The following is a 144,179-nucleotide window of genomic DNA, read 5'->3' on the forward strand; positions in this document are numbered from 1 at the left end:
TCCCGGCCATCCCACGTTGATGTTGGTGAAACGTCCCTTGTGATCCACCAGAGCTTGCAGCACTATTGAAAAGTACCCCTTGCGGTTTATGTACTCGCCGGCTTGGTGCTCCGGTGCCAAGATAGGGATATGGGTTCCGTCTATGGCCCCACCACAGTTAGGGAATCCCATTGCAGCAAAGCCATCCACTATGACCTGCACATTTCCCAGGGTCACTACCCTTGATATCAGCAGATCTTTGATTGCGTGGGCTACTTGCATCACAGCAGCCCCCACAGTAGATTTGCCCACTCCAAATTGATTCCCAACTGACCGGTAGCTGTCTGGCGTTGCAAGCTTCCACAGGGCTATTGCCACTCACTTCTCAACTGTGAGGGCTGCTCTCATCTTGGTATTCATGTGCTTCAGGGCAGGGGAAAGCAAGTCACAAAGTTCCATGAAAGTGCCCTTACGCATGCAAAAGTTTCGCAGCCACTGGGAATCGTCCCAGACCTGCAACACTATGCGGTCCCACCAGTCTGTACTTGTTTCCCGAGCCCAGAATTGGCGTTCCACAGCATGAACCTGCCCCATTAGCACCATGATGCATGCATTGGCAGGGCCCATGCTTTCAGAGAAATCTGCGTCCATGTCCTGATCACTCACATGACCGCGCTGACGTTGCCTCCTCGCCCGGTAGCGCTTTGCCAGGTTCTGGTGCTGCATATACTGCTGGATAATGCGTGTGGTGTTTAATGTGCTCCTAATTGCCAAAGTGAGCTGAGCGGACTCCATGCTTGCCTTGGTATGGCGTCCGCACAGAAAAAAGGCGCGGAATGATTGTCTGCCGTTGCTCTGACGGAGGGAGGGGCGACTGACGACACGGCTTACAGGGTTGGCTTCAGGGGGCTAAAATCCACAAAGGGGGTGGCTTTACATCAAGGAGTAGTTCAGGCAGGACTTCACGGAGGGTTCCAATAAGAAATGGTGCACCTAAGTTATTGTTCTTATTGGAACAAGGAGGTTAGCCTGGCCTCTGATTGATACATGGCTAGATCTACCTCGCTGCACCTTCTCTGTGAGTGACTGCAGTGTGACCTAGAGGAATGAGTCCCCTAGACAGGGGAGAAGGCAAATGAGTACAAAACAAATCTGGTCTATTTCTTGTTTTGATCCACTCCATCTATCTTTTACATCTTTGGCTGGCAGCAGACAGTGCAGAAGGACTGCATGCCATCCACATCTCATGGCTGCTCGGCAGAAGACGGTACAATAGGACTGCTAGCAATCCATATTGCCTGCCTGCTCACCATAAGATGGTTCAATAGGACTGACTGCCGGACTTAAGAGAATGACCTGGTCAAGTCACTAAAAATTTCGTCCCTGCTCCCATGTCTGCCCAGGCGCTCCTGATCGACCTCACACAGGCGACCAGGAACACCTCGGACATGACGAGGACGGCTACCAGTCGTACTGTACCATCTGCTGCCAGAAGGCAATGGGTTGCTGCTACTGTGTAGCAATGCAGTACCACGTCTGCCAGCACCCAGGAGACATACGGTGACGGTTACCAGAGCGGGCTCCATGCTTGCGGTGGTATGGTGTCCGCACAGGTAACTCAGGAAAAAAGGCGCGAAACGATTGTCTGCCCTTGCCTTCATGGAGGGAGGGAGGGAACGGGGGCTGGACAATATGTACCCAGAACCACCCGCGACAATGTTTTAGCCCAATCAGAGTGCTCCATTGTGACTGCTCTGGACAGCACTCTCAACTCAGATGCACGATTGTTTGCCGTTGCTCTGACGCAGGGAGGGGCGACTGAGGACACGGCTTACAGGGTTGACTTCACGGAGGGTTCCAATAAGAAATGGTGCACCTAAGTTATTGTTCTTATTGGAACAAGGAGGTTAGCCTGGCCTCTGATTGATACATGGCTAGATCTACCTCGCTGCACCTTCTCTGTGAGTGACTGCAGTGTGACCTAGAGGAATGAGTCCCCTAGACAGGGGAGGAGGCAAATGAGTACAAAAGAAATCTGGTCTATTTCTTGTTTTGATCCACTCCATCTATCTTTTACATCTTTGGCTGGCAGCAGACGGTGCAGAAGGACATATTGCCTACCTGCTCACCATAAGACGGTTCAATAGGACTGACTGCCGGACTTAAGAGAATTACCTGGTCAAGTCACTAAAAATTTAGTCCCTGCGCCCATGTCTGCCCAGGCGCTCCTGATCGACCTCACACAGGCGACCAGGAGTACCTCGGACATGACGAGGACTGCTACCAGTCGTATTGTACCGTCTGCTGCCACAAGGCAATGGGTTGCTGCTACTGTGTAGCAATGCCGTACCGCGTCTGCCAGCACCCAGGAGACATACGGTGACGGTTACCTGAGCGGGCTCCATGCTTGCGGTGGTATGGCGTCCGCACAGGTAACTCAGGAAAAAAGGCGCGAAACGATTGTCTGCCCTTGCTTTCACGGAGGGAGGGAGGGAAGGGGGGACTGACGATATGTACCCAGAACCACCCGCGACAATGTTTCAGCCCCATCAGGCATTGGGATCTCAACCCAGAATTCCAATGGGCAGCGGAGACTGCGGGAACTGTGGGATAGCTACCCACAGTGCAATGCTCCGGAAGTCGACTCTAGCCTCGGTACTGTGGAAGCACTCCGCCGAGTTAATGCACTTAATGCACTTTTGTGGGGACACACACACTCGAATATATAAAACCGATTTCTAAAAAACCGACTTCTATAAATTCGACCTTATTCCGTAGTGTAGACATACCCAGAGTAACAGCCGTGTTAGTCTGTATTCGCAAAAAGAAAAGGAGTACTTGTGGCACCTTAGAGACTAACCAATTTATTTGAGCCTAAGCTTTCGTGAGCTACAGCTCACTTCATCGGATGCATACTGTGGAAAGTGTAGAAGATCTTTTTATACACACAAAGCATGAAAAAATACCTCCCCCCACCCCACTCTCCTGCTGGTAATAGCTTATCTAAAGTGATCACTCTCCTTACAATGTGTATGATAATCAAGCTGGGCCATTTCCAGTACAAATCCAGGTTTTTTCTCCCCCCCCCAATTCCCCCCACACCAACCCACTCTCCTGTTGGTAATAGCTTATCTAAAGTGACCACTCTCCTTACAATGTGTATGATAATCAAGGTGGGCCATTTCCAGCACAAATCCAGGGTTTAACAAGAACGTCTGAGGAGGACACCCCCCCCCCCCCAGACGTTCTTGTTAAACCCTGGATTTGTGCTGGAAATGGCCCACCTTGATTATCATACACATTGTAAGGAGAGTGGTCACTTTAGATAAGCTATTACGAACAGGAGAGTGGGTTTGGGGGCGGGGGGAGAGAAAACCTGGATTTGTGCTGGAAATGGCCCAATTTAATTATCATACACATTGTAAGGAGAGTGATCACTTTAGATAAGCTATTACCAGCAGGAGAATGGGGTGGGGGGAGGTATTTTTTCATGCTTTGTGTGTATAAAAAGATCTTCTACACTTTCCACAGTATGCATCCGATGAAGTGAGCTGTAGCTCACGAAAGCTTAGGCTCAAATAAATTGGTTAGTCTCTAAGGTACCACAAGTACTCCTTTTCTTTTTGTGAATCACTTTTGAAAATTTTGTTTATGGGCTTGTGTGTAAACATACAAAGAGCAGCATCAATGAGCACACCACTGCTAAGGGTGAGCTGAAAGAAGGAAGCAAAATGTGTTAATAATATGGATGTTGGAATTGTTATTATTTATGCAGGATATTACCAAGACACTAATTTAACCATAAATTCCTTTATTGAATCCAAAGGCTGAATGGTATTTATACGATTGCTCTAAACATGCCTAAAAAATAAGAAATTTACTACATCCAAACAGTAACAAAACATTTATAAGCATTTGATCAAATACAAATGGGCTAAACCCAGGAGCCCTTAGATCTATATTGGTAGCTCCGTGGTGGTCAGGGAGGTATTAGAAATGAATCCTTTAAGAGTTCACTTTTGTATACCCTTAAACAAACAAATGATGTTATTACCAATTATTGGACCTTAGCTAAGGTCAGATGAAGCAGTTTCTTGTATGGCCAATTATTTACTGCACCTGGTACCCAGTTAACTGTGTTTTATTTCTATTACTTCAGCCCAAACCTTAAATAAGATAACACTGGTATTTTGACAGGTCACAACAAGTTTAACACAACCTTTCTTTCTCATGAGCTCATTCTTTTTGGGTACATGATTGGGGCCAATTATATCCCAACTCTGTTTAAATCCATAGTCCCTCCAGATCTAATGTGGGGCTATATTCCCACGGTGGGTTTCAATGTTTTCTTCTCCTTTGAATTGTTAGCTGGTGGCTTCCCAAAAATAATGTGGTCCAATGTCGTGGGGCGAGGGTAGGGTCCATGGACACATGATGCCAACTGACAGAAGGCAAAAAAGGCATCAGTAACACAGCAATAAAGCACTCAGCTGAGACTATTGCCTTCACTCCCCACAGCTGGAAGACACTCTACTGAGGATTTCTATTTTATCTAATCGATTAGATTAGCCCTCACCTCTTGCTCACCACTCTTGCCCCCTTTTCAGCATTCCATCCTCGGGAACACCCCTGCCTGCTCAGTAAGGGCATCTCACAATCTGGGCACTAATGAGCAGTGTGGCCATGCTATGATTGCTGTGAGACCCATAATTTAGAATTTTGTGTATTTCTGATGTCTGCCATAATATTACACTAATGCAATTCTTTGCATAATGTGGGGAGGAGGGAATGGGAGTTTGTTATTAGGGACTCCGTGTATCTCAGATATTTATAAGACATCCATCACCACAGTAAGTAACACTAATGCCTGGGCAATAAGACCTGACTAGATATGTCTCTGGCAGTTTCTTCCTTCTCCAAAGAGAGGTGTATCTCTATTTCAGGCAGGATCCTAAGTGTACTGTGGAACTTGTCAGTAATAATGTGTAATGAGTTGACGGCCAGCAGATTAAGACCATCTTTTCATGTATTTATACCTGCTCCTGTATTTTCCACTCCATGCATCCAATGAAGTGGGCTGTAGCCCACGAAAGCTTATGCCCAAATAAATTTGTTAGTCTCTAAGGTGCCACAAGGACTCCTCATTGTTTATACTACTACTGGCATTCTAATATTTCTCGGAGTTGGATATTTTTGCAATTAAACACTAGATGGCAGTCATTTTGCAGTTAAGAGGCAAGACAGAAAATGATTGTGCAAGCTCATGCAATGGTTATTATACTCCTGGCGTAGCTAATCTTTCATTCCATGAATAAGAGGAGGAGGCAAGGATAGTTAGAACTTAGAAAAAAGGGTAACATTATTTTTGTGCTGATAGTACAACAAGGCTGTGAATGAAAATATTTTCCATCGTGGATCTTCACCTCAAGAACTAGATTCCCGCTTGAACTGACGGAGCCTGGACTTGTCACCCTTCAGGGCAGCTGTAAAGCTCATCTATTCACTCAGGATTGAGGGATTTGCTGTGGTTCATTGCGGGGTATTATTTATGGTGGAATTTCCACAGTTATAAGGGCTTATTGTGTTATTTAGCTGACTTTGTTATGAAGCTGGATGAGTGGTGGAGTCCTTTGTTTTGAGGATATTTATCCTTACGTTGTGTTTTTAAAAAATTGTATAGATAGGCATTTTAAATAAATAAAATGAGATGTTAAATTCTATATTCAATTACACACGCCCATGCACAAATACATTAAAAGAACATTAAGTTTGCAAAGTCAAGCACTCAGAGGTTGGGAAATGCCAGAATTATGGTTGCCTGTACTACCTTAATTTGAGCCCCTTATGCATCTGCATTATATTTGTCTTTAATTACATATTCACATACTATTTTTTTCCACAGGATCCTGCCTCATTCAGTGCACCAGATGAATGGTGATCAGTAAATGAGCAGTTATTTAATTTTTATTTCATCCTAATTTTTCAGTGTATACCCCATGTCTTATTTACGGCACACTATTCAAACCCTGCTCTAAAGACAGACTTATTAATTCCCTCGTTATATTTTCTATGGTGCTCATCGCTACAGTATCATATTTTCTAGCCCTAAAGTTTCATGAGGTGTTGGAAATTAAAAACACATAATTTTGATTATCATCTTTGCATTTTCCTCCCACTGTGTTTCTGATCTGATTTGTGGTGGTTGCTTTCTTGGAAACTGTTAAATCTGGGGCCAATGCTATATATAATCTTAGATCTTGTAGTTCCAACTTTCAAATGATATGGCTCAGAAACAGGGCTGGCTCTAGGACTTTTGCCACCCCCAGGCAAAAACATTTTTGGCCGCCCCCGCTTTTTTTGTGTCCCCCCCGGCTCCACCCCAACTCTGCCCTTTCCCAACCCCTTCCCCAAATTCCTGGCCCCGCCTCCTCCCCCGGGCGTGCCGCATTTCTCCCCGCAACCCAACCCTCACCTCCGCTCCGCCTGCTCCCCTGAACACACTGCCACTCCGCTTCTCCCCCCTCCCTCTCAGGTGAGGGAGAGGCAGCGCATTCAAGGAAGCAGGCGGAGTGGCGGGGAGTGAGGGTGGGGTGGGAGAGCGCAGGAAGTAACGGGGCGGGGGTAGAGGAACTGCTCCCCGCCCCAGCTCACCTCCGCTCCACCACCGCCCCCTCCCCCGAGCGCGCCATCGCTCGGCTTCTCCTCCCTCTCAGGCTTGCCGCGCCAAACAGCTGTTTTGCGTGCGGCAAGCCTGGGCGGTGGGGGGAGGGGGAGAAGCGGAGTGGCAGCAGTGCGCTCAGGGAGCAGGTGGAAGCGAGCTGGGGCGGCGGGGGCACATTTCTAGGGGCGGCATGGCCGGCGCCAGAATGCCACCCCTAAAAATGTGCCACCCCAAGCATCTGCCTCTTTTGCTGGTGCCTAGAGCTGGCCTTGCTCAGAAATCTGCTCCAGGGTTTCATGACATTTTTGGCTGCTAAAACCCGGCTGGAATTAAGGCAGGAGGAAAGCTAGACAGTAATCAGAATGAGCTGTTCTAAATGCATAGATGACACCTACTTTGCTGGATGAAACTCTGTGGCCTATGTTACATAGGAGGTCAGACTGGCTGATTATGGTGGTCCCTTCTGAAATTAAAATCTCTGAATGTACTTTCAAGTTTTTGTATTAATATTTTTATTTTTATTAATGCTAACTATGTAATGCTGGGTAGTAGTTTAGTACCTTAACAGTAATGCCACACTCCATCATGAGTAGTCCTGCTAAAATAAATGGGGCTGTTTGCAGAGTAGGTGCTATCAGCAAAAGTTGGGGTACGGAGCAGAATCTGACCCATGATACATTAGGTGCTACCATGGTTTAAGCAATTAGGGCTCTGCTCTCACCCAGATTCACTGCCTGCTGACAACCCAGACTGTCATTTCACTACAAGTTTGTTTACTGGTAATGGAAGTTTGTTGGAAAAACCCATCTTTGTGAGGGGGGAAAATGTAGTCACATGATCCAACACTGATCTAATTGGACAGTTTAGGATATCTGTCTGTGTACGCTTATGAATGACATTTGATTTTATTAATGTTGTTTGATTACAGTCATCAGTATGGATTAACACTTCCCTTCTATGGCAGAAGACAGAAGTCTGTGACTCCTAACCAGGGCTATCAAGGGGCTTCAACAGTTGAATAGCTTTACCCAGATGGTACCATGGGTACAACAGGCTGAGCAGTTCCATGGGGATGACAGATTGAGCCATGACTTTTAAAGACTATCTGACAGCAACCCTCAAGATCTATTGACACAGTGCACCCAAGAGGATCTGAGCACCATCATTGCCAGGAGGCGTTGGAGATGGGTTTCTCTTGTGCTTCGGATGGAAACTGATTCCACCACCAGAGTAGCAATAAGATGGACACCTGAAGGCAAGCGAAAACGAGGCCGCCCAAAACCAACATGGCGAAGAGCTGTGGAAGCCGAGCTGAAAAACCTAGGACACAGCTGGGGAACCATTGAAAGGCTTGTCAGAAACAGACAGGAGTAGAGGAGCTTCATCACTCCTCTAAATGCCAGAGGCGTAATAGGAACATGATGATGATGATGACGATGACAGCACCCCTACTTGAGGGTGGGGAGAATGGAAAACTTTGGAGTGAGAAGAGAAACAGGAAGAAGGGCCAGACATGCTTTTAAAAACAGTCTCTCTGACAGCAATCACCAGAACCAGAAGACTGAGCAGGACCAGTGGAGGGCTAGAGGGAACTGGACCTCCTGACAGACACTGACCAAACTGCAAAGGACCCCAAACAGTGGTGAGGACTCTGAGGGAGGGAATTGTGTTCAAGGTGTCCGTTATTTTTCCACAGCCCTGTAAGTCTCTGATGACATCTACAAATAAAGTGTGAGTGTAAGACATTCATTTGCAAAGCCTGTGTACGCCTTGCTTTAGCTGTCATGTGGTCCCCAAAGAGTTAAATTATACTGTACACCAGAATGCCCATGATGACGGATCTCTAGGGAGAGTCTGCATTAGCTACGAAGCAGACTTGAGGGTGTGCCAGATAGGGAGTCTGCACTCTGGCAGTATGTGTGAGAGACAGTGTCTGGAAGCTGCCCAGACCTAATGGCTTTAGAAGCCTGTGGGATCCAAAGGTTGGGTCCCATAAAGTAGACTGGTGACTAAGCCAGGGGACTGTAACATAGCTCCAACAATAAACAATTATGGTTGGAACAAAAGAAAAGTCTAATACAAAGTCTTAAGTGTACCTCTGTTTCCAAAAGTACTCAATTTTCGCAAGCTGCATACTCAGTGTGCGTGATAAGCAGAGGCTACTCCACAGTTTTCTGTCCACTTCGTGCTTGTTTTGGATATATGGGTTGGAGTCTAATGCGTGTGATGGATTAGACAGAAAGCTACTGGGGCTTTTCTTATTTTATGTCAAATTTTGTTCCATTGTTGTGTGATCAAGACAAATCCTGATAATTCTTTACTCTGAAGCACCGTGGTACTTTTTTCTGGTGGCCTTCATTAAACAAGTTTATATTGATGCAGCAGGTCTGGCATGCTGCCCAATTTTTCATGTGCATTTTAGCAAGTCTGGAGATTCCAGAGCTGCTGTTTCAATGGCACAAAACTGTTTGGACTAATAAATGTTTATTTTGTGGGTATTGCCAAATTTGGAGTTTTTGGAGGCCAAATTCTTGCTTCAAAGCCTCAGTTCCCTCACAAGCTAGAAAGATGTATTCTGTTCATATTGCATCTATCCATTTCTTCCATGGTGCTGAACCTTTATGTAGCAATGGATGGAATTTTCATTTGACTGCTATGATTAGACCAGATTCTCTGTTAGCACCAGCCTCTCATATATTTTATTTTATTTGTTTCAGTGCAATCTTGTTCCCCCAAAACAAGTTCCAAGCAAATTATTTGAAATAATTTGAAACTTAAAACAAATGTGAGCTTTAGTTTCCACAACGGGACCTGCAAGTAGAACTTAGTCAAGAATTCTGTTGATTTTACATGATCTAGAAAGAATCCAGGTCAGGTCCTTAAAACTGTATTGGCTCTGAAGCAGGAGTAAATAAGCCTGATATTTTTGTTGCTAATGTTAAGCACTACTGAATACATGCATGGAGCAGATAGGTAAGAAGGTGACTCTTTACATAGACACTTGTATGTCAAATACACGAAATCTAGATACATCTGTTAAAAAGCAGGTATGCCTGTCAAAAGGCAAGATGATAGAATAGTAAATCAGCAAAGCACTGAAGCATGTGCTTCAGTGTTTTGCTGATTTGAGCCTCTATTCTTAAAATTCTTATCTAGTTTATTACAGGCATGAGTCATATTCTGCCTGAGTTGTACTGATGCAATCTCCGTGATGTCAGCATGTACTGTATTTCTATGAAAAATTTATCTGTACCATTCTCTACACCTGGAAATGAAAATGTCCCAGTTTCCAATGGTCTGCTCATTTCATGACATTAGACTATTTTGTCACAGCAAAGAATTATGTCTGCATTTCATACAGGCAGAGAGGAACATAAATGACTGTAGAGAGAGCTTTCTGTTTAACGTACAGCGAAGATGCTAAAAATACTTAAATTTTGGCAACTTCAAGGCAGCAGAAAATTGCCTTAGATATGATGACAGTTTCAGATCATATTGGAAGAAAGCTGGTATGCACAGGAGTGATTTATTTATCTAGGTCAGGGTGATGAAAGACATTGGTGTTTTATGTCTCAGCAGTCCTGCTCCCAGGTTTATTCTCTCGCTAAGCATCTGTTTCAACTTGCATTGTTCATAAGCTGAACATCGTCTTTGTAGCATATAGCCGGGAGTGCCTTGCTCCATTTGCAAGAAGCTCTATTTTTCAACCAAGGCTATTGTTTTGTCTCGGAAAATTTTGACAAAAAGTAAAGTTTTTGATTAAATTTGGCCCTGTCTATTCTGATTTCAGGCTTCTTTGAGACTCGTACAGAGCTCCTGAGTGAAAACAGTGCTTCAAGGCTAGACTTTTGATTGCTAGGGGCTTAATCTGTTTGGGTTTTTTCCTCCAAACTGGCAGACCACTTGGTGATGGTAGCAGTTCAGTTTTAACACTTGGTGCCATACGTGTTTCAAGCAGCCAAAAGATCACTTTGTTTTTTGTATGTCAGCATAGGAGCAAGATGATGAGAGCTTTGCAAAAATTGGAGCTTTGCAGCTTGCTTATCTGCATGCAGGCTAGAAACGAAGAAAAAAGTTACAAGCCACATTAAGAACACAGTCCCGGGCTGCTCCTCTTATACAGCAGCTGTAAGTAAGGGATTGTCTGTCATAGGATGGGAGGAAAGGAGAGAGAGATTACAGGGTGAAACCACTTACTGGTAGTTGTAATTCTTTCCTCTTGCCCCAGCTTCTGCCCTATCACCTTTCTGGCTTTTGTTGCGCGCTTTAGGATGTTGTTCACCTGTTTACGAATGGGTTAAGCAGTTTCTTATGTTGTAGGAATGATTAAAAATCTTTTTATGCCTCCTGCTTGCCAGCAGGTGGAGTTATAAGAGCTCAGAGTAAAAGAACTCTGTTGTAGGATGGGGGAAGATGACCGTGACAGGCACAATTATTAGTAAGTAATAATTCCATCTTCCCTACACACTAGTGTTCCATATTGCTCATTCCCTGTATATGAACGATGCTGTCAAGGGTGGGACAACCTGAAAATAGTCTGATCCTTATTTTCAGGATCCAGATTCTAGCTAGTATTCTGAGTGGTTAATAAATAATACTTTATAATTACACAGCAACTTCTCTCCAAGGATCTCAAAGCATTTTACAAGAATTAAATAAGCCTCACAGGGGATAAATATTACCATTTTATAGATGGGAAACTCAGGCAGCTAAGTCATTTCCTCAAGGTTACACAGGAAGTCTGTGTCAGAGCTGGGAACAGAACCCAGATCTCTTCATTTGGAGCCCTATGTGTCAGTCACAAGAGAATCCTTCTGAAGTAAGTGGTCATCATGGGGTTAACTGTGTTATAGCCCTCCCCACATAGTATGCCCCCCTCTCCATATTATGGGGCAGAGCCATGCTTCAACCTTTCCTTACTTCCAGTTTAGTCAGTGGGCGACCTCTCCCCACCCGACAAATTCTGTTGTGATGAAATTAAATAAAGCAGCAAGTTCCCATCCTGCAGTTCTGTGAGTAGATTTGTATTTGTTGCACCAAATGATCCCTTTACAAAACCTGATAAATTGGTGGGGCTGTGTGACTAAGTGCTAGTTGTAGCACCCTGGTACCTGAGGTTGCTGTAGCACAGAGAATGCTGCAAGCTTAATTGTTACTGGTGCTTACTAATGCTTGGTGGTAATTGTTGGGCTAATGAAATAATTGGCTTAATAATGGGGAGGATATATAACTGGGAGGAACAGGAAGTAAAAGAGAAATCTCAGAGTCTGAGCGAAAGAAACTGGTATACCTGTGCTATGCCCTGTCATGTTTGGAAACTGAGGATTAAAGGTATATGTAGTGAAAAAGAAACAGACCGTGTGTATCTGTCATCTCGAAACCCCATAACTTGCCTAGGCAGCGCTGCTCACAGGGTAGCTTGAGAAGGACTCTGTGATGGGCTGTTAAGACTGATTATTGCTGAAGTTGCGTGATGCCTCCTACTGTAAGTTGCTGTTTTCATTTGCTTATAACTTTTACAGACTTTAACCACTTGAGCTGAAACCTTCCAGGTGGTCTACCTCCGGTGGGCTTGGTTTTTTAAATTTCAGCCAAAACAGTTTGTCTCTTTCTGAGATACAGCTCAGGTAAAAATAGGCTGCATCTGCTCTGGGGATGAACCAGACTTGGGGAGTGAAGGAGGCTCTGGATGTCGGACCCCTGTTTCATTCTGTTGCAAGAGTTGGGTACTATCTGTACCCCTGGGTCAGAGGTTCTAGGCCTACCCACAACTAAAGCTTCCCCCCCCGACCCATCAGCTAAGAGGGAGGAACCACTGAGCCCAGGCTATAAATGACTTCTGGGGACAACAAATGAAAAAACAGGAGTGGGAATGAAGTAAGAGTTAAAGAACGAGGGCCCTAGATAGGGACTCTGAGCAGAGAACCCTAGACAACACCCACTCCTCCTCAAAGACATCCAATAAATCAGTAGATTATGTCCAGAGGAACTGGAGATGTGAGTGGACAAGGGATTCAAAATAGGCACCAGAGTTGCAGAGCTGTCCCCACTCTCTCATCCAACCTCCTCCTCCTGGAGTTACGGATGTCTACCTTTGAAGGTGGGTATGGAAGAGGCAGAGGACTGTAGGAAGAGAAAGGATGGTCTCATGGGGAAGTCAGTTCAGTGCTGCCCTGGAGAATGGGATTCTATTTCTGCCTCTTCCACAGAGTTCCTGTGTATTCCTAGGCAAGTTACTTAAACCCAACATTCTACAGGTGGTCACTAATTGTGTGTTCCTCATTTTCTGGGTGCCTGACTTGAGATCCTGTGGTCTGATTTGCAGAAGTGCTGAATGCTCACAGCTGCAGCTGAACTCGATGGGAGCTGTGCTTTAAACAGAAAACGCAATATAATATATACTCTGAAAATTTAGATTCTAGGCATCTCAAATTGGGCACCCAAAATTAGTGGAAACATTTGACCTTACTCTCTGTGCCTCAGTTCACCATCTGTAATGGTGAACTGCTGTGCTTGGAAAATAAAATTAATCCGTATCTGTGAAGCCTTCTGATATCTTATTGCTGAGCTTCAGAGAAAAACCCATGAGGAAGTTGTTAATTCTCTCTTCAGAGCAGGGTTTGAATAGTGTGCAGTAAATAAGGTCTGGAGCCACACACTGCACAGCAAGGAGAAAATAAAATATTGAATTGCTGCTCGCCCTCATTCCTGTGCATGGAATGAGGCAGGGGTCTTGTGGAAAAAGGAGTATATGATCATGTAATTAGTCTGTCTTATATTGCATAGTACAAGAGGGTTACGCTATGGTTGCACTGGCAACCTGAATTCTGTCACTTTCTACATTTTGAGTGCTTGACTTTGCAACCTTAATACTTAATAATCATGTAACTAGTTGAGAATCCCAGCTTCCATAAAAAAACAAAAACTCTCATGCTTGCAGGGAAAGTCTTGAAAACGTGACCTGAGTGGACTCTAAAGACTCCAAAATCAGAAGACAAATAAAGAGAATCCAGTTTGTTCAATCTCATGGATTTTTAAAGCCCACCTCATACTTTTGGTGGGTCTGACTCAATCTTTTAACACTTTAGGCTTGGCAAAATTGCTACTTGTGCTCCTTGGCTACAGCAATTCCCACCACCCCTGTGCATTGCCCACTCCTCATCAGTGGTAGCACTAAAAAACCTGTGCAAGCTTCTCTGACTCTGTCCTGACCCCTCTTCCTTCCCTAGTGCATACACAGGATCCCCTCCAGGTTGCAAAGTTAAGGGTGGTGTAGGGAACATATCCCCGGCGAATTTTCCCAAATGCTGCCTGCATTTTGTATGTTAGAACCATATGAAAGCCACTGCCACAAATTACTCTCAAGGTGCAGAGAAGGCAACAAGATTTTCTCCCAATGCTCAGTCCTATGCCTATTTAAATTAACAGACGTTTGCTGTTGATCTGAGTAGAAGCAGAAGTGAGCCCTTGCTGTGAAATCTAAAAATTGGAGAGTGTCTTTGGGGGCAGCCTACTGCTAAAAATTGTGGTGATGTCTTAATAGTTGTAAATGTGCACAGAATTAAAACAATTCTCATTCTTATTGCTAAAATAAACTTTTCATTCTCACCAGGGAAGAAGGAAATACAAAAAGTGAGAAGGAAGAGTAAAACAAAAAACCTCCACCAATCCCAGCAACCAGCTCTCCTTCACAAATAGGCAGTGACCTGAAACACTGACTTGTGGCTGTCTCCTGCATCTTCGTAAGGAGTTAGACTAGATGACCCTTACGGTCCCTTTGAACCCCATGGTTCTATGATTCTATGCCTGTGGGCAGGTCACCTAGGCCTGAACCCACAAAGGGATCTAGGTGCCTAGAAAAATTACAGTAACAGTGATCCACGAAGCCTGAGTTTCGCACCTAAGCTCCCTATAGAATGAATGTGGGGGGAGTGCTAGCATGCTAGGCTGGGAGACACACCAGTTAACGTATTGGAGATCCTGACGAGAAGAGTGTCTCAAGCCCTGCCCCTCTCACAGAGATAGGTGCCTAAGTCCAAGCTGCAGGGAGATGCCTATTTCTGCTGGCGATCCACGAATGGGAAACCCTTTCTGGCAGTCGGGTGGCTTAGGCGCATAAGTTGTTTCTTGCGGGAATGAGTTAGGTGCCTGCCTTGCTCCATAAAAAACAGGAGGAGGAGGTGGTGGTGGTGGTGTTACTTCTGCTGCTTCCCACCTTATAACTTTTATCCCAGGGTTTAGAGTTCTCACTTGGGAGGTGGGAGCTCCAAGTTCAAGAAAGGATTTGAATAGGTCTTCCACCTCTCAGAGTGCCTGAGCTATGAAATATTCTGATGTGGGGTTCCTTCAGTGTCTCCTGTTGGAAGCTGTTCCACTGTGGATACATAATTAGTGATTGGAACATGAGGACTGGACCCTGGGTCTCTCCTTCCAGTTGAGTGCCCTACCCACTAGACTACGGAGTCATTCTTGTTCATCATTTAATGGTCTGAGTCAGACAAAGATGAAAAGTGGGCTGCTCAGGATGGGCCGTAGCTTGCAAAGGTGCAAATGAGGGTTGAGAGACAGTAGCCTTGAGCTACACTAGTAGGGCTGCTGAACATGGTGCGTTACTAATCATGATCCAATCCGGTGAAGTACTGAAGGGAGTGGGTGTAGCAGGCTAGTGGACTGGCAAAAACCTGCTCTCAGTGAAGTCAATGACAAAAAATCCCTTTGATTTCAGTGGTTGTGGGATTAGATAGCAAATTGATCAACAGCAAAAAAATGAATCCTAGTCTGGACTAACCTAGTTTCTAAAGAACAAACTGGAACTGTATTTATTCCCAAGGCGCTTGTGACACTACTTGCCTTATCAATGGCCTCTGCTTAAGACATTTGCTTGTGATGTCATTCACACTCTTCTAGATATATTGTTTTTCCATTGTTACACTTTTCTGTGTATAAAACAATTGTGTACGTTCTGAGAAATGTGCTACTGAACACTTTGAGATCATACTGTATGTTATGTTATTATCTGGAGGAACATCCAGGGCTGGATTGTAAAATGAAAACAGCCCAGGCTGTTTCTTCTGAATAGTCCCGATCTTTTGCATGGCACATTTGCTGGGCCCCATAGGGAGCCAGTCAATTGGAGCTGAACTCCCTCACAGAGTTCTCGTTAAATCTGCAATGAGAATGAATACATGTACCGTACATCTGTGCAATATAACATTATTTACAGTGGACCATTTTTTCATTTGCAGGGTGAGTGGGAGACTTGTGAATATATCATCATATCCATCAGCATTTGAAAAAAAAAATCTTAGAACCCAGCAATAGAAATTATGGAAATTACAATATGCAGCACTGAAATTAGTTCACCTCCACCAGAATCTCACCCCATTATAGCAAGAAAAACAAACGTGACCTACCAAATTAGTTACCCCTCTTTCTCCTGTGCATCATCAGAAAAAGTCTGCCGTTGCGTAAAACAATGTGGGCTCTTTCACTCTGCGCTTTGAATTGTTCAGTTTAGCACAGATTGCCAGCAATGCTATAGTTAAAGTTCCATGAGGCTTTTTGTGGGTGTGTCAGGATGCTCTTATTTTCTTTTTTGCTCATCTCCCCTGTTTTCCCCAAGTCCTCCCCTCTCTATCACTTGTTCTGTCCCTCAGTTAGGCTCACTACTTCAATCATATTTGGCTCCTCTTTCTTTCACAGCACACACAGGCTGCCAACTTTTTATAACCTCTTTAAAATCCATAGTTTCCTCTCCATTAAAACTCTCATCCAAATACTGGTCATCTCTTACCTTCAGTATTGAAACCTCCTCTGGTCCTGTTGATGCTTTTCTTGCTCCTTTTTAGTCCATCCAAAAAGCTATTGCTATCATTCTTATTATTTGTATTATCATAACGTCACGGATAGGTGACCAGGCGCCAAGTGTACTGGCAGCTGTACAAGCACAGAACAAAAAGACAGTTGCTAAAAATAGTTTCCTTTTTCCACTATTCTCTTACCACTCTACGTGCTACTATCGTATTCAGATTCATTCACTGGCTCCCATTTGCCTTGGCATCATGTTTTGGAGAGGAAAAACAAACAAACAAAACCCCTAGGACCTGATTCTTCACTGCCTTACACCTTATGTAGCCATTTGCAACTGAGTAAAGCACTTACTTCCAAATGAAAATGGTCATGTGTTACATCCACTATGCCCAGATGTAAATAGCTGCACAAAGTCAAAGGGAGGGGATAACCAGTCCTTAGCCTTCACACTCAATCTTCTACAGAACTCCATCCCCCTCTCCACATACATTTCTACCCACCACCAGGGTTGCCAACCCCTCCAGAATTATCCTGGAGTCTCCAGGAATTAAAGATTAATCTTTAATTTAAAACGGTCATGTGATGAAACCTCCAAGAATATGTCCAACCAAAACTGACAACTGTACTCACAATTTTACTCATTTTTTTTTCCTGCTTCAGTTGCTGCTCACTTTGCTCTGCACAAGCCTCCAGACTGACCATTTACATTGTACCACTAGCCAAATGTACAACTCCACAAGGTCGCTACGCTCTCCTCGGAATCCTGTCTGGCCTCAGTGCTGCAAGGAAACTGGCAATCTTGAGGGGAACTGAAATTTGCTTGCTTTGAGTACTCAGTCCTGAGTCAGCTTTCACTGAGGTAAGAATTTTGTTTCATTCTCTCCAACATCCCAAATTTACCTTCAATTCCAGTAATTTATATCAAAATCAGATTTTACTAATCCTATTCAGAAATAGAAGAAAGCATAGCTGATTAAAATATAAATGTAGGTAGTTTACTACTATGCAAAAGATAGCTGACCAGGCACAATGAATATGCTACAAAGTATTGGATAATATGCCTAAAACACTTACACAGTAGAAATTCTCTGGTCTTACCTAGAAGAGAAATCCATGGACAAGATCCTTTGGCCTCAATACAGTCCTTCTGTGCCACTCTGCCAGTGCAAAAGGGCAGGAAGCCTGGTCCAAACCAAAGAACTAAGTGTTCCTCTTGCGTGCCTTTTCAGGGGGCATAGAGCTAGCTATGCTACTTCCACTGGAACAGGGGGCTCTAGGTTAAGGAGGCATGGCCCAACTACTCCCACAATCCTTGACTGGCCTAACAGCCTCTTAGTAGCCATTATCTGCTGGTGAAAATTAGAGCATCCATGATCTAATTTGAGGGAAATTGAGTCTTCAGCAAGAGAGAATTTAGGCTGCTGAAAATTCAATCGGTATTTTTAAATGTATTTATTCATTCACTATTTGTTGAGTACTTAAAATGTGTTCAGGGCTTTAAACAATGCGAAGTACACAACACCCTTCCCCAAACTGCTTGCAGTCTAAGGCCTTGATCCTTCACCGTGATCTACCTACCCAGAGTTTTAGGCCTGGTCTACAATACGAGTTTATGTTGAATTTAGCAGCGTTCAATCAAATTAACCCTGCACCCGTCCACACAATGAAGCCATTTTTGTCAACATAAAGGGCTCTTAAAATCAATTTCTCTACTTCTCCCCAACGAGGGGATTAGCACTGAAATCGACATCACCGTTTTGAATTAGGGTTCGTGTGGATGCAATTCGACGGTACCGGCCTCTGGGAGCTATCCCACAGTGCACCATTGTGACTGCTCTGGACAGCACTCTGAACTCGGATGCGCTGGCCAGGTGTACAGGAAAAGCCCTGGGAACTTTTGAATCTCATTTCCTGTTTGGCCAGGCGAGCTCATCAGCACAGGTAACCATGCAGTCCCAGAATCAAAAAAGAGCTCCAGCATGGACCAAACGGGAGGTACTGGATCTGATTGCTGCATGGGGAGACGAATCCGTGCTATCAGAACTACGTTCCAAAAGACAAAATGCCAAAACATTTCAAAAAAATCTCAGAGGCCATGATGGACAGAGGCAACAGCAGGGACGCAACATAGTGCCACGTGAAACTTAAAGGCGCTCAGACAAGTGTGCCAGAAAATGAAAGAATCAAACGGACACTCCGGGACAGAGCCCCAGACATGCCGCTTCTACACTGAGCTGCATGCAATTCTAAGGGGGGCCGCCATCACTACCCCACCTGTCCGTGGACTCCGATGATGGGGTACTCTCCGCCATGCCTGAGAATTTTGCAGACGGGGAAGATGAGGAGGAGAGCACACAGCGCACCATTCTACCCAACAGCCAGGATCTTTTTATCACCCTGACTGAAATACCCTCCCAATCCAACCAAGCCAGAGAAGGGACCTCTGGTAAATGTACCTTTTTAAATATAATACATGATTTAAAAGCAAGCATTTTTTAATGATTAATTTGCCCTGAGGACTTAGGATGCATTCGTGGCCAGTACAGCTACTGGAAAAGTCTGTTAACGTGTCTGGGGATGGAGCAGAAATCCTCCAGGGACATCTCCATAAAGCTCTCCTGGAGGTATTCTAAAAGCCTTTGCAGAAAGTTTCTGGGGAGAGCAACCTTATTCCGTCCTCCATGGTAGGACACTTGACAATGCCATGCTAGTAGCAAGTAATCTGGTATCATTGCATGACAAAGCCTGGCAGCGGATGGTCCCGGTGTTTGCTGGCATTCAAGCAACATCCGTTCTTTATCTCTCTGTGTTATCCTCAGGAGAGCGATATTGTTCATGGTAACCTGGTTGAAATACGGGAATTTCATTAAGGGGACATTCAGAGGTGGCCATTCCTACTTGGCTGTTTGCCTGTGGCTGAAAAGAAATCCTCTTTAGCCAAGCGGTTGGGTGGGGGGGGGGCGCATTGATGCTGAGCTGTTTGCGTTTGGCTAGCAGGGATTTTCCCTGATACCAGCCACGCAGTGGGGGGAGGGGTAAAGCAATCATCCCAGTGAATCGATTGGGGTGGGGGGGTTAGTTTGGTTTCTGCTGCTGCACGTTAACAAGAAAACCACAGCACTAAATGGCCAACTCAACGGGCTTCACTTGGTATGGGAAAGGAGGGTGCTGCTGTTATGAAGCTTGCAGAAGCTGAAAGACTATGGCTTACCATGGCCACCTGCAAGCTGAATCCTGTTGCCTGGCCCTCTATGTGTGATCTCTAACACCAAAGCCACAGGCGCTTAATATAAGATGAAAAATGCAACCTTGTACCAAAATCAAATGTGCTACGTAATGTGAATAGTGTTGTTCACCGTGAAAGAGCATAGACAGTCTTCTGTAAAATGTATCTTTTTAAATACTTCACTCCCTTTTTTTCCCTCCCACAGCTGCAAATGTTTCAAGCCTCCCTCCTCCATCCCAAAGGCTATCTCAGATAAGGTGGCAAAAAAACACACGCATGATGAAATGTTCTCTGAGCTCATGCAGTCGTCCGGCACTGACAGAGCTCAGCAGAATCTGTGGAGGGACACAGTAGCACAGTACAGGAAAGCGGCCAATGAACGTGAGGACACGAGGGACGATCGAGATGAGAGGTGGTGGCAGGAAGATCAGAGGAGGCAGGATGCAATGCTGGGGCTACTGCGGGATCAAACGGACACGCTCTGGCGTCTGGTAGAGGTTCATGAATGGCAGCAGGATCACAGACTGCCGCTGCAGCCCCTGTTTAACAGCCCTCCCTCCTCCCCAAGTTCCATAGCCTCCTCACCCAGATGGCCAAGAACACGGCAGGGGGAGGCTCCAGGCACCCACCACTCCACCCCAGTGGAGAGCCCAAGCAACAGAAGGTTGGCATTCAACAAGTTTTGAAGTGACCTTTTCCTACCCTCCTCCCACACCCCACCCAGGCTACCTTGTGAGTTATCTCCCTATTTTTATAATCAATTAATAAAGAATACATAGTTTTTAAATGAGTGACTTTATTTCCTTTGCAAGCAATCTGTGATTGAAGGGGGGAGAGCAGGTGGCTTACAGGGAATTAGAGTCAACCAAGGGGGCAGGTTTTCATCAAGGAGAAACAGAAGTGGCACACGGTATCCTGGCCGTCATGAAACTGGCTTTCAAACCTTCTCTGATGCACAGCGCACCCTGCTGTGCTCTTCTAATCGCCCTGGTGTCTGGCTGCGTGTATTCAGCAGCCAGGTGACTTGCCTCGACCTCCCACCCCGCCATAAACATCTTCCCCTTACTCTCACAGAGATTGTGGAGCACACAGCAAGCAGCAATAACAATGGGAATATTGGTTTCGCTGAGGTCTGAGCAAGTCAGTAAACTGTGCCAGCGACCCTTTAAATGTCCAAATGCATACTCTACCACCATTCTGCACTTGCTCAGCAGATAGTTGAACAGCTCCTTACTATGGTCCAGGATGCCTGTGTACAGCTTCATGAGCCATGGCATTAAGGGGTAGGCTGAGTCCCCAAGGATAACAATAGGCATTTCAACATCCCCAACAGTTATTTTCTAGTCTGGGAAGTAAATCCCTTCCTGCAGCTTTTGAAACAGACCAGAGTTCCTGAAGATGTAAGCGTCATGTACCTTTCCCGGCCATCTTACATTGATGTTGGTGAAACGTTCCTTGTGACCCACCAGTGCTTGCAGCACTATTGAAAAGTACCCCTTGCGGCTTGGTGCTCCGGTGCCATGATAGGGATACGGGTTCCATCTATGGCCCCACCACAGTTAGGGAATCCCATTGCAGTAAAGCCATCCACTATGACCTGCACATTTGCCAGGGTCACTACCCTTGATATCAGCAGAACTTTGATTGCATTGGCTACTTGCATCACAGCAGCCCCCACAGTAGATTTGCCCACTCCAAATTGATTCTCGACTGATCCGTAGCTGTCTGGCGTTGCAAGCTTCCACAGGGCTATCACCACTCGCTTCTCAACTGTGAGGGCTGCTCTCATCTTGGTATTCTTGCACTTCAGGGCAGGAGGAAAGCAAGTCACAAAGTTCCATGAACTTATGCATGTGAAAGTTTTGGAGCCTCTGAGAATCATCCCAAACCTGCAACACCATGCGGTCCCACCAGTCTGTGCTTGTTTCCCAGGCCCAGAATCGGCGTTCCACATCATGAGCCTGCTCCATTAACACCATGATCTCCAAATTTCCGGGGACCACGGTTTTAGAAAAATCTGTGTCCATGCCCTCATCACTCTTGTCATCACGCTGCCGTCACCTCCTCGCCTGGTTTTTCAGGTTCTGGTTCTGCATAAACTGCACGATAATGCACAAGGTGTTTACAATGGTTGTAACTGTTGCGGTGAGCTGAACGGGCTCCATACTTGCTGTGCTATGGCATCTGCTCGGGCAATCCAGGGTAAAGGGCACGAAATGATTGTCTGCCATTGCTTTCACGGAGGGAGGGTTGACTGACGACATTTACCCATAACCACCCGCGATAAATTTTTGGCCCCATCAGGCATTGGGAGCTCAGCTCAGAATTCCAATGGGCAGCAGGGACTGCGGGATAGCTACCCACAGTGCACCGCTCAGAATGTCGACGCTTGCCACAGTACTATGGATGGACACCGCCAAATTAATGTGCTTAGTGTGGACACATGCACTCGACTTTATACAATCTGTTCCCAATAATCGACTTCTGTAAAATCGGAGTAATTTCATAGTGTAGACAAGGCCTTACTCCCATGCAGAAGATCTCTCGTAAGTGTGGGGCCTTAGGACACGATATTGCTTCTCTTGAAAGATAATTACAAAACTTCAGTGATGGTGGATTGGGTCTTAACAGAGTTAAAATTGTATCTTTTTTTTTTTTTTTTTTTTAAAGATTAGGTCTAGGGATGGTGCAGAGGATTTAATTTGGAACCTAAATGATGGGTCCTAAACCCATTAACAATGTCCATTTAAAATCATTCCATGTCTGTTTTAACTTTTATTGCCATTTCAGGTTGTCCACCAAGGTTCACACAAGTCTTGCTTCTGAGCATGTCTGTGACGAGCTGCGATATGGCACCTTTCCTTTCAAATGATTCCCTCTGAAACATTTCCCACATTTTAGATCTATATTGATCTCCTTCCCACAGAGCCTTGGGGACCAATTCTCCTCCCTTGGTAGCTTGGGTATATTTATTATTATTATTTACCATAGGCTAGCCAACCTGGGGCCCTGTTGTTCTAAGTGCTGCACAAGCATATAGAAAAGGAGGATGGATGCCTCAAGAGCTTTGCTTATGCTCTAGTGGCTGTTTTCAGGACTGTCTTGATTTAAACCATCCGCTTTTAACTGATATGGTATAAAGACTGGTGCTGAAAAACCTATGTTAATAACAGTGGGAATTTTCTGTGTAAATTCACTAGTGTAGACAAGGCTCATGTATTCAAATATCTCCCTCTAGGCTGGAAGATTTTTCTCTGTGTGTGCAGTTGCAGTTTTCGTGGAAGAAAGATCTTGTTCGATGTGGGTTTATTACAAGCTTCTTCCTCTCTAGGGCAGGAGGGTTGTGGGGGAAGGGCAGTTTCTCTCCAGCACACAAGGCTGGTAGTAGGGGGTATCAAGCAGGGCAATTGTCCAGGAGCCCTGAGAAACTAAGTTATGGGCAGCGGGGCTCAAGGTGGGGACCCGCTCCTTAGTTTCTGCCCTGGGTCCCAGCGAATCTAACACTGGCCCTGCTAGCACAGAAAGCGCATGTGTGTCGCAGTCCCTTTTCTCTCTGGGTATGGAGCAGGGCCAGATTAACTCTCCTGTGGGCCTGGGGCTATTAGATTTTCTGGGGCCCCTGGGGGTTTGGAGTGGGTTGGGGCAGGGGATTGGGGGGCAGGCTCTGACAGCGAGGTGCTCACCTCTGAGGGCTCCCGGTCGGCAGCGCAGCAGGGCTAAGGCAGGATCCCTGCCTGCTCTGCTCCCTGAGGTGGTCAGCATGTCTAGCCCCTAGGCAGAGGGGCCAGGCCGCTCTGCATGGTGCACGCTGCCTGTGCATGCAGGCACCGCCCTACAGCTCCCATTGGCCGGGGTACCAGTGGAGCCGGCTCTGGGGGCAGCACGCATTGATTCCCTGAATGCCCCTCACCTATGGCCTGCAGGGACACATTGGCGAGCCAGCACTTGCAGCTCTAGGCCCAGGGGGAGCACCAACGTTCAGGGACCAGTGTCTTGCCCGTGGCGTGGAGACTTGCCACGGCCCTGATGAAAGGAAGCAGCGGGCCACATCTGGCCCGCGGGGGCCCCCTTAGCCCGAGGCCCTGGGCTGCAGCCCCTACATTAATCCGGCCCTGGGTGGGAGAGAATTGGGAGGGGCGGCGGGGGGGGGTGTTACAGTCCCTTTTCTCTCAGAGGTGGGAGAGGATTTCGCTGCGTGGATTTCACTAAGGAATAGGGTGAGCTCTTCAGAGGTGAGACTGCCCCTCCCCAGTGTGTATCTCCCCTGTACAGCACACTAGGCCACGGACCTGATTGGGGGTCTCTGGCTGCTACTAGCATATAAATAATTAACAATAACGCTGACGGGTTTTTTTTTTTTTAAATCTTCCCCAACTCGAATCCTCGCCACAGCGGGTCTCAGAGCAGGGCCCTGCCGCAGCACTAGGCCGCGCTACCCGCTGCCCCCGCAGGCATCCCGGGAGCTGCTCCGCCTTTGGAGCGCCTCTCTCGTGTGCAGCCTCCCCACCCTTCCGCGGCGGCCTCCGCTTCTCTCTCGCTCTCGAAACGTCAGTGGGAATTTCCAGCCAGGAAGGAAGTGAGAGCAGCAGCGGCAGGGGAGGGAGAGGGGAGGTAACTCGCTGCGAAAGGGCAGCTGCTGACAGGTCTGTGGGACGGAGCCGCCCGGGCCGCTCTCCAGAACACGGGGGAAAATCCCCGCTGCGCTGGGGCTGCAGGGGAGGAGGACGAGGCGGCTGCTCCCGCCGGCCGCTCCGCTTCGCAGCCTGGTTTACATGGCGCCGCGCTGACTCTTGCAAAAGGCGGCGGCGGCGGCAAGCGACGTGCAAGGCTGAGCTGCTGCCCCGAGCGGGGCTCACCCCCTGCCGACGTACCGGAGTGCGGCCAGCCTGGAGGAGGAGCGGGGCCGAGCCGGAGTACGCTCCCGCGTGAGGGTGAGCACATACATCAATGTCAGGTCTTTGTCCGCCTGGGCTAGAGCCGCCCGGGCGCTTGCTCTGGTGCCTTTTTAAACATTCACCTTCACCAGCTGCTTCACTTCCTCATTCCTGTTCGGGCTGCCCGCCCGTCCGTCCGTCATGCGTGTGAAGGGGGATGAGCTTCACACCCGTCAACTGCTGCCGGGAGAGTGCTGCGCTCCTTTTAACCGGTGCCGCTGCGGAGTAACTCCGGATTGACGCTGGTACAGCTGACAGCAGGTTTTGGCCTGGCGGGATTTGTAATGTAAAAGAAACTGATCGGGGGGGGGGGAAGGGGTTGACGAGAAGGTGTGAGGATACTTAACATGGGGAAATAGATTCAATTTGTGTAATGACCCAGCCACTCCCAGTCTCTATTCAAGACCAAGTTAATGGTATCTAGTTTGCAAATTAATTCAAGTTCAGCAGTTTCTCTTTAGAGTCTATTCTTGAGTTTTTCTGTTGCAAAATTGCCACCTTTAAGTCTGTTACTGAGTGACCAGAGAGGTTGAAGTGTTCTCCTACTGGTTTTTGAGTGTTATGATTCCTGATGTCAGATTTGTGTCCATTTATTCTTTTGCATAGAGACTGTCCGGTTTGGCCAATGTACATGGCAGAGGGGCATTGCTGGCACATGATGGCATATATCACATTGGTAGATGTGCAGGTGAACGAGCCCTTGATGGCGTGGCTGATGTGATTAGGTCCTATGATGTTGTCACTTGAATAGATATGTGGACAGAGTTGGACATGTTAAGTATCCTCACAGCTGCTTGTCAACTGTCTGAAATGGGCCATCTTGATTATCACTACAAAAGTGTTTTTTTCTCCTGGTGATAATAGCTCATCTTAATTAATTAGCCTCTTAGAGTTGGTATGGCAACTTCCACCTTTTCATGTTCTCTGTATGTATATAAATCTTCTTACTATATGTTCCATTCTATGCATCTGATGAAGTGGGCTGTAGCCCACAAAAGCTTATGCTCAATAAATTTGTTAGTCTCTAAGGTGCCACAAGTACTCCTATAATGTTTTTAAGTTCTCATCCAAAAGACTGATATACAGTAAACGGCGTAGAGCTATTTCTCCAGGGTATATCCAGATTCATTAGTATTAGCTTTAAAAGCAAACAAAGGAGGAAAAAATGGGGAATTATTGTTAAAATAATCTGAGCAGGTCCAAAGCAATAGGTGTCCAGCAGGTGCTGCCTGCTAGGAGCACATATGGCTTGGGACACTCTACAGTAATGTAATGTACTGAACCTTAGGTGAGTTTACAAAATGAGAGCTTAAGTGTGGTGTGTTTCTTATTCTGAAAACCTCATTGCTTGTAAGGGCAGTGTCTTACCTGTATATGAGAACCTGTCAATATGATTGATTTACCCCCTTCCCTATCTCCCTCCTCCATCGATTTATGGAGTCATTGGACCAGAAATGAAGTGTTACTGGTCACTTAACTAGTCTTTCAGTAAATGAATGACTTATTGTGAATGACTGTGTTGTGGATTTTCCTTAAAGGGTGACTGTCCACTTGATTTTTTTTTCCAATTATGCAAATTCAAAAATTCCAGTTTCTGTTAGTGCACACTTTAAATTTCATGCTGTGATATTTCTTCGTAAAGAATACTGCAAATAAAAAATGTATATGGTTTTTCTACTCTTTTGTTATAGTTTGTAAAGGTTTGTAAGCTAGGGAGAAACTCACTGTGCATAAAGTGCTTTCAAGTCCACAAAAGAAACAAACTGAAAAAGGAAAGGGGGAGAATTATTTTTTAACTTTGTAGGGGTTACTTGTAACTAGAGGAGACACAGAATTTCAGTCTGAAAATACAGTGATTTTTCAAATGTCCCTTTGATTTTACATGTGAAATTCCTACTTCATCTGAAAGAAAAATCACAGTTTCTACTACATTGCATTGTTTGGATTCCCTTAAAAACTAGTCACTTACCAATATGACTGGTGTAAGCATTATTTCAGATATTTTCAATAATTCCATTCTAAGTATAGGGAATACTGCAGCTAATTTAAATAATTTCAAAAGCAGTAAATGGGATCTTCAGTACTAAATAATGAAAATGAAATAATCATGGATGGAAAATAATAGCTATTTAATTGTTTGTTACATTTGACCCTAAAAAATAAGAGGATTCAGCTCTCCATTATTTTTTATTTGAGTGGCATTTGTTGACATGAATGAATGAGCATTTTTAAGTTACTCACTTCACGTGAACAAAAAATAGGAAATAGTTTCTGAAACTTACATACAAAATGGAGTCTGCATTAAGATGAATTACATTATGTGCCCTGATCCCCCAAATGCTTCTGTATATGATCATGTATTATTCAGACAAGTGAAATTAATTATGCATGTAAGAGTTTGCAGGATTGTGGTTTTATGAATTAAGCATTGCTATTGGTTTAACGATACATTTCAGTTTTCAGTTAAAAATGGTAAATTTTAAAAGGCACTAGTCCTTGCAAAAACTTATACACACTTGCTAAAATGAAAAGTTTGAGAGGAAAATATAGATAACATAAATTGACAAATTTAAGTCCTTTTTTCCCTCTCTTTCTCTTCTGAAGAAGAAAAATCAAAGCAGTAGTAAAGGGTTTGATGCTCCACTCCAGTACACCAGATTTGTAGCAGTGTTACTCCACAAAACTGATGTAATGAGTGAATAATGTGACCAGCTGTTTCATTTTGAATTCTGGAACTTATTTGCAGTTTACTGTGAATTTGTTTACTTTTCTAAATATTCTGCTAGCCAAAGAAGGGGTTGGGTTTTTTTGTTTTTTTTCTGGTTTAGAGCCACACTTCTGTCATTTGAAGAAAGGAAACTATTGCTGATTTGGGGGGAGGGGGGTTTTGCAGTATTTTGTCATCTATATCAATTAATGAGCAATAATTGAGTTGCTAAAATGCAAAAACAATATGCTATTTAAAGACTCAAATGTGGTTCTTCAGATGGTGTAAATTGTCATAGTTCTGTGATACACTGACATTCAAGCTATGGGGCAAAGGGGGGAGGGGGCAGTGCCTTGCCCCGACCTTAGTTTGCCCCCCACCCAGACTTTTCATAGGGCTATATGCTCCATTATGTCTTCTACTTCCTCTCCCCCACTTTCCTGTATTCCCCCCCCCCCCCCCGCGACTTTTCAGGCTACAATATAATAACATATAATGTTATATATACCGAAACACAACTTCCTCCTGCCCCCCCGCCCAAATATTTCTGAAATGGCGCTCCCAGAGCTATGATATGCACACTAGCAAAGGATCTGTCCACAACATTTATACACTTGAATTTTTATTTAGCCTTCTAAGAACTAGCTTTGGTAAAGTGTCTGCAAGAATTGTGAATAATTTCAGACTGTAGTATTGATTTTAACAGGTGGAAAGCTTTTCTTTCCCCTTCCTGCCCAGACCCCTCCCACCCCCCATATCCCTTTTAATGGAAGAAATTTACATTAACAAAAAAAGTCATCACAAAATTAAATTAGTTTCATTAATAACTAGTCAATAGGTGCTGGAGAGAGTTAACATTATGAAACTGAGAATGATTTGGTTTCATTTTGGTGTGGAGTTGTGTAGGTCTAAAAAATACTGACTTCCTCAGTGAAGTAATTTTGTGACTGACAGGGAACCCTGGGTTATCTCAATCCTTCGGTGAATTTTGAAGCTGTTTTGCACAGTGAAAAATGCCCTGGAAAAAAGTACTTGTGATTGAAAAGGAAAATGAGGAAGGATTGATGAGGGGGACGGGGGGGGGGGGGGGGGAAATGGAGAGCGCTGGTTAATTTAGTACCATCTTTTAAACATTTCCTACTTCTTACAATTATATATATGTAGTTTCACAATGATTTTAGGTATTTTTCTTTAAGCTTGATTTATTACTCTTATTTGGCTGAAACTATGTGATTTCAGTAATGCTTAGCAATAGATATCTATAGGGAAGCATCACTACATCACAAACTCAACACTTCGTAACTATTGGAATTTTCATGAAAAATCAAGTTCCCCTTTCTAATCAGTGTTGCTTTGTCCTTTTTTGCTTTCCGTATGCTGCTACATATATAATGCTCCATGAGCTAACCCAGAAAATGCCCTTCAATTGTAGGACCCCATGTATGGTGTTTCTTATGTACAGTGGACCTGTTCTAGGAGCATCGGAACCAAATTGGCAGCCCTTTCTGTGTATGAGGGTTATGGAGTATGTTGTTATAATTATTAAAATTCATAGGCTAATTTATGGAACCAAGTTTTCCCTTTTAGTTACACACATATCCTACCCCACTGACTCAGAGGTTGAAAAGATGTAACTGAGAAATGAATGTTTTTATTAATTTATTGTTAGCTTTTTGTGCCAAGAGAAACTATGGCTCAGAAACCTCTGTGATCTTTGGACACACTGTTTTATCAGACGATCATGTGTCGTGAGAGACCACTTGAGAAAATAAATTAATCTGAACAAAACATTCCTGCCTTATAGATCACTGTTGTTTCCCAGCTATACATTTACATTTAAAAGTATCTTGAAGGGAGAGAGAATCTTATTTACTCAGTTAGCAAGCAAGAACATTTCCAAACAACTTTCTGTCAATTTACTGATGGATTTATCCTGCAGGGGATTCCTGCTCCAAAGGTGAAAATAGTGGAGTTAATTATTTTTAAAAAAGGGAAAAAGAGTTTAGACACTCAACTCTAGGTCACTTTCAGCCCCAGCCCTTAAAGTTCCCATATGATGGCCATTATGTGGACTGTGTGATAGGCTTAGAAAAATTTCTGCCTTGCCAAAATCATAATCACAACAGTCACTAATTATGAAGTTAGTCCAATGTTGGACTTACTTATTGTCCAATATTGTCTCAGTAATTATGTCCTCATTTCCAAAAGGTACTTAAGCACGTGCCTAGTTTTAAGCACATGAGTAGTTCCATTGAAATCCATGGGACCACCCCATCTTTATTTCAAGCATGTGGTTAAGTACCTTGTTAAATCAGGGTCTGTCTTCGTTGACAATTTCATCTGAGAGGCCAAGGACTAAACCGGCGTGTTTCTGAATTATTCTGTCTCCGTCCCATTTTATAAGTAAAATCTCTAGATTAGTTCGAGCTACACTGTCAGACTGAGCACCAGTGAAATCCAGCATCAAATTAATTAAATTCTTCCTGTTGTAAGGCCCAGAATTAGTTAAGGTAAAACACTGTGGGCTAGACTAACAAAGAAATGTACATGTGGTAAGGCTGAGCATTACCATGCCTAATTTTTAGGCACCTAGAAAATTACTAGGTTAGGCACTGAGGTTCCCTGTACAATTAATGGGGAGAGATGGGTGCCTCAGAATGGGATTATGCAGAAGCCAGCACGCTGGGTGGCTCGTTGTCTAATTTACCTAGGGGGAGATGCCACGTCAAGGGGTGTGTGCTAAGCCCTGCTTCTCTCTTGGAGATGGGTGCCTAAAACCAGGCTGCAGGGATATATCTCCCTCTCATTGAGATTCCTAGCTGCCAGTCTTGTCCTCAGGTTAGCCTCCTATGCTGTTTTAGCAAGATGCCAGGGACCAGAGGGAGAGACCTCCCTTTTAACCTTTAGACCAGTGGATAGGGTACTCACGCAAGATGAAGAAGACTTCCCTCCATGCCCCCCATTTCAGATCCCTCGTCCTGATGGGGAGAAAGGTGGCAAATCTCTCTTCAGAACCTCTCTCAAGCGAATGCTCTAACCACTGGACTAAGGGATATTCTGATGTGGGTCTCCCTTAGTCTCTCCTGTTGAAGCTGTCCCACTTTGGATTAAATAATGAAAGAATCATTGGGCAAGAGAGAGTGTGTGCAAACGTGAGAAGGACGGTAACCTGGTGATTAGAGCACTCACCTGGGAGAGCTAGGATCCAGTCCCCCTGCTGCAGTGACTTTTTTTATTACTCACAATGGAATAGCTTCAACAGGAGAGATTGAGGGACTCCCCCCACCCCTTCAGAATATCCTGTAGCTCAGTGGTTAGGGCAGTTACTTGACGGTGGCAAAGCCCAGTTCAAATCCCTTCTCCCCTTATGTGGAGGGTGGACTTGAACTGGGGATCTCCCACATCCCACGTGAGTATCCTAACCACTGGGCTAAAAGTTATGAGGGTGGTCCTCTTTCTTACCCTCCCCCTTCCCCATTTTGTGTGAGTTCACCTACTGGGGCCCCAATCCAGTAGACAAGGTCTGAACACGTTCACTGGGGCCCTGCAGGCAAGTTAGGTGGAGGAATGCCTATCTTCATCCAGTTTGTGAATCAATCTGGGCCTGAGGCCTCCATAAACTGGCATGGAGCTGCGGTGTGCATGCCCAGAGGCTGAAACATAGTTCCTTGGAAACTTTTACTGCACAAATGTAGGCGGTGAGTGCTTTTTCTAAGCACTAACAAGGTGTGGGAGGCAGCTGAGTGGGGGTTTTGTGAATCCCAGTGGAGCCTGATTCTGGGATTTAGGCACCTACCATGGCAGTTAGGGATACATTCACAAAAGGATTTAGGCACCTATCAGCTTCAATCCAGCGAGTGACTCCTATTGGTATTTCAAAGGTTGAAGAACAGATGAGGCCGTAGGTAGGATGATGTTCTTTAAAATCAGATTTCTTGCCTCTCACAGACCTATGGATAGTTTGAGGCACGTAAACAAAATAAGCAATAGAGGTACTCCAATGATTTTCTAATTTTACTAGTGAGGTTTTGAAATATTTTATGTTGTATAATATGAATTATACTACATACAATTGCGGCCTAAGCGACTGTTGTCATGTGTTTTGTTTTATGTGAATTAAATCCCAGACAGCCTGAGTTCTACCTCCCAAATCTCATTTTGAAAACAGGTTTCAGCCTCCCCAAACCCAGACTTTTAAAACTCACGTTGCTGTCCTGAGTTTTACCTATGTTATTTGCTTATTGACATTGCACCACCGACCAGTCAGAAGGTCAGCACTTCCAATTTTCAGTGTCAGCTTGCAAACAAGGGCCATTGAGAATCCCTGGCCGCCACCACCACAAAAAAGAACTGATGGAGCTCTTGCTACATCCAGAGCCCCCTCTCTCCACAATGTATGTCAGTGTTCTTGTTTAAATGGGGAATCCCACCCTGTCTGTATTACACTCCAGAGCCTGCACTGAAAGTGCAACTGGTGGTGCATGACAATGTGTTGGAGCTTAGAAATGTGTTGGGGGGAGGGGGTTTGTTTTGTTTGTTTGTTCGTTTTTAGTTACTTGAGAAATTATTCATTCGCCGTAAATGATCAAGTTCGACTCTGGATACTCATGTGCAATTCTCATTTAGAAGAAGGGGAAGTATGTATGTTTTCTGGGTTACAATTTGACTGTTTTACAAAAATTTGTAATATCATGCAATTACAAACAGGGCCGACCTTAGGGAAAATGGCGCCCTGGGCAAACTTGTATTTTGGTGCCCACTGCCTCCCCCTCCATTGCCCTCAAGCTCAGTTGCCTAGAATTCTGGGCTCCCCACCCAGCTACACATATATCACCTCTGGCCCCCAGCCCCCTCTGCCTTCCTGGACTCCCCACCCATCACCCTGTCACCCCTGGCCCCTGCAGGCTCCCACCCCTGTTGCTTCCCCATCCATCGACCCTAGCCCTTGCTATTCCCTGGGCTCCCCGTTGCCCCTGTGCCCCACTGCCTCCCTCCCATTGTCCCAAGCTCCCTTCTGCAATATTGCACCACAGACCTTCCCCCGTCCTTGCCTCTCGACCACGGAGCCCCATGACCACAATGCCCTAGGGCTATTGTGGTCATGGGGCTCCGTGGTCGAGAGGCAAATAGAATAGGGAATAGCAAGGGCTATTCCCATAAATCCGGCCCTGATTACAAACATAAAAATTAAGGGTTTTTTAAAAGCCACTGCAAAATTATTGTTTCTTTATTTCTTCTGATATTTTTAAACCTGATTTTTTAACAAAAAATAGATCATCCAAAATCCTGGTGGCTCATACAGAGTCCTCACTCAGATTACTTACTTTTTAGAGGTAGTTCACTGCAGTGGATATACAGCTGTTAAAGCTGAATAGTTTTCTCATCATATTTTATTTGTATTTTGAGAACATATTTTGTAGCAAGTTTGAGAACTGTTTATTTTTTTCAGTTTCATTAGTCTGAATTTGTTTAACAAAAACATTGAAACATTTCCAAGAAGTGCACATTGGAAACATAATCCCCAACTATACATATAAAATGATGGGGTCTAAATTAGCTGTTACCACTCAAGAAAGAGATCTTGGAGCCACTGTGGATAGTTCTCTGAAAACATCCACTCGGTGTGCAGTGGCAGTCAAAAAAGCTAACAATTTTGGGAATCATTAGGAAAGGGATAGATATAAGACAGATAATATCATATTGCCTCTATATAAATCCATCGTACACCCACATCTTGAATACGGCATGCAGATTTGGTCGCCCGTCTCAAAAAAGATATATTAGAATTGGAAAAGGTTCAGAAAAGGGCAACAAAAATGATTAGGGGTATGGAACAGCTTCCATATGAGGAAAAATTAATAAGACTGGGATTTTTCAGCTTGGAAAAGAGACAACTAAGGAGCAATATGCTAGATCGGGGGTGGCCAACCTGTGGCTCCAGAGCCACATGCAGCTCTGCAGAAGTTAATGTGCAGCTCCTTGTATAGGCACCGACTCCGGGGCTGGAGCTACAGATGCCAATTTTGGCTATGAGCCAGGATGGGCAGGGATGGTGTCCCTAGCTTCTGTTTGGCAGAAGCTGGGAATGGGTGACAGGGGATGGATCACTTGATGATTATCTGTTCTGTTCATTCCCTCTAAAGCACCTGGCATTGGCTACTGTCAGAAGACAGATATTGGGATAGATGGACCTTTGGTCTGATCCATGTGGCCGTTCTTTTTCTTATTTTACTCAGGATCAATATGCTTGAAGCACAATTTATGTGTGTAGAGCAAATATTAACATATCGCTATCTGTCATTAAGTCACTACTTCATTTTTTATTCCTTCCCTAAGTGCTAGTCATAATCTAGAAGTCCCCTTAGTAAGGAAAGTCATTAGGTTTCCAGGGATGCACAGTGAAGTAAGATTAATGAGGGAACACTGCCCATTCTGCAGGAACAAAGCAAAACACAGGTGTAAGTTACAAGAACTACATATTCCTCGCTGATTTTCACATTACATTTAGTGCCAGTTATTATTTACAAATTTTATCTTAAACAGTTGGCATCAGTCGCACAATATCGGGGCAATTAACCTTATTAGGCTCAATGGTGGAGCATATTCTGCAACTTTTATGCAGATTATTCCCAACCTGTCTTAAACCTTAAAGGCAGCAAAAAGTTTGGTTGTATTGTACATGGATTAATTATACAGATAAGACAGCCATTCCCACAGTATTATTACTGTTTGTCTGATAAATTTCCCCATGCTATCAAATGTTTAGCTCAATGAAGTAATTGTTTCTTGTAGAAAATCTATGGCCATATTTTCAAAAGAGCTCAGTCAGCATCCAGTTGAGCTCATTTAGATTTTTTAAAAAGTGTCTACATTTTCATAAGATTTCAGCTCCCACTTCAGGTACGATATTAAGTGGCCATATTTTCAAAAGTGCTCAGCATCCAGAAACTTCTGTTGAGAGTAGTTGTGGGTGTTGAGCACATTTGAAAATGTGTCCCCTAGTCTTTGTTCATCATTTTATTGTCACAAGCACTCACAGACTTTCTGTAGGCTATAATTCTATGCAGATTCTGTGGGTAGACATCCTTGATGGCTGGTAATGCATCCTTTGCTGAAAGAATTTTTAAGATGGAGTGTAAAATTATTGTTTAAAAAGAACTAAAATATTATCTAAGATCCCAAATCAAGAGGAAAAATCATTTTCATCTGAAATTGTATCAGTTTTAAGATACACAAGGCCAAAACCTCCTGAGTCCCATCAAACAGAAAATCATAATTAGCCATAGCAAATAACAAAGACTGTGTTAGTAGAAAAACCAGCGTACAATGTCATCATTCTGGGTTGACGTAAAAAAAATTAGACGATCTACAGATTTGTTAGTGGCTGGAGAAATGTAGCAATTTAAATTCTGCAGCCCCTTAACAGCACTGGAGAAGGCTGCCTCTCTGTGATACAGTAATATGCAACTATTTTTAACATGTTTTCTTTTCAATAGCATGTCTAAAACTGTACATTCAGTATAACACTCTTTTAAAAAAATCTCAAACACACCCAGTACTGAAGTCACAGAGGGGGAAAAAGACATTAGTAATATGTAAAAAAGGAAAGGATCTGCTAAGAGATTAAAAGGATGATGTCAAGTTGAGATTTAAGCAGTTTCTGTAATGTATTTTCACATGTTTCAGCTGCCTCAGAGACCCCCGTCAATTTTTGTGATTTTTATAAACACCTTTCATGTGTTTTAAAATGTTCTTTCCCCTCTTGCTGTATAAAAGATCCAGTCATACGATGAGTGTAACAGTGAAGTTGACTGTATACAAAATGATGTTAAGAGCAAACAAACCTAAAAATTGAGGAAAATAATTTTACATCTAATCTCTTTCAGTTATAATAATTTAGGGGGTCTCACTTGTAACAGTAGCAGTTAGGTGTACATATAAAATGTGTAATTATGCATGCCATACTGGTGAGTGTGCATGCAACTTTCAAATTCCCAGTATTTCCAAAGCCATTCCTCAGAACAATAGTTTACCTTAATGATCACATCTTATTCTGCCGTTACCTAGGTATTAGGTAATACTGCCAGGTATTAGGACTAATACAAACCAAATAGGTAGTGGGATACCTGTGGAAACAAAATGACTGCCACAGTGAAACCTTCTCTGCAACAGACTTTTTTTTTTTTCCCTGAATAATTTCCCATTAGTGCAGCTCCATCCGTGGTAGCAATGATGGGAGTGCAAGACACAGGTAGCTGCCAGCGATTATACCTCTTTGTTGTAAATACCTGCTTTAAGCAGGTTTAGACAACATGGTCTTTAAAATGCCAGCGACTGCGTGGAGCTCTGCCTGCGCTAGTGTTTCCACTGGTGGTCCCACTCATGGAGCTGCACCAATGTTAGCAAAGGGAATTTTTTCAGCAAAAAGCCTTGTGTAGATACAGTCTAAAAGTTTTACAGTGAGCTAAAGGCCAGACATGGTTAAAACTACAAAAAGCAGGTCCCTCTGTGTAGCTGTTGTACATTATGTTGATGACCTATCTTGCCCTATGAGTATCCTCTCCAGGAGTTTAGAAGGCCTGAGGCTTTGTGCATACAATAATATGATGTGCTTCTTATCAGTAGATCTTAAAGCACTTTACAAAGAAGGTCGGTATCATTATCCCTGTTTCACAGATGGGCAAACTGTGGCGCAGAGCAGTGAAGTGACTTGTTTAAGATCCCCCAATCTGCCAGAGGCAGAGCTGGGAATAGAACCCAGGTTTCCTACACTGAAATAAAACAGTTTACTGTATACAGACGTGGATTATGTATCGGTAGAGAAAAATTAGGACTAAGGATGATACTGAGGTTACAGAAAATAGGGTGAAGAGGAAGTCCTAGTGGAGGAGGAAGAGATACAGGATGAAGTATTGTGTGAGGATTATGTAGTACAACAATTATCATTTGTATCTGCAGAATTCACCACTAGAATTTCTAAGCCTGCAACACCAATGGGCATATCTCCAAAACCACAGTCATCTATAAGCAAACAGAAAGCCTGCCATATTTTGTAGCTGTGATGTAGTACAACATGATATATATTTCTGGTATCACTCTTGTGAAATAGTGAAATATGACTTCAGTTCAGCTCCCCATTCCCTGTTTTTCCTTATTTTGAGTAAGCAAAAGAAACCTGCTAACAGGATTAGTAATGATGGTTTATCTACAGCAGCTGTTGGTTTACACGTTTTTATTTGGAAAACCTTTTTTATATGTAAATACTAGGGAAGGACAAACACATTTGAATAGAAAATAGAATTGACACACACGTGTGTGAGCATCCCTGGCTAGAAAACTTGCAGCAGGAGCTGTTCTTTCAGGATTTCCAGCCAGTTGAGGGTGGGAGTTGTTTGTCATTATGCTGTATTTACTTTCTAGATTCCCCTTTCTGAAAGAAGAGGGTGTTCTTAAACACACCAATATCAGGAGAGAAAAACAAGGTGTTCTGTAAATGTGTTGGGGGATTTAATAGAGGTAGATATCCTTCCCATAGAACTTTTAATAAACCATCTGAATAATTCTGTTGCAGAGGTATTATCTTTTACAAAGTGTATATGAAGGAGACATTCTCTATTCAGTTACATAAATTTTCAGAGTAACCTTTATAGAATTTTACTTAATTTCTAGAGATCCCTATTAGTTTAATCTCTATTAAATTCAATAGGACATATCTATTGGACTGAATTTAAATATCTTGGCCTAGGAGTTTCTAAAATAAAATAGCAAGAAACCCTTCTAAACAGGGAGGGTTGGCATGTATGTTCTCTGAAGAGGCTGTCAGCGTCATGTTAGCTTGTAATTGACTGTTTTAATGTAGTTTAGGTGGCACAGAAAATTTGAGAAGAGAGATCAGTAGCTGCTTAAAATGTTTTCACCAACTATCACTCTTCACGTGACTAGGCTTTAGATGTAAAAGCCCTAGAAGGTGTTACAGGGATGTTATTGGCACTGTTTTTCTTTGATCTTTAAAAACTGAGTTCTCAAGAACACTTAGACCATTTGTACTCAAACTGCATAGACTAAAAGCAGAGACCTTTCGACCATATCCATTCTTGCAGGGTGGGATAAATGAAGCATATGTTGTCTGGGGGTTTTTTCTGTGGTTTCAGGCCCCATTGAAGTATGAGTCTTACTCATAATTTACGCTTCAAAACATGAATAGGTAGATCTCTGGGAATAAATCTAAAATTAGTTTTTGTTTTAACTTCTATAAATAACTTTTGGATCATACTTTTTTTTTCATGTCTTTACTTCCTGTTTGGATTTCCCAATTCATTAGTACATATTTGCTATATACATGTTTCCAGCAAGACCCGTGTCATGCGACCAAAGCTAATAGGTAAACATGAAGTTAAAAAAATTTTTTTTGGGGGAAGGGAATTTTGAAAAGCCCCAGTAGCTGCTTGAGAAGACCTTTGTAAATGTTTGCTGAAATGACTGGTAAACCAGCATCTGCATCATCATCAAGTCTGGTTCCTCCCAGACTAAGAAGTCAATATCAGGTTCTGCTTGTTCTCAAAAGGGTGAATATTTTTTAAAAATCCAATCCTGGTCAGTTTCTATTGTGTATGCCAGTATGGCTACTAATGTAGAGGATAGAAGTGTCTTTGCTCACCTTTTAAAATCCAAACCTAATAATGAGACAGCAACAGTAGCTGGGAAAATAGTAAAAGCGCTTGCTGGCATTGTCTGGAAAGGCATGTCTTGTTTTGTTTTTTAAAAGGCTACATTTTGTCACATATAGTCATCAAATATAGAGAGATATCTAAAATATACTGAACGAGCTACAGCAGCATTCCTCAGGTTTTGGTTATTCTTATTGGCTCGTACTCAAGCATTAGTTCCAAGCCTTAACACCAAGTAATAGTTGACATTATATTCCATACTCTTCCCTCAGTTAGAGCCATGCAATCCTGTTAGCTTCAGTGTACATTGTAGAAACAGATATTTGTTACTTTATTATTTAATACCAACAAAGCCGTAAATGACTTTTCCCTGTGAACTTCCCTGAAAGTGTCTAACCCTTTCCTCTTCCCCAGTCACCTTTTCCTACATCTAAAAATAACACTAAAGGGCAACATTTTCCCCTCTGCTTCTATGAAATCTTACAGTAGCCAACCTGCTGTGGGGACAAGGATGTAAAGTAGAGACACAGAAATTCAGCATGGGTCTCAGCTGATCAGGGGCCTCCAGCCCATGCTCTAAGGGAGTAAATGCTGTTCCTCCATCCTCCCAGGGAGCAGTCAGAGGAAAATTCCATGAGTTCAGAACTCCAGTCCCCTATGTGGGAATAGCCCAGAAATGATTTTCCCCAAATTGAAAGAGTTTAAATTGTGCCGTCTTTCTCTTTCACTAGACACCTCTCTTTCACATCAAACCAATTCATTCATCTGCTCTCTACACTGGCTTCCCACAGAATATTGAGTCAAGTTTAAGGTCTCAGTCCTTATCCTAAAGGCACTCAGTGGCCTGGGCTCAGGATACACAAAAGATCATCTGAGGTTCCAGGATGAGGACTGTGGTTGACAACTCTCCCCCTCAAGCATATTGGAATTTTCTACCACAAAAGTTAAGGCTTGTCTGTGCAGGAGACAGAGCTTTCTTAGGGGCCAGTCCCAAACTGTGAAACTGTCCCACAGGAAGTGAGGACCATTACAAATTTCACCATCTTCCACACCGAGTGCAAGGCACGGTTCTCTGACCAGGCTTCTCTAATATAAAAACATAGCAGCATATACATTTACAGACAAATTCCCTAAACAAAAACACTATATTACACATATAGTTTTCTTTCTAGGGAGAAGTTGAGAGAGTGAATGAATCACACATGACAGATGTTAGTCACATCATTTAATATACATGTGGAAGGTGCTCAGATACTACAGTGAGGAGGGCAGTGTAAAAATTCATTGGGGAGGAGTTATTCTCAAAGTCTCCTATTTTTGGTGATGTTATTGGCTTTGCTCCAATTTCCTGAATATATAGAAAACCTAAGAGATGGGTTAGAATTTATTTAGAGAACAAAAATCTTGTATACTGGGGAAATGTTCTAAGGGCATTTTCAACATTACTTTGCTTTGAAGATGGATGAAATGCTTTTAGTTTGAAACTGAGAGTCTATTAGTCTTTTGGAGGGGATTGTTTTAGACTTCTTGGGGGTGAATTTTTAGCTAGTCCCTGAAAAAGCACCCAGTCTACTTACATACATAAAGCAGAATGTTTGCATGCCCAAGTCAGCATGTGTATGTACCATACTGCCTGTATGTGTGAGAGAGAGATCATGTTGCCTTTTACTGCTACTGAGTACAAAAGAGCTTGAGTGAGAGGCACCTGTGTAGTTGGTGCCAAAGAACTTCTGTATGATGCCTCCTTATGAGCATGGCATCTGTGTATATATAGCCACAGTGTAGTCCATGTGCAGTTTGTTCTTGTTAAGCAAAATCTGTATTTTTTTTAAATTACTTGTCTTCCTGGCATCATGTCAGGATCCAAATAGCTACTCATTAGTTCTAATGATAAAGCTATCCATTGCATCATTTCAGGACATCTTTTAATTTTTAATAGCAAAGTACAATAAATGGTAGCTATTTGGAAAATACACTATATTGCCCCTGCTTTTGTTTATGAGTCATGACTGATAAAAGTTCTAAATATGGATTCTACATGAAATACATATTACCATGAATCAGAAAAAGGAATATGAAATAACCACATTTCCCACATGAAGTTCTCTTGTGAGAACAGGTGAGTGAGATAATTTCTTTTACTGGGCCAACTTCTGTTGGTGACAGAGACAAGCTGCTGTGTGTTGAACCAGCTGGAGCTTATGTGTGGCCTTTGTCAGCCCCAGGTAGCGAATGATGGTGGAATCAAATCTGTAGGTGATAAATGCATGGAGCTTGTGCATCATAGCTCGATCATCCTCCAGCGGCAATGAGCTCAATTGCCTAGTTAACCAGACTTGGAAGGAGGCATTACATGTCTTTCCACTGTTTCTATGTACATGTTTAGGAGTAGTGATGAATCCAACAGGACCCAGAGACTACACACTACCTTGACAATTGGCAAGCAAACACCATCGATAGAGAGAGAGGTTCACATTCTAGCCATCCCCTCAAAGTGTTTCCTTCTTCCTATCAACATCATTTCTATTTTGCTTGGCCTTGAAGGACATTTTGATCATCACTTTGCTTAGAAGACTCATGGAATCATAATTTGATTGAGTTAAGTATTCTTCGGCCAAATGGGGGAAAATGGTTTTAGACTTTCAGAAACAATTTTCATTTCACTTCTGTGAGTGGAATCTGGGATTTGTATGTACGGTTACCCACTTTGGGAAATAAGTAATTGTGCAGATGCATTTCTGGTGGCTTCCTGAATATTTGGCCTTTTGTGCTCTTCCAGTTTCCACTTTCCACTACTTTGTATCTAAATAGGAAGTCATTACATGGCAAACTAAATATTTGTTTTTAGTAAGTATTTAGTCAGCAGGGTTATATTCCTCTATAATCCAGAACTGTAAAAAACAAAACAAAGCCTACTTAGAATGCCTCATTGTTTGAAGTAGCTGTACTAATTTTGAACACATTTGTTGGAATGATTAATGGTATAAATAAATAAAGTCTATTACACAAAAGGATGTTGCATACAGAGAGGCTACAGATGCTCTGTCTGCCAGGCTTTCTTCATAAAGGGTTATAATGTCAATAGCAAATTATAAAACGTAATAGAAAAGACAAGGCTTATCTTTCTGAGTTTTGTACGGTTATATAGTTGACAAACGGTGCTTTGATTACTAACATCTTGCTGTAATAATTGATCAAATACAATTTATTATTGTATCCACTGTTCATCTTTGGCTGAATTCCATTTCCAGTTATTTGATGTATGTCCAATACTGCAACTAGACATTAGGTACACTCCCACTTTAAAAAAATCTCTCCAATGTTTAAGTTAGGGGAAAAGCAAGTTTGTACTTGCTGTGCTAAGATGTAGTTTTACCTTCATGAACTCCTGTTTTCTCAAAGAAGGTTTCTGTTTTTCCCGTTTTGGTTTTCTCTCCCTTTTACAATGGTGCTGGAAGGCTGAGCCACATCTCCTTTGGACCCTGTCAACACACCAGGTTTACTTTCTGCCCAAAGAAAGTATGTGAATGTTCCAGTTTTTCTTTTCAATGCCTGCCTCTCTAGTGATGTAAAGGTCACTCGGTGACTCAGTTTTCCTTACAGATTCTTAATCATTTCCCACATTTTTGCATGACAGTAGATTTTCATAATTGGTTTTTAGCTCACTGGAAAATATTGTTAATAATATTTGTGATGAAAGGTGAGAGCCATTGACTCCTGTCTATCTTTGTAAGGTTATTGTCCTTTATTTACAACATATGTTTGCATGTTACAGTCAAATGACTCTTTTAGAGTTAATACATTTCATTAGCTACATTATACTGTCTACTCACTCATTTCCCTGAGAAGTTTTTTTTTAATATTTTAACATTATAAAGGAAATTTAACTACATTTAACAAAGTTAAAATAAAAAAAGCAGTCTTTTGTCACAATTAGACTAGAGAACTAGGAGCCAAGATTCCGAGATTCATTTCCTAGCTCATTTCCTAGTGACTTGCTCTATGGCCCTGGGAATATCACTTAGGCCCAAATTTCCGAAGTGTCCACCAATTTTGGGTGCCTCTCTTTGGGAGCGCTCACATTAAGACATCTGGAAAGTTAGTTGTTAGAGGTGCTGAGCACCTGCAGCTCTTATTGGCTACACTTGCAGTTGTGGGTACTCAGCAGAAGTGTTAGTTAGGCCACAGATGTCTCACATTGGGCATCCAGAATCAAAAGCATCCAAAGTTAGTCAACACTTTTGAAAATTTGTACTGTACCTTCTTTGGTCCTCATTTATACTGTGCAGGGCTATTCACAACTAAATAGAACCTTTACATTAATCTTTTTGCTATGTAGGAGGGTACACGATATCTGCATACATTTATTTAAGCAATTATGTAGCTTAATATTTTCAGATTCGTATTAATTGTACATATTTAGTATGTTGGAAAATGGTGAATGCTATTGCTTATTTACTAGATAATTAACTTTTTGCTCATGATTTGCATCAAGTTGCATTATGATGATAACTGGAATTTAATTAAAGACACAATAGAGCATATTTATTTTTCATTTTAATATTTTAAGAGAGTATAATAAATTTGGGTCTAAACATATTTTATATTAAATTCAGATTTCATTTTAAACAGGTCTATTTTTAAAAAGAAAAACTTATAATTTAAATACCTCAATCAAAAAATCTGATTTTTTTCAAAAAATTCAATTTAAATTAAAAAAATTGATTTTTATCCACCCTCAGTAAAAAAAAAAAAAAAAAAATTATTCCTGGTTTTAATGACATTACAAGGGGAGATGAATTTTGACCCTAATACTTTGTCCGGGATTTTCAATTCAATGGGAGTTGAAAGCAGGAAACCCCAGTCTTTGTTCTGAGTCCCACCCTTTGGAGGTGCTGAGCAATTTTAAGGGTATCTGGGCAGTGGGTGATGTTGCTATTGCAGTTGGATAGTTCAGAGATGGGTTGTCAGAGCTTTAACAGTGAATGCATGTGACTTTTCATTTGAAAGCAGACTAATGTTATTTTGATCCAGGTATTATTATTATTGCATACTGAAAAAAATGCGGTGGTCAGTGAACAATCATCCTCTTTGTGCTTTCATCGTTTCAGCTCTTAAAATGGCAGAAGAAGATGCATATATCATGGGAGTATCTGATCATCAAGTAAGTATTAACACACAGTTTATATGCTCTCAATGTGTCAAAAGCATATGAGTTTATGCTGTCTGGCTATCTTAGCTATTTGTCAGGTGCCAATTCCCATAGTATCTAAACTTTCTGTAGTCTGACATCATCAACGAGAAAAATATCAGAATAAACCTGTCTCAGTAAGAAGCCCTTATCAGTAAAATGTAAATTTCTCCCACTGTAGGGCCTACCCTTTGACATTGCCTGAACCGTGTAAGTGTGGCTTTAGTAGAATTTCCTAAATTTGTTTTTATTTCCTAGCTGCCCGATCCAAACTTACACTGAAATGAATTCAATGATGGCCATGACTGAAGTTAAAATAATATATAAAAATGCTCTGTTGTGTAATTATCTGAGGTTTGTTGATATGATATTGACCTCAGTGTTCCTTCATTCACAGCCATTTTGGTGGGACTCCAGAACTCCCAAACTGTTCACTGATCCAAAATGACTTTAGGTCACTTTGCATATAATTAATTCAAGTGATGAAAACTGTGCTTGATTCAAAGGTTCCAATTAAAAAATACGTTAATCTCCTAAGGCTTAATGTATGTAAATACATGCTAAGTGGATTACGTTTGACATTTGGATCTGGCTTTGCCCAGGGCAAGAATACAGTATTGCCAGTCCCAAACTTTCAAAACTCAGGAGATTGATTTAAAAATAATGAGATTAAAAAATTACATTTGATGTTTTTATTTGCCTTCTGGTTTTGGAACTATCAGGGTGCATGGGTTACATTTTTGTGCTTTTTTCCCGAGCCATGAGATCTAGAAACATACTTTTTTAAAATAAAAGCTCAGAGTCTCACCTATTCACCTGATTCCAGAGATTTAAGAATAACACCAAATATGGTGAAACTTGCAATAAAATCACTAGGGTTGGTACCACTGAGAGTAGGACAAACTTTTCTTAGAGTACATAAAAAAAGAAACCTGAAATCCTGGTCCAATTAAAGTAAACTCAATGAGTTCAGTGGGCCGGGGTTTCACTATTCAGGTCTATTTTCCCCTTGAAATACTCATGTAACCCAGCATGAGTGACAGTGAGGAATATACGTACATATAGGAAGGAGAGAAGAGATCTCATAGTTCATGAAACCTATTGAGTTTAATTCTAAAATCAGGGAGCTGATTTGTGTACATAAATGCACCCCCTGGAGAAACCAGTGTGACTGAAGTCCCCTGTCTTCATTGACGGGCAGTCACCTTCCTTTAAGAAGACAGTGAAAGCCTTCACCTACTTATCATGGGAAGGGCCCTCCCTACTCCTTGTTGACCACAGCTGAGAAGGACGAGGAAACAGTCACTGGCTTGTGATTACAATGCAGTTGACTCCAGTGTTTTCCCCTGCTGAGGTCAGTGGGTCTGGACACTGCTGCGGGGGAGAGCAGAGAGAGGAAGGAGAGAAGAAAAGCAGGGAAGGACCGTTGAAAATTCCCAAACCCTGTCCTTAGAGCTCAGAGCAGAGTTTGCACAGCAAGCTGCCCCTATGGGTACAGAGGGAGCAGCCTGGAACCATGATGCAGTCAGTAGACTTTTGAAGGGAGATCTGTGTATTCACCGCCAGTGAGGTGTCCCTGTGGTCCTGTACTGGCAGAGTCAACCAGCAATTTGCTCCAAACTAGTGGATTAATTGTGATGAAAATAGAGTAAGACTTGCTGCTTCTGTGTTAATTGCTAGACCAATAACAAGTACCACATCATCCAGTCCAGGAAGATTCTCTCTTCTGTCGTATTAAATACCTTCTGAAGCAAATTTGTTTTTTTGTTTTGTGCTTATCGTCCAATTTGAAAAGTGATGAATTGAGATGTGGTGCTACTTACAGTAGATCAAAAAGGCTTTTCTATTTTTTTTTAGTATTCAATGAGAACTTTTTAAGTTGAGCCCACAGAAGCTGCTCGTTTGGTACTGTCATTTTAACATGGTGTGTCCCTTTTGAGTATGTTTTAAATGAAGATGGTGGCTAGATGATGGTTAGATAAGGGGGTTGGGAGTTGGAACTTTTTAGCTCTGTCATTGACTCTGAGTATGACCTTGGGCAAGTCATCTGGGGCTAGATTTTCAAGTGCTCAGTGGCCACTATTGGGGCCACATTTTCAAGAGTTCAGCTTCGAAGTGCTTTTGTATATTTGGCCTGTGGTACATGCACACTGCCAGTTTGCACTGCTCAGCAACACCTTTCCATGCTTGCTACAGAGCTACAGGTTACACTGGTCAAAATGCTGAGCCCTGTCTGCACTACCAGGTCCACAGGAGCTAGCACTGGTGGAGTTGCACCATTACAAGAATCATCAAGGAGTGTTAGTGTGGACAAGTCTTTAAACTCTTTGAGCTTTGATTTATCCCACCTGTGAAACATGAATAAGAATGTGTACCTATCTCCGAGGTATATTGGGAGTCCTAATTAATATTTGCAAAGTGCTTTGAAATCCTTCGTTGAAAGATACTGTATGTGTAAAAGTATTTTTGTGTATTAATAATGATTAACTCTGTTCAATACAGATGTTTGCAATGGATCAGTTCATGGGAGTGAATGCATTATTTAATAATACAGGTTTCATTACCTCAGATTTACCACTACGAACAGGTAAGAGCCACTGCTATTTGGTCATGGTGATTTGTCTTCCTAGTGTTTCTTCGAATTGTGTGTGTGTGTGTGTGTGTGTGTGTGTGTGTGTGTGTGTGAGAGAGAGAGAGATCTTTCAAAGAGAACTGTTTGTTTATATTTATTATGTTCTATTAGAAAACACCTTGAAGTTTTTAACCTTACTTCCTCATATTGTTGTTAAAATGCCAGATTTTAAAACACCTTTAAGAATCTCCCCAACCTCACTTCACCTGTGAGAAGAATCTGTGACTGTTCTACTACCAAGGATACTTCTATGCCTAAATATAGAAACTAAATGTTTTAGCCAGTTAAATGTTCTGATTGACCAAACATCAATAAATGATGTGTTGAATTTTTAAAGGGACAATAGCATTTTTAGATTCCTCCAGTTGTTGTATTTCCTGCATAGTGTAACAGATACATTTTTTTGCATGCTATCTTGTGCTGTGTTTCACTTCTTGCCGTTGTTTTTAAGGGGATATGTTTCTCACTAGTGAAACCTAGAATATATTCAGCTTCCTGTATCATTTTGAATCTGTTTTCCTTCTCAGTGACTTCTGTATTTCCTATAAAGTGTCAGGTTGATATTAAAAGCACTTAACAGTTTCCTGAATGTTAACACAAAGATGAAAATGCAGAGCTAAATTCTGGCATTCCCCCTCCCCTCCCAATCTCTGCAAAAAAAAAAAAAAAAAAGAGTATTTTGAGTCAGTATGTGGATCAATTATCCTCAGTGTGGGACTGATTTAGGGGTGTTGAAATGTCTTGGCAGAGATCAGAAGAATAAACATATATTGATTAATATTACCTGGAATTTGTTCTTGGAGGTTTTTTGAAATGTCATTTATCAATATTACTTTTAATTTGAAAGTAGGAGTCCTGAGCCTCCCCTGTCTAGTCTATTGGATTAACAGATTTGGAGAAGAAAAGAACTCTGAGTCCTTATTTATAAATAATGTTGTTAGAATTTTTCTCTGACCTATTGTTAATGTCTTTGCTGCCGATTCTCCACTGCAGCTTACATGCTGTCATCATGTTCTGTTGATGATCCGTTTAAATCCACAATCTGTCAGGATATATCTGGTACTTTTGGCATCACAGGTTGCCTTGTATCACAGAAAACAAAAGTGCAGTTTGTTGTATGCATTTGCAAATTTGACAGCAATAAAGGGCATAAAAGTAAAATCCTTGTGCAGAGGGCTGTGTAAATCCCATTTAAACTCAAGTTTAAGGGCTTAAGTGATGCTTCTCTGCACAGGGGTAAATTTCACCCCAAAAGAATAATATATACATATTTTTGAGAATGCCGTAGAGGTTAACAATTTGTTGTTCGTTTAGCATGTCCTATTGTAAATCACTCTACTTTTTCCTAGAATGAGTATAAATACATTAGGGTCAGGAATTGCTTACAGTGCCAGTGATATTGTTTCAAGAGAAATTATTTCTCTGAGCAGCAAATCTCTTAACTCACTAGCATTCAATAAATGGATTTTGCCATCAGTTGGTATAGCAAAAATGTTTTATTAACACAGAATGGAATTTGCCACTAGGATTTAATTGCAAAGCACAGAGGCTTGCTACAGAACATAGCCTCCCCCTGAATTTCCCCAAGTCTCTGTGGTCTCTAGTTTGAAACAGTTTTAAGTAGCAGGTCCTAACTCTGGTATGATCAGTGTTACACATACCTCTGGGTCCTTCTGCCGTGATATGCTTCTCACCGCATGTAGCTTTTTAGTTTACCTGATAATCTTCACTGCTGGAGCAGCCAACCTCTCTCCATACAGATGAGTTAACACAACTATTTCAGGATCAGAAAAATGATTTTCAGATATCTGGGCCCTGTTTACACTAGAAAAGGATGTTTTAAAAACCATCTAGACCAGCGTTTCTCAAATTTGGCCACATGCAGCCACCATGGGCTTTTCTTGTGGCCACAGCCTCTTCGGTGGTGATTGGGGCGGGAAGGCAAAGCAGCTGCCCCTCCCCAGGGCCACCAGCAGGGGGCTGGTTCTTGCTCCCTTCTGGAGCCACTAACACTGTAGGAGCAGGCGACCAGTGTGGGTCCCTACACTCCTGGGGGCTGTAGGGCTCAGGCTTCGGCCCTGGGGTGGTGGGTGACAGGCTCTGGCTGGGTGGCAGCAGGCTCTGTTCCCCAGTCGCAGGGCTTCAGGTTCTAGCCCCAGGCTCACCACCCCCCCAACCCGCATCGCCCCTGGCCCTCCCCGCCTCCCTCCCCATCTAGGGCTTAATTTGTCCCCCAGCTTGCCTGGGCTGAGTAAATCTGCTGTGAAAAGTGATTTTAACAAATATACAAATATCACTTTTCACTGTAGCAGATTTACTAGCTAGCACGTCTTTTAAAAAAAAATCAACCAAAACCAGCAAAACACGCAAAGCACCTTGTGTTTCTATTCTGTTTAGGTCCAGTAAAGAAGAGAGACAACTGGGCATTATTTTTATTATTGAGTCTGCAAAAAAAAAAAAAAAAAAAGCCCAAAACCCTACATAAATAAATTACAATGATTTGGACATGTATATGTGCCTATTTATTTGTTTTTCCTAAAATTAATTATCAGAGTGGCCACCAGCAAGAGTTGGTGGCCACACTCTGAGGCCACCAAAAATTTTGTTGTGAGAACCCCTCATCTAGACAGCTAACACATGTTAAAACTACAACTCATCCTCTAACTGCGAGCAGTTTATTTGGTGACTGCATCCTCCTCTTGCAGTTCTTTTCTTTGTGCTGTCTGTTACTGCAAGATTATTGACAAGTTTGCTATGCTTATGGCAGGGGACTGATTGGGTATTTATCGCAAGCAAACATTTCAACTGAGTTTCAGAAATGCTGCTCACCCGCAGCTTCCACTGAGTCACTCAACTTCTTGAGTAATGTCACCATAACAAATCATGGGACATTAATTTCCTACTGTTCTTTGAATTGTGCTGTTGTCACTGCTGTAAGTCTGCCATTTAGCCACATTTTAATGTGGTATTGTGAGATGGGGATTGTATTTTAACCACTGAAAACAGAAACTAATGCTCTTCCATACTCAGTTGAGATTACTTGCAGTTTTGTAGTGGGATTTTCAAAAGTGCTCATCCTTGGTTTAATTCAGCTCTGATTGAAATCTGTAGGGGTTTTACAATTTACTTCAGTCAGAGCAGAGATAAGCCAACACAGAGTGCTTTTGGAAATCCCACCCTATTTTTGTTTGTTTGTGCGTGTGTCCGTCTAAGAAAGCGATCCTCAAACCGGCCTGAGGAGCTTCCTTGGTAGTCTTCAAAATGAAGCACTTTGACAACCAAGTAGGGAGAACTGAGGTGGGAGGTGTCCAAGAGAGAACTTATCTCTCACAAAGTGGTCTGCCGAATAAAGAAGTTGGAGAGCCAAGGCGGCTAATATCTGCCACTGATGCAGCCCCAGCACTTAAATCTTTCAGGCAATCATGGACAATGGCTGAGTTACTGATTTGACAAGGAGCAGGTTTAATGTATAACTATGGGTTATAGTGCCATGTGAGTGTCATATAAACAAGTAATAAACAACTAGGGCGTTTAGGGACTTTCTGACAAGTAGTCATGCCTATGTGTGTAAATATAATGCAGTGATGTACTGCTGTCCCTCCAGCTTCATTGTGATGTATGGTAGGGTATGGCCTGTATGAATAATACACTGCACTGCTCCATGGGAAGCGTTGGGATGCATTCTGCCTTGGAGACAGGGTCTCCAGCAAATCCTTGTTGTTTAGAGAGTCGAGGGAGCACAGGCTACGACACCCCTGAAAGAAGAATAATTTACTCACCCAATGTGACAAGCCACTCGAGTCTAGTGTGGGGTGGAGCGGCAGAGCTGTTGCTCGGTTCACTCCTTGGCCCCTTTTTTGGCAAGTTACACACAGAGTGCATGGGCTGCAATTGCGGCTGGTTCCCTGCTGCCTCCTCCTCACTGCACAACCATGCGCAACCTTTCCCCCAACATATAGGGAAAAATCAGGTGCAGCAGTGTAACAGTTTGGGGAATGCGTCTGCATCAGCGTAGGGAAAGATGCCATTTTATGACCTCTGTTTAAGACTGTAGTCTTCAGTGCGGATTAAACCTTCCATTGTATGGCAAAAGACAGACCATGCCTGCAGATCTGAAGCGGGGCCATTAACAACTGAATAACCACACCCGGCAGCTGCCAAGGACTATTATCTTACTAATGACTCTTCCCCACTGAACCCTGCTCTGTGCCGAGCAGCCATGGGGCGTGTATGTGTGTGCTGAAGAATGGAAAATCCCCAGGAGAAGGCCAGAAGGAGAAAGGGGTGATAGACTGATTGTAAAAAGAGACATGTTCTCGAAGCAAGGAACCCATATCACCACCAGAAAGAGAAGACACTCTGGAGGAGAGGGGCAGGACAAACTTGTCTTCTTCCAGCAGAATAGCCAAACCTCAAAAGAGTCTCAGGAGTGAGGAAGACTCTGTGGGGGAGAGGGATTGCATGGAGGTTTTGTTGTCTTACCTAGATCTATATCTCTTGTGCTCTCTATGAGTAAAGTGTGTGTGTGTGTGTGTGTGTGTGTTTAAGAAGTTCCTTGGCTTTAACTGTCATGTGGTTCCTGAAGAGACAAACTATAAACCAGAGTGCCCACAAGGTTAGACCTCTGGGGAGAGCATTTATAAGCTACAGGGGCAATCTGGAAGGCTGAGGCACTGATTCCAGGGTTTAGGCTGCTGGTTGGTGGGGCCCCACTGCCAGTGGGGCATCAGACAGGAGGTGCTCACCTGGGAGTGCACATGAGTGACCCAGAACTGGAGACAGTGATCAGTCACTGCCCAGACCCAAGGAACTTAGCAGCACGTGGGATCCAAAGGTTGGGTGCAATACAGCAGCCTGATCACCATCCAGAAGTCAGGGCTATCTCAGGGGCTAAAATTAATTGTTTCAGACATTAACTAGTCAGGCTGTTGGCTAGGAAAATCCACCGGTCCTGCAACTCTGCCAGCCTTGCCTGGGTAGTGCCTGAGTGAAACCCTCCAATCTCACAAACCCCATTCTCCTTGGCATTTGTGTGGTGGGAGGGATTAAGGAAGTGGCCCTATCCTGAAGATGGTACTCCTCCAGAAAGTGTGTGCAGGATCAGGCTCTGATAGAAAAAGGAGGAGTGTAGCAGTGAGAGGTGGCAAGAAACATGAGGTCTGTGACTCAAGAGTGAGAGGAAGGAAGGAGAGTGAAGAAACACAGCAGTTGAAGGAGATGAGGGAAGTAGGCCTATGACTCAGGCAGGAGGGCAGGTAGCAGGACAGAAGTTAGTCTGAACTGAGTGAGGCGAGAGGAAGGAAAAGGAAGCTAGGTAAATAGCTAGGTTCAAAATGAAAATGTTGCCAGTCTGCCCCAAAATGTATCCATGTTAGGTGGCTGTTAATTTCAAATACAGAGCCCTCCTGTTTGCAGCGGGAGTGTCAGGCAAATCATGAGGAATTGTGATGTTAGAACTTGGCCTTCTGTGGGAGTGAAATTCATCCCTTTGAGAAGGGCTAAAGCACTACTTAAGTGGTGCATTGGCTGCACAGGGGTGAATTTCATCCAAACAGCACAGAATTCTGGGTAATATACACTAACTATAGATTATGCATTTTGAAAATGTAGGAATGAAAAAAAAAAAGATGGAGATGTTTAGTGTTTGATTTGCTGCTGTGCTTTTTTGTGCCCGATTAACATTTATAAATTATTTGTTTGTTAGAATGAAAAGTTCAGGAGACAGAGCTTTCTTGATAGCTGGTACCAAATCATCAAAAAAAAAATCTCACATGAACTGAAGACCATCACAGGTCTCCACACCTTCTCCTCCAGCACACCTCTTCGGTGTGTGCCTATATTCTCAAAGCAGCTTCTACATATTAAAATAATCAAAACTCAGAAACTCTTTCCTAAACAAAATACTCCACTGCACACATTCTCTCCCCAAGAGAGAACAAGAGAGAAAGAATGACCTACACAGGACAAATGTTAGCCACGTTGTTTGATGCATTTCTGGAAGGAGTTCAGACAATACAATGAGAAGCGTGGTTTAAGAACCTGTGTAGAATAGAATATAATCCTCTCTAGCATTCAAAATAAAATGACTAGGGCATTAATGTTTGAAAGTCAATTAACATGCTTGCTCTTTATTTTTAAATAACATTTCTAAATACACATAACAGTACTACATCAGAATGACTTATTTCTGCAGGGCTTTTTTTTTTCCCTTCAGTTAATCCGGTTCAACAATCTAATTTTTACTGGTGGTAAGAAGGTGCAACTCCAGGCCTACTTTGTTTAAATAAAACTATGATTCATGTAATCTGACTAGGCTATAACAAGCCATTATGCCAACCTTTCTACATTTCCAATAGCTTTTTCTTTTAGCTTTCTCTCAGTATTAATATGTGAGGAGTCCAAAGTCATGTTCTGCCTTGGTATTTTTGTCTACTACTATTAGAACGTAGTTCAGAAGGGACCCACTGTTACAGACAAAGAGAATAAGCAAAATGATATATCACTCTGTATCTGTTAAAATCTTTAGTAAGCAAAATGTTCAGTTGTGGTTCTAGAATGCCAGCAAAATGTTTAATTGCATAGGAAGAATATAACCCAATTTTCATATTTGTTACTTTGGCCAACTTAAATATTAGTTTGTTTTATAGTTAGTTGCATGTAAAAGGAGCTTTAGATTCAAGATTGTCATTGCTGATCTTTGTAATATATCTTTGGCATGAAGGCAATTGCTGAGTCAACTGATTTTGACAGATAAGCAATGAGGGCTCCTAATATATCTGCCAGTTAGAGTATTTACCAAGATTCCCTTTTTTATTTTGAGAAGATTGTGTGATATTTTTATGTAAGGAATAAAAAGCTATTTTACTAAAATTGAGTGGTCTCAGTGCCACAATCACACTACTACAAATACATGAATCCTATAGTATTTCAACCAGTCAGTGAACATCAGGTTGCAAAAAGATTAATGGTACTCTTCTAAGATTCCCCCACTGAAGATGTCAGAACAACGTGCCACTTGTGGTGGATTGTGCAGTTGTTCAGAATGTGGTCATGAATGTTCTGATGAGCTCCTGGATCTTATCATCTCCTCAGTGGGGTATGGAAATACCCATAGGATCTGCTACGTTACTGTGGTTTGGCTCCTTTTGGTGGGGTTCTGGTGTCCTAACGGGCTCTGTTAGACTTTTTGGACTTGTCTTTCTCTTGGCTGTTGAAAAAAAAAAAAAAAAGAAGATGGTACCCACTTGTGGCACCAAAATGATATACAACTCATTGTAGATTGTGCAGATCTTCCTGAAATTATTCTCTTTTATTACAGACTTTGATAAACAGCTGATTGATAACATTATTAACATTTAAACGTTACCATTGGTCATATGAGTTAACACCTTGTTAAGATGAAGGGGCAGTTTACATCTCTCAGAACTGTTTTTTCAAGCTCTCTGGAAACTCCTGAAGGCATCTCTGCATCAGTAATACTTGGTTCACATTATTAAAATTATCTTCACAGCCATAAGGGCAAGAGATGAACTTTCTCTTTTCATAACTGAGAATCTGAACAAGATGGCAGGCAAGGGGTACTCCTTAGCTCCATGTAACTTCTTCCAATTTAAGCCCTGATTAGACCGAATTCTGCGCTCAGATGCTATACAATGAATGCCTTCCTGGAGAATTTCTCACGTAGGGCCTGCTCCAAGGCCATTGAAGTCAATGGAAAGATTCCTGTTGATTTCAATGGGCTTTGGATCAGGCTTATTAGGGTCAAATTGACCTCTCTTCAGAAGACCAGCACAAGCCAATGCATCGCTTAGGTCCTCCAAACCGGGCTTGGCTTAAGTAGGATTTAAGTGGTGCATAGCCCTTGTACTGGCCCGGTGCACAGGGTGGATTTAGCCCATTGCATCTGATTATGAACCGTTTAAGTCAGTTGGAGTCTGACATTATTAGTGGAGCAGACCCAAATACTTGATGTCAGAAACTGGCTCATGAGTAAAATTTTTGAAAGTGTATACATGAATTAGGCTCCTAAATCCCATTTTCAGGAGTGAGTTAGGCACTTAGAACAGGATTTATAAGGGGAACATTAGGACTTAAGTCCACTTTAGTAAACTTAAGTTGAAAATTTAGATCCTCAAAAATCTGGCTCAACTGCATCTAACCCTCTAGGTGCCCAAAGTCCCTAGGTACCTATGTTTCCACTGGTAAAGTCCTCACGGTGCTTACATTTCTGGTGGTGGGCAAGTGCACAGCCACCTAAACCCTGACACCACCGAGCAGCTGGGCACCTAACTCACACTCCAGTGGGATTCATAAACTAGGCGTTCCCCAGCCTATCTTGCCTACGGGACCTGTTCTGGTGGACATGCTCAGATGCTGCTTTAGAGGCTGTGCACAGGATCGGGCTCTGCACAAAACACAGCTGTAGGAGGAAGTGGTAAGATATGAAATACTAAAATAGTCATTAGAGCAGAGACTGGAACTTGCGTCTCCTACCTCCCAGGGGAGTGCCCTGTTAGCCAACCTCTCATTTTCTCTGGTGCAATGAATATTTAATTATTTCATACCAAGTAGAATGGCTTCAACAGGAGAGACTGAGAAAGCCCCTCCATAGGATGCCCCATAGCCTGGTGGTTAGGGCAGTCACTTTGTGGGTGAGTGACCTGGTTTTAAATCTCTGCTCCACATTAGGCAGGGGGGGAATTGAACCAGGGTCTCCCACATCTCTAGTGAGTGCTCTAACCTGTAGGCTAAAGTTTACAAGCAGCCGCCTCTGTTTTTCTTGAAAAGTATTTGACATAGAATATCTGCCTAACTCCAGGAAAGGGTTCACAGCTGTTAATCCCAAATCCAGGGAAATGCCACCCTTCGGCCTGGAGTTGAGATCCTTAACTCCTTCAGGGGCCAGGGCTTCGGCCACCCACCTCTCTCTGGCATTTCCTACTAGCCTGCTTAAGCAGCTTCCTGCTCAGCTTGCTGGCTTCTGTGAATCTCTTTTTAGGCACCTCGCTCTCCCCGAGGCATTGTGTATGCAGCCTGCATGCCTAGCTCAGGATTGTGAATTCCACTTGCTGGCAGGATGCTAAAACATTGCAAGTCTCAGCCTTAGCTCCCTTTGGGAATCCCACCGTTCAAAGCCTAAGGCGATGTCTACACTGCACACCTACCAACGGCGCAGCTGTGCTGCTGCAGCTGTGCCAGTGTAAGGTGCCCTGTGTAGCTGCTCTTTCTCCCCAGGAGAGAGCTCTCCCGGTGACAAATAAAACCACCTTCAACAAGGGGCGGTAGCTTCATCTATGGGAGCTCGGCTCCCTCTGACGAAGCGCTGTCCATGCTGGCGCTTTTCATCCTTAAAACTTTTGTCATTCAGAGGGGTGTTTTTTCACACCCCGAGGGACAAAAGTTTTAACAACGAAAGTGCCAGTGTAGACAAAGCCTCGGTCTCATTGAAAGTCAATAAGGTGTCGGCTCCCAACTCACTTTTCAAAATAAAACTCAGGTTCTTAGGCATATTTGAGAATTTTACCCCATGTCTTTTTCGGAGATCTAATTTAGCCCTCTGACTTCTTATATGTGATGCTGATGTAAATCAGAGGTGTGTTATTATTTTTCTTTTTTTTATTAGCAGATGGACCATATCTTCAAATCATAGAACAGCCTAAACAGGTAAGAGGAATACTGCATTTTGAAAATCTTTTGGGTAGCTGTGGCAGCACATTGTCTGAGTACAGCTGTAATCCAAGATGAAGGGATACTAAATAATGTTGTTGTTCACCTCCGTTGATATTCACCTTTTCTTGTCAACTGTTGGGAATGGGCCACATCCACCCTAATTGAATTGGCCTTGTTGGCACCGACCGCCCACTTGGTAAGGCAACTCCAATCTTTTTGTGTGTTGTATATTTATCCCTGCTTACTGTATTTTTCACTCCATGCATCTGATGAAGTGGGTTATAGCCCACGAAAGCTTATGCCCAAATAAATTTGTTAGTCTCTAAGGTGCCACAAGGACTCCTCATTGTTTTTGAATAAAGTATCTCATTGTAAAGCATTTTGAACTAATAAGAATTGTGGTGCATTATTAGCAGGGTTCTGTTTTGTTTTTTACGCTTTTATAGCAAGGTTGTTTCCTGTTTTGTTCTGTTCTTATCTCTTGTCATCTGTCTGGAAGTGTCACAGGACAAAAAAATTCTGAGGGTTATATTAAATGTATTTTATTAAAGGTAGAAAACATTTCCATCAAGGAAAGAGCCTTAAAATAGGTTATGAGAGGAAAATATCCCAATGTATGAAACAAATATAAGTCAATGAAATATTTCTGGAAAATTTGTAGGGTTTTTTTCATATTTCTTGCTAAAATGAAAAATAAAAATAACATATATAATGGCCCTTTTCCGCACTCTTTTCAAAACCCTTGCAGGAAATTTTAACTCATAATTTGTATAGCGCTGTGGGATTCCTTTTGTCACACGCTTGGTAACGCTGAATATCCCAAGAACAAATTAAGGTAATTTTGGGATGCAATTTTTGTACAAGTGTAACACTGACAGACCCCAGTTGTCAGCAGGTGGGATCAAACCTGGAACCTCAGTGCATGAGTCTCTACTGCATAAGCTAGAAGCCACATGGCTCCTGCTAAGGCTGTAGTAGACTCATTAATCTCTAAGTGGTCTCAGTGCCACTAGAGGGGACAGAACACCACATCCAGGAGGTGTATGGGTTACACAAGCACAGAACAGCACTACTTTTCACTCTTCTGTCAGTATGATTTTCATCTCACTGCACTACTTGGGCTTCATGCAGGTAAAGTATATGGGAATTGCTGGGGATGGAAACCACCTTCCCACCCAGGGCAAAGGTGCAGAGTGCTCACTGTGATTGATACTCCAGCCTCTCTGTTGGAATTGTGGCTTCAGCCCTTCTAAGGCATTTGCACATAATCCTACATCCAGTGATTCCTCCCTTGGCCAATACAATACTGAAACCCTTTTCCTACCCCTCCCACACAGTCACATACAAGGCCAGATTGTGATGCTCTTGGGTGGGTGCATAGGGAGATGGAAGTGACCAAAGATTGCTCCACCCCGGGCATACCCCATGTAAAGGCCTGTCACAATACAATCTGTGCACTTGGGAATGCAGTGACTGCTCACTCCATGCACATCTAAAAACATACATTAGCCCAAAGGAAGTTGGGGGAAGGTGGGTCCCTGACCCCACCCCTAGCTTTGCACCGGGCTGGCCTGGCACACCAGGGGGGTGCATGCTGCACTCAGTGAAGTGTGCATGCTCTGTGCACCAGGAGCTCTGGGAGCAATTCTGCTTCTCATGTGGTTCTGAATCATCCCAAACGCCAGGCTGTGCCTTACATACATGATTGGGTCTACAGTGTGCAATGGCTGTAAAATGGCCACCCCACCCATGGCTCCCATTGTAGAGAGGCCCCAAGGTGCACCAGACAATTTAAGGTTTGTAGTGTGGCTGTGCAGGGTGAGCCATGGACAGAGCACTGTGCAGGCAGTCTCATTACTGGCCCCACATAGGTCAGTCATGGGGGCAGGACAATGCCGGGTAGGGAAGGTTATACAGGCAATTACATGGATCCAGCGGCCTTGGCAGTTTGCAGTGGCTTCGGCGTGGCTGTTCTGCAGCCCTAGCCCTAGATTCAGGAATGAATTTCAGCCCTGGCTCCCACAACCCCAACCCCCACTTGGGCACTTCACAGGCAGAAAGCCCAATTGCTCTGCCTTAATGTGTTGAAGTGAATTTTAACCTTAGTGTTTCATGAGTATCAGTCTGTTCTGTGGGTATGTGAGTGAAAGTCAAACATTGTATGAGGCACAAGTATTTAAACAGCAAAGTCTTTAGCAGGATAGATATTGCGGAGGCTTTGAGGTTGATTACTCATTTTAAGAGCAATTGTGTGAGCGTTGTGAATAACTGTGGGCTGACAAACACTTACATTCAGATGAACCTGGTGTCAGATGTCTGCAGCCTGATCCTACCATGCAAATGTTGTCTGATTAAGGTTACAACCCAATAGTTGACATTACTTGGCAGGCTGCTGCACTTCCTAGAATCACACTGAACTCAAAAAAGCTCTGTCAATCACAGGATTGGGGCCAAAGAGGAAAAACCTTCCTGACTGAAAGTATAAGAGAGGTAGTGCCATTTATAATACTACAGTGAAAGGTGTGTTAACATTTCTTTGTAGTAGATCCTGCATGCATCCGATGAAGTGAGCTGTAGCTCATGAAAGCTTATGCTCAAATAAATTTGTCAGTCTCTAAGGTGCCACAAGTCGTCCTTTTCTTTTTGCGGATACAGACTAACACAGCTGTACTCTGAAACCTGTTATTAAACACTACTCTCTCCCAAATCCCCTCTCCCAGGTGGCTTTCATTTTCAATAGTTTTTTTCATCCCTGGTATGTCAATGACTATAACAATGACTTAGAACCATCTTGTTTACATTTCTCTTTGATAGAATAAATCCTTTGAAATCTTATGTTTATTTACTTCACTGGGGTTATGCTGATTTATACATTTTGAGGATCTGACCCATGTGTATAAGCTTAACCTTAGAACCGCAGATAAATTGTGTTATCTTGGTTACGATGGTGTGGTTATTGTTGGTAAAGGCTGGCTTTCCGGTGGCAATCACTGTAAGCTGGCAAAAATTTTCAGTGTCCACTCATGTTTTATGTCCAGTGTAAAAGTAATCTAATCATAAAAGTGAATTATTTTGTGCAACTTTCTTAACCTGGACACTTCCTACTCCTTTCCCCCCACTTACAGAAATAAATAAAGGGAAAGTGTTCATAAATACAGCACACCGGATCTCATGGATTTCAGTTCACCAGGGCTTTCTTTATTTTTGAAATTGCTTTTGTTCCTATATGGAACAAATTTCTTGGAGAACTGAAGATCCCTGGAAAACTTGTTTTAGAAATACCAAAATATGATGTTCCTGAAATGAAATGTGAAATTGACATTCTTGTTGGTTTCATGGCTGCTATTCTGTAAAAGGGAGAAGAACTCTTTCTTTCCCCGCCCCCTTCACCTTCCCTTCACTGTTGGGGCTCCTATTCTATCTCTCCCCATCTCTTGACTACTACCATGATGAACAGAGTGTCTTCACTATTCTAAATCCTTCATCCACCTTTTGACTGGTTTCTGGGGTGAAAAGGGATCTTTGCACCCACGTCCATTTAGTATAGTCACATTAGCATTGGGAGAAGAGATTCCTACTGCCACTATGTGTGTTAATAAGAATAAAACTGTTTGCCACCCATTGGAAGTATCCAGAGTGTGTTTCAGGAATTAGCAGCCATAACATTTCAATTTGTCAGTGGATAGTTGTTTTAAAATGATGATTTTCAAAGGTTTTTTTGTTTTTCTTTTTCTTTTCAATTTCCACAGAGAGGTTTTCGTTTCAGATATGTGTGTGAAGGGCCTTCGCATGGTGGACTTCCGGGTGCTTCTAGTGAAAAGAACAAAAAATCATACCCTCAGGTCAAAGTAAGTTCATAAATTATTATATTTAACAATATGATTGTGAGTGCCGTACAAGAAATCCTTACGTAGGATTCATTTGTACATCACCATGAATCTATTTGAAGTTATTGAGATGAACTGTGTATTTCAATGCCAGTTTTTAAATTGAGAGACTGTCGTGCACATAAATAAGGCACTAGCTGGTTTTTTGTTTTTGGCAAGTGAAAATCCATCCTGTGAATTAAAAAGAATCTGCTGAATGTCTCTGGTTCTTCACAATCCAAGTTTGTGTGTTTGAACTGCTAAGTTTTTAGGAGTGGAAATTAGCACAGGGCTTCTGAAACTACTTTTTTCCCCCTTAAAAGAAGAGGTAGGTAGTTTTTCCAGACGTTTGCTTGTGCTCACTGTTGTGGTAGTGGTTGAAAGCACATAATGCAGCTAGTGCTCCTGGGCCCAGGTTTTTAAAAAATGGCTGCCTAAAGTTAAGCTCAGTGCAAAGACAGATTGACTTCAACAGGAGTTGGATCAGGCTTATAATGCAGTATTTCCTAAGCAGCTTTGTCTTTATTATTAAAAGCCATCAACCAAAGAAAAATACCTATGCTAATGCAATGTTAGGGTTGAGATTGTAACAGAACTAAAGTTAGGAAACCTCCAAGTTTAGGCTCCCTCAGCAATCAAGTTCTCCTTGCACTGCAGGAGAAGGATATACTATATTTTATTTGAGCTTTTTGAGCTCATGAATTAAGAGCCATTGAGGTTAGTGAAGAAAGCATTAATTTGCTCTTCACGAGGTAATATCTAATGCAGTGGTTCCCAAATTATCCTTAGCAGTACCACTCACAAAAGTCTGTATCAATATGGCAGTGTGTACTTTCTGAATTGTTCCATTAGAGATTTCCCCATTAAGAACGAGAATTAATAGCTTTTAATTCATGAGTTCTTTCTCCCTTCCTAATCCTTAGTGTGCTAAAGGTGAGTTTCTGTGCTGGACCATGCTCACCATCCATTCAGGTGCATGTGCTCTGTTCTTCTGTGAATCTTGGGAAAGACTAGGATTTGGAACAACTATATCTCTACCATGAGTTAGAATGAGCATCACTCAACGTAATCAGCTCTGGCTGTTATAGCCTCGGATATTAGTCTGGTAAATTAGAAATCATAGATTTAATGTAGCCTTGCAAAGCTATTCTGAAAAGTTACAAGCCCTGGCAAAGAATCTACTCACTTTCCCTTTCACATGATGATGGTGATGAGACTATGAACAAGGTATCATTTCCTGGTTTAAATATAAAATTACTTATCTCAGTAGTGGGATCTTTTTTTCCTGGTACAAGTCACCACCCAGCAATACCTTGTGGGAGAGGCTGGCAAAGAAACGAAGTCAGTTCCTCCTGGCCACTGCCTGTTAGCGCATGTTTTTGATTCAAGTTGTGCCAGTAAAGAGAGATGTGTTTCACTCCTTTTCCCATAAGCCTCCTTTGTGTTTTGCCTCCTTTAGTCTTCACAGTTGAGCTGATCTCGATGAACCCAATTGAATATTCAGGAACAATAGTCTATAAAAAATAAAGAGGGAGTGCCAGAACCTTGGGTGTGCTGCTGCGGTAGATGTGAATCACTTCTGATGTGCACAGCTGTCTGAAAGCATCTGCAAAAGCCTTGGCCAGCTCAGCGCTGGTCCAACTGCAGTAATCTATGCTGACAAGCAATAGCCTCTACAAGCCATTCTGACAGCCAGAAATTGCCAAGACATAGGGGAACCCCTGCAATACCCCCATTTGTAGAATCATAAAATTGTAGATTTTAAGGCCTGAAGAAGGAGCATTACGTTGACATAGTCTGACCTCCTGCACAACATAGGCCACAGATTTCACCCAGTTATTCCTGTATCAAGTGCAAAACTTCCAGCTGAGCTGAAGCATATCTCTTAGTATACAGGGCTGGCCCACAACATTTTGGCACCTGAGGCGGGGAGCTCAAATGACGCCCCCATTCCCCCTCACTGGGGCCAAAATTTTGAAAGGTCTCAATTCTGCCTTCTTCCTGTTCTACTCCTCTCACGGTACTGCTCTGCTACCTACCCCAATAAAAGAGAGCTAACAACTTAAAATGCCTTGTTCAAAAATTTTAAGTAACACTTACATTTGCCGTTCAGGCGTCTGAAAGTTAACTTTTCTTTTCTTCACTGGCATTTTTATCTGTTTGAATCATCAAACTGATGCTTTCCGTGCCTTCTTGGTTGCAAAGATTTGAACTGCTTCCTGAAGGTCCACACTCTGGGCCAGCTCATGCTCTTTTAAGATGGTTGCAAAACTGACCAGCCTCTCCTGTGTCATTGTGGAGCATAGATATGTTTTTATTAACTTCAGCTTGGAGAAGCTGCGTTCTCCACTGGCAACTGTTACAGGAAGTGTTAGAAGTATGTGCAGAGCAACAAAAGCATTTGGAAAGAGGGTGGTCATCTTATTTGTGCACATATATTCCAGAACAGCCTTTGGAATTGATCCTGCTGAAATGTATCTTGAAAGGGCTTTTAGTTCATCACCTAAATCACTCGCATCAATATCACACATGTCGTCGGGTGTCAACACTGTCTCTAGTGCCCTGCATTGCTGGTGTAGGTCTTTTTCAGGTATAGTGAGGAGTTTGGGAATATCATACAACATCCCAAATATACTGCTGTGTTCCTTGAGCTGCATGAAACGTTCTTCAACTGACTGTACTGCACAATCTAGCACCTGGTTAAAGAATTCAACTTTGAATTGTTGTTTAGGGTCTCTTATGGGATTATCCCGTGCCTCGTAATCAAAATGTCGTCTTCTTTGGTGACTCTTGTATTGTTGAATGGGTGGGAAAATAGCTTCAGTGTGAAGTTCCTCTGTCAACTTCTGTGCATTTTTCAGAACGTTTGGAAATCCCTCATCTGACTGGTAAGACTGTAGGTATGACTTTTGCTTTTTCCATTTGTTCCATTGCTCCAGATATATCAAGGTCAACACCTTGGAGTCTCTTGCTTACAACATTTATTTCAAACAGTATGTCATGCCACCACACTAAGCCACACAGAAATTTGAAGTTATGTATGTTTCTGATGATTCCATTTCCCTCTGCCACTGTTCTCCCACGAACAGTTCCTGTCCTAGCATTATCCTCCATAATGGCAACTATGGCATCACCTATCTTCCCAATTTGGTGTTTGATAGGCTTTATCGCCTCCACTCGACTTTCCCATCATGTGGCACTCAGTGGTTTCAGTGTCAGAGAGGATGTTCCCAGATGTTGCTTCAAAATTTGACGTTGATGAGCTGATGCAGAGAAAAATACATAGATGCTTTGAATTACATTAAAAAATTCAGCAGCCTCACTAGAAGCTGATGCTGATCACTGACCACCAAGTTCAATGAATGAGAACTGCATGGGACAAAAAAAGCTCGAGGGTTTAACTCTCGGATCCGTGTCTGCACTCCTCTGTTCTTTCCTCTCATGTTGGCACCATTATCACAGCCCTGTTATACCAATAAAATAAAAACCAGCAGGATCTTATTAAAGGGGATAAGACAAAATGTCACATTTATTGTGAATACAAAAAGAATCATAGTAGGCAGTCAGTTATAGCTATAACATTTCATTCAGTTTCACATTCATTCACACATTCGTTCATACACAGACACAGGTTCTGCAGCTGCTGTATAGTTACCAGTCATGAATGTAGCTTGAGTTCTTGGCTTGGGTTCATAGCTTGTGACAGCTAACTGGCCAGGAAAGCTGGGCACAAGGAAGAGCTGGGTCTCTGTTGGGCATGCACCGATGCCCTTCCATGTTGGCAGCAGAATGTTACCCTTCAAAGTCTTCCATCTCACCCATCTTTTTTGTAGGCTTTAGTTTGAATCCAGAGTCTATAGGTCTTGCTGTGTCAGGCTGCCTCTGGGTCTGATGTGATTGATCACCCGTCAATTGCAGACATGACTTTCAGCCTGGGACCTGGCTTTGATGTTTCTTCAATTGTACTTTTCTTCTTTTCTTTTGAGGATGGACTCCTCTTACTTTGTCAGGGCTGTTGTCTGCATCCTCAGCCGTTGGGTGTTTACACTTTATTTCATCAGGACAGGCTGGGGCTGGAGGTTGATTCCATCATCCATAAATACTTCATTCACACATCTAAACTAAACTAATGAGATTACAGGCTGGTTTTGCAAAAATGAAGGTTGCAGCAAGCTTTTACAAAATGAAGTGAGCATTTTAAAATGGCGTTTGAATTACAATATGGACAAGTGTAAGGAATGGCAAACAGTGCACAGAAGTTACCATGTTGAAACAGTGTAAGTTTCAGCGATTTAAGCAGCAATTGGATTGAAAGTGAAACTCAATTAGCCAGTTATTGGGGTAACCGGTTTTATGAATGAATGTTGTTTCATTCATAAAACTTTGCTTATGAAGTTATATTAATAAAGTGAACAATTAACAACAATTTCATTGATAAGTTTTACATGACCTCTCATGTCAGCTATCGCAATTCCCGTATCTTCCAGCTTTTTAAGAAGCACATTTGTCATACCAGCTCCTGTAGTATCATGAATGTCAATAAATTCTAGAAAATGCTCTCTGACAGTCACCATTTGCAGGGACATTTTCACTAGGTTCTGTTGTTGTTACAAAACGCACCATTAAAGTAATTTGTTCTGTATGGCTGATGTCAGGTGTGCAGTCCAGAATAACAGAGTAATATCTTGCTGACTCCAGATCTGCCACAATCTGCTGTTTGACTTTTGTTGCCAGGAACTGTATGATCTCATTTTGAATGGTTTTTCCAAAGTAGTGGTGTGTGTACATTTCTTGGGTGGTGACTCTTCTTAGATGCTCCTGGAGTACAGCATCAAACTCAGCCATCAGCTCCACAATTTTAAGCAAGTTTCCATTATTTGGCACCTACAGCTGATCTGAAGTGCCACGCAGTGCTAGGTTTCGGGTAGCAAGCATTCTCACAATGGCAATGAGCCTTTTCAGAACATTTTGCCAGTAAAGAGACTCCGATGCAATCTTCTCTTGATGCTGATCATCTATGCTGGCCTTTAACCTTAGTCTCATCTCAAGCTCTTTCCACCTATGGAATGCTCTCTGGTGATTTGCTGCCTTCTCATGGCATGCCAGATTTCTAGCCAGATTTTTCCAGTCCTTTGTTCCTGTAGAACCCAGTGTGGCTGGAACAATAGACTGGAAGAGTTTGCAACAAAAACAGTATGCGGCATTCTTGGGTTTTGAGTACATAAGCCATGGTCTCTCCACTTTGTCACCATTGGGGATTTCATGCCAGTAATGTGTTGGATGGACTCTTCTATTTTCATTGTCTTTGGGGAACATGAAGTTTTTCACTTGTTGTGGCCCATGCAGAACAAGGAAGTCCCTCAGGCTACTGCTCAAGTGGGTCCACAGTCCTGGATCATCTAGACTTAAGGAACTAAATTCACCAGCAGCTGTTTCTTGCACCTCCACCACACTCTTCTCTGATCTACACTTTTCTTCAGGAATGGTTACATCCATTTGAGATGGAGATATGGATGCTGCAGTAGCTGCCAGGTCACCTGCACTCTGACTAAGTGGAAGATCAGGCATCTCCTCACCACTCACATCCTCACTGGGGCCAGAAGACTCACCGTGAACGTTTGTGTCTGTGTATCTCAGGAGAGCTCCTTCCTGCTTAGATAGAAAAGCTTCCTTTGCTTGCTTTCTTTTTCTGAATGCTGCCCCAGAGGGGCATTTTCTTCTTTCACTCATGACTGCTGTTCTGTGCCAGCTATGGTGGCTCTCAACACTCAATTGAAGGGGACAAATAAGTAGGCTGGTAGTAGGGCCTGAGTGAGGGAAGATATCAGCGTCTTAAGGGCCTAACTGGCTCCTACTACTTCAGTTGACTGCCTGTTCTCCTCAGTTGGGTTCAGGGAAGCAGCAGGAAACAGGAAGCTTCCGGAGAAGCTGGTGTTAATCAGTCCAGGCTCCTGGGGGTGCTAGAGAGGTGCTATAAGAGGCTCCTCCTCCTCTCTCTCCCTGCAGCTGCTGCTGCTTTCTGTTATTCCCTCTCACCTTTTCTCCTGCCTGCCTGTTATGTCTCTTGTGCCCTCCTTCCTCCAGCACAGCACTCCACCATCTCTGTGCATCTAGAGCAGAGAGACTACATATGCACCAGCAGCAGACACAATTTTCTACACTCTGGGTCCTAGTGGAGCCCCCAACAGTCTGGCACCTGAGGCAGCCTCCTCTATTTGCCTCATGGTAAGGCCAGCCCTGTTGTTATTTGTTTACACTGCAAAATTAACTTTGGTCAGCTCACCCCCATTAACTAACTCCGGTTAAAATAGCTTTGAATACATAGTGACTTGGTTTTTAACTCTGGTTAATGGCTCAAGTTAAAATCCATTGGTGTGCCTGGGGTTGAACTGGAACTGTTAACTGAGTTAAAAGCCAAGTTGCCATGTCTGCACTGATTTTTTTTGCACAAGTTAGCACTCACGGATCTGGCACTTTACGTCTATAAGAAATAGAAATCGGTAACATTTGTATTGTAAGACAAAAACTCGTGTGTGTGTGTAGCCTTACATTGTATGGCATTATATTTTTATGTGTACTGTTATAGTTTTAACAACAACAATAATAATAGCACTTACAGAGTATATTACGTTTTCAAAGCACAATATAGTTTATTATTTAATTATTTGTGTGTATCTACAGTGTAGGGTATGAATATTAGACATATTACAGTAAAGTTAGATTTCAGAGCTACCTAAAGCTACACTGGAGAGCTACCAGTAATATAATCTAAAAATCTACAATAATTTTAACTTGTGTCCACTTAATACAAAGAATTTAACATAGGAAAACGATGATATATAGAACTCTACCGCTGCCATCCGAAAGCTGTTGAGCTTCATATTCATGATTACAGTTTTGTCATCTGGAGAAAAAAGGAGAGAATACATACTGTGCTGATCACTGAGTGTAAGGGGCTATGCACGCCCTGCAAGGTGTTCTTACAAAGAAATGGTAACCACCACAAGAATGAAACTTGATTGGCTTGTGTCATGACACCTGATTGGCCTATGTTATCATTAGTTCATTGAGACATCTGAATAGCGTTATTCATAATTTTTCTTTACATACTTCATACATTTGGAAGGAAAGACTTTACAAGAATAGTCTACACAAAATGTCCTTCTGCCTTCTTTCATGTTTATTGCTCAGGGAGATCCTGCAACAGAATCCATGCCGATGGACCTGTAAGTTCATGTGGACCTGTGTGTTATTCTTTGAAGAGCCTAACCCAGTTGGGGATGCTATAAGATAATGTGCTGAAAAGTGAAAATACTAGAAAGCTTTCTAATTTTAGTTGTCTGGGATTATTGTAATTTACAGCCTGATTCAGGAAAGCGTTCCTCTGGAAGTCAGTGGGATTTTAGCATGTACTTAATTTTAAGTCTTAGTAGGTGGTTTCCATGGGAATTCACAGAACAATAAAGCTACTCAGGTAATGTGCTTCCCTGATGAGGAAAGGAAAAATATATTGTTTTTCTTTTGGTAGAAATTAAATTCTAGAATGATTGATTACTGATTAATATTAAGAACACATGTTAAAAAATAATTAAAGTTACTCTTTATTCCCCAGTTGCTTTTAAATGAAATGATCAATATTCAAGCATGAACATAACTTGTTATAATAAGTCTTTGTTTCCTTTAAAGCAAAACGCATTGGACCAAATTCATCCAAGGCTGAAATCAATGAGAGTTGCATCCATTATTGCCAGGACTGAATTTGAGCCATTGACTTCCTTTAGGCCAAAATTGCCAAACTTGGTTTCTTCTTCGAGTGCCTGCTCATGTCAATTCCATTCTATGTTTGTGTGCGCCCATGTGCACAGTCAGAGATTTTTGCCTTAGCGGTACCCGTAGGATTGGCTATAGCGCCCTCTTGAGTTCCGTGTTCTTGCACTGGTATATTAGGTGCTGCTGACCCGATGCCCTCTCAGTTCCTTCCTACCGCCCATGACGGTTGGTTGGAGCACCTTGTCTGGCATCACAAGAGCATTAGCAGTTCTTTCTGTCTCCTTTGTTGTTAGTTGATAGGTATTTAGTTAGACCTTTAAGTTAAGTGTTAGAGTAGTTGTTTAGGAGTTAGAGTGATTGGCCCAGTCAGGGACCCATCTCCGACTTCTGGGAGCAGCAGGGGGTTCTGGCCCCTTGTAGGGTCATCCGTGCCCGAAGCAGGCCCAGTGGAAAGGCCGATCAGCACTGCAGACATCAAGCCAGGCCCCGGCATCTAAGGGCAAGCCAGTTATGGGGCTGCCCCCTAAAACAGCAGAGCATTCCCAATCCCTGGACCACAGGTGATAGTCCGCATCACCGCAGCTTTGGTCCCTGATTAGAAAACACAGGTCCCTGATGCCAAGGTCTCCGCCTGCAAGGCACAGGACACCTGAGTCACAACGCCAATCCCCGTACCCATGGTACTGTCAGGCATCCCACCAGAGTTCGCCACTTCACAGATCTCCATCACCTAGGCGGTCTCCCAGGCGTCAATCCCCCTTGGTGTGGGATCGTTCCCAGTTGCAACACCAGTCTCCAGCTCCCTGGTACCACTCTTTGTACAGCATTGGTCCTCGCCCTGTCCTTACCGGTCACCAAAGAGGGGCAGTTGGCAGACTCGGGCATCTATGGCTCTCCGTGGTCACCAGAAGGGCAATGGTTCAAGCCTGAAGGGGAGTTCAGCCCCTCATCTATAAAAGGCAAAATGCCACTGACCCACAAGAGCAGCGCGGCTCCTGCAGCGGTGGCATGGAGGTAGGGGCAATGGCCTGCTCAGTGGCAGTACTGGAACCCATGGGGGGTACCTGTTAATGCCAGTCCTGTACTCCCACCATTCCTCCCAGGCTGCATCGGACAAGCTGCCCCCGGCACAGCTGGCATCCGAGTCAGCACGGTGCCAAATCCAATGCAGGGGCAACACAGTGGGCCCCAATGAGCAAGAGGCAGCTGCCCCTCCCCCTGCCATGCAATCATCTTCTTCGTCTCCGGACAAAGCGGTGGCGGGCCCCTCGCTAACGAGCAGTGCCCCCGACGACTTCAGGGAGCACCAGGCCCTGCTCAAAAGAGTGGTTGCCAACCTGAACTTGGAGGTTGAGGAGTTAGCGGAGGAGTCCAACAACTTCGTTAACGTTATACCCTCCTCCACCCTGGGCCGGATCGCATTGCCCTTCCACCCACAGGTCGTTAAAGTTGCCTAGTCGGTGTGGCAGACCCCCTCTTCCATTCTGCTTACCTCCAAGAAAGCAGAAAAGAAGTACTATATCCCCGCAAAGGGGTTTGAGTACCTGTACACCCATCCTCCAGAGGGATCCTGGTCATATCTGCCGTGAATGAAAGGGACAGGCGAGCAACATGCCAAAAAAATAAAGATGCCAAGAGGCTGGACTTGGTTGGCCGGAAAATTGATTTGACAGCCAGCCTGCAAGTTTGGGTGTCTAACTATCAGGCCCTGCTAGGCAGGTACAACTTCAAACTGTGGGACTCCATTAGCAAGTTTAAAGAGGGCCTCCACAGGACCAAGCCAAGGAGTGAGCCGCCTTGGTGGACGAGGGCAAAGCGGTGGCAAGAGGCGCCTTCCAGATGACCTGGGATGCTATGGACTCGGCAGCCAGGGTAGTCACCTCTGCGATGGTCATGAGACGCAGCTCTTGGGTATAGTCCTCTGGGCTGTCCCAGGAGATGAAACTACCCTTCAGGACCTTCCGTTTGAGGGAGCCGTGCTCTGACCGACGCACAGCTCTACGGCCTTAAAGACTTCCATGCCACCCTCCGTTCCTTGGGCCTTCACACCCCTCAGCAGGCTAGAAAGCCTTTCTGTCAGCCTCCGTTGAGGTCCTGGGGTGTCTCCTGGTCCATCTCCTACAGGAAGAAGGACAGAGACAAAGGATTTTAATGGCTTCACCTTTCATCTTCCTGTTCCTCTGCCCAGCTTTGTTCTTCCAGAGGCCAAGGAAGCCAGAAGCAGGCGTTATGAGGATGCACCCAAGGATGGCGCCCCAGTCACTTCCCAGGATTCCCCCCCCCCCTTTCCTCAACCACCTGCTCTCCTTCCGGTCAGCCTGGACGTGGCTGATCTCAGACCGTTGGGTGCTCGACATAATATCTTCACCCTGCAGTTCGTGGCCGACCCTCCCTCCCACTCCCCTTCCCCGTCCCTCTTCAGGTACCATTCTCACGAGCAACTCCTTGTTCAGGAAGTCGAGAGCCTCCTATGCCTGAGGGCAGTAGAGGAGGTCCCTCCAGACTTGAGGGGAAAAGGGTTCTACTCCCGCTATTTCCTAATCCCAAAAGCAAAAGGGAGCCTCAGACCCATTTTAGACCTGCGCCGCCTCAACAAGTCTCTCAGGAAGTTAAAGTTTCACACGGTCTCTCTGGCCTCCATTATTCCCTCCCTGGATCCAGGAGACTGGTATGCTGCCCTCCACTTAAAGGACTTATATTTCCATTTTTCTGGGGCACAGGCATTTCCTCCATTTTGCGTTGGGCCACTGCCATTTTCAATTCACAGCACTGCCCTTCCGTCTCTCGTCAGCCCCCAAAGTGTTTACAAAGTGCATAGCGCCAGTGGCTGCTTATCTGAGGCACTGAGGGATGCAAATATATCCATTCCTCGACGACTGGCTAATAAAGGGCTGGTCCCGGCATCAGGTGCAGCGGCATCTCAATCTGATTTGCTCCACCTGTCACAACCTGGGGCTGTTGATAAACGAGAAAAAATCAACCTTAATGCCTGTACAATGCATAGAGTTTATTGGAGCGGTCCTTGACTCTACTCAGGCCAGTAGAGTCTTCTTCCCCGAAGCTCAGTTCCAAGCCATGGCGTACCTGATCTCATGCAAGCTTACCCTCTCACCACCGCTCTCACGTGCCTACGATGATTGGGCCACATGGTGGCCTGCACTTAGGTAGTCCAGCACGCGCAGCTTCACTGAGACTGCTACTGTTGTGGCTGGTGTCGGTCTATGTCCCCAATAGACACAGCCTGGACTGTGTGGTCAGGGTCCCAGTCCACATATTATCGTCACTCACATAGTGGTGAAATCCTGCATCAGGGTTGGAAGAAGCCACACACCTCCCCGAGGCCAGGAACACTTTGGCAGATTGCCCTCAGCAGGACCTTCTCATCCCGCCACGACTGGTCCCTCCATCCGGAAGTGGCCAGCTTCATCTTCCATAGGTGCAGAACTCTCCAGGTGGACCTGTTCGTGTCCAGGCAGAACAGGAAATGCCACGTTTTCTGCTCAATTCGGGGGATCGACAGAGGCTCCGAGCCTGTTGGACACTTTTCTGCTCCTGTGGTCGGGGGCTCTGTTGTACGTCTTCCCTCTGGTGTCGCTGATTCACAGAGTCCTCATGAAAATCAATCAGGAGAAGGTGAAGGTAATCCTCATAGCACCGGCTAGGCTGTGCCAGCATTGGTTCAGCATGCTGCTGGACCTCTTAGTGGCTGCTCCATTATGGCTGCTGCTCAGGCTGGACCTGCTATCCCAAAACCATGGCAGTCTTCTGCATCTGAACCTGGTGGCGCTGCACCTGATGGCTTGGCTGCTACATGGTTAAATGCGGAGGAGCTGGAGTGCTCAGGGCCTGTTGGGCAGCAGAAAGCCCTCCACCACAGCGATTTACCTGGCCAAATGGAAGCGGTTCACTTATTGGACCTTGGACAAAGGCAGTCGACCTGAGCGGGTCTCGCTGCAGTTGATCCTGGACTACCTTCTGCATCTCAAGCTGCAAGGCCTGTCCCTTTTCATCTATCAAGGTCCACTTGGCTGCTATTTCGGCCTTCCGGCCACTGCTCGAGGGCAGGTCAGTGTTCGCCCAGGACATAACTGCCATGTTCCTCCAGGGCCTTGAGTGCCTCTACCTGCACATCAGGGACCCCATTCCACCATGGGACCTGAATCTGGTGGTGTCACAGCTCACAGGACCCCCTTTGAGCCTTTGGCTTCCTGCTCTCTCCTTCTCTTGTCCTGGAAGGTCACGTTCCTAGTTGCAATAACATCCGCCCGCTGGGTCTCCAAGATGAGGGCGCTTACCCTAAACGGTCTTATGGAACCACCCTAAACGGTCTTCTGAAAAGACCGGATCCAGCTGCGGCCACACCCGGCTTTCCTGCCCAAGGTGGTCTCGCAGTTTCATACGGGCCAGGACATTTACTTGCCTGTCTTTTTTCCAAAGCCGCGTAAGGAGGAGGAGGAGCATCTGCAGCATTCCCTAGATGTCAGGAGAGCACTAGCCTTTTACATTGAAAGGACCAAGCCATTCTGCAAGTCAATGCAATTGTCATCACAGCGGCCAACAGGATGAAAAGTCATCCAGTGTCCGCTCAAAGAATTTCTTCTTGGATCACTGCCTATATTCACTGCTGCTTTGATTAGGCAAAGATGCCACCTCCAGCAATTGTCACCGCCCACTCAACCAGCACGCAAGCCTCTTTGGCAGCTTTTCAAGCCCAAGTGCCTATCCATCTGTAGGACATCTGTAGGGCGGCCACCTGGTCAGCCATCCACACGTTCATGGCCCATTACGCATTTACCCAACAGACCCAGGGATGATGCAGAGCAGTATTGCAAGCCGCTAAACTGTGGACTTTGAGCCCACTTCCAAAGACACTGCTTGTGAGTCTCCTAGAATGGAATCGACATGATCAAGCACTCGAAGAAGAAAAAATGGTTACCTACCTTTTTGTAACTGTTGTTCTTCGAGATGTGTCGCTCATGTCCATTCTATTACCTGCCCTCCTACCTGTTGTGGGTTGCCGGCCAGAAGGAACTGAGGGGGCATAGGATCAGCAGCGCCTAATATACCGGCGCTTGAGCGCAGCATTCAAGAGGGCGCTACAGCCGACCCTATGGGTACCGCTGAGGCAAAAATCTCCGACAACTGTGCATGTGGGCGTGCACATTCCCAATGGAATGAACATGAGCAACATATCTCGAAGAACAACAGTTACGAAAATGTAGGTAACTTTTTTTTTTTTAAGCTGAGCACCTAACTCTGTAATTTGGCACCCAAATAAATTGCCTGATTTTCAGAGGAGCTGAAGATTTGCAGCTCCCACTGACTTCAATCAAATTAGGAAGTCATTTATATTTAGATGTAGAAGTATGTACGCAGTTGTCTAAATTTTAGGCACCCAAATTTTAGGGACACTGTCAACTGAAAATATCACACTGTGGCCTAAAAATGTTTTACTTCTAAGTAACAGCTAAGGCTGTGCAAATCCTGCAAACACCTACACAAGTGAGTAACTTTACACCCAGAAATAATGGAATTACTCACGTGTGTAAAGTTACTCACATTTTGAAGTCTTTTCAGAACTTCGGCCAAATGTTGCTATAACTGAAAGAGATTTGAAAGAAGGGGCAGCTTCCCAATTTTTAGTTTATTGACTTCATGCATTTCACAGCACTTTGTATAGTTAGTTTTGCTGTTTGGTCTCTCTAATCAGTAAGTCAGTTTCACTTGCTTGTATGAGGTACAGAAAAACATCTTTAAAGTAGGAAAATGTGATTTGTAAACCATAAAAACTGCTGAGCAGACTCATGGAGCTGTGAAGCAGTTGAAACTACTTTCAACTTACATTTTGAAATTCACTAGCTCTCAAGATGTCCCTTTAATCTCTAAAACAAATCTATCTCTTAAACAGAAACATCAGATAAATGTGACTGTGCAGCATTTTTAACTTTATCAGATTAGGTAAACTGAACACTGCTTCCCTATGGTGGATGCACAGCAAATTCTGCAACTATACTCTTCCTCGGACTCCTTATTTTCTTTTTCTTGTCTTTGATAGTAATTGGCTCCTTAGAAACCAAATATTTAGTAATTTCCTTGTTAAACAATAGGCTTGGGTTTTTTTAACTGTACATTTAGTGACATTTAGATATTCTTGTAACAGCTGAACACATCCTTCTTGCCACATTTTATTTTATCTTTCTTGTTATGTTGGCACAAATCACTGTAGTATCTGAATGTCTCTAGATGTTCAGCACTGATACATTTTGTATAACTTTCTAGAAATAATGTACTGGACAGTAATTAATGTCTGTGGCTGTTTTTGGAGTTGTTAGTGGAAGAAATTTGACGAATACATATGCAACTGATCTATTACCAGATATAACTTAGAATTAATTGTGAAGTACTGTGAACGGTGTCCACAATTCAGGAAGGATGTTGAAAAATTGGAGAGAGTTCAGAGTAGAACCATGGGAGTAGTTAAAGGCTCAGAAACCATGCCTTAAAATGAGAAACTCCAGGAGCTCAAGCTGTGTATTTTATGAAAGAGAAGATAATGGAGTGATCTGTTTATTTTATCAAAGAGAAGATTATAGGGTGACTTGCATCGAACTCTGTAAATAGCTACATAGGGAACAAAACTTTTGACAATGGGCTCTTCAATCTAGCAGACAAAGGTATAACATGATCCAGTTGGTGGAAGTTGAAGGTAGACAAATTCAGACTTGAAATAAGGCACACATTTTTACCATTGAGCGTAAATAACTACGGGAATAACTTACTCCAAGGTTTGTGGTGGATTCTCCATCATTGGCAATTTATAAATCAGGAGTGGATGTGTTTCTAAAATATATGTTCTAGTTCAAACAGGAATTAATTTGGGGAAGTCTATCGCCTGTCTTATGCCGGAGGTCAGACCAGATGATCACATTGCTCCCTTCTGGCTTAATGATCTAACAATCTATATACAAGTTACGTTTTAGAGAACTTTGGCTTCTCTCCCTATGCAGATTACAAAGACTGTGTTGAGCTGAGTAAACCATTTGAAGATTACAATCTTGGTACCACGTAGTTAAATGTTCTGCTTTCAGATGTTTTGGAAAGTCCTTAAAACCCAGCAGGGCTAGATACAGTTTCCCTGTGGTTTGAACAGCTGATACAGAACTGTCTTGAGCTATTTTGACACAAATACGGAACATGCACGTTATTTATTATTTATCATTTATATAGCAATATAGATACACAATGCACCTTATAACAGTGAAAATGCATATGTCAAAAAGAGGAAATAATGTGTCCTAGAGAGTTATTAATCATCATCATCATCATCATCATCATACTTGGGACATAAGTAGCAATTTTCATTCTCAAATCATTTTGTAAATGTTAATTAATCATCATACCTCTTTGAGGTTGACAAGTAGGTATTATCACACTCATTTAACAAATGAGGAAGATGAGGCAGTGTGACTTGGCCAAGGCTGTAGGTTGATTCACTATCAGAGCTGGGGTTAGTTCATGTGAGCTAGACATATGTTTAGACCACATCACGCTCTCAAACTAGAGGCATTTTTATTGTACAGTACAGGTAAAACAAGTAGCAGACAAGTGGGTTATGAGAGGATTTTCACAGACACATGCTTCCTGGAAACTGGTTAGCTTTAAGTAGTGAGTAGGAGGGAGTCGTGTGGGAGGGCACTTGGCAAATGTTGAGACTGTTCCAAGTGTAATGGACTCAAGAAGAGCTAAAGGAAACAAAAAAAGTAAGCAACACATGTTAGAATGGTGAAATAATGGTGAGTTCTGATTATCAGTCTTATCAATACAAGAAGCTGAAGTAATTTAGTCATCACTCTTACTGTACAGTAGAACCGACATTTACAAACTCGTTGAGGATTGAGGAATTCATAAAATCAAAAAGTTCATAAAATTGAAAATACCAAAAATACAGTAGGTGCAGTGAGTAACTGCAGCATGGTTTACTGCATCACTTTCTTCTTGTCTTTCTAACCACTGCAAAGTGATTTCCAGTGCGTTTCAGGCCTGAGAATGTGATGGGATGTCAAGTTGTTCTTCATCAACCTCACTTTCGTTATATGATTGTTATTTTTTCCTTCAGGAAGAATGGTTTGTAGAACTGGTTGTTTGTCTGACTGGTTTTGTAAAATTGAGGTTCTACTGCATTTGTGTATGCTTATCCTTCGATATCCTGGTTGATTAAATATACAAGTTTCTGTAATGCCAATGACTTCACCTGAGGCTAAATGTGAGAAAAGACTTCTTGATAAACTGGTTAGTTAATTAAGTGAAACTGTGGGAAGGGCGTTTAAGAAACAATGGGTATGGGTTTGAAGATTTTACACTAAGTATAATTTAAAATATGTAGATAACTGATAATCAGCTGGTGAACTCATCTTGTGAGAGAAGCTAGTCAGAGATGTGAATGATGTCATGGATAAAATAAAGCCCTTATAAAATTGCTATTTGAGCAGTGCTTTTTAATTTGTACAATTTCTGTGGCATCACTTATTTTTATAACCATAATTTTTAACATTGTGTCAGAAAAAAAGATGTTGTGAGAAGCTAGGAGACAGAGTTCTACACAATTCTGCACCAGTGGTCCTACACACTCAGTTTACCATTATCCCAATCCCGCAGAAACTTATGCATGTGCTTATCTTTTTTTCTCATGTGTAGTTCAGTGGAACTATGCATGTGAGTAAAAAAAACAAACCATGTGCATTCGTATTTTCAGAACCGGGCCTTGTGTATGAAGTGGAAGATGGTCCGGTTGTTAGGGTGCTATCCTGAAACCCAGATTCAATTCCCTGCTCTGTCACAGATTTCCTCTGTGATCGTTGGGGAGTCTCTCTGCCCCTCAGTTCCCCATCTGTAAAATGGGGACAGTACTTCCTTGTCTGACAGGGGTGTTGGAAGGATAAATGTGTTGATTGTGAGTACTAAGATACTATGGTAATGGAGGCTATTGTAAGTGCCTGAGATCGATGCAGTTTTTTGAGCCAATGTAGAATACTTTCTTATGAATATTGAATGAATTCCATGCCAAATGTCTGTCTGTAAAACCTCTGCCAAAGGGGATTATTAGAATGAGAACACAGCATTGTAAAGAAAATGCAGTCATCTATATAATATTTCAATCTTAACTTTTTGAGAGCACTTTTACATTCAGCAAAACAATGCACTTTCTTAATGCTAAACACATACCATTTCGCTGAACTTCTTAACATGCTTAATGTCTACTGAGAATGCAATCTACTGAATGAATTTAACCTACTTAGCGCAAAAGGCCAAAGTGAAATATTTACTTTATTTATTTTCTGAAAGATGGGTATAAGTGCCTCTCTTGAACTGTTTTTCTCATTATTTTTGTTTTCACGCCTGCTATTTGTACGTTGAGTTTAATTTATTTTTGTTGCATTTAATTTGAAAAAAAATAAAACAGTTAGTAAATGGATTGATAAAACTCTCCTCTTTGGTGATATGGGACAATCATTTTATCTTGTTTGTATTTTACGAAGGAAGGAATGAAAACGTACGTGTTGTATGCAAATTTGTTTGTGCTCAGATATCAAAATGACAGAAAATACCTACTTAGATTAATGATGATGTTCTGTTTTTTAAAATATTTGTTATGCTTGTTTACAGATCTTCAATTATGTTGGGCCTGCAAAAGTAATTGTCCAGTTAGTTACTAATGGAAAAAGCGTACACCTGCATGCCCACAGCTTGGTGGGTAAATATTGTGAGGAAGGAGTATGCACAGTTAATGCAGGACCGAAGGATATGGTAGTAGGGTGAGTACACTGATACATTTGGCAAAGCTAGTGGGCAGAGAATCGAGTATAAAAACTGTAACTGGTGAGACGAAAATTGTAAAGGTAAACCATTAAATGGAGCATTAGTCCTTCACTTTCTGCTATGTACTTTGCTCATACCTTAAAATGGAAAAATAAATGTGGTCTCAGTTTATCCCTAGTTAGAAGACACTGACATGTAGGAGATAGAGGGTATATTTTGGAATTATAAGAATCTGGAAAAGTTAAAGAGATATAAGCAAATAATTTTTAATATGATTTTGGAGATCTGCAAACAGGCACCTACCAGGTGCAATCCAGATCTGTATTAAAAGTTTATTAAAAAATGTATTTAGAACTGGTCAGAAAATGGGTATGGCAGAATTGTAAGATTTTTCTTGACCTCTTGTTACAGTTTTCATTAGTTTTCCATTTTCATTTAAATTTGCCAATCATCTCTTATAGTAATCCATCAGAGCAGAAAAAGAATTAAGAAAATAGAAGTTAGTAAAATGGAAATTAAAACAAGACAAGTATAAACATAAGAACATTAAATAACTAAAACTGTTTAATCAATAAAGATCATACTAAAATAACAGTCTGGTCTTGGTTTAAAAGACAGTAAATGTTAATATCACTATACGATACTCAGGCTAATGTCTGATTTCAGGTGTGTATCAGGTTTCAAGGAGGCTCTTAGTTGTGAGTTTTACTCCCATGATCTCCTGAATGTCTGTCTTAGTGAAGATGATGAAGTCTAAAAAGTAGAGAGGGAGTGAGACTTCTTTTAAATGCTGTAACTTTTTGATGTTAAAGAGCAGTGTGCTAACTTGGCTTGTTGTAGGCGTTTAAATAGTTTTATCTGAAATAATCCTTTGGCATGTTTCCTATTAAACTTCTGTGTAGTTTCTCATATGATATTTAGAAACAGCCTTTCTGTCCTCAACTGACTCATATGAAAATTGGAATATCGACTTCATTCCATGCTAGTTCCAGAACTAATTGATCATTTTTAAATATGCCAACAGCTCTTTTGAAACATAGGTCTTATATTTTGGACATTTTCACTCAACTTGATATCTGGGAAAAAAAACCAGGGGTCCTTGTGGCACCTTAGAGACTAGCAAATTTATTTGGGCATAAGCTTTCGTGGGATTCATTTATACCTGCTTACTGTATTTTCCACTCCATGCATCTGATGAAGTGGGCTATATCCCGCGAAAGCTTATGCCCAAATAAATTTGTTGGTCTCTAAGGTGCCTCAAGGACTCCTCGTTTTTACTGATACAGACTAACATGGTTACCCCTCTGAAACTTGGTATCTGCAGTGTCTCACTGAATGCCTAATAAAAAACATACTAGTAAATTTCTTATCCTTTGGAAGTCGTTGCACTGTTTTTAGCTTGCTCCCATAATCCTCTAGGACTCTGATTTAGCTTCTCTGAATAGGATTTTTGCACAGTAGTTAAAAAATATAGAAGACCACTAGGGGTCTTTAAAATCTAACTCTTCTCCCTACAGAACTCATGAGTTTGAACATCTCTGGTTATGACATTACCAAGATAGAGCACACATAGATAATGAGAGCCAAATTTTCAAATATTGTTTCCTCGGTTGTATCCACAACATGAACACATGCACAAAATCAGTAACTGCTCATGCAAATGGTTACTTGTGTGTCAGGTTACCTGTTTTTTGCACCCACAGGACCACTGGCACACGGTGATTTAGGTTTTGCATATGCAGTGGGTGCCCACACATTTTGTAAGTACTGCTCGATCACCCACATTTGAAAATTTAGTCTTTCCATTGACTCGGTGGACTTTGGATCAACCCCAAGTGATTATGGTTACAAAGAGAGACTATGGGCAACTTCTGAATAAGGGACTAAGAAAATATTTCTCCAATCATATTGTGTAGGTTTCCAAACCTAGGGATACTTCATGTCACAAAGAAGAAAGTGTTTGAAACTCTGGAAGCACGAATGACAGATGCCTGTAAAAAAGGATACAATCCTGGGCTCCTAGTGCATCCTGAACTCAACTATATACAAGCAGAAGGTGGTGGAGAGAGACAACTAACAGGTGGGTGGGATGTTATTCATTTGATTATCATGGATCTTGAGAACATGTGTTGTTGATAATAGATTTTGCTCCAAGAAACACAGATTCTCAGCCAGGATGATGTCTCAGTAAGCTCCCTAGGTAGTCTGCCCCCAGCTGTGCGTTTTGAGAGGTCCTTTGCTTTTGGGATCTCCATTTCATCAGGCATGCAAAACCAAACAACCCTCTCTCCTAGATTTGTACAACATTTACTGCTGTGCACGAGCTCCACCAACAGTGCTGCCATCTTCAACCCCTGTTCAGCAGGCTGGGAAACTGAGTCACTTTGTATTACTGTGGAGAGCTATTGGACCCTTTAAAGTGGTTGTAGGCAGAATAGAGATCCCTCTGGGGCAAGATCATCCCTCCAACCCCTGCTTGACCCATGTACCTGCAAAACCTTGGGCTGGCATTGCTCCCAGAGAATTAATGAAGGACACAATGGCACAATTTTGGGTGCAATATAAATTATAATTTGCAGGCAACAAATTGCATGTCACTCCATTTATTACAAGTGCAGAATGCAGTGAATTACCCCTTTACTATTTTCCAAATAAAAATAAGAATTGAAGCTCATGGTTTAAAAAAAAAAAAAAAAGCAGCTTTTATCAGTGCTTTTTGGAGGTAGAATTATTTTTCCCCTTGTTGTGCCAATTTATCTCTGCTATTGATTGGTTCTAGAGCGGGAAAGAGAAATCATCCGTCAGGCAGCCCTTCAGCAGACTAAAGAGATGGACCTCAGTGTGGTGCGACTCATGTTCACAGCCTTCCTCCCGGACAGCACTGGCAGCTTCACAAGAAGACTTGATCCTGTCATATCAGATGCAATATATGACAGCAGTAAGTACATTTGGCTTTCATGTCCTTTTCAACAGGCACGGTCTTACTTTCCCTTTCTAGGAATGTAGGCCATAGGAATCGCCAGACTGGATCAGACCCAAGGTCCAGTTAGTACCTATCCTGTCTCTGACAGTAGCCAGTGCCACATGCTTGAGGGAGGTGTAAGAACCCCACATTAGGCTGATGTGGGATAATCTGCCCCTCACATTGGGTGTCATCCAGGTCTCTAGTAGTAAGAGAGTGGCCTAAGCCCTGAAGCATGAGGTTTAATATCCTGTAATGGGGTTCTTAGTGGGCTGAGGGGCCTAACGGTTAGCATCCACTCAGTTGTAGGGCAGTGGTAGGAGAGCCCAGGCTCACCCATTCCACTAGGCTCCAACCCAGGGCCCTAGGTAGATCAGCAGTGTTTGGCCTCTGGGAGGAGCCCTCTGAGCAACCTTTTTTGGGTTGCTTCCTACCACCGCTTCCTTCCCTCAGCTTCTGCCCCCAGATAAGGAGAAAAGAACAAGGAAAAAGGAAACTAAACTGCCAGCCCCAGCTGGGCTCCGAATACAGTCCTTCTTCTTCAAGGAGGCTTCTCCAGCCCCTTTTGGCAGGCGTCTTCAGGATAGGTTTGCACTCCTCCCTATCCTCCCCCTTCTGAGCTGGGTTGCTCCCTTTTCAACCCTGTCTCCAGTTGGAGCACACTCTGCAGGGTTGGAGGGGCAGGGCTACCTGGACCCAGTAGAGTCCTTTAACCCCTTCAGCTCCAGTGAGGGGTTTGTATACCCCATCACATATGTCTTCCAAAATAATTTTACTATTATGACAACCTTTGTTATTCTTGTTATTCAAATAAATGTCCAGTTCCTTTCTGAATCTGTTCTTGACCTAAACAACTTCCTGTGGCAAAGAGTTCCACAATCTAATGGGTATCCCTAGCTTCTGTTTGCCAGAAGCTGAGAATGGGTGACAAGGGATGGATCACTTGATGATTACCTGTTCTGTTCATTCCCTCTGAAGCACCTGACACAGGCCACTGTTGGAAGACAGGACCCTGGGTTAGATGGACCTTTGGTCTGACCCGGTATGGCTGTTCTTATGTTCTAGTTATACATACTGGGAAAAAAGTATTTCCTTGCAGCCCTTTTGAATTTGCCATATTATAATTTAATTGAATCTCCCCTTGTCCTTGTGTTATGAGATGGGAAGAACAGAAGTTCTTGATCTACCATCTCTAGACCATTCATTATTTTATATACACTTTTATCGTGTCCACTCTGTTCATCTCCTTTCTGAGGGAAACAATCCCAATCTTTTCAATCTCTCTCCATATGACAGCTTTTCCCATTCCATTGGCCTTCTCTGAACCCTCTCTAATTCTGCAGTTCTCCTACCTGCTACTTATGACTACCAATTTAGCAATATTCATGCAATAATAATCCAGAAAAAGTATATACTTTTTTTTGCATTATATTACTTGCATTTTCTGGAAGAGTAAAAGCCTCAGACTCTTCATCTGGAGGGTGATGTAAACTACCAAGTGGTGTCTTTGAGGAATGTTGTTGGTTTACTTTAGTATCTGTTATAATTCCAGTATGCTTTCATTACGGTAACACATATCTGCATAGTGATACAATAAGCAGAGGGGGGAAGTTACAATACAGACTGAGGTATAGTGTATGCCAAGCCACATTGAAAGGAAGTTGAATGTTGCTTTATGCTTTTTGTTGTTGTTTTTAAGTCTGAGCATCAAAGTCTGTCTTCCATTTGTGGGGAAGGTGGAGGAAATAGATGCACCTATCTCTCTCACTGTCTAGGTTTTCATGCCGCTGCCAGTGACCAGAGTATCTGAGACCACCAACTGAATTCATTTATTTCAAAAGAAACAGGGACTTTTTTTTTCTTTTAATTTGTTTTTAAGTGAATCTGGTGCACCGCAGTACGGGTGCAGCATGTGGCAGTGCAGGCTTCTGCCATGCTGTCCTGCCGTTGTGTCTCACACCTCACCTGAAGCTGCTATTTGTAATGGTGTGAGGACAGTTCTGTGTCCAGGGCCCTTTTAACTCTTGACATATCTACTGAGACTGCAAATAATCGCCAGTTTTGATGGTGGCGATGTGGACCCCAGTCCACTGTGAACTGGACAGGGACTAACAAACTCTTTTTAGGTAGGCCACAGAGCAGTAAAGAAACAGGAGATGTAAAAGTATATAGTGATGTACACACACACACACACACCATATCAAGCAGTTAGTGGTGCCACACTAACCGATTTCAAGAGCGCAAGAGAGAAAATGTGATGCAGTTCTCACATGGCTTTTTTTTTTTTAACCTAATTAGTAACAATGGAGGGTCTTGAGTCCTGATTCCCCACTGCACTACTTGACTGGTATAGTGCTCATACAGGACTAACACAGTAGTGAACAAAGAACAGGAGGACTTGTGGCACCTTAGAGACTAACACATTTATTTGAGCATAAGCTTTTGTGAGCTACAGCTCACTTCATTGGATGCATCCCTTATTTGTAGTCCATAGTCAGGCAAAATTTCTACAGAAGTCAATGGGAGTTTTGCCTGCATAAGGAGTACAAAATCAGGCCCTTACGTTGAAAAATTATTGGTTCATCCTTCACTTTCACAAGACAAGGAATCCAGTCAGTACCATGTGATTCTTGTTTGAGGTTTGCCTTTTATCCCATTTCTCTGCTTTCTTGTTCACTAGGCATAGCAGAATTTTATATTTTTTTCTAATTTTGACGGTTTTTCTCCATTTCTGTTTTTAAGATTTTATTTTCTGTTTTTAACTATGTTTAGGGTTACAGCTGGGATGGCAGGGTTGGGGTTAGAGTCAGGGCAGTGCTGACAGTGGGGTTGCAGGGGGCTCTCTGTGCAGCTGACGGGCCAAAGACACCAGAGTGCAAGGCGGGGGAGGAGGCTCTGGTCGTCCTGGCCCTGTGAAGCAGAGAACCCCCTGGCCAGGGAGGCCGAGCCCTTGACCACAGGGTGCTGCTGAACATGTTGCTGCCTGGGGACAGCTCCCACATTCCTGGCTGGTGTGCAAATCGGGCCGTGACAATAGAGCTGAACAGGGCTCCCTGCACAGCTGCAGGGCCAGTGGCACCCAGTCCCTGCAGGCATGCCGACCGTTACCCATTGATACGTTTTTCCTCGATTTCAGTGCATCAGCCCAAAGTAATGTTTACTGACCATTATGGATTAAAACCAAACCCTGACAAACCAATTTTTAGCCTACAGCTGTCAACAGAGTCAGTACTGCTGTCAGCGGAATAACGTCTTGTTTCAACTCTTCCCTTTTGACAGAAGCCCCCAATGCATCCAATTTAAAGATTGTAAGAATGGACAGAACAGCAGGGTGTGTGACAGGAGGAGAGGAGATTTACCTTCTTTGTGACAAGGTTCAGAAAGGTAAGAGCCCCAAACTGTCTGGTGTTCTGAATCGGCCCCTTTGATTGGGATTATAAAGTAGCTTTGCTATGTTTCTCATGGTGGCCTAGCAGTCAAAGGTCCTGTGCCAACACCGCTCCCATTAACTGTGGCAGAATTTGTGAGTTCTCAGCATTTCTGAAAATCAGGCCAGCAATGATTAGGGCAGCGATTAGTGATCTTACACAGCTCACCCACAACAATTTGTAGGGGGAACAGCCTGGAGAGTTGGGGGAAAGAAATTCACGTACCCTTTTCCCTCTCCCCCAACCAGCAGACTGATCAGGACGCCACCCCAGCCCCTCTGAAGTTTCTGTTCTAGCCCCCCAGGCTGTCAGGGTTTGTGAACACTGGATATGTGCAATTGTGGACCCATGACCACACCCCTATGGTGCCTCCAACCCCTTGTATAATGTGTAGTGGGAGCTGCAGGTGCTCAGTACTGCCAGTAATCAGGCCATATTTATGTAGATGTCAAAGGGAATGAACCTGTAAATAGTTACTACCAGGTGTCAGGCTTGTGCAATGTGAGGCATCCTGTGGACTCACAGTTGTAAACATTATTCCTGGAATGCAGTGTTTGCGGGATCAGGCTCTAAATATGGATTTGGATGCTTAATTTAAGATGCTCAAATTTGAACATATTGGCCTTTGTTTATAATATTCTAGTTTCCTATTCATAGATGGAAGTAAACAGAAAAGAAAAAGGGGGCTTGGAGTGTTTCAATCTGTAGATTAAAACAAGGACCCACAGATATACTTTATCGCTACAACAGCATGTACGGTTCTCTACCTGACTGTAGAGTAGAGTTGTTAAATGATTCAGGCATTTTCTTTTATTCCACGCTGCAGCAGAGAAGGCTGTGGGAGAAGACAGCATACTATGTAGTTCTGTAGGGAAGAGAGAAACTGGTTGAGTTTGGGGAAATGTTTTTTTCTCCTTAACACTGTAAATCCACAGCCTTTCCAGGGGATTAAGTAAAATGTAATTTTTTTTAAAAAAAGTCTGAATAAATGGAAACTCCGAAGTGGGGTTTCCCCTTAGTCTGAGCGGGGTTTCCCCTGACACCGTCACTCTCTCAAACCTCTGTGCTCTCGGAAACTTGAATGCACACGGCAGCAGCGTTGGAAGGAGTGTTTCTAAATGTGAGTGCTGCCAGATTGGGGATCAGGAGGAAGCAGCCCACCTACCCCAAGGCCCCTTCCCATTGATTAGGAAGTTAGAGTTCCTTGCCATTAGCCAAAGGCAGAAAATGGGTGTTTCATATCTCCCCTCCCCATGATGCCGAAGAAAGAGTCCTCAGGGTGGCCTGTTTTCCCCACCTCTCCAAAGAGGTCTATGCAGAGGGCCCCCAGCCTGACAGAAACATCTCTACCCCTCGCACTGCTTTGTGAAGGGGAGAGGAAATGCATTGCTGGAGAGCACTTAGCTCAGGACTGCTGCTGAAAGTAGCTGCTGCCACTCTAAGCAGTAGCTGAGAAGTGGCTTTTTGCCAGCAGTAAATAGACCTTGAACCTGAACAGTTCAAGTTTCATTCAGTTTTCAGAATTCAGACTGGTGGGCTGGGGGTCCTATATTTCACACCATAAGTTATCCCATCCCTACAGTTATTCTGTATCGAGCTACTGCACTAATCCTGTTTAACCATAGAACAGGAAGAAGAAGTGAACCTGATTCTCCACTCACACCGGTTTAAAACATGAGTAACTCCACTGAAATCACAAGAATTACATCAGCGTAAAACTGGTGGAAATAATGTTCATATAAATCTTCCTAAATTTATCATGCTTGAGAGGGGTAAAGTTCTTGTAAAGTTTAATGTATTCTTCTAAATGTAACACATTACCACAGAAAACAAATACTGGGTGAAATTCAACATCAGAGAGAATTATTTTCCTTTACCAAAAATCATTTATTGTTGTTTATAGTATACCGTATGAATCAGTGCTAGGAAAAGTATAATCTCCCAAAATCCACTGTTAGAACTGCCATCCCACCATATTATTTTTTATTCGAAATTGATTTAACCAAAAGCTTAAAAACCCTAGAGGAATTAACACTCTCACACTGTTTGCAGATGATATTCAAATTCGTTTTTATGAAGAGGATGAAAATGGTGGTGTATGGGAAGGCTTTGGAGATTTTTCTCCTACAGATGTACATAGGCAGGTAAGTGACCAAATAACTGTCATTTGCTAACAGCTTTCAATTCTTTAGCTAGTAGGGCCCCATTTGAACCAATGGCTTAGTCGTGAAAGGCTCTAAATCCCAATACAGTCACCATCTTCCCTCTGTTACTTCAGAAGAATAAATATGGCCCGGATTTAATTTAATCTGTAAATCATAGTGCCGATGAAAGTTAGAAACACACTAAAAGGAAATTTGAAAACTATGGTGCGAAAGTAATGGTAAGGGAGAGATGTAAGGCACGTCTATGGAAAAATAATACAGGGTAAAATGTCTCCAGAGTTCCTACAGGAATACTAAGGACACCATGAAAAAAAGATAAAGCAAGAGAGAAAAAACAATACCTACATGTATTAGATAAAAGGCATTTAAACTGTAATTAGCTCCAAACTAGAAGTGAAAAATAAAACGGGAACGTATAGTTGTGGTAGCCTTCACGCAAGTGAGATTTTCCTCTCAGCTGTAACTAACTAAAATGCCCCCAAATACAAAAAGTTAGATGTAAAGCACTATCTTATTTCAGAAAACTCTATTCCTGACAACCTGCTGATCAATGTTTTTCACAGTTTGCTATTGTATTCAAAACCCCGAAGTACAGAGATGTCAATATCACAAAACCAGCATCTGTGTTTGTCCAACTACGGCGGAAATCTGATCTGGAAACAAGTGAGCCAAAGCCATTTCTGTACTACCCTGAAATCAAAGGTAATTCATTGAACCTGTTCCATGCATTACAAAGGGGAAATATCCTGTTTGTGAAACAGCAGAGTCCTCACCTATTTCCTAATGTTGGGTAATGTCCTTGTTCTATGGTTTTTTTATCTCTAGAAAATACTATACTTGACTGCTCATATTGGGCAGAACTAATGGAAAAACTGGTCAGGGCAGAACTAGTCAGGGCAGAACGTGTTTACTTTGATATTTTATGTTGGACTGTTGTGCAGGAAACACACAGGTCCCTACAAGGGATTAGTGTCAACTGGTATCTTATACACGTAGAATGTATCTATGCAGTAGGTGGCGCTTTTTTCCCGAGTCACTTCGGAAACAATACTCGAGGTTATTGTACTGCCCGTGCTGCCTTTCAGATGAAACATAAAACCAGGGTCCTGACTAGAGCTGGTGAGAAAATAGAAAATATATTTTGTATTTCTCTTTCATTGACCAGCTCTAGTCCTAAGCACTTGTGTTCATTAAATAACCGCCTGGCACCCTTTGCAAGAGGAAGGGTGGTGTGATTGGTGTGGTTTTTTTCCTGGACAATATTGTAAATCTTTTAGGTGAAGTGTAACAGTTGGAATCAGACCTGGTGACTATATTGTTAGGGTCAGGAAGCTTACCCAGTGGATCAATACTTTTTAAATCACTATGCTGTGAATTAATCTGACTGAATTATAAGGTTGTTCTTCATGTTCATGTTAGCATTAATAATAAATAGTAATAAAAATATTTGTATGATGGCCAAGCTCAGGGGTCCCAATCAGGGATCAGGGCCCTGTTCTGCTCGGCACCATACTACGCAGATGTAATAAAAGGCAGTAGCTTATGATCTTAAGCCCTGATCCAGTAGCATATGCATGTGTGCTTAACTTTAAGCGCAGGAGTAGTCTTGTTGAAGTCAATGACTACTCGTGTGCTTTAAAGCATATACATAAGCATTTGCAGGATTGAGGATTTAGCTTGTGACAAGAGAAAACAGGTGGACAAAACAAAGACATGTGCGGGGATAGTGAGTTATTTATATTTGGTATAATAAGCAGCAGAAAGTGATGTTTGCTGAGAAATTTCCATGTTTGCAGGTGGATATTTGAATTTAGGTGAACTCTATTTTTAGCATCCAGGAACTCCTTGCCCAAATTGTATAGAAACATTTCACACTGCTCCAGATATAGCCCACCAATTTTGAGGCTGACTTTTTTGTGGTTTTTAGAGGGGTGAAAATAATTGAATGATGATTTCTGTAAATGCCTTTTCATAAACTCTATCCAACATATTATGAAGGCTGGCATTCTAGCAGCTGTATGGTATTCTAGCAACTGTACTGTGCTATTTCCCTGTTGAATAGTGCTCACATGAGCTCAGAAATGTGTGTCTTTTTTTGTTTCTTGGGCCAGATTCATTAGCTGCTTTTTAGGGTTTTCTCTCTTCCTGGGTGTGAGTATATTTGATGCAGGTACACTTATCTATGTACTGTATATGTCTGTAACTGCATTCATATTCCAATCCAATTCATTATATTGGTTCATATATTCAGCGCTTGGGTTTGATGCATTGATTGATACTGTTCTGCATGCAGTTTCCTTACCACGTTTGGCATATGCCTGTCAGGAATTATTACATTGTTTGTTGGGGGATATTTTGTTATTTCCTCAACAGTGTTGCTGGGCTTCCTCTTTGCTAGAATTTTTGTGTCACTTTTTGATAGCTCCTCTTTTCATGACTGTTTCATTTTCTGTATGTTTAACTTTAGAGTGCTGTTTTTTTGCCCAGAGTCTTCGGGATTTTTTTGATGGAGCTGGGGACTCTGTTCTACCTTTATTTGTTGTACTTTGTGTAAGGCTAGTTCTCCTTCCACTGACCTGCATGAGTTTTTTATGTCTTGCTTTAGACTCATTTTTCTTTATGGCCTTTCTGGTACAAAAGTATGCTTCATTTCAGTTGGGCTCTGATTCATCGTTTTTGAGCACCTCCATCCCCTCTTTCTAAAGTGTATTTGCTTGGGAGAGAAAATTGCCCTTTTGTTCCCAATGGGTAAAATTTTCAAAAGCATATAAGTGACTTAGGCTCCTAAGTCCCATTTTCAAAAGTGATTTAGGCACTTAGGCGTGTCTGCCATGTCCTGTCCTAGTCATCTTTATTTGGGTATTGTGGCACCAGATACAGTATTAGAGAAGCCATATGGACTTATGTGCGTAATTGCGTCTTTGGTTCAGTGGTCTGTCTGAGAATGTCGCTCTGATTGTTACTTACTGGAAGGGTTCAGCAATTTTTGCTGTACAAAAATAGTTTGTTGTTTGGAGCTGAAAAAGTTTACCCGACTTACAGCACTTCTGATTTCCCCTTAAACTATTGTTTTTCAGTAATCCAGTCAGTACCAATGCTCTTTTCTGTCCCCAGCTGGTGATAGAAGTGACTCATCCTCTCCTTTTGCTGTTTCTCTTTCATTCTCTCCCTCACCCCAAAACACAGATAAAGAAGAAGTTCAGAGGAAGCGACAGAAGCTTATGCCTAATTTTTCTGATGGTTATGGTGGAGGCAGTGGTGCTGGAGGTGGAGGGAGTGGAATGTATGGAGGCGGAGGAAGTGGTGCTGGCTCAGGTAAAGAGAAAAGATCATTGATCTGAAGCATAAGATTTAAACTGTAACATGTGTGGTTTGTCCCTCTAGGCCATGGAGAAAGGACATGTGTTTATTTGTTATTGAAACTGACATGGCGAATCTCTGTATTTCTATAGGTATAGAAGACCTGAATCTCATTTCACTTACTCTGATATGGAACCAGTGTAACTCCATTGACTTCAGTGAAGTTACTCCTCATTCTTACTGGTGTGAAATGAGAATCAAAGCTGTAATATTTTCAGTAAATCTTCTTCTTTCCTGTGGGACACCACATAACCCCCTCATTATTTTTCTTCCTTGAGGTTGTGTGTCACAGATAGCTTCCTTCTGGCCAAGGAAGACTGGGCAGAAATCCTTCACAACCCATCATTGTCAATGCCAATTAGTTAATGGCAGTCACTGTTGAGAAATTCGAGGTGTTAGGTGCTCAGTGAAATGTCTCTGCACTGCTGCCATTCCTGCTCCAGTTCCAGCTGGCCCACAGAGCAAGGGACCAGAATCTGATTCTATATCTACTGTATGGCATTGCGGAGCAGTATGATATGTTATCATATGATGATCATTTTTGTTTCTTGCAGGAAGGTGGTATACTGTAGAGTAGCTAGGCATCATTTGAACAGTGACATCCTGGAAGTCATTATCAGCATAGCTTTTCTGCTAGAGAAAGGGAGAGAGCAGCTGTTCTCCAACTGTGGCACATGTACCACTGGGGGTAGAAGAGTTAGTCTAAACCAGTGGTTTTCAAACTTTTTTTCTGGGGACCCAGTTGAAGAAAATTGTTGATGCCCGCGACCCAACGGAGCTGGGGAGGAGGGGTTTAGGGTGTGGGAGGGGCTCAGGGCTGGGGCAGAGGGTTGGGGGGTAGGGATGAGAGCTGCGGGGTGGGGCCAGTAATGAGGGGTTCAGGGTGTGGGAGGGGGGTCTGGACTGGGGCAGAGGGTTGGGGTGCAGGAAGGGGTCAGGGCTCTGAGCTGGGGGTACAGGCTCTGGGGTGGGGTGGGGGATGAGGGGTTTGGGGTGCAGGAAGGGGTTCCAGGTTGCTCAGGGCTGGGGCAGGGGATTGGGGCATGGGGTTGGGGCATGGACTTACCTCCGGCGGCATCCAGTCAGCGGTGCAGCCAGGGTGCAGAGGCAGGCTTCCCGCTTGTCCTGGCACCGCAGACCGCGCTGCGCCCTGGAAGCACCCAGCAGCAGGTCCGGCTCCTAAGCGGAGGCGCGCAAGCAAGTGCAAGTGCGGAGCTGGCGCTCGGGGCAGGAGCAGTGCGCAAGCCCCGTGGCCCCCCCGCCTAGAAGCTGGACCTGCTGCTGGCCGCTTCCGGGGCGCAGCGTGGTGTCGGAACAGGTAGGCACTATCCTGTCTTATCTGGGCAGCACTGCCAACGGGACTTCCAACGTCCCGGTCGGTGGTGCTGACCAGAGCGACCCAGTGCCTGACATGCCACGGCAACCCAGTACTGGGTCGCGACCTGAAGTTTGAAAAACACTGGTCTAAAGAACGGTATCAGAATAAAACTCCATTATAACTACACTAATTACAATTATTCAGGCAGCATGCCAAGACCTTTGTTGAGCAGTAGAAGTGGTATGCTACCTCTTAAATTTTGAGAACTGCAGAGATAGAGGATGCTGCTAGCCAGACGTCTAGACTTTCCTTTGATTGACATAAAGATGGGAGGTGGGGCTTTCATCCGGAACATGTTATTTTAGTAGGGCGGAAAATCCATAGGACAAAATACTAAAGGAGCTGCATGTGAAGTAGTGCTTTTGTCTGAGCATGTGATTTTCATTGTATTGCTTGTTTTTGTTCTGGAGAATAATTCCAGTGATTCTTTTTCCTTTTACATTGCTGTTGTTTTTAGGGTACGGTTACCCTTCCTATGGGTATTCTGCTTATGGAGGCATGCCTTTCCACCCAGGCCCGACGAAGTCTAGTGCTGGAATGAAACATGGTAAGAAACAAAATAGCGTGGTTGCAACAGTAATCTTTAGTTTACCATCTTTGCTTCACTAATCAGCAATTACTGTTAATGACTACCAGAGTTTTGGAACTTGGTCGCTCTAAACTGGACTCAAACAGGATTAAAATAGGTGTGTAAACACTCACATGTGTTTACAGTGATCACTAAACGTCAGCATTAGCCAACAGAACCCCTCACTGCTGTCCCAAATACCACAGTTTCCCTCTATGCTTAGAATAGACAATAATTAGATGACTAATGCTGACATCTTAATGGTGAACTATATATGCGATTGACTGGATTTAATGTTTATAAGCAGCAAAAACTATTTTCCCCCAAGGACTTAAAAATTGGCCAATGGACTGTGGCTTTTGTTATTATAGCCCACTGGAGGCCACTTTTTTAACCTGCAGAATATTCATTTTCCCTGAAAATGAAAAATTCCAGTCTTCAGAAAAACTGTATTATGTGATATCACATGACGTACATATTACATGAGTACAAATGCACAGCAAGACATATTTGTACATTGGGTAAGCACAATCAGTAGGGTAGATGGTGTTAAAGTGACAGAACCACAGAGACAGGGCTGGCCCACAACATTTTGGCACCTGAAGCGGGGAGCTCAAGTGACGCCCCCATTCCCCCTCGCTTGGGCCAAAACTTTGAAAGGTCTCAGTTCTGCCTTCTTCCTGTTCTATTTCTCTCATGGTACTGCTCTGCTACCTACCCCAATAAAGGAGAACTAACAACTTAAAATGCCTTGCTCAAAAATTTTAAGTAACACTTACATTTGCTGTTCAGGCATTTGAAAGTTAACTTTTCTTTTCTTCACTGGCATTTTTATCTGTTTGAATAATCAAAGTGGTCCTTTCCGTGCCTTCTCGGTTGCAAAGATTTGAACTGCTTCCTGAAGGTCCACACTCTGGGCTAGCTCATGCTCTGTTGAGATGGTTGCAAGGCCGACCAGCCTCTCCTGTGTCATTGTGGAGCGTAGATGAGTTTTTATTAACTTCAGCTTGGAGAAGCTGCGTTCTCCACTGGCAACTGTTACAGGAAGTGTTGGAAGTATGTGCAGAGCAACAAAAGCATTTGGAAAGAGGGTGGTCATCTTATTTGTGCACATATATTCCGGAACAGCCTTTGGAGTTGATCTTGCTGAAATGTATTTTGAAAGGGCTTTCATTCATCACCTAAATCACTCGCATCAATATCACGCATGTCATCGGGTGTCAACAGTATCTCTAGTGCCCTGCATCGCTGGTGTAGGTCTTCTTCAGGTATAGTGAGGAGTTTGGGAATATCATACAACATCCCAAATATACTGCTGTGTTCCTTGAGCTGCATGAAACGTTCTTCAACTGACTGTACTGCACAATCTAGCACCTGGTTAAAGAATTCAACTTTGAATTGTTGTTTGGATCTCTTATGGGATTATCCCGTGCCTTGTAACCAAAATGTCTTCTTCTTTGGTGACTCTTGTATTGTTGAATGGGTGGGAAAATAGCTTCAGTGTGAAGTTCCTCTGTCAACTTCTGTGCATTTTTCAGAACGTTTTGAAATCCCTCATCTGACCGGTAAGACTGTAGGTATGACTTCGCTTTTTCCAGTTGTTCCATTGCTCCAGATATATCAAGGTCAACACCCTGGAGTCTCTTGCTTACAACATTTACAGTAACTCCTCACGTAACATTGTAGTTATGTTCCTGAAAAATGTGACTTTAAGTGAAATGATGTTAAGCAAATCCAATTTCCCCATAAGAATGAATGTAAATGGGGGGTTTAGGTTCCAGGGAATTTTTTTTTTTTGCCATACAGTACAGTACTATAGTTGGGAGGTGCCCCTGCCTTACCCCACACAGGCACAGCCCACTGGCACTGGAAACAATGAGGCAGGCAAGGATGCTGAAGGTGCTGTAGGCTAGGAAAAGCACATTGCACAGCAGCAGCGGCAGCTTCCCCTACTCTGCAAGCACCAGGGGCGGGGGGCTCAACTGTCAGCCTTAACTCACCTCTTCTTTCCCCCCCTTTACTCTGCACGCAGCGTCCTTGCTCCTTCCCCCCTTCCTCCCCTGCCTCCTGCCCGCAGCAATCAGCTGGCTTGCGGCGTTCTGGACGGAGGAGCAAAGACACGGCACACACGCTCCCCCTCCCTCCCCTGCCTCCTGAACACCGCAAGCCAGCTGATGGCAGAAAGGAGGGGAGGAAGGCGGGAGGAGCGCTGCGTCCTCGCTCCTTCCTCTTGCCCTCGGCAATCAGCTGACTTGTGACGTTCAGGGGGCAGGAGGGTGTGGGGAGGAGCAAGGACTCAGCGGACAGCCTCCCCCCTCCCTCCCCTGCCTCCTGCCTGTGGCAATCAGCTGGTTTGCGGCATTCGGGAGGCAGGAGAGGGAGGAGGAGCCTGCGTGCCGAGTCCTCGCTCCTCCCCGCTCCCTCCAGAATGCCTCAAGCCAGCTGATTGACATGGGCAGGAGGCGGGGGGAGGAGAGGGAAGACGCTGATCCACGGGGTCTGCCAGCGGGCGGGAGGCACTGTTGGGGGGGAGTGAAGGGGAGCTGATAGGGGGCTGCCAGCTGTGGACAAAGCAGGCAGCCAAACGACATTATAGCGAAGCATTGCACAATTTTTAATGGAGCATGTTCTGTAATTGAGCAGGGACGTAAGATTGAAACAGCATTAAGCGAGAGGACGTTAACTGGGGAGTTACTGTATTTCAAACAGTATGTCATGCCACAACACTAAGCCACCCAGAAATTTGAAGTTATGTATGTTTCTGGTGATTCCATTTCCCTCTGCCACTGTTCTCCCACGAACAGTTCCTGTCATAGCATTATCCTCCATAATGGCAACTATGGCATCATCTATCTTCCCAATTTGGTGTTTGATAGGCTTTATCGCCTCCACTCGACTTTCCCATCTTGTGGCACTCAGTGGTTTCAGTGTCAGAGAGGAGGTTCCCAGATGTTGCTTCAAAATTTGCCATTGATGAGTTGATGCAGAGAAAAATACATAGATGCTTTGAATTACATTAAAAAATTCAGCAGCCTCACTAGAAGCTGATGCTGCATCACTGACCACCAAGTTCAATGAATGAGAACTGCATGGGACAAAAAAAGCTCAAGGGTTTAACTCTCGGATCTGTGTCTGCACTCCTCCGTTCTTTCCTCGCATGTTGGCACCATTATCATAGCCCTGACTTCTCATGTCAGCTATCGCAATTCCCGTATCTTCCAGCTTTTTAAGAAGCACATTTGTCATACCAGCTCCTGTAGTATCATGAATGTCAATAAATTCTAGAAAATGCTCTCTGACAGTCACCATTTGCAGGGACATTTTCACTAGGTTCTGTTGCTGTTACAAAAACACACCATTAAAGTCATTTGTTCCGTATGGCCGATGTCAGGTGTGCAGTCCAGAATAACAGAGTACTGTATGATCTCATTTTGAATGGTTTTTCCAAAGTAGTGGTGTGTGTACATTTCTTGGGTGGTGACTCTTCTTAGATGCTCCTGGAGTACAGCATCAAACTCAGCCATCAGCTCCACAATTTTAAGCAAGTTTCCATTATTTGGCACCTACAGCTGATCTGAAGTGCCACGCAGTGCTAGGTTTCGGGTAGCAAGCATTCTCACAATGGCAATGAGCCTTTTCAGAACATTTTGCCAGTAAAGAGACTCCGATGCAATCTTCTCTTGATGCTGATCTTCTATGCTGGCCTTTAACCTTAGTCTCATCTTAAGCTCTTTCCACCTATGGAATGCTGTCTGGTGATTTGCTGCCTTCTCATGGCATGCCAGATTTCTAGCCGGATTTTTCCAGTCCTTTGTTCCTGTAGAGCCCAGTGTGGCTGGAACGTTAGATTGGAAGAGTCTGCAACAAAAACAGTATGCAGCATTCTGGGTTTTTGAGTACATAAGCCATGGCCTCTCCACTGTGTCACCAATAGGGGTTTCATGCCAGTAATGTGTTGGATGGAAACTTCTGTTTTCATTGTCTTTGGGGAACATGAAGTTTTTCACTTGCTGTGGCCCATGCAGTACAAGGAAGTCCCTCAGGCTACTGCTCAAGTGGGTCCACAGTCCTGGATCATCTAGACTTAAGGAACTAAACTTACCAGCAGCTGTTTCTTGCACCTCCACCACACTCTTCTCTGATCAACACTTTTCTTCAGGAATGGTTACATCCATTTGAGATGGAGATATGGATGCTGCAGTAGCTGCCAGGTCACCTGCACTCTGACTAACTGGAAGATCAGGCATCTCCTCATCACTCACATCCCCACTGGGGCCAGAAGACTCACCGTGAACATTTGTGTCTGTGTATCTCAGGAGAGCTCCTTCCTGCTTAGATAGAAAAGCTTCCTTTGCTTGCTTTCTTTTTCTGAATGCTGCCCCAGAGGGGCATTTTCTTCTTTCACTCATGACTGCTGTTCTGTGCCAGCTATAGTGGCTCTCAACACTCAATTGAAGGGGACAAATAAGCAGGCTGGTAGCAGGGCCTGAGTGAGGGAAGATATCAGCGTCTTAAGGGTCTAACTGGCTCCTACTACTTCAGGTGACCGCCTGTTCTCCTCAAGTGGGTTCAGGGAAGCAGCAGGAAACAGGAAGCTCCCGGAGAAGCTGGTGTTAATCAGTCCAGGCTCCTGGGGGTGCTAGAGAGGTACATAAGAGGCTCCTCCTCCTCTCTCTCCCTGCAGCTGCTGCTGCTTTCTGTTATTCCCTCTCACCTTTTCTCCTGCCTGCCTGTTATGTCTCTTGTGCCCTCCTTCCTCCAGCACAGCACTCCACCATCTCTGTGCATCTAGAGCAGAGAAACTACATATGCACCAGCAGCAGACACAATTTTCTACACTCTGGGTCCTAGTGGTGCCCCCCACAGTCTGGCACCTGAGGCGGCTGCCTCAGTTTGCTTCATGGTAAGGTCAGCCCTGTCCAGAGAAAGCACTGAGAAGCATCCTGTTTCTGTGAAGCAAAATGCCTCTCACAGGTGCCTTATTGCTCTGCGGAGAGAGTGATCTGCAATAGCTCTTTAAAAGATACTGCATGGTCCTTGCTATTCCCCTTCCCTTTCCAGTGAGTTGCTCCCAGCTGGCCCTTCCTCTCCCTATTGTCTGTCTGGGTTAAGGGAGAGCCACAGTCTGGCCCAATGTGATAAACATGCATGGCCACCTGAAAAATTAAGTTAACAGTAAGGACACACTCATTCTTTGTGCCCAAAACCAGGGGAAATCACTTCAAACCCAAAAGTCCCAGAGCTTTGGTGAAAAAGACAGGTGGGGCCATTTATTTCCAACATCTGCTGGATAAATTGTACGGTCTCTTACACCAATATCAGTCTGGAATAATCCTGTTGGCTTTGGTGGAGATACTGCAGATTTGTAACATTGCAATTGAGATCAGAATTCATCCCTACATTTATTGTTAGACAATTGGTTTGTTTAATTTCATACTTTAGTATGGGTGTCAGTAAAGTGAAAATCTTAAATAACTTCAGAACAAGTTACATTTCTCTCTGGGTAATGAACTTAAGTGCAGTGACTCTGTAGCATTTAATGATATAGGTCCTGATCCAGTGCCAATTGAAGTAAATGGGCGTCTTTCCATTGATTTCATTGGGGTGTGAATGAGACCCATAGAGCATTATCATTTGTACAAAAGAATCACAGTATCAAAAGACTAATGCTTTTCATTTGTGTTGTAAGGAATTGCAAATGACATGGCTGAACAGGATGGGGAAAGCTGCAATAAGCACGATGACAAACCAGATATGAAACATAACAAGAAAGTGGAAATCACAGAGAGGAGTGAGTCCAGAGTTTGTAGCGGTGATAATAAGGAGGAGGATGTTACTTTGTCATGTACAGCTGAAGTAGCTGAAGCAGATTGTAGGTTACAGGGTAAGTGAACCAATCAGTTTATTTAGGGCCATTCATAGGGCCAATCTCGCCGTGGGAGAAGTCTGCGTTAAGGACTGGAAATGTCAAAAGTTCCCGCTCACAGAGTTTCCATCTTTGCAAGGGTGGGAGGGTTTAATTTGCTCCTACTTGGAAATGGCAGGAGATCAGTCTCCTAAACCTGGGATCTCCCAAGATCCACGTATGTCAGGGCTCTCTATGCAGAAGCCTTTGTCCCTCTGCACTGTCTCCCAGTGACTCTGTGATCCCATTGAAGTCCGTAGAATTAAACAGGTTGTAAATCAGCAAAAGGTTTGGTCCTTAATATTTAACAGGCTTCATTATATGTGTGGAAAGGTGTTATTTCCAGGTATGTAATTGTTGCATCATTGTTCCATGCAATCAATCAATGCAAATCTATTTCTAAATTGCATGCGGAGCAGTTTATTAAATGTTAAATTTAATATAAACTGCATCCATTGCCAAATAAAGAATAACTTCAACAATCAAATCAGCATTGCTTCACAGCAAAGTCTTTATACAAAAAAAAAAAAACAGAAAAGAGAGAAGGAATGGTTGAAGGAAGTCTTTGTACTAGGATATTAGCCCTCTGGAGATTACAAATTTACACCTTTGCCTTGTCAAGCTTCCTTTTGTTGACAGTCTGATCAGTCCATATTTTGAGGGTTAGATAGCCAGATTTTTAGAGGTCTTGAGTGCCCATAACTCCCATCATAGTCAACATCTATCAAAACCAGGCCATATGTGTCTTGGATCATTCACTGGAGACATGCTATTGGTTGTTTGTTATAGTAGAAATGACAGAGAAGGAACTTGCTTTCCCTGTCCCATGTATAATGTGATATGTAGCTCTTTCATGCAGAACACTCCTCCTTTCTGGAATGGAAAAAGGGACATATTATGTTGTGTGCTGGTTTCGTTATGTGTCATTTACTATAACAATTCGACAGGCACTGGATTGGGAAAACAAGTTCACACAGTAATAGAGTTTCAGTATTGAAGCCTTCCCTAAGTCGCTTCTTGGCACTTGAGAGATCATGTGGTGCCCTGGAGAGAAATTGCTGCTTGCTGGCTCTGAGAGTCAACTCCTAGATTAGTTCAGAAAACAAAACTAGCAATTGATGGGTGTGCACTTGTGTGAGGGCGTGATGTTGTCTGTCTGTTTCCAATGAAAGGAAGAGCTTGGATTGTTGAATCTAATGGGTGAGTAAGAGACAGCACATCAGGAAGCTGACGATTATTTCTTTATCAATTATACAAAAAGAAAAAGGAGAGAAACAGGGACTCCAATTTGTGTGAAGAATATATGCAGAAGAATTGGGTCTGTGAAGTGAACCCATTTAACGTAATCTGCACAGTTTTGACAACTGGATTTAAGGGAAATGTATCTTCTCTTATTCCAGTGACAATATAGTAGGCCTTTTTCCAGAGCTCATTATGACATTTAGTGTCCTGCTTATACAAAAGTCTGGAACAGAGTTTGACGAGAAAGAGACCATGTTGCCTCTGGTGTCCTATCTTGACACACAAGTAGTGTGTTGATTGCATTAGCATTAGACTCTAAATCTGTTATTTAGTGCTGAGAGGTAATAATAAGTTATAATTGTCAGGCTAATCATGTGTCTACAGGAGCCACTGTCCTGTGCAAGTTGCCATGTCAGCCTGACGTGGGTATAATTATGTAACCCTTAGTGAGTGGCCTAAAAAAAGAACACAGGCATTAATACTGACCACAGTTGAAGAGTCTCTTTTATCCCAAGTGTTACAGTGTTATTTTTTACATAGCAAAAGATCCTGAATTCCTTTCCTCAATGTAGACATGTGTGTTTTAGCTCGCAAGTGCTGTTTTCCTTGCTTGCTCATACTAATTTGTTACAAGGTCCCATGAAATCTCACTTTGGAATGGTTAGGAATATAGACTGTCTGGTACAATTGACAGTCCTCTCCAGAATGGTAAATGTGGTTTGAAACTTTGTCTCGCCTCACCCTCTTCACCATATTCCCACTCATTTGGAGCTGTGGATTTTATTTGGTCAGCAGTTTGTGACTTGGTTCCACCGATGACATGCGCAAATCTTTCTTTCCTTTTTTTTTCCTGTAGTGTATTCGGTAATTGAAATTGCTGTGGTTATGTTGCTTTGACACTAATCTGAAGCTGTCGTTTAATTTTAAAATTCTCTTTGATGTATTTATGAAAGGAGGAAAGATGGTATAATCTTGCGGTTAAGGTACAGGACTGGCTGTTGAGACCTGAGCTCGATTCTTGGCTCTACCACAGATTTTCTGTGTGACCTTCGACGTCAGTTAACCTTCCTTTTCCTCATCTGTAAATTATGAAGGTGATGTGTCGCGAGGCTGTTTGTAGAGCAATTTGAGATGCTGAGAATGAGCCAAAGAAACATGAAGTATTTCAAAGTTCTGTGAGCAGGTTCTCTTCCCAAACTGCTCTCAAATATAATCCACTATTATGCATAGTCCAAATTTACCCCCTTCACAGAGTGCAGCTCAAGTCTTCTCCTCAGATGTGGTTGCTCCTAGGATTTCTCTCCCCTGACTATTCAGCCCATGCACTAGTTCATCTTTCTAGAGAGCCACTACCTCCATCTGTATGTGGTAATTAGCTGTAGGAGCCTCTGTGAGTCAGCAGAATGTACTTAACAATATGCATTCCCCAGGCAGAATCAACACCTGCTGAATGGTGTGAAGTGCCTCAGGAAAACACTGCCAGCCTGTTACAAGCTCCACATCTGCTGTGTTATGTCTGGATATTGCACTGAGATAATTTGTAACTCTGATGAACGCAATGATTTGTGTTGCAGATGGTCTGTTCCTGGAGAAGGCAATGCAGCTTGCTAAACATCATGCCAATGCTCTTTTTGACTATGCTGTAACTGGTGATGTGAAGATGCTACTAGCTGTTCAGCGACATCTTACTGCCATCCAGGATGAAAATGGTGACAAGTAAGTAGCGAGAAATCTACTTTTTCAAAACTAAATCCAGTAGATGTAACTCTCAATACAGGTCAAGAGCAAAGCTATTGAATAAGAAGTTACCATGTTTGCACTGCAACTTTTCAAAGGATGACTGCGTTTTAAATGACATGGAGGGCTTGGGCTAGAGATTTCCTCTAAATTGAAGCATAACATACGGTAGAAGCTGTTCAGAGCTGACAGTCTGTAGCTGCCACATGAGAAATTATACATGACTAACACATACTATCAAGTGTTTTGATAACCTAGTGGGAGGCTGCTATTCTTGTTCCAGTTTCTGTGGAAATGGATTTCAGATTACTGAAAAAGCAAGGAACATTAAGTGTTTCAAAATGATCGCTAATTTATTGTTAGAGACAGTGGTTATTTTAAAGCACTTTGCTTGCCCAATTTTGGGCAATCCAATGTCTGCTTTGAAAACAACAGGAATAAGAATGAGCAGGAACTAGCAATAAAATTGTTAGAACTTTTGGTGATGAATTTTCTGGGTGAAATGAGTTGTTAGTCTCAGTCCGGTTCCCAGTTAATTTATTGATAGCTTCAGCAAAGGCGAAGAACTGAATGATCCGTGGAAAATAAACTACCTAGAGGCAGTCCCTCTGGATCAAGGTTGTGATCCATGGCGTGGGAGCTTACACTGCGGCCCCCAGACAGCTATTTATCCCCAGACATGCTGTAGCTGTCATGGGGATAAATGGTAGATTTCAGTCTCCAGGATCTTGAGACCTAGTTCCTTTCCTGAGCGCTCAGTTCCTATACACACTTCAGAAATACCAAGTAAAATAGCAAACTCTTGATGATTGTGGCTGCTAGCTTTCCTGCAAGAGTTGTTTTACAGCACAGAACTGCAGACTCTAGGATCAATACCCATAGTTTTTCTACTGAAATCTACTGTTTACAAATCTGATTGCCTTTAATAAAAATATGTAACTGATGAAAGTATCTTTAAATGACCCTAAAAAAATTTTAAATATGTTGAATTTGAATTCTGAGATAAAAAATAAAAACAACTTATTTAATAAATTCAGTAACATACTTCAAGAAAGACAATTGTACTGGATACCCACAATTCCCTGGATGCCTGGCGGCCTTGTGACCTTGTGCCTTTCACTGTAGTGCCAAAAGATGCATTGTTAAAGCTGCCCACCTTATTAGACCATTCGATGAATTAATGGATTTTTCATGGAATGTATATTCAACTATTCTTTACAGAGTTAAATACAGTTACAGGGTAGAATAATAATATTAGGAGAAGGAAAGAGAAATAAGGAATGATGGGCAAAGGAGAATCAGTATCTTTGAGATATGAATATAGGCAGACTGTCAGCGTTATAAGAGGTCTGTTCCATTTGGCAAGAGCTGCAGAGGATGCAGCTCTTCTATAGGAGTGGTGAGACAGTAAGAGGAGGCCAGTGCTAGACAAGTGGAGAAAGAAAGGGAAGAAGTAGCACAGTATTGCCAACCCCAAATGTTCAAAATTAATGAGCCACCCTCCCACACCTCCCAAAATCATGAGATTGGCTTTAAATAGTACATCTGGGGAGGGGGCGTCATAAATATAAAGGGAAGGGTAAACACCTTTAAATCTCTCCTGGCCAGAGGAAAAACCCTTTCACCTGTAAAGGGTTAAGAAGCTAAGACAACCTCGCTGGCACCTGACCAAAATGACCAATGAGGAGACAAGATACTTTCAAAGCTGGAGGGGGGAAAAACAAAGGGTTCTCTCTGTCTGTGTGTTGCTTTTGCCCGGACCAGAGCAGGAATGCAGGTCAGAACTACTGTAAAAAGTCAGTAAGCAATCTAGTTAGATTCTGTTTTGTTTAAATGGCTGATAAAATAAACTGTGCTGAATGGAATGTATATTCCTGTTTTTGTGTCTTTTTGTAACTTAAGGTTTAGCCTAGAGGGATTCTCTATGTTTTGAATCTGATTACCCTGTAAGGTATTTACCATCCTGACTTTACAGAGGTGATTCTTTTACTTTTTCTTTAATTAAAATTCTTCTTTTAAGAACCTGATTGCTTTTTCATTGTTCTTAAGATCCAAGGGTTTGGGTCTGTATTCACCTATGCAAATTGGTGAGGATTTTTACCAAGCCTTCCCCAGGAAAGGGGGTGTAGGGCTTGGGGGGATTTTGCAGGGAAAGACATTTCCAAGTGGGCTCTTTCCCTGTTATATTTGTTAGACGCTTGGTGGTGGCAGCAATAAAGTCCAGGGACAAAAGGTAAAATAGTTTGTACCTTGGGGAATTTTTAACCTAAGCTGGTAAAAATAAGCTTAGGGGGGTTTTCATGCAGGTCCCCACATTTGTACCCTAGAGTTCAGAGTGGGGAAGGAACCTTGGCAGGAGGTGTTTACCTTCTGGTTTCTGAACTTTTTGGGTGCACTACATTAACTGTTTCAAGCTTTCCTCCACAACCATGAGGGCAAGAAACTTTGTTTTTTAATTAAAGCTCAGATTTTCCCTTATTAGAAAAACTCCAGGAGCTGGGGGCTTAAGAAATTTTATATATTGCAAGAGACACAGTAAAACATGAGAGCCACAGAAGAGAGGTTCAGAAATTAGACCAGAGCAAGTCCAGGCAGGGGTTCAAAACAAGCAGGACAGTTTTGAACTGAATCTGGAAATGAACGGAGGGGCTATTAAGGCATTTTATGGTTTGGGTGATAGGATTGTACTACTTTGATGCTGTTACAATGTTGAGAGACCTGGGACTTGGGAAGAAAGTAGAAAATGGAGTTATAATAGTCTGAGTGGTCTTGTCTTGTGTGGTCACTTATATATTAAAGGGTTTTTCCCTTGGGCGTGACATCTTCAGCTAACTTTGAGTCTGGGGGTCCTTAGTCACCTTCTTTTTGAAAATGAAGACAAGAAGAAATGACAAAGCTGGGGAAATCCCCATGGGAAAATCTGCTTTAGTTACACAGAATCCTGTGGAAATTCTGTATGCAGGTTCTGAAAGTGTGAAACTTTTCATGTGCTTTATGCTTCTAAAACAGTGGTGGGCAACCTCCAGCCCGTTAGCCGCAGGTTGCCCACCACTGCTCTAAAATATTCCAGGCTTTTTAACACTCAGCGTCTCTGTGATACAAAGCTTGTTATAAATAATACTAGATTTGGAGTAAGAGTCTTCTTTATACAGTACACTGTCTTTTTAATAACACTCTATTTTGTGCACTAAGGCAGGTATTTAAGTCTTGGATTTCAGATGTGAAACCTCATTTCCACTGAAATCAATGGGAATTAGGTACCTAAATACCTTTGAGGATCTGGACCTTACAGCCCAGTTGAGCTGTCATGACAATAAATGGAAAAACACCTGTTGTCGTCAATGGGATTTCGATCAGAACCTTATTGGAAATTATTTGATTTTTGCAATTAGAGTGAACTTGGTTTTGTTTGGTTTCATTTCAGTGTCCTTCACTTAGCAATTATCCACCTTCATTCTGAGCTGGTGAGAAACCTCTTAGAAGTGGTGCTGGATTTTAATTCTGATGACATCATCAATATGAGAAATGACCTTTATCAGGTACGCCAGAATGCAGTGATAAGTGATACTAATCATCCAATTGGTAACAGAAATTTTCTGCACCTTATTTTTCCCTTTTATCCATCACACAAAACCCAAGTAAAACTATAATGCAAGCAGTTCAGAAGTTCATAGATGGTGGGACACAATGACAGACTGAAAGGTGGTAACAGAGGTTGCACACTCTCATTGGTGAATATGTGTAACTTCAGTCATTGTTACGGAATATGTGTTTATTGTAGAACAGAACCCATATTTTATGCCATGTATCTTGTTTTCTGTTCAGTCCCTTTTTACCAGGCTTCTCTGTTACTAAACTACTGGAATCAATCGCCGTGTACCAACCTTGTCAACATGTTTTGAACTTTCAAATGCCATACTCCTTCAGGCTGGCGGATCAGTTGCTGGGTCACATATAGGCAGTTGCTGGGTCACATATAGGCATTTGTAACAAATAATGCCCTTTACAGTAGCCACTTCAAGTCAGTATCAGCACACAGAAATTGAGCTCAGAGATTCCCCTTTCCTTTCGTCGTTCACATGTGCAAAAAAAGAGATGATTAACCCCATACTCTCTTCATTTAGAGAAGAATTGTTAGGTCCTGGAAGCATGAGCCTGAGATTTTCACGTCCCCAGCCCAGACATGTTCTAGAAAGCGCTGTGGAAATCCTCCTATAAAGTGTCTCTTTCCGTATCCCCTACTATAAACACTAAAGGTCTAGGCCTGCTAGGAAAACACATCATACTCCCCTGGGAGAGGTGCACCCATGATAGGAAGAAAGAAAAGCAGACATGGTTCGGGCAGTGTTCCTGTTTTATTGAACTCCGCTCAGAGCTGCACCAGGAAAGCGTTTCAGGTCTGATTTTTCTCCTGCGTAGATAAACCCAAAGGGCTTGATTTTTTCACTTTCTTGCACCTTTTGTAGTTATTTTCACTGGTGTAAAATGAATCTAGCGTTGGTGTAAATGAGTGGAGAACTCTGGCTTGGTAGTGTTTTACACCCACTCCCTTTCTACAGGTAGAATGGCGATACAAGGAACAAGGCAGTAGTAGGTATCAGGTTCTCAGCATCTACTACAATCCCTCTGTAAGCCTTCAAAGTGTCCGTAGAGTGGGTATTTTGTAAACCAAAGGCTGGAGAGGGTATAATACTTTAAATCTACAGTATGGGCTGGGACTTCATGACAATACAAATATAGTGGAAATGGATTTATACATGTGCTCCAAAATAATTAACAACTCCAGACGTGTTTCTGTACTTACGATTCTGGTGACATTCACAAACAATTCTAGCCTCACCCCCATAGTTTACATTATCACTAGACTCTTGGGATGGAATTAATCATTTTTTGTGTATAGTTGAGTATACACTATTCCTTAATATGTAATCAGAATATGAAGTTGGGTTTGGGCTTGATTTTGCTATTGTATAGTATAGTATAGTATATATTTTTTAAAGGCTAAGAGTCTGATTTCCCTCACAGTAAGAAGGCTCGCTGTACAAATACAATAATATTTGTATAAAAGGTTCAGCATGATGCTGCTTACCCACCAGAATGTCACTGCTGCAGTATACAGTCCCTCCTGTTGGAGTATGAACACAAATCTTAGTTACAGGTTTCAGAGTAGCAGCCGCGTTAGTCTGTATCCGCAAAAAGAACAGGAGGACTTGTGGCACCTTAGAGACTAACAAATTTATTTGAGCATAAGCTTTCGTGAGCTATAGCTCACTTCATCGGATGCATCACAAAAGCTTATGCTCAAATAAATTTGTTAGTCTCTAAGGTGCCACATGTCCTCCTTTTCTTTTTGCAAATCTTAGTTAGAGGCAGTAAAAGCCTTGAAGTCTAATGTTGGTGTTGCAGCTGATAGCATTGTTATGCTAATGGAGAACATGCAAATTACATCACCTACCTAGACAGACATTATATAAATGCAACGTTCTTCTGTGCTTTGTCAGGTTTTAAAAAGAAAACAGCAGATTTACATTTAATGTACCCTAGTCATTTTAAAGGATTTAGGGGACATAGCCATGGAGTTTTTCCTAGGAATGGAATCAGCGGAGTGGCTCAGCTGCAGATGGGAAGGCTGGATTTGGGTTTATACTCCCTGTGTGACACAGAACTCAGGTCCTTTTGGGTCCAGGCAAGCATAGGGACTGATTTTAGGCCAGAGAATCCACTTCCACGTGGATCCTTTCACTTCCTCAGTCCTCCACCCTGTTCAACTCCATAAAAGCTTGACTACTTGGTCTCGACGATAGGGAGTGGATTTGCCTCTTAGAACCCAGTCCTTGCACACCTAAAGCTCCCATTGACTTCACTGGGAGTTTTGAGAGCCTGAGGAACGAATGATCAGTTCCTTAATCTGAATGCTGATACTGGGCTATGGAGATTTTATGACCTTTAAGTACAAGTATGAATCGTGTTCACAGTTCAGTGGAAGGAAATATATACTAGTTTGCATCGAGCATTTCAATTATCGTAGTACCTTTTTTTGTGTAAGAATAAAACATTAAAATTGTGGATCACTGTGAGTAATTTTTAAGAGGCTTCTGTGAAAATGACATATATGTTGCTCACTTTCTTGTGGTTACTTTTCCCTGCCTTTTCTAGACACCATTGCACTTGGCAGTTATCACAAAGCAGGCAGATGTGGTAGAGGACTTGCTGAGGGCTGGAGCTGATGTCAGCCTTCTGGATCGACATGGCAATTCTATCTTGCATCTAGCTGCCAAAGAAGGAGATGACAAGATTTTAAATATACTCCTTAAGCACGAGAGGACATCTCCAATGATCAACCATTCAAATGGGGAAGGTATGGAAGGATCACAGCAATTTTTCATATTATTTCTTGGACAAGCATATTACCATATATACTTGTTCATAAGTCGAATTTTTTTAGTAAAAAAGGGAAGCATCAGAGAAGGGGGTCGGCTTATGAACGGGTATAAAGAGGGGAGAGGTGGGACATGGCCCCTCCCTCCAACAGAGGGGGCAAGGAGAGGCAGCACAGCCAGCAGAGCCAGAAGGGAAGAGGCGGGGCCAGAGTCTCTCCATTTCTGGCCACGCTGCTCTCCCCACCAGCCTCCAAAGCAGCTGCAGCTTTGGGGCTGGCAGGCTGCAGCCATGCCGCTCAGCCCTTCCCCCCAGAGCAGGCTGTGGCCGCACTGCCCGGCCCGCTGGAACATGATGTGGCTGCGCCCCCCGGTCTGGCCTGCTGGAGCAGCTCTGGCCAGGCCAGAGACATCCTCCCCTTGCCCTCCCCAGCTAAGGTGGGAAGGGATGGGATGGGGAGAGTGTGGGGGTCACAGGCTAGTGGTGGGGTCATGTGGGGGGTGGTCACAGGGGTTACTCCCCTGACCCCCAGCATCTCCCCCTCAAAGAAATTTCCCCACCGGTTGCTGTCCCGTCCCGTCAGGGTAAGCAGCTGGCGCACAGGGACACTTTGTTTACTTAGGTTTACCTCCGTGCCCTCGGATGCTCGAGATAAACAAACCATCTTGGCCCGCCAGCAGCTTATCCTGATGGCCCGGGAGCCAAAGTTGCTGACCCCTGAATTATAGGGTTGGCTTATGAATGGGTCATTAAAAATTTTCCATTCTTACTTATCCATCTTGCGGGGGTCGGCTTATAAACGAACTGGCTTATGATTGAGTATATACGGTAATTATGCTTCCAGTTCCACAGGCAGGGCCAGTTAGACAGAATTGCAGGGTCTCAATGTTTGGGGAGATGATGGTGTTTTAGGAGGGATTTAGGTTTAGTAGGAACTGGAGAACCTTTTGGGAAGGAAGGATGGGCTCCACCTAAACCAGATTGCTGGCATGTAAAATTTAAAAAGTCATAGAGGAGCTTTTAAACTAAGGGGTGGGGGAAAGCCGACAGGTATGAAGGAGCACGCAATTGAGACAGACACATCCCTTAGGGAAGGATTTATTAAAGAGGATACTCTGTATCCTAGTAAAAAGGAGGTGATAGAAGTTGATAAAGTATAGGTAGGAACTGAAGAGAAACAGTCAAACAAAAAAAAGTCCCATTCAATTACATCACATGAAGGCAGAAAATTAAATGTTGACAAATTTTTTAAGTTCTTCTATACACATTCAAGAAGTCTAAATAATAAGATGGGTGAACTTGAATGCCTGTTATTAAATGAGAATATTTATATAATAGGCATTACAGAAACTTGGTAGAATGATGGGACATAGTAATATCAGGGTACAAAATATATAGGAATGACAGAGTAGGTTGCATTGGTAGGGGGCCGGGGCACTCTATGTGAAAGAAAGCATAGTCAAACAGAGTAAAAATCTTAAATAAATCAAACTCATAGAATCTCTGGATAGAAATTCCAAGTTTGAATAATAATAAGAGTATAGCAGTAGGAATATACTACCAACCATCTGACCAGAATGGTGACTGTGATTATGAAATGCTCAGGGAGAATAGAGGGTTACAAAAACAGAAAACCTAGTAATAATGGGGGGTTTCAACTGTCCCCATATTGACTTGGAACATTTAACCTCAGGATGGGATGTAGATATAAAATTTCTAGACACCATTAATGACTGCTTCTTGGAACAGCTAGTTTTGGAACCCATAAGTGGGGAGAGACAATTCTTGATTTAGTTCTACGTGACGCACAGGACCTGGTCAAGAGGTGACTATAACTGAACCTCTCTGTAGTGACAACCATAGTGTAGTTAAGTGCAACATCCTTGTAAGGGGGAAAATACCAATGAAACCCACCACAGTAGCATTTAACTTCAAAAAGGGCAACTACACAAAAATGAGGAGGCCAATTAAACAGAAATTAAAAGGAACAGTCATAAGAGTGAAATGCCTGCAAGCTGCATGGGAACTTTTAAAAAACATCATAATAGAGGCTCAAACTATAGGTATACCCCAAATTAAATAAAACAGTAAGTGGACCAAAAAAATGTCACCACGGCTAAACAACAGAATAAAAGAGGCAGTTGGAGAAAGAAAGGCATCTTTTGAACATTGGAAGTCAAATCCTATTGAGGAAAATATAAAGGTACATAAACTCTGGCTAGTTAAATGTAACGTTATAATTCGGCAAGCCAAAAAAGAATTTGAAGAGCAACTAACAGAAGACACAAAAATTTATAGCAAACATTTTGTTTAAGTACCTCAGAAACAGAAAGTCTGCCAAACAGTCAGGAGAGCCACTGGACAATCAAGGTGCTACAAGAGCACTCAAGGAAGACAAGGCCATTGAATCATAGAATATCAGGGTTGGAAGGATCCTCAGGAGGTCATCTAGTCCAACCCCCTGCTCAAAGCAGGACCAATCCCCAATTTTTGCCCCAGATCGCTAAATGGCCCCCTCAAAGATTGAACTCACAACCCTGGGTTTAGCAGGCCAATGCGCAAACCACTGAGCTATCCCTCCCCCAAAACTACTGAGCTTTGCATCAGTCTTCGCTGCAGAGGATGTGGTGGAGATTCCCACGCCTGAGCCGTTCTTTTTTTCAGTGACAGATCTAAAGAACTGCCCAAGATTAAGATGTCCATACAGGAGGTTTTGGAAGAAATTGATAAATTTAACAGTAATAAATCACCAGGGCCAGATGGTATTCACCCAAAAGTTCTGAAGAAACTCAAACATGCAATTACAGAACTACTAACTCTGGTATATAACCTATCGCTTAAATCACCCTTTGTACCAGATGACTGGAGAATAGCTAATGTAATGCCGATTTTTTTAAAAAGTCTCTAGATGCAATCCTGGTAATTACAGGCTGGTAAGCCTAACTTCAGTACCAGGCAAATTGTTTGAAGCTATAGTAAAGAAAAGAATTATCAGACACATAGATGAGCATCGTATGTGGAGAAGAGTCAACTTGGCTTTGGTATAGGGAAATCATGCAACATCAATCTATTAGAATTCTTTGAGGAGGTCACTAAACATGTGAAGAAGGGTGATTGAGTGTATCCTGTACTTGGACTTTCAGAAAGCCTTTGACAAAGTCCCTCAGCAAAGGCTCTTAAGCAAAGTAGGCAGCCATGGGATAAGAGAAAAGGTCCTCTCATGGATCAGTAACTGGTTAAAAGATAGGAAACACTGGGTAAGAATAAACAGTTTTCCTGGTGGAGAGAGGTAAATAGTGGGGACCCCAAAGGTCTGTACTGGAACCAGTACTGTTCAACATATTCATAAACAATCTGGAAAAAGGGATAAACAGTGAAGTGCCAAAGATTGTTGATGATACAAAATTACTCAAGATAGTTAAGTCCAAAGCAGACGGTGAAGAGATACAAAGGGATCTCACAAAGCTGGGTGACTGGACAACAAAATGGCAGATGAAATTCAGTGTTGATAAATGCAAAGTAATGTACATTGGAAAACATAATCCCAAGTAAACATACAAAATTATGAAGTCTAAATTAGCTGTTACCACTCAAGAAAGAGATCTTGGAGTCATTTTGGATAGTTCTCTGAAAACATCTGCTTAGCTAACAGAATGTTAGGAACCATTAGGAAAGGGATAGATAGAAAGACAGCAGATATCATAATGCCACAATATAAAGCCATGATATGCCCATGCCTTGAATACTTCATGCAATTCTAGTCACTCAATGTCTAAAAAGATTTATTAGAATTTCAAGAAGTGCAGAAAGGGACAATAAAATGATTAGGAGTATGGAACAGCTTCCATGTGAGGAGAGATTAATAAGACTGGGACTTTTCAGCTTGGAAAAGAGACAACTAAGAGGGGATATGATAGAGGTCTATAAAATCGTGATGAGTGTGGAGAAAGTGAATAAGGAAGTGTTGTGTACTCCTTCACATAGCACAGGAACAAGGGTCACCCAGTGAAATTAATAAGCAGCAGGTTTAAAATGAACAAAAGGAAGTACTTTTTCACACAGCGCACAGTCAACTTGTGGAATTCCTTGCCGTGGGATGTTGTGAAAGCCAAAAATATAACTGGGTTCAAAAAAGAATTAGATAAGTTCATGGAGGATAGTTCCATCAATGGCTATTAGCCAAGATGGTTTGGAACACAACCCCATGCTTTGGGTGTCCCTAAGCTTCTGATTGCCAGAAGCGGGGGCTGAATGACAGAGGATGGATCACTTGATAACTTGCCCTGTTACGTTCATTCCATTTGAAGAATCTGGCAGACAGGATACTGGGCAAGATGAACCATTGGTCTGATCCAATATGGCCATTCTTATGTTCTTACATTCTGATTTTTAATACGTATTACAAAGATGGATAAACTTTATACTGGTGCTGTTCATAGCTATCTTCACTGCTCACAATTTTCCACTCTTGCTTTCTCTTTCACACACTCACAGGGAAGAGAGAGAGAAAATAACAAAACATATTTGTATATATTCATTTTATATGTATTCGGATGAAGTGTTATAAAAACTTATTACCACAATGTTTCCATATTTGTCAGTGTTCATGTGTATTTTGTTTTGTAGGTCTCAATGTGATTCACATGGCAGTGATGGCAAATAGCATGCCTTGTCTCAGACAGATGATTGCTGCTGGAGCTGACATCAATGCTCAGGAACAAAAGTCTGGGCGAACTGCGTTGCATCTGGCTGTCGAACAAGAGAACATCTCTTTGGCGGGCTCCCTTCTCCTTGAGGTGAGTGCTGTGCTGGCATAATTGTTTTTTGTAGTTCGTTTCTCTTTGCTATTTAAGAAAGCTTTATGATAAATTCCTAACAGCTTATGATTTTGTTGCTTACCCTGGCTGGTAGAATGGCAAACAAATGCTGTAATAATGAACAATAATAGTGATAGTTTATTTGTTTAGCACTGATAGTGAGCTTGGTGTAGTGCCTGAGGAATTTACAGTCCAAGACCCTGATCCTGCAAAGACGTGCACATGCTTAACGTGTACTGTGAATAATTCTATTGAATGTAATGGAATTACTCATTAGTGTAAAGTTAAGCACATCATCTTTGTAGGGTTGGGGCATAAGCAGACAAAGCAGACAGAGAATATACTTTGTGCGTTTACACCCATGCACATATACTCAATCATATCCTCCTCCCATTCAAGAGCAAAATTCCGTTTGATTTCAGTGGACACTGGTTTGGACCCATAATGGAAATATCATAGAATCATAGAATATCAGGGTTGGAAGAGACCTCAGGAGTCATCTAGTCCAACCCCCTGCTCAAAGCCGGACAAACCCCAACTAAATCATCCCAGCCAGGGCTTTGTCAAGCCGGGCCTTAAAAACCTCTAAGGATGGAGGTTCCACCACCTCCCTAAGTGACCCATTCCAGAGCTTCACCAGTAATATCACATTGGGTGCAAAGTTTAAGCTTTTTAATAACCTATAATATCTATCTGATCCTTCTTGGATTATATACTGTGCCTAATATCTGAGCACATAAACACCATCTCTTCATGTATACAGAGAAGTAATTTGTTCATTATATTTTCCAACTCCTTTTGTTCAGGGTATGATTAAAGGTTTTATGTGCATAGGGATAGAGGGGCTTATTTGCATGGTTACAGTGTTTATGCAGACATGAGGCTCCAGCTGTATTCTCTGCCCAGGTAGCGTTACTTTTTTATTTCCTCCCTCAATAAAATTTTAGGGTGATGCAGATGTTGACAGTACTACATATGATGGAACAACTCCACTTCACATAGCAGCTGGAAGGGGGTCTACAAAACTGACAGCTCTTCTCAAAGCAGCAGGTATGAGGGGTTGGAAGTATTGTGGAGAGTACATTTCTACTCGAATGAAAATGTCACTTATTGCTAATTAAGAATTTAGATTTGAAGCTTGGAGCCTTCTCTGTTGGGCACAAGGGATTCATTAATGAGTGTGACCCCCTCCCACCCTTTCAGCCAGTAGAAATGAGATGTGTTAGAGATATGAGGAACTAATTCTATGGGGTAGAAGGGGAGTTTGTTGTTAACTGTGCGGCTCTTTACCTCTATCTACTGGCTAAATTATGATGATGTTAGTACTTGGGATGGGAAATGGGCTGAATCTCACAAGCAAATAATCTCATATGAGGTTCTGAGCTGTGTTTTGTTTGTAGCTTCCTGTAGCTGAGGAGATTTTTCCCTGAATGGTTCAGCGTTACATTAGTTTGCTGCTGGAATGCTTTAAGAAAAAAAAAAGAGCGATCACTGAAATTTTACCACCATCTCTTATCCTCTGAACAGCCTGGAGAATGGCACACTTTTGGTGATGAGGATTCTTATCCAGTTTTGATTTTTGCACCTTTCGTCTTAAACTATGATGTTTAGTGAGACAGTCTCTATTTCTCTCTGCCTCACCTCAGATCTCTAGCAATGCTAGTGTTACAGCTGTATCTGTCTTTTGGAATAAAAATCCAAACCTCCCTATTAATTCAAGAGCAAGACAGAACTCTCTGCCTACCATCCTTTGATTTTTCTGTCTGATGGTCTATCGTGAGACATCCCATATCACAGTTCACCATAGACACATTTATTTTTCGTGATCTGCGCTCATGATTTGGAAGCCAGGAACTTCCAAGTTCCTCTCTCAGTTCTGATGTGATCATGACTTCTTCTGTGGCCTTGGACAAAGTGTTTAACCTTTCTGCCTCCATTTTTCCCCTCTGTGTAGCTGGGATAATTCTTACCTCACAGGTCTGTTGTGAGGCTTAACTTTTAGCTCATATTTGCAAAAGCATTTTGAAGGTGCAGAATGCTCTTTGGTGTTATATGCTTGATTAAAATATATGTATTTATTTTGCTTATATCAATTCATCAACAGTGTATGAAATAGCACATTTTCTATTTAAAATCTGGAGACAAATTGTCTAAGTAAAATGAACCCATGCTAATGTCTTTTGTACAAGGATGTGTAATGAGACCTCTTTCCACCCCCCACCTCCCCAAATAAGACATAAGTTTGCATAGTTGAGTATGATCCAATGTAGTGAAGTCTTAGGAAAGCCTTTAGTTGTTGTAACTGCGCTCTGTAATTCTCCAGGTGCAGATCCTCACATTGAGAACTTTGAGCCATTGTTTGACCTAGAAGACATGCGAGACAAAGACAGTGAAGATGAAGGAATCGTACCTGGAACGACACCTTTGGATATGGCCTCCAGTTGGGAGGCAAGTGATCTGTGTGGTTTATCAGTTATTTGGACAAACACAAAAAACCCACAAACCCTATCTTTTAGTTTAATCTGAAGAGGAAGGTACATGACAGTGGCACGTTTCTGCAGTCATTCATTCGTTGAAGACCTTGTTCACTATGAAAATCTAGGGAACTGCACTGTTTTCACAAATCACAGCTCTTGGCACAACTCACTGAGTGCGTCCACCCCTGCAATGCTTTTGGTTCTGTTTTTTGAAGAGCATTGCTTCATTAGGAGTCTTGGGTAATTTGTCACTGCTGAACTGATGCAGGCAGCTGTGCACTCACTGTGGCTGGTGCAATCTCTGTTGTCTCAGAAGGGGTTAGGAAAAGGACAAATTAGGTTAATGTGGGCTTCAACGAGTACGAATATTAATAGACTGCAAACTCTTGAAATGTCACACTTGAGACTTCAGGAGGAAAAACAGAATATAGAGTTTGGCTGAAAGGATTGCGTATTCCAATTCACCATGAATCCTTTTCAGGGCATCAGTCCATCAGGATCTATCTCTAGTATCTGTATGGGGCACCTTTCATGGGTATTTTTGTCATGAGTTCTTAATGTCACACTTTATAGTATCCCATTTAAAAACTTTAGATAACCCCCAGATTTTCAAACTTGGCTTCCTTAAATTAGGTCCCTAAATCTGTATTTTGGCAATTGCGTGAGTGGACCTTATTTTTCAGATGTGATGAACACCTGTAGTTCTCTTTGGGTGTTCCTACAGCACAGTCAGAGGGTGTGATTATATACAAAGCAGTCATACCTCCTGATTGCATTTAGACAGACCCTGTGACCTCAGTGGGAGGTGTAGATACTCAGCACCTCTGATAATCTAGCCACCTTGTTCAGGTGCTTAAATATGGGTTTAGAAGCCTAACTTTAGGCAGCCACGTTTGAAAATTTATGCACAATTTTTGTTTTAAATTTTTAGTTTTCTCGGGTGCAGGTTACTGTGCTTGGAGGATTTCCCATCTCCCTTAAAGAATCTCTGGACCTTGGGGACAGTTGCTATTTGCCAGATGAGCTACTTAAAGGGCAACAGAAGGCAATCTCTCCATTTCCCACTTGGGCAGAGGCACCACTCCTCTGCAGCACTTTTAGTTCTGTTGACCCTACAACAAGAAAGAAATGTGGCTGTTGATCTATTAATACATAAAGTATGGAGAATATAGAGCAGTGTAAACATGAGGGTTGGATTTGATGAAATGCAGGATAAAGACCAAGTTTCTTCCAAACATTGATATTAATGACTAATTCTTTTCCCACACTACAGGTATTTGACATATTAAATGGCAAACCCTATGAATCAAGGTTGACTTCTGATGACTTACTGATGCAAGGTAGAGTATTTAAAAAAGAAAAGCTGCAATAATACCCATTTATTAATTGAGGAGTACTGACAATATGCTCAGAACATAGAGGAGAAACAGCTTGCAATATAAATAATAGAACAGGGACAGACATGCCATGCTGTCTGGAGTGCCTGATGACCTTGAGTGCCAACCTCAGGGCAGATTGTCAAGAAGCAGGACAGAGACTCCAAACTGGCTGCATGTTCTAGAATTAGATTTCACCAACCTAGTAACAGATGTAAACTCTTGAAGCACTATAACCATCTTATCGGGCAAGCTGAACTTAGTGATAGTTGGTTGCTATAGACTGAAGATCACAAAATATTCAGGTTGCTTACAGTTGCAAGAGACCTGTCTCTTTGACCCAGGTCAAATTGTATCTTAGATCTCTCACCAAAGACAGTGCTTGTATCCAACCCTGTGATAAATTAACTAAAGATATATTAACTAGGAAAAAGAAGTGAGAGAGTTAATACAAGGTTAAAAAAGGCAAACGTATATACGCAAATGAGTTACAGTCTATGGTTTTAAAAGACGATGGAGTTGTCGTAATCTGTCAGCTCTGAATGTCTTTCAGGGCTAACCCAGGTTGACCCTGGGGATCTCTGCTTTTGTTTCATAGCTCCAGCTCTGTGAGAGTCCAGACAGCAAAAGAGAGATGAAAATTTTTCTTGTCAGCTATTTTTATTTCCTTCTTCCAGAATTCAAGCTGATGGGATGAGTCCTTTTGTACGTAGCCTTTTCTTGGGTGAGAAGGGGCAATTAACAAAGTCTTTGTATTGTGATGTCCCACAATGGCCCATATAGTTTTGATAGGCCTTCTTGATGGTTAGAAGACAGTCCCTCCTGACTGGGTTCATAGTTCCAGAGCAAACATTTTTTACAGTCACAAAGCAAAAAATTAAATATTTCTTTGTAGCATGTGATAAGGATGTTATAAGCGAGATTAGTGCATTCAGCAACTTACAAGCAATTCATAAAATCTACTCACATTGTTATAAATGCAATACCCATCTTAACCATACTAACACAAAGGTGAAGCAGACTGGTTTCCAGTGCTCAGGTGGTGCCTAAACTGCTCGCAAGAGCTGGCACCTGGTCTGCCAGCGTCACAAGCCATACATCGGAAGCGCCACCATTTAGTAGAATAAATATGGTTCTTTTTATAGTCGTATGTTATTTCTGACTTTGGAATTACGACACGACGTAGTCCACATGCTCGCTGTTATGCTACAGTGTGAGTAAATATATTGAGTAAATACTTTCATGTCTACCAATCACTTTTTAATTAAACAGTTTGCCTCTGCTTCGGGGCAAAAAATGTGACTGTGACTGTGATTGCATAAATAGGTGCAGGGTTTATGTATATAATAAACTTGGTTTATTTCTCTGTTTCACCAGGAGATATGAAAAAATTGAATGAAGACTCCAAGCAGCAGCTTTACAAGTTACTAGAAGTACCAGATATAAACAAAAACTGGTGTACACTGGCACAAAAATTGGGTCTGGGCATACTTAGTAATGCCTTCAGGTTGAGTCCTACCCCAGCCAAAACTCTGCTGGATAACTATGAGGTAACTCTTTTTTAAAAGATGTTCTAAAGGACCAAGGGAACACAAGGTCATTTGCAACTGCCCTCGATAATGTTCTCCTCCTGCATGGATAGATGGTGCCACACTTTGTTTTGTAACAAATCTGCCACAGTGATATGTATATTATTTTCCTTTCTGTTTTGTCATAGGTTTCTGGTGGTACGGTGAAAGAGTTGGTTGATGCCTTGAGACTAATGGAGTACACAGAAGCAATTGAAATCATTCAGAAAGTGCTCTCCATCCCATTAAACCAGTCTAGCAATGAGGATCATGCTGTGAAGGCTCCACCATCACCACCATCTGCCTTCTCCAACAAAGAAGAGATGGGTAAAATAGATAGGCATAGATAATGTGTTTTGAAAAGTGTTTTCCAGCAAGTTTCATGTGATTCTGATACATTTCAATCCAGCTACCTTTGCACAGAACAACCCTACTCAGTTGCCTGTCTGGGAAGTACTAAAATATGTAAGGATTTCTCATTTTAGACTTGCCAGGCCTAAGAGTGAGGGGAGATGAAGCAATGACTCAGGGCAAGGGTTATTTTAGTCTGTTTTCTAAAAATAGATATTTGCCATGTCATCGGTATTGATTCATCCTTGCCCGCAGCAAGGGACTAATGAATCTCCTTTGCCCATGATTCTGCATCATTGTCCAGACTTCCCTGGGTTTGTACAATACCCCTCAGTTTTCTTTTACTAGTTTTTTCCTATGATCTTGATTGAACTTAAGTGTTTTGGCCTCATTAACTGCTCATCAAAGTAGTTAGGCTATACAGCTTGATATTACAATTAATAGTTGCCAATTCTACAGATTTCAAATGCTACGTAGAGATGGGTAATGCCGTCCTTTAACCCCATCTTACCAATAGGGAAACAGACACGTGGAGGTAAAATGAATTGTCTACGGTCACATAGTGAGTCAGTTTCAGAACAAGGAATAAAACCCAAGTTTTCTGACACCCAGTCTCGTGCCTTATTCATTGACCGACACTGCCTCCGTAGCCCATGTACAGTATATACTGAGATGCAAGATAAACCAGTCAGGTTTCACTTCCATCACCTTTGCTAGTTTAAATTTTATAGGGCCATTCAGTTTAAACTGCATGCCTATGTATATGCTATATAAGAGCAAGGTATTATTCTCTCTATGTTCCTGAAGAATACAAATATCAAATCTAAATTGGCAGCACCACCAGTGAAAGAACTTTGCCACTTAGTCACATTAATAAGCCACTTCTTATTCATTGATTTGAAAATGTGTTTTAAAGAGTTAGTAATTTAAGATCTTAAAAATTCCAAAATGTGCTGAATGATCTGTTTCAATTGCATCAAGCCCTTTGTTGCCAGTGATGATGGGTCTCTGTGCCATAAGCACCTTCAACTGACGAGACATAACTCACATAACAATCAGTTATTCCTTTGTAGCTCTTGCATGGATGGCAGCTGTCGCTGAACTTTTCAGATTTCATACTCACCTTAACTAGATGCAAATTATTTAAGTACTTTGACAATCCATCCTTTGTTCTTTCATGTAAAGATGTCTTAATAGCAGAGAGGCCTCAACCTGGACACTATAGTTCAGCAACAGTTTATACTTCTGAGATCCAGATTACCTTTATCCTGGTACTGAGAACACTCCTTTGGGCAGTACCAGCGTGAGGATAGTAGTAGCTTTTATGGATCAATATGGCTGCTAGTTATTCTGCATGGAATCACGCTTAAATACCAGGCTTCTAACCCTATCCATCCTCCCACCATTGATACCCATTTTTGGCCACTAAACAACCCTGCAGATTCAATCAGCATAGTGTGATAGAAGGGCAGCAAAGTAAGTAGGCTTTGGTCAGTTCCTAAGCAAAAACAACCAACACCTTCCTACTGCAGTACTGAACCCAAAAATTGCAGTATTTTGATTGTGCTTTACAAGTGCCTTTGTCTATTGGACTGTATTTCTCGTGGCTCTTAAGGACATTAAACTTGCATACAATGTTTTTAGTGCAGGATGAAAAACAAATGTGTATTCTTTTCTGTTTTCTTTCTCAGGTGAACTTTATAATGTAAAATTACAAGACAATGAAAGCATGTGCGATAGCGGCGTGGAGACCTCCTTCCGCAGACTTAGCTTCGCTTATTCTGAGTCCCTTAACAGCAAGTCATCAATAACACTTAGCAAAATGGCCCTGGGATATGGACAAGAAGGCTCAGTTCAAGGCAAAATGTAACCAGTTAGCAACATGCAATTATATGAACCAAAATGACAGTTAAAATTATGCCTGTATAATTCTCTTCAGCAGAAGTGATCTTACAACCAAAAGTGCACTGGAAAATACTTGTCTGAAGTGTTCAAGATTTGAAAACATGACTCATGAACATTGCTTCTTTCTTTGTTTCTTAAGTACCTTTATTTTTGTTCATTTACAAGCTGTATAGTGTTACCAGAACCAGTAACCAGTGCCGCATAGTACATAGAACTGGATGACGTGACTGATTGAGCTTTTCTGGTTGCCAGCATTTTCTGTATGGATGGACGTTGCTACTTCTTGATAATGTTGAACACCAACTCACCTTTCATAAAAGATGTACTGCACACAGACCAATCAGAGGATGCATCTTCTAGCAACCCATTCCCCAGTTTTAGCACAGCTACATGGAACGGGAACTCATAAGCCAGTTAAAAGGATTTCCCTGGTGTTAAAGACAAATTGTGGTTTTCTCAAAGTAGTCATGGTTGCAATTTTAAAAAAACTACAGAAAAGAGATCATGTATATTTCAGTGAATGTATTTAAATTTAACTCTGGTGCCTATAATCATTCAAAGCTTTAAAAAGTTTGACATATTTTACTATTGTAAATATTCTTTTTAGATCAATTCCTTTTACAGAGGAAATTTGTGCTTTTTAAATGCTTATTTTTATTTTACTTTTATAATAAAAACAAAATTAAATTAAATCCTTCATCTTCATTAACCATTTTGACTTCCCTTTGTAGAGTCATAGGAAGATTTGTGTCTTTTTATTTTTTCCCTCTGTTCACCATTTCACTTATAGGATCTGAGAGCAGATAATACAAGATTAATGTGATGGGGTTTTTTTTGCATTAAAAATACCTATGAGGCTGAAAACAATTCCTCTTCAAGCATTGCCCATTTTTACTTGAGAAGTCATGGGCCTGAGGTATAGCTGAGCAGAGGTGCCGTGTGCAGGCTGTGGTTTGTGGTTTTGGAACTGTGACCTCTAATGCTAATCCTCTTTACTCCCATTTGTGTGTCTGTCCTGTTGATTAATAACAGTGCAGGAGAGTGCTCCACAGGAGGATGTGCACACACTACAAAGTAGGGCTCGCATCTGTGCAGAGCCATGCCTCGTGCTTTGAATGAGGGGGATATAGGGAGGTGCAAGCCTGCAGTCACTCAGTTCCATCTGGGCTGCAAAGCCAGCGACACCACAGCAGAAGAGAAGGAAATGGGGAGGTAGAGCCCCAGTAGGGACAAAACATAGAATCATAGAATATCAGGGTTGGAAGAGACCTCAGGAGGTCATCTAGTCCAACCCCCTGCTCAAAGCAGGACCTATCCCCAACTAAATCATCCCAGTAAGGGCTTTGTCAAGCTGGGCCTTAAAAACCTCTGAGGATGGAGATTCCACCACCTCCCTAGGTAACCCATTCCAATGCTTCACCACCCTCCTAGTTTCAGAGTAGCAGCCGTGTTAGTCTGTATCCGTAAAAAGAAAAGGAGTACTTGTGGCACTTAGAGACTAACAAATTTATTAGAGGATAAGCTTTCATGAGCTACAGCTCACTTCATCGGATTTTCAGTGGAAAATATAGTGGGGAGATTTTATATACACAGAGAACATGAAACAATGGGTGTTACCATACAGACTGTAACAAGAGTGATCAGGAAAAGTGAGCTATTACCAGCAGGAGAGCCGGGGGTGGGAGGGGACCTTTTGTAGTGAATATCAAGATGGGCCATTTCCAGCAGTTGACAAGAACAGTAGGAGGGGAAATAAACAAGGGGAAATAGTTTTACTTTGTGTAATGACACATCCACTCCCAGTCTTTATTCAAGCCTAAGTTAATAGTATCCAGTTTTCAAATTAATTCCAATTCATCGGTCTCTCGTTGGAGTCTGTTTTTGAAGTTTTTTCGTTGAAGAATTGCCACTTTTAGGTAATCGAGTGACCAAAGAGATTGAAGTATTCTCCGACTGGTTTTTGAATGTTATAATTCTTGACATCTGATTTGTGTCCATTTCTTCTTTTACGTAGAGACTGTCCAGTTTGGCCAATGTACATGGCAGAGGGGCATTGCTGGCACATGATGGCATACATCACATTGGTAGATGTGCAGGTGAATGAGCCTCTGGTAGTGTGGCTGATGTTATTAGGCCCTATGATGGTGTCCCCTGAATAGATTTGTGGACATAGTTGGCAATGGGCTTTGTTGCAAGGGTAGGTTTCTGGGATGGTGCTTTTGTTGTGTGGTGTGTGGTTGCTGGTGAGTATTTGCTTCAGGTTGGGGGGCTGTCTGTAAGCAAGGACTGGCCTGTCTCCCAAGATCTGTGAGAGTGATGGGTCATCCTTCAGGATAGGTTGTAGATCCTTGATGATACGTTGGAGAGGTTTTAGTTGGGGGCTGACGGTGATGGCTAGTGGCGTTCTATTATTTTCTTTGTTGGGCCTGTCCTGTAGTAGGTAACTTCTGGGTACTCTTCTGGCTCTGTCAATCTGTTTCTTCACTTCAGCAGGTGGGTATTGTAGTTGTAAGAACGCTTGATAGAAACCCTGTCGGTGTTTGTCTCTGTCTGAGGGGTTGGAGCAAATGCGGCTGTATCGTAGAGCTTGGCTGTAGACAATGGATTGTGTGGTGTGGTCTGGATGAAAGCTGGAGGCATGTAGGTAGGAATAGCGGTCAGTAGGTTTCCGGTATAGGGTGGTATTTATGTGACCATCGCTTATTAGCACTGTAGTGTCCAGGAAGTGGATCTCTTGTGTGGACTGGTCGAGGCTGAGGTTGATGGTAGGATGGAAATTGTTGAAATCATGGTAGAATTCCTCAAGGGCTTCTTTTCCATGGGTTCAGAGGATGAAGATGTCATCAATGTAGCACAAGTAGAGTAGGGGCATTAAGGGACGAGAGCTGAGGAAGCGTTGTTCTAAGCCATAAAAATGTTGGTATACTGTGGGGCCATGCGGGTACCCATAGCAGTGCCATTGATTTAAAGGTATACATTGTCCCCAAATGTGAAATAGTTGTGGTTGAGGACAAAGTCACAAAGTTCAGCCGCCAGGTTTGCCATGACATTATCAGGGATACTGTTCCTGACAGCCTGTAGTCCATCTTTGTGTGGAATGTTGGTGTAGAGGGCTTCTACATCCATAGTGGCCAGGATGGTGTTTTCAGGAAAATCACCGATGGATTGTAATTTCCTCAGGAAGTCAGTGGTGTCTCGAAGACAGCTGGGAGTGCTGGCAGCGTAGGGCCTGAGGAGGGAGTCTACATAGCCAGACAATCCTGCTGTTAGGGTGCCAATGCCTGAGATGATGGGGCATCCAGGATTTCCAGGTTTATGGATCTTGGGTAGCAGATAGAATACCCCGGGTCGGGGTTCCAGGGGTGTGTCTGTGCGGATTTGTTCCTGTGCTTTTTCAGGGAGTTTCTTGAGCAAATGCTGTAGTTTCTTTTGGTAAGCCTCAGTGGGATCAGAGGGTAATGGCTTGTAGAAAGTGGTGTTGGAGAGTTGCCGAGCAGCCTCTTGTTCATATTCCGACCTATTCATGACGACGACAGCACCTCCTTTGTCAGCCTTTTTGATTATGATGTCAGAGTTGTTTCTGAGGCTGTGGATGGCATTGTGTTCTGCACGGCTGAGGTTATGGGGCAAGTGATGCTGCTTTTCCACAATTTCAGCCCGTGCATGTCGGCGGAAGCACTTTATGTAGAAGTCCAGTCTGTTGTTTCGACCTTCAGGAGGAGTCCACCCAGAATCCTTCTTTTTGTAGTCTTGGTAGGAAGGTCTCTGTGGGTTAGTATGTTGTTCAGAGGTGTGTTGGAAATATTCCTTGAGTCGGAGATGTCGAAAATAGGATTCTAGGTCACCACAGAACTGTATCATGTTCGTGGGGGTGGAGGGGCAGAAGGAGAGGCCCCGAGATAGGACAGATTCTTCTGCTGGGCTAAGAGTATAGTTGGATAGATTAACAATATTGCTGGGTGGGTTAAGGCAACCACTGTTGTGGCCCCTTGTGGCATGTAGTAGTTTGGATAGTTTAGTGTCCTTTTTCGTTTGTAGAGAAGCAAAGTGTGTGTTGTAAATGGCTTGTCTAGTTTTTGTAAAGTCCAGCCACGAGGAAGCTTGTGTGGAAGGTTGGTTTTTTATGAGAGTATCCAGTTTTGAGAGCTCATTCTTAATCTTTCTCTGTTTGCTGTAGAGGATGTTGATCAGGTGATTCCGCAGTTTCTTTGAGAACGTGTGGCACAAGCTGTCAGCATGGTCTGTGTGGTATGTAGATTGTAATGGATTTTTTACCTTCAGTCCTTTTGGTATGATGTCCATCTGTTTGCATTTGGAAAGGAAGATGATGTCTGTCTGTATCTGTTTTTTCATGAAGTTCATAGATTTCCACTCCATACAGCTAAGTTCAGTGCCTTGCATAATGACAAGTTTCAGAGTAGCAGCCATGTTAGTCTGTATCCGTAAAAAGAAAAGGAGGACTTGTGGCACCTTAGAGACTAACAAATTTATTAGAGCATAAGCTTTTGTGAGCTACAGCTCACTTCATTGGATGCATACAGTGGAAAATACAGTGGGGAGATTTTATGTACACAGAGAACATGAAACAATGGGTATTACCATACAGACTGTAACCAGAGTGATCAGGAAAGGTGAGCTATTACCAGCAGGAGAGCGGGGGTGGGGGGTGTGAGGGAGGGGGGAATTAATTTGCAAACTGCATACAATTAATTTAGGCTTGAATAAAGACTGGGAGGGGATATGTCATTACACAAAATAAAACTATTTCCCCTTGTTTATTTCCCCTCCTACTGTTCTTGTAAACTGCTGGAAATGACCCACCTTGATTATCACTACAAAAGGTTTCCCCCACCCCCACCCCCGCTCTCCTGCTGGTAATAGCTCACCTTTCCTGATCACTCTAGTTACAGTCTGTATGGTAACACCCACTGTTTCATGTTCTCTGTGTATATAAAATCTCCCCACTATATTTTCCACTGTATGCATCCGATGAAGTGAGCTGTAGCTCACGAAAGCTTATGCTCCAAATAATTTGTTAGTCTCTAAGGTGCCACAAGTACTCCTTTTCTTTTCATCCTCCTAGTGAAATAGTGTTTCCTAATATCCAACCTAGACCTTCCCCACTGCAACTTGAGACAATTGCTTCTTGTTCTGTCATTTGCCACCACTGAGAACAGCCAAGCTCCATCCTCTTTGGAACCTCCCTTCAGGTAGTTGAAGGCTGCTATCAAATCCCTCTTCACTCTTCTCTTCTGTAGACTAAATAAACCCAATTCCCTCAGCCTCTCCTCGTAAGTCATATGCCCCAGCCCCCTAATCATTTTCGTTGCCGTCTGCTGGACTGTCTCCAATTTGTCCACATCCTTTCTATAGTCGGGGGCCCAAAACTGGGCACAATACTCCAGATGTGGCCTCACCAGAGCCGAATAGAGGGGAATAATTACTTCCCTCGATCTGCTGGCAATGCTCCTACTAATGCAGCCTAATATGCCGTTAGTCTTCTTGGCAACAAGGGCACACTGCTGACTCATATCCAGCTTCTCCTCCACTGTAATCCTCAAGTCCTTTTCTGCAGAACTGCCGCTTAGCCAGACAGTCCCCAGCCTGTAGCGGTGCATGGGCTTCTTCCGTTCTAAGTGCTGGGCTCTGCACTTGTCCTTGTTGAACCTCATCAGATTTCTTTTGGCCCAATCCTCCTATTTGTCTAAGTCACTCTGGTCCATATCCCTACCCTCTAGTGTATCTACCTCTCCCCCCCAGCTTAGTGTCATCTGCCTACTTGCTGAGGGTGCAATCCATCCCATCATCCAGATCATTAATGAAGATGTTGAACAAAACTGGTCCCAGGACCGACCCCTGAGGCATTCCACTTGATACCGGCTGCCAACTAGACATCAAGCTGTAGATCACTACCCACTGAGGCCGAGGATCTAGCCAGCTTTCTATCCACCTTATAGTCCATTCATCCAGTCCATACTTCCTTAACTTGCTGGCAATCATACTGTGGGACACTGTAACAAAACCTTTGCTAAAGTCAAGATATATCACGGCCACCACTTTCCCTGTATCCACATAGCCAGTTATCTCATCACAGAAGGCAATCAGGTTGGTCAGGCATGACTTGCCGTTGGTGAATCCATGCTGACTGTTCCTGATCACTTTCCTCTCCTCCAAGTGCTTCAAAATGGATTCCTTGAAGACCTGCTCCATGATTTTTCCAGGGACTAACAAAGAGTTACAGGGATCTCACAGGGATAAAACTCCCACCCCCAGGTGACAGCACATTCCACCAGATTTTTTTATTTAAATTAAATGCATTTTCCTTTTTAAAGATAAACCTATTTAAAAGTACATTTGAACCTGTGACAACATATGTAAAATAATTTACATTAAATAAATTAATATTAAGCAGTACATGTTTGCTGCTGAAGTTTCAAAGAAAGTCAAACCAAGAAAATGGTGCAAGTCACTGGCTAAGCATCTGCAACCAAAGTGTTTTCAACTGCTAACCCAGTTTTTGGCAACAGTAACCTCTTCTGCAGGTGCAAGGATTATATACGTTTCATGTGAGTTTATTCAACTAGTTCAGTTCAATGACTAGTTCGTTCAAAGTTAAGAAATGATTGGGGAGTTGAAAAAGCAGAAAAGTTTATTTTCCTCTTCCTATCTATGAATAAAAACTCAGTGTGAGAGGATGAGATTCTACTAGTCCTAAAATCTTGAAGGACATGGTGACTAGAAAGAATCACTTCAATTCATTAATTGTAGATCATACCTTCTTAGTTTAATAAATCAGTTTTAAATGCAAAATGTGTTTGGATAACTTTTTTTCTTATGTACCCAGCACATTGAAGTAATAAAAAAATTAAATGCTGTTTCTGCACATTTCTATTTTGAATTCCAGTTTCCATCCAAACAGAGCTTGACATAAATCACAAGTTAAAAAAAATTAATAATCCAACAAATAAGAGATACATCGTTCACCATTTTCTAACATAAAAATTTAAAAATTAAGAATCTGAATAAATGTATGTTAAGGTAAATGAATGAGTATAGCTTTTGTGTGTCCTCCTGGTTAGCAAAAAGTAGTACCAAATTTAGTATAAAGGCTCTATTTAGTTGCAAATCAATTTGTTTTAATGTTTACCAACCACTGAGTATCAACTATTGTTTAGCAAAATAACAAAAAAATACAAATGAAAACAAGATTAAAATTCATTATTTCAATCCAGATTTCCTGCTTGCTCATTTAAATCATAATTAAAACCCTTGATTGAAATCATTTTGCTTGAAATGGTATGGAAACACTGGTGGTGCTGGTCTCAGTAGCAAGAGTTTTGGAAACAAAACCCCAAGGGGCAAACTGAGTCCCCGTACTCAGTCCTGTGAGCTCATTACAGCTCCCAGAGTTGAGCCCAACACACCAATGCACTACGCTTCCTTGTGAAGTAGAATTAATTCTTATTTTAAACACATCTGCAGCTAACGCCATCTTCATCCTATAAACTTGATTTTTTCTTCCCCTTCCATCTTTGCAGATGGGTATCATGCATGTCACATTGTACAAAATGTTCTCTTGTTTACGTTGCCGTATGGTATACGGATAGGGCACTGGTTGTTTTTTATTATTTTTTTGTAAGGGTGAAAGTTGAAAAACTCTCTCCCTCAGCTGGTGTCTGATGACATGAACAAGAAAAGCAATGCAGACGCATTAATAACCCACACTTTGCCTTTTGATCAAATCAGTTAAGGATTTGAACTGCAGCGGGGATGAAGAGGTGAGATATTTTATTTACTCATCTGAATAATTTTGTGACTTAGTCTGATGTAGGAATTTTCAGAGAAAGATTCTGCCATTTCTTTACCAGATAAGATAAGAGATGGATTCAAAATGCAAATTGGTTCAGGCCCCTTTTTTCCACAAACTTTCAGAACGTTTGTGTCTGGATCTGAACACTGAAACTTGTCTCTGTCTCTATAAGGAGTTTAAACAAGAGTCCTGAATCCAATCACTCCTGAAACTTGAAGAAACCTGAGATCAAGAGCTGAAGCTCATGACTCAGGTCTATCTGTCCTATATAGGGCCCTACCAAATTTGCAGCCATGAAAAATGTGTCATGGACTGTGAAATCTGGTCTCCCGCCATGAAATCTGGTCTTTTGTATGCTTTTACCCTATACTATACAGATTTCACACAGGAGACCAGTGTTTCTCAAATTGGGTGTCCTGAGCCAAAAAGGAGTTGTAGGAGGGTCATAAGGTTATTTCAGGGGGATCACAGTATTGCCACCCTTACTTCTGCCCTGCTTTCAGAGCTCGGAGGCCAGAGAGCAGTGGCTGTTGGCCGGGTGCCCAGTTCTGAAGGCAGCTCCCCTCCAGCAGCAGCACAGAAGTAAGCGTGGCAATACCACACCAGGCCACCTTACTTCTGCGCTGCTGACTTCAGAGCTGGGTGGCCGGAGAGCAGTGGCTGTTGGCCGGGTGCCCAGCTCTGAAGGCAGCTCCCCTCCAGCAGCAGTGCAGAAGTAAGCGTGGCAATACCATACCATGCCATCCTTCCTTCTGCGCTGCTGACTTCAGAGCTGGGTGGCCGGAGAGTGGCGGTGGCTGACTGAGGGCCCAGCTCTGCAGGCAGCAATGCAGGAGTAAGGGTGGCAATACCATACCATGCCATGCTGCTGCCGGTGGTGACTCTGCCTTCAAAGCTGGGCTCCCGGCCAGCAGCTGCCGCTCTCCAGCCACCCAACGCAGAAGGAAGCACCGCCATCAGCAGCAGCGCAGAAGTAAGGGTAGCAGTACCACAACCCTCCTTACAGTAATGTTGTCCCCCTCCCCCCCGCCCACAACTCCTTTTTGAGTCAGAACCCCTACAATTACAACACTGTGAAATTTCAGATTTAAATAGCTGAAATCATGAAATTTACTGTTTTTAAAATCCTATGACCATGAAATTGACAAAAATGGACCACGAATTTGGTAAGACCCTAGTCATATAAATGGTAGAAATAGAAAGACAGTGGTCTGCCACTGTGAGAATTATGAGTGCTTGGAAATTCTGAAAATCAGGCCACTTAGTTAAGAATCTAAATACTTAATTTAGGTGCCTAGCTTTAGGTAAATTTAGCAGTACAGCCCACATGAAAATTGAGGAGAAATGATCATTATTCTCTGGACAAGGGTTATTTCTCTGTCTGCGGTCAATTTACAAGTTGCACAACCAACAGTGGAATTGTGAAAATAATTGAAAGAGGAGAATGGGCTTTTTGTAAGAGATATCCAATGTCAGCGCACGGACGATTGTTCTCTCTGGAAATAGGGGGCATGATTTATGTGTACGAAGTACATTTTGATGTGCGTGGAGCATTGTTTGGCAAACATGTTCATTCTTCCATTTTCTGTTTCAGTATTCGCAGCATCCTGTTGTTTTAAGCGCCTGAGCGATGAGGAGTGGGGTGTTAGCAGCACAGCGCTTCTCCTCCAGAATCACCTGTCCTTCCCCTTAGTCAAAACTTTTATTAGTGTGTTGGTTTTACAATATTTGCTTCTAGAGCTGTGTAAATTGGGCCTATCTGAACCTGGAAACATCTGAATATATTGAGGAATCATTTTTGTTTTGGACTAAGCATTCAAACCTCCATCCATAGGTTTGAGGTGTGTGAAAGAGAGCAGAGCATGTAGGAAGGAGGTTATCCTGGAGATGGGTTCTCCTCCAAGTTATTCAGAATCAAACTAAATTAACCATTCCATCAAGTAATTGCACTAGGTCTCGTGGAACCTCTCTCAGTATGCTTCTCAGCTCCATTGTCTGCCTTCTTGAAGTTGCTTTTTAATCAAGACTCCTCTGCCTCTTTCTGGAATCCACAATTTGGTGAAGAGCAAGTCCCAACCAAGCTGCAACCAACAGCACATAACTTCTGTGTGTATCTCACTTGGCTCCTCCTGAAACACAGATGTAATCTGAGAAGACATTTATCAGCTGGAAAGAGTAACACTTTTGTTAGCCTGGGTTTCCCATTCAAACTGAATAATGACCTTCTGTTACTGTAACATTTCATTAAATGCATGAAACTAGTTTTCTAATTGCTTCTTGCTTTGCTTTGCATGTTCTCTTGTGATCTTTACTGCAAAGTTTGTATAAATGTATCAGGGTTGAAAGTAAAGTTAACTAATTCATACTTTGTGTTTTTCCCTCCTAAACAGGTGGAGAGATCAAGAATATTGATCTGTACTTGTTTAGGTCAGAGTGTACTGATACTACTGTAAGGTGATCATCTATGCAGAAGGACCACCACCTCCTTTTGCCTGTTGACATAATGCTACTATTCACTCTCAGAATATGGAGTTCTACATCTGATCTCTAGTTTCAGATGTAGACTCCTCCCCGCCCCGTGTGACCTAACCTGCCCTTCCTGTATAGATTATACCCAGGTCTGACGGGATCCCATTGATCACTGTCATCGCACCATAGTTCAGCAGTGCATGTTTATAGAGTCATAGTCATAGAAATGTAGGGCTGGAAGGCACCTCAGCAGGTAACCTAGTCCAGCCCCTGAGCCACGACAGGAGGTTGGCAGGGTGGGGTGCAGGCCCTTTGATCTTTCTGTTTAGAAGCTGTTGTCAGCCAGGGGGCTGAGCATCTCCAGTGCCCCTTTTCCTCACTTGGCATCCCAAGAAGCAAACCATAGTGGGGGTGAAAGCTGCTCGGTTCTGGCCCTTGTTCTCCATGCAACAGCGGTCGCTGGCTGAGAGCCTGGGGAATTAGCTCCAGTGGTTGAACTCTCACTTTGCAAGTGAGTGGCAGCAGGATGGAGGCCTGCATTCTCCAGCCTGCTCTGTTGCAGCAGGGGGATTGACATCAGTGCCCTTCAGATTGTGGGGCAAGGACTTTCCCCCACACCCTCCAACATAGCCAGCCCCTATCCTTCCCTTTTCTTGCCCCCTCTTCCCATTGAAGTCAGGAAAAAGAGTAAAAACCACCCTCCCCAGACCCACAGTCACCAAGTGACCACCATGGAGAGTCAAACCCACAACACAGGCATTATTAGCACCACACTCTAGTCAGAACACAAGAAGCATGCTCCCCCTGGATGTTTGGAAAGGAGCAACAGGCAGCCAAGGGAACTTTGTGGTCTATGGCATGACATGGGTGTGGCGGGGACAGTCTCCGGTCAGGGGTCTCAGTCCACATGATAGAGCCATTGCCTTCCATACAAAAAGTAGTGTGTTCGATACCTGTGTTCTTCAGTCACCCTGTCTCACACCACCTTTTTTGTCCCCCTGGCTATGGCAGCGAGGGAACAGAGCAAGTCCCTTGCAAAGCCTCAACTAAGGGAGCCTCCAGGGGAATCAAACCCACCATCTCAGGAGATGGAGAAGGCACTTGTGATTCGGTCGCCTCACTAGCCTGTTTTTGGTTACTATTCACGGGTTACGATGGCAGGTCAGGAGGCAATAGGCTATGCAGGAGTAAGGACAGAAGAGTCTAGGGCAAAGAGGGCCACAGAAGGGTGAGTCTGGAGTTAATTGTGTCATGCAGGGTAAATAGGGAGGCTGTCAGGGTCACACGGGGTGAAGGAGAGCAAGTCTAGAGGAAACGGAGACAGACAGGGATCACAGATGAAACGCTAGGTAGGAGTTGGGGTTCAGTCAGGGAATACTGATGGGGGGTTACAGAGAAAAAGGCTCGAGGTAGAGCCGGACATGCAGAGATCAGTGAGGATAGCTGTGCAGGCACTAGGGTAAATGATGCCACAGCAAGCAGGACTGGAGTTACTGGGACACTTCAAGAGGTCACTCAGGATCAACTTGGAGGCAGTGGGGTCACAAAGAGTGAAAGCTGGAGACAATGGGGGCTGACACAGAGGACACTATGGATCATTTTAGACTCAGTGTGGTCACATGACCCAGAGACAAGGGTAGTATATAGTGGCGTTCATATAGAGATCAATGAGGCTCAAATGGGATGCAAGTGACAGAGACCAAGGCTGGGATCATGGAGAGTTCACAGAGGCTCAATTTGAAGACACAGAGTTCACATGAGGGCACAGCCAGCAGAGCTGGATGTAGTTTGGGGTCACAAAGAGGTCAATGAGGCTCAATTAAGACAAAGCGGGGTCAAATGAGGACACAGAGACCAAGGGTGGGGAAATTGAGAGGTCACAGATCCAATTTGAATGCAGTGGGTTCTCACGAGGTCACAGTGTGCAGGTCTCCAGGAACTGTTGGGTCACAAAGAGGTCAATGAGGATCAATTTGGATACAGAGGGGTCAAATGAGGACACAGAGAACAAGGCTGGGGTCATTGAGAGTTCACAGAGGTTTAATTTAAGACACAGGGTTCACATGAGGGCACAGAAAGCAGAGTTGGACATAGTTTGGGGTCACACAGAGATCAGTGAGGCTCAATTAAGATGAAGAAGGGTCAAATGAGGACACAGAGACCAAGACTGGGGTCATAGAGTGTTCACAGAGGTTTGATTTGAAGGCAGAGGGTTCATATGAAGTCACAAACAGAAGGGCTGACAATAGTCAAGGTTCATGGAGAGGTCAATGAGGATCATTTGAATGCAGGGTGGGTCAAATGAGGACACAGAGAACATGGCTGGGGTCATGGAGTGTTCACAGAGGATCAATTAGAAGGCAGAGGGTTCACACAAGGTCACAAACAGCCAGGCTAGAGATTGACTGGCATCATGGAGAGGTCAATGGGGATCTATTGGGCTGCAGAGAGGTCAAATAAGGACACAGAGAGCAAGGCTGGTGGTCACGGAGAGTTCACAGAGGCTTAATTGAAGACACAGGGATCACATAAGGTCACAGACAGCAGACCTGGATGTAGTCTGGGGTCACAAAGAGGTCAACGAGGCTCAATTAAGATGAAGCGGGGTCAAATGAGGACATAGAGACCAAGACTGGGGTCACGGAGAGTTCATAGAGGTTTAATTAGAAGGCAGAGGGTTCAATCGAGGTCACAAACAGCAAGACTTGAGGTAGTGTGGGGTCATGGAGAGGTCAATGAGGATCAATTAAGATGAAGAGGGGTCAAATGAGGACACAGAGACCAAGAATGGGGTCATGGAGAGGTCACAGAGGTTCAATTTGAAGGCAGAGGGTTCACATGACGTCACAAACAGCAGGACTGGAGGTTGTCTGGGGTCATGGAGAGGTCAGAGAGGATCAATTTGGCTGCAGAGGGGTCAAATGAGGACACAGAGTACAAGGCTGGGTCATGGAGAGTTCAAGAGGTTTTCTTTGAAGGCAGAGGGTTCACCTGAGGTCACACACAGCAGGAATTGAGGTAATGGGGGGTCATGGAGAGGTCCATCAGGATCAATTAAGATGAAGAGGGGTCAAATGAGGATACAGAGACCAAGACTGGGGTCATAGAGAGTTCACAGAGGTTCAATTAGAATGCAGAGGGTTCACACGAGGTCACAAACAGGAGTACTGGAGATTGGCTGGGGTCATGGAAAGGTCAATGGGGATCTATTTGGATGCAGAGAGGTCAAATGAGGACACAGATAGGAACACTGGGGTCATGGAGAGTTCACAGAGGCTTAATTTCAGACACAGGGTTCACATGAGGGCACAGACAGCGTAGCTGGACATAGTTTGGGGTCACACAGAGGCCAATGAAGATCAATTAAAATGAAGAGGGGTCAAATGAGGACACAGAGACCAAGACTGGGGTCATACAGAGTTCGCAGAGGTTCAATTAGAAGGCAGAGGGTTCACACGAGGTCACAAACAGCAGGGCTTGAGGTAGTGTAGAGTCATGGAGAGGTCAGTGAGGATCATTTGAATGCAGGGGGTTCAAAAGAGGACACAGAGACCCTGGCTGAGTTCACAGAGGTTCAATTAGAACGCAGCAGGTTCAATCGAGGTCACAAACAGCGGGGCTGGAGGTTGTCTGGGGTTATGGTGAGGTCAATCGGGATCTATTTGGATGCAGAGAGGTCAAAGGAGGACACAGAGTCGAAGGCTGGGATCATGGAGGGTTCACAGAGACTTAATTTAAGACACAGAGTTCACATGAAGTAACACAGAGCAGGGCTTGATGTAGTGTGGGGTCACACCGAGGTCAATGAGGCTCAATTAAGATGAAGAGGGGTCAAATGAGGACACTGAGACCAAGACTGGGGTCATGGAGAGTTCACAGAAGTTCAATTAGAACGCAGAGCATTCACACGCATTCACGAAAAGCAGGGCTTGAGGTACTGTGGGCTCGTGGAGAGGTCAATGAGGTCATTTGAATGCAGGGGGTTCAAATGAGGACACAGAGACCATGGCTGGGGTCATGGAGAGGTCACAGAGGTTCAATTAGAAGGCAGAGGTTTCAATCGAGGTCACAAACAGCAGGACTGGTGGTTGTCTGGGGTCATGGAGAGGTCAGTGAGGATCAGTTTGGCTGCAGAGGGGTCAAATGAGGACACAGACAGGAAGGTTGGGGTCATGGAGAGTTCACAGAGGCTTAATTTCAGACACAGGGTTCACATGAGGGCAAAGACAGTAGAGCTGGACATCCTTTGGGGTCACACAGCGGTCAATCAGGATCAATTAAGATGAAGAGGGTCAAATGAGGACACAGAGACCATGTCTCGGGTCATGGAGAGGTCAGTGAGGATCCGTTTGGCTGTAGAGGGGTCAAATGAGGACACAGAGAGCAAGGCTGGGGTCATGCAGAGTTCACAGAGTCTTAATTTCAGATGCAGGGTTCACATAAGGGCACAGACAGTACAGCTGGATGTAGTGTGGGGGTCATACAGAGGTCAATGAGGATCAATTAAGATTAAGAGGGTCAAATGAGGACACAGAGACCATGTCTGGGGTCATGGAGAGTTCACAGAGTTCAATTAGAAGGCAGAGGGTTCACATGAGGTCACAAACGGGAGGGCTGGAGGTTGTCCGTGGTCATGGAGCGGTCATTGTGGAACTATTTGGATGCAGAGAGGTCAAATGAGGACACAGACAGCAAGGCTGGGGTCATGGGGAGTTCACAGAGACTTAATTTAAGACACAGGGTTCACATGAGGGCACAGACAGCAGCGCTGGCTGTAGTTTGGGGTCACACAGAGGTCAACGAGGATCGATGAAGAGGGGTTAAATGAGGACACAGAGACCATGTCTGGGGTCATGGAGAGATCACACAGGATCAATTCGGAGGCAGAGGGTTCACAAGAGGTCAAAGCAGGGCTGGATGCACTGTGGTGGTCATGGAGAGGTCAATGAGGATCTATTTGGCTGCAGAGGGGTCAAGTGAGGACACAGAGTGCAAGGCTGAGGTCATGGAGAGTTCAAGAGATTCTTTTCGAAGGCAGAGATTTCACCTGAGGTCACAAACAGCAGGGTTGGAGGTAGTCAGGGTCATGGTGAGGTCAATGAGAATCCATTTGAATACAGGGGGGGTCAAATGATGACACAGAGACCATGGCTGGGGTCATGAAGAGGTCACACAGGATCAATTAGAAGGCAGAGGATTCACTCGAGGTCACAAACAGAAGGGCTGAAGTTAGTGTGGGTTCATGGAGAGGACAATGAGGATCAATTTGGCTGCAGAGGGGTCAAAAGAGGACAAGGCTGGGGTCATGGAAAGTTCAAGAGGTTTTCTTTGAAAGCAGAGGTTTCAGCTGAGGTCACACAGAACAGGGATTGAGGTAGTATGGGGTCATGGAGAGGTCAAGGTGGCTCAATTTAGATGTAGAGGGGTCAAACGAGGACACAGCAACCAAGACTGGGGTCATAGAGAGTTCACAGAGGTTCAGTTAGAAGGCAGAGGATTCACACGAGGTCACAAACAGCAGGACTGGAGGTTCTCTGGGGTCACAGAGAGGTCAATGAGGATCAATTTGGCTGCAGAGTCAGTGCTGGTCACTTTGACCTGCCCAGCAAATGAGGACACAGAGTGCAAGGCTGGGGTCATGGAGATGTCACAGAGGCTTAATTTAAGACACGGGATTCATTTGAGTGCAGAGACAGCAGAGCTGGACATAGTTTGGGATCACACAGAGGTCAATGAGTATCAATTAAGATGAAGAGGGGTCAAATGAGGACCAGAGACCAAGACTGGGGTCATAGAGAGTTCACAGAGGTTCAATTAGAAGGCAGAGGGTTCACACAAGGTCACAAAAAGCAGGGCTTGAGGTACTGTGGGCTCGTGGAGAGGTCAATGAGGTCATTTGACTGCAAGGGGTTCAAATGGGGACACAGAGACCATGGCTGGGATCATGAACAGTTCAGACAGTTCACAGAGGTTCAATTAGAAGGCAGGGGTTCACATGAGGTCTCAAACAGGAGGGCTGGAGGTTGTCTGGGGTCATGGAGAGGTCAATGGAGATCTATTAGGATGCAGAGAGGTCAAATGAGGACACAGATAGGAACATTGGGGTCATGGAGAGTTCACAGAGGCTTAATTTCAGACACAGGGTTCACATGAGGGCACAGACAGCGTAGCTGGACATAGTTTGGGGTCACACAGAGGTCAATGAAGATCAATTAAAATGAAGAGAGGTCAAATGAGGACACAGAGACCATGGTTGGGGTCATGGAGAGGTCACAGAGGATCAATTCAGAGGCGGAGGGTTCACATGAGGTCACAAATAGCAGGGCTGGCGGTTGTCTGGGTTCATGGAGAGGTCAATGGGGATCTATTTTGATTCAGAGAGGTCAAATGAGGACACAGAGACAATGGCTGGGGTCCTGGAGAGTTCACAGAGGTTCAATTTGAAGGCAGGTGGTTCACATGAGACCACAAACAGCAGGGTTGAAGGTAGTCTGGGGTCATGGAGAGGTCAATGAGGATCAATGTAGATGCAGAGGGGTCAAATGAGGACACAGAGCCCAAGGCTGGGGTCACTGAGAAGTCACAGAGGCTTAATTTAAGACACAGGGTTCACACAAGGTGACACACAGTAGATCTGGACATAGTGTGGAGCCATGAAGAGGTCACTGAGGATCAGTTTGGTGCAGAGGGGTCAAAGGAGGACACAGAGAGAAGCCTGGGATCATGGACTGTTCATGTGGTTTAATTAAAGGCAGAGGGTTCACCCGAGGTCACAGAGAGCAGGGCTGGAGGTACTATGGGGTCACGGACAGCAAGGATGGGCCTATTGGGCTCATGTAGGTGTCAATGAGGACAAATTTGGATGCTCTCAGGGTCACCAAGAATTCAATGGGGGCTGGTCTGGAGGCATTGCAGTCACAGAAAGCAAGGCTACAGTTAGTGGAATAATTCAGAGGTCACTGAGGGCCCGTCTGGAGGTGGTGTTGGGTCACAGAAAGCCAGCCTGGATGCAATGGGGGTCACACAGCTGTCTAGGAGGATACATCTGGAGGCCATCCGAGTCACTCCTGGGTCTACAAAGGTAAGTATCAAGGCGATTGATTTTCCTCAAGGAAGGGTTCAGGTCTTTACTTTTCTAACTTTGTTTGGGCCTTTGGCATTTGCTGGGCACATAAACCACCCTTTACCAAGGGAATGGAGATCTCTCCTTTTCTCTACTCTTGGCTCAGGTGTAGGCCTGGGACTTAATCAACTCCTCTCCACCCCCAATATTAAACCAGCCTCAGGTGAAATTCAGGGAGTTCACCACTAACATTGAAAAAAATTATGTTCTGCGGCTGGTAAAGCATCCCTACCTTAGGAATGTCCCTAACGAGTTATAACCACCAAAGTTGTAAAGTAGAGACATCCAGGCTCTGGGAAATTTTAGGGGGGATACAGAGACTCAACAAATGGTAAGATAAGCTCTGACCAGGGACTTTATTCTGACCATCTGCACAAACAGCATACCACAAATAAGTTACAATTTGGGCATGAAAGAGAAAATTTAAAAAAAAACTTGAACAGAAAGAACACATCGGTACTAGCATGTAATTGGTTAATTTTTTTTTTACTTAGGGGTGTGGGATAATGTGATAGGTTTAGTAAATTTGAAGGAGGTAGTTAGTTTTACCTATATAATGTAAAAGGAAAATAAAGCTTTTTGGGAATCAACAACAAGCTGCAAGACATCACACCCCCTGCACAACTGTGACGTGTGCGAGCACCAGGAAGCCCCAGACAGGTGGATCCTGACAGGCCATAGGGTGAAATTTGTCTGGGAGTGGTGAGCATAATAGATTTGCTTGGCATATATATTGTATGTGTGTTGCTAATAAATAGATGTTTAGAGCACAGCTCTGTAAGGCTCTTTCACTGGGAAAAGGTCCTGCAGACTCGTAGAGCCCCGAGTCCCGTGGGTAAGAGCAGGTAATTAAATTGAGCAGGTTTCTCTCTGAGCCCTGTGGGTTAGTGTAGGCGCCTTTCACCCCAAGCCCTCAGAAGGGAAAGGGTGGGGGTGCCTAAATTGACCGTGTCACACCTAGAGTGCTCAGTAGGGTATAGATGGAGTGCCCTAGAATGTGTGGGTAACACTGGCCCATTGTAATGCTCCTTGCTTAATACTCACACTGTAAGTAGGGTTTGGGTCTACTTTTCCATGCTTCTTCAGCCACTGGTCACTTTGACCTGCCCAGCAAAAATGATTGCCCTGAGAACAGGGTCTTATCCCTTTCAATCTTAAATTAGTGGGGACTTTTAGTGCTACTGTTAGAGACAGGATACCAGACTGATAAGGAAGGGTAATGCTTATGTTAAAGGTGCAAAATTTCACATTTGATGCTGGGCTGTACTGTTCTTTAATAAAATGGTAAATCTTATCCTAACATCAACATACATGCTGTCTTTTTTTTTTTTTTAAACAAATAGCAAAATAAACATCCATGTAAATTTTGACACAATGGTCAAGAACACAGAGCTGAGTTAAATCAAGCTCACTCATGCTCCTTTTAAGCATCTTTTCTGAATAAAAAGTGTCTCCTATAATATCAATTTTATTTTGCATTACAACATTTTTCAACATCTCAGAACCACCAACTCTTTCCTTTTCCACTGCTTGGTTCCCTCACTCCCACCACTACAGCCCAAGACTTTAACCCACCCTCCCTTCCTCCTGGCTTGCTCTCTTCTTCCAGCTAGAGACATGACTCATGCTGCCTGGTATTGTGCATCAATAGCCCAGGCATCTGACAGACCCCTAAAGTAGTTTGTTTCTGCATCCTTAATGGAAATAGACCCATGGTTTTTTGGCACTCAGCTGCCTTGCAGTAATATATAATGACCCATCTGAATCTATCCCCCACAGTAGCACAGATTTATTGACAGATCACAAACACAGTTTTGCTATGAAACAGTCCAGGAGCTCTTGTGAGCATTTTCTGACATTCCCAAGGTGGAGCCTGAGGCAAAAATCTTTTTATTTACATAAACATTGGAGGAAGACAAGTAAGAACAATGTTACAATTAACAAACATGTTGGTTTGAAAAACCTCTTCAGCCTCCCTATGCCTTACCAACCAGATCAGTGGTTCTGCATCATTTCTGCTGTGTGACCAGCAAAATACACAGAAAATCATCCTGAGACTCACCCTATTCTGCAATCCTTTGGTGATAGAAAAGCTCATGGGATTTGGGACACCGGAAGAAACAATGGGAAGTTTTGGGGTACTGTAGGGTAGGAGAGAGGTGGCTGGGTAGTGTAGAGGGATGGCTGGCAGGGATGCTAGGTTTAAGGCTGGTTCTGGGTTTCTAGCTAACACCTCCAGTACACCCACCACAGTTCAGCTTCAGGATAGTGTCAGGTTTTACCTTAGCATGTGGTATCAACACAGACTATAATCTCTGGATATAAGACCAGAGAGCAAAAGAAAAGATGCCATCTCTCTACTCATATCCATGTAGGTGCGATCAATTACAAATTCAAGGCGTTTCACAGTTCCCAAGTGTTGGAGATTCTGGCTACTGCAATGTTCATCTGCATACATGATTTGGATAGCTGGAGTTAAAAAGAGGTAGGAGTGGAGTGAGGAGGATCAAGCTCATTTAAGGTCACATATCAAGACACAGATTCCCCTCTCTCACCATTTCACAGGTCTTGAGGCTACAGGATACATTTTAAAACATTCTTTACCCCCCAAAGATGCTTCCTTATTACTCTACAAATCTTTTCAGCTTTCATCAGGCCCATTTTTCACAGCTCTCAATGTCAGAATCACCCAAAGCCTTTCACAGCTCTCTTCATGTTACCATAATAAAAAAAAAGATCACTGAAGAGTAGATACTGGATAGGAAACGTTGAGATGTTAAGACCCACATATCTCCCGTTGCACTGAACCTCAAAAGAGAAGGACGCTGCCAATACTGAAATATAAAACAAAATAATTAGTTACAAATGCTGACATGCAGATAAAGACCAGCTAACATCTGATTTGTTTTTCAACAATCCTATCTTGCTTCTTGTCAAACTCTGTTAGCAATGCAATGCAATGAATGAATCCATGATACACCCAAATCTTGATTTCTCCATGCAGATCTGTGCACCCCATCTCAAAAAAGATATATTAGACTTGGAAAAGGTGCAGAAAAGGGCAATGAAAACAGTTAGGGGTATGGACAGGTTTCCATACAAGGAGAGATTAAAAAGACTAGTCAGGTTAGAAAAGAGACAGCTAAGCAGGGATATGATAGAGAGCTATAAAATCATGTGTGGAGAAAGGGAATAGAACAGTGTTATTTACCACTTCTCATAACACAAGAACTAGGGGTCACTCAATGAAATTAATAGGCAGCAAGTTAAAAACAAACAAAAGAAAGTACTTCTTGACAGCACACAGTCAATCATGGAACTCATTGCCAGGAGATGTTGTGAAGCCCAAAAGTATAACTGGGTTCAAAAAAAGAATTAGAGAAGTTCATGGAGATTTGGTCCAAAAATGTCTATTAGCCAAAATGGTCAGGGACACAAATGCATGCTCCGGGTGTCCCTAAGCCTCTAACCGAGGGGGTCTCAAACTTTTGTACTGATGACCCCTTTCACATGGCAAGCATCTGAGTGAGGACCCCCCCCCCCCGTTATAAATTAAAAGCACTTTTTAATATATTTAACACCATTATAAATGCTGGAGGCAAAGCGGGGTTTGGGGTGGAGGCTGACAGCTTGCAACCCCCTGAGGTGTCCCGACCCCCAGTTTGAGAACCCCTGCTCTAACCAGAAGCTGGGACTGGATGACAGGGATCACTTGAAATTGCCCTGTGCTGTTAGTTCCCTCTGAAGTACCTGGCCCTGGACACTGTCTGAGACAGGATACTGGACTTGATGGACCATTGGTCTGATCCAGTATGAGCATTCTTATGAATGAACTAGCTGCCAACTTCACCAAAGAAAATTGCTCAGAAGCATGAAGTAACACATCTTCTACTACATCTCTTTGCACTCCATCTTCCCCTTTTCTTTTGTGTTCTTGTCCTTGTCCCTTTTGGGTAGCCTTTGTCATGCATTTGCCTTCACCTGAACTTTCAATAATAGATAGATCCTAAGAAGGATCTTTGTTAGTTTCTGGCATTGGTTTGCATTGTTATTATACAATGTAACACCAGCCAAGTTTCATGAAAACTTAGCTGCCTCCTAGCAGAAATCTGATGACCACTCGCTGCGTAGACACTCATTCTGAACTCTAGCAATAACTGCCATAGTAATGGTACAAAACTGGGTTTTATTTTCTTTTAAGTCTGTGCACCTTGACATAAGACAAAATTCCATTACACAAGTTTTCCACTGCTTTAATCTTTTAAAATTCACAATAAATTGAACTATACTGAATTTTACATGCAAGTGGCATTTGTTACATGTAATACTAATAAGTTAAAATCTCTCCTCTTTGCTGAATGTAACAATTCAAATCCTTCATTGATTTTGTCAAATGGTAATGTGTGGGTTATTAGCACATCTTGATTAAATTTCTTCTCCATATAACTAGACACTAATTTTGCGATAGAATCCTTGGTCTTACCACCTGGAAAAACAAACAAAAAACCCCATACACAATGCACAGTTGAACAAACACAGTTTGAATAAGTAATGATGAGACTCCTTGTCTCATCCTGAAGCACAGTGAGGACTTAAGGCAGCGGGACAGGTGTACGTGCTGAGAGAGGTTCAGTGAGCAAAGGAAGTCAACACACATCCTTCAGCTTGTGGACATCTAGATATGCTAAGGAGCATTATGCCATACTCTCCAGTGCATACACAGGACCGGATGCCTGAGGTGCTAGAACTCACAGATTTGCCCATGTTTGTCCACCTGTCACATCCTGTGTGACACCCAGACTGTAAGCTCACAGGGGAAGTGGCTCTCTTCTTTGTAATATGTCAATACAGCTACCGGCACAGTGAGGCCTGATCCCTGACTCAGGTTTACAGTCATTACCATAATACAAACAACATTACATAATACACCAGCAAGCCTGCAAATACAGGCCAAATTTTCAAAAGAGACTAGTGATTTCAGTGCCCAACATAAGCACCCTCCCTCTGAAAATCAGGCCTCTTTAAAGTGTCTGATCTTGGGCCCTAAAACCTGAGTTAGTAGTTCTATTTTTGAAAATGTCAGCAACTGCAACTAAATGCAATTATCTGAATGTCTAATTATTAAAACACAGCTCAATGTCTGTATATTTCCAGATACATTTGTGTCTGCATCTATCTGGTACACCTCATGATTATTTTATTAAGGAAATGTGCAGAATGCTATTTTTAGTTGTATTTAACTTGATTATTTCTCTTTAAAAGGCATCAGATGACAAGTTGGAAGTTCTGAAACACACATTTTATGATTAAACAAAGCATAAAATGCACTTTGTAAACAGGAGATTAGTGAATAATGAATATCAAACAAATAATATTTTTATTAGAGTACATTGGCTCCCATGAAAAGATGGATATTCGTGTGGCGTGTGATCTACAACCCATTGAAATCAATGAGCCTCTTGAAGAACAATTATTCTCCAAACATTTGGGTGGGGAAAAAAAAAATCTATTTGCAAGAATGTTCCTAAAACAGCAAATAAAGGGGGCACAAATGTGGTTGAACGGAGCAGCCATTTGGAGTTTGCATACTGTTTTCATGGTATTTACTAGCACAAATATTCAGATAGATATTTAATAAAATCATGGAAGGGAAAATGGAAATGTTTTATGATGTGCATAATAGATTGTACAAAATATGTGGCTGTGAATATAAGCCAGCTTTTCAAGCTTAGGCACATGCAGTTACACATGTACATATCCATATTTCTAGGCATAATTGTTTTTTTCTTCATGTAAACTTGGGTTTTCGTGTTCTACTCTGGCAGCAGCAGAATTACCATTCACTTTTGTATTCCATTATATACAGCAATAAAATGTCCAGACTGACCACTAAACATTTCACAAGCAACTGAACAGGTTAACTAAGACAGAAACGTTCATCCACTTTTGGCACTTTTGCTTATCTCCATGCGCCATTAAGACTCTCTTCCCAGGGATGTCCAGTGAATGGCAGCATAGGGTCAAAGGATATCTAAAGAATGTGTTCCAATCATCATACACCTTCCAGAGCCCATGTGGCAGGATGCCAAGGTAGCTGCCTGGTTAAAAAATGAATTAAGACATCACACAGGTTATGAAAAAAAAAAAACCTCCCCTCAGTATTACAGTGTAAATTTTGCCTGATGAAATAAATCTAAAGTCTATTATTTGGAGTCTGAAAATCTTTTATACATAAAAAATTAGCCTATCAAAAATACATTTTACCCAGCTCTTATTTATATAGCAAAATGCATCCTCCTCTCTGTATAAAACACAGCCAAGACTTTGCCCTTGTTTCAGGGAGCTCTTATTTGAACTGGTCTTGAGGTTGGCCTGCAGATAAGGAGGCTCCTTGTTAGGAGTCTTGTGAAGAATACACAAATACCAAGTCCAGCCATCAGATGAAGACTACATTAATTAAGTCTGCTCTAACATTGGGCCACTAATGAGCAAAGAAAGTATGTGCCAACTTCACATACTATAGTAGCTATGCGTCCAGTAACTTCAAAAGAATTGTCCACACCATGCCCAGTCATCCCAACCAGCACCTCCTGAATAGGTTTCTTGAAGTCCTGAGGATTGATGCATTCAGTGGCTCCTAACTCTCTAGCCTTGGCAAATGTATCTTTGTTGATGTCAATCCCAATGATCCGGGAAGGACCAGCTGCCTTACAGCCAACAACAACGGAGAGGCCAACTCCTCCCAAACCAAAGATGGCACAAATTGAACCAGGTTTAACCTGCATAACAATAAAACAGGGGACTCCGTAAGAATCCCTCCATAAATTGCAGTCCTGGAATGAAGGGGGGAAAGTTTTCTGCTACATACAATGCATTAATATGCTAAGAAGGCAATTGTGCCATTTGTCCTTGAAAAATGTGTGCGCAAGTGCACCTGCACGCATGCACCACACGTACTCACCTTGGGAGTATTAATGGCAGCCCCATAACCAGTGGAAAATCCACAGACAGACAGACAGACTTTATCCCGAGGAGCAGCAGCAACAATTCTTGCTAGGGCAGAATCAGGCACAACTGCGTATTCTGAGAAGGTGCTAACGATCCACAGGAAATGGTGAATCTGCTGGTCTTGTGTGGCATGAGGTTCTGTGAATCAGAGAGGCCGCCAAAAGACATCTGGACTTATATTACTGACAAGGCATGACTAATATTGTCAGAATCACTGAGGGTGGGACTCAGGTAATGGAGAAATTGAAACTCATTGTGTCTTCTGCCAGCAGCTGGTGTCGGGATTCAAATAGGAGCAGTGGGGGAGGCCAAGAGGAACAAGACTTTGCTCCTAGAAAAAAAAAAAAAAAAAACACGGAACAGATCTTGTCATAAGCATCTTCTGAATCACAGACTCTATATTAACCCCCCAGCAAATAAGTCTGCTGTCTTTTGCAGCTTTCCAATCAAGTTTTCAACAGACAGCATCATACATAGAATAATCTGCTTCATCTATCAGCTGGAGATTGAGAAGGAGAGGTACTTACTTTACAGTAATTTGAGTTTTTTGAGGCGTTTTGTCTCTACGAGTGTGCCACTATAGATTTGGACACACCTGTATACTCTCAACTGGAGACTGCAAAGTAGTATTTGCGGGCTTGCACCTGCCCAAAATGACGCCTCGTGCTCTAAATGGGGACATATAAGGAGGTGAGATCCTGCCATCCCTCAGTTCTCTCTCGATCATGAAGCCTCACTCCACAGCAGAGAGGAAGGAGGGTGGGAGATGGAGCATCCATCAGGACAAAACATCTCAAAGAACTCAAGTTACTGTGAGGTAAGTACTCTCTCCTTCTTTGAGTATATATCCCTATGGGTGCTCCACCAGAGGAGTCTCCCAACTCCATGAGGAGGTAAGTCCAGGACAGTTCGAAAGACTGCATCATCAAAGGCTGTATAATTTCTGGAAGCAAGTAAGATAGTGTAATGCTTGGTAAAAGTCTGGAAAGAAGACCAGGTTGAAGTCCTGCACATTTCTATTATCATGGTGGTATGGTATCAGTGGATGGTAGCACTCTTTTTCTTGACATCCTATAGAATTTGTTGCCAAAATGGCCCCACAAGTGCTAGTAACCCCACTAGGGAGGGGATAGAGGAAGGGTCCCCAATGATAGTCATACTTTCTGGGCCTCCAATATCTGGTAGGATACCCAGGACCCTCTTCATTAGAGGGACTCAGAGGAG

At 42.9% G+C, this 144,179-nt stretch overlaps 2 protein-coding genes across 5 annotated transcripts in view; one reads left to right on the forward strand and one right to left on the reverse strand.

Moving 5' to 3' along the window:
• The first annotated feature begins 24,302 nt into the window (after nt 1-24,302).
• NFKB1 (nuclear factor kappa B subunit 1) lies at nt 24,303-119,088 on the forward strand. 4 transcript variants are annotated; one of them, XM_074950683.1, is made up of 24 exons: nt 24,303-24,607; nt 43,096-43,148; nt 45,678-45,762; nt 55,430-55,470; nt 59,226-59,324; nt 76,776-76,924; nt 78,845-79,008; nt 79,708-79,866; nt 83,170-83,274; nt 85,371-85,462; nt 86,047-86,185; nt 88,670-88,798; nt 90,679-90,768; nt 96,479-96,673; nt 99,511-99,652; nt 103,098-103,212; nt 105,830-106,031; nt 110,678-110,847; nt 111,816-111,918; nt 113,192-113,316; nt 114,619-114,685; nt 116,099-116,271; nt 116,439-116,616; nt 118,332-119,088. In XM_074950683.1, exons 2-24 carry the CDS (start codon nt 43,104-43,106, stop codon nt 118,508-118,510), a joined length of 2,946 nt encoding a protein of 981 aa, XP_074806784.1. In that variant the 5' UTR covers nt 24,303-24,607; nt 43,096-43,103; the 3' UTR covers nt 118,511-119,088. The 4 variants fall into 4 exon arrangements, with proteins under 4 accessions (XP_074806784.1, XP_074806783.1, XP_074806781.1 ...); XM_074950682.1 differs by having other exon boundaries at nt 24,508-24,855; XM_074950680.1 differs by lacking the exon at nt 24,303-24,607 and having other exon boundaries at nt 42,675-43,148.
• A 21,154-nt stretch (nt 119,089-140,242) lies between these two features.
• Nucleotides 140,243-144,179, reverse strand: part of LOC141986129 (alcohol dehydrogenase 1-like) — a 4,651-nt gene continuing 714 nt past the window's right edge. Inside the window, 7 exon segments of the mRNA XM_074950273.1 lie at nt 140,243-140,433; nt 141,921-141,979; nt 141,981-142,041; nt 142,462-142,726; nt 142,909-143,063; nt 143,066-143,109; nt 143,210-143,286. Coding sequence (XP_074806374.1) covers nt 140,243-140,433; nt 141,921-141,979; nt 141,981-142,041; nt 142,462-142,726; nt 142,909-143,063; nt 143,066-143,109; nt 143,210-143,286 — 852 coding nt within the window.

Source organism: Natator depressus, chromosome 4 (genome assembly GCF_965152275.1).
Source record: "Natator depressus isolate rNatDep1 chromosome 4, rNatDep2.hap1, whole genome shotgun sequence".
NCBI lineage: Eukaryota > Metazoa > Chordata > Testudines > Cheloniidae > Natator > Natator depressus.

What these genes read in the sequence shown, in the direction of transcription:
- NFKB1 (XM_074950680.1), top strand. Translation starts at nt 43,047, where the DNA reads ATGCGGTGGTCAGTGAACAATCATCCTCTTTGTGCTTTCATCGTTTCA. An exon ending in AGATGCAATATATGACAGCA is followed by an intron (nt 79,867 to 83,169) that starts GTAAGTACATTT and finishes CCCTTTTGACAG; the next exon opens with AAGCCCCCAATGCATCCAAT. An exon ending in CGGGCTCCCTTCTCCTTGAG is followed by an intron (nt 110,848 to 111,815) that starts GTGAGTGCTGTG and finishes ATAAAATTTTAG; the next exon opens with GGTGATGCAGATGTTGACAG.